The 144,179-nt window shown below is 38.4% G+C and overlaps 1 protein-coding gene and 2 long non-coding RNA genes across 7 annotated transcripts; all 3 read right to left on the bottom strand.

Annotated features, from left to right (window-relative positions):
• Positions 1-22,111: 22,111 nt before the first annotated feature.
• On the bottom strand, positions 22,112-22,937 carry LOC115768665. Its single transcript, XR_004018586.1, has 3 exons — positions 22,886-22,937; positions 22,275-22,334; positions 22,112-22,172 (listed from the first exon to the last, which is right to left on the bottom strand). It is a non-coding gene; the product is annotated as an uncharacterized LOC115768665 (long non-coding RNA).
• Positions 22,938-48,121: 25,184 nt separating this feature from the next.
• LOC115768661 (insulin receptor substrate 1) lies at positions 48,122-138,132 on the bottom strand. Of its 3 annotated transcripts, none has more exons than XM_030713341.1 (9): positions 138,069-138,129; positions 129,847-130,234; positions 109,064-109,244; positions 96,478-96,609; positions 94,867-95,054; positions 79,748-79,997; positions 54,458-54,558; positions 54,241-54,340; positions 48,122-49,899 (listed from the first exon to the last, which is right to left on the bottom strand). In XM_030713341.1, exons 1-9 carry the CDS (start codon positions 138,084-138,086, stop codon positions 48,468-48,470), a joined length of 2,790 nt encoding a protein of 929 aa, XP_030569201.1. In that variant the 5' UTR covers positions 138,087-138,129; the 3' UTR covers positions 48,122-48,467. The 3 variants fall into 3 exon arrangements, with proteins under 3 accessions (XP_030569201.1, XP_030569202.1, XP_030569203.1); XM_030713342.1 differs by lacking the exon at positions 138,069-138,129 and adding an exon at positions 137,824-138,018; XM_030713343.1 differs by lacking the exons at positions 48,122-49,899; positions 54,241-54,340; positions 54,458-54,558; positions 79,748-79,997; positions 94,867-95,054 and having other exon boundaries at positions 96,484-96,609; positions 109,020-109,244; positions 138,069-138,132.
• A 2,553-nt stretch (positions 138,133-140,685) lies between these two features.
• Positions 140,686-141,489, bottom strand: LOC115768663. 3 transcript variants are annotated; one of them, XR_004018585.1, is made up of 5 exons: positions 141,469-141,489; positions 141,244-141,409; positions 141,127-141,170; positions 140,892-141,010; positions 140,686-140,721 (listed from the first exon to the last, which is right to left on the bottom strand). It is a non-coding gene; the product is annotated as an uncharacterized LOC115768663 (long non-coding RNA). The 3 variants fall into 3 exon arrangements; XR_004018584.1 differs by lacking the exon at positions 140,686-140,721 and adding an exon at positions 140,793-140,828 and having other exon boundaries at positions 140,892-141,050; XR_004018583.1 differs by lacking the exon at positions 140,686-140,721 and adding an exon at positions 140,793-140,828.
• Between the last annotated feature and the right edge of the window lie 2,690 nt (positions 141,490-144,179).

Here is a 144,179-nt window from a genome sequence, read left to right as displayed (position 1 = left end):
CAGCATTTTATAAAAATAAAGACGGCTATGTAAAAACATTAAATCGCCCATGAAACCATTTACACACTAATTGAATTTTTAGGAAAACGAAACATATATGTAACTCAAACATACTTCCCAAAAACAAGTGCGATATTCAGTAGATATTGCTGCTTATGCATAGCAGAATAGCACAAGAGAAAAACACAAGTCTACTGAGCGCCACCTTTCGATAGTGGAAAAGACTTGTATTCGCTCATGCACAATTGTATTATGCCGAAGCAAAACGATATTATGACATTTATATATTATACGGTGACATATTTACAAAAATACAACCTATGCATAGCAACCATCAGCAGCATGTACTCTATCACAATCCGCACAATTCAATACTAACAATCATTCCATTAGCACGCCATCTGCAGATCCACTCGACTACAGTCAACAAACTGTTTGTACATAAAAAAAGTGACCAATCAAAAGACATATACAGAAACTGCTGCCCCTTTGCGTCAGTCCAAATATAGCTTACGCTTACGCTTAAAGAAATATTAAATATTTATAGATGCAAATTTGACAAGATTTGAAGTTTTTGGATCTACTTGTGCGCACATCCACACAACACAAACGTATGAATGTTTGTAGATCTCGGGGTTTAGTGGGAAACTTTGCAGGGAGAAAGAGATGGATGCAAGTGCGCGAAGCAATGAGTGAGAGCGAGGCACATGCATCACATATATTTTTTTGGGCTGCATATGATTTAATAATGGCATACATATATTAAGAAAACGCATCATCAGCCGCGACGTTGTGCGCTGAGCGAGATGCGGCTTCATACTGAACGTTCGGCTTTTGAGCCCGGCGTTCGGCTGCCACTCTCAGCAGTCTTACTCTGTCTGGGCACACTAAAATGGTTGCAGGTACCATTGGGGTCGCCTAGTTTCGATTTTTCTTGTTTCGATAAAAAGTGTCATTTGGTATGTTTATACATTGTATGGTTAGTGCTATTATTCAACTACATGTCGAGTTTGATTACTCTAGCTCTAAAAACATTGGATTTCGATAACAATTCTCATCGATTACTTGGAACCGGGAAAGCTATCGATTATCGGTGAACTCGGTATACCTGTACTGCGCGGATACTTGGGGAGCTACGATTCAAATTTCAAGTCTCTAGCTCTTAAAGATTCTGAGATCTTGCGTTCCTACATAAGGACAGACGGACAGCCATATGGATATGGCTAGATCGACTCCGCTATTGATGCGAAGATGCTTCCTTATGCATATTAAATACGTTTGAATTAACCCTTTCAAACCAAATTTTTTTCCTGTAGCTTGGAAATTTTGTCTTAACTGGTAATCAAATTATATTTATTTTAGAAGTAATTATCCAAAATTTCAAGTAGCCACGCCCATCCGCTTGGGTGCTACCGGAAGTTAAGCAACGTTGGGCAAAACAAATTTTATTTCCCATGAAAACCGCAAGCAATTTTCTTTGCAAAATTAAAGAAATTAAGTATGATAGGACAAAAAGTTTTTATTCTTATTACAAAAGAGATGCAGCGTACACTTAAGGCATTTGGACATTAGTGTTCCTGTATTGCACAACCTGCAACCCCCTTTTTTGCCAAATAGTACCCAATGTTCCACTTGCACTTTTTTGTCTGTTGCGAAGAACACACTGGTCGATGTACACCCAATGGATGACATCGGGCTATCCCTATCCAGATTCGATGGACGACCTCTTTTTTTTTTTAATTGAAGAAGAGGCAGTAGACTGTAAAAGTGCATCAACAATTTCCAGTCGAAATTTTTAGTATAGCAAGTGTAAATGTTTCCTGAACAGCAGCCACGCATTTGTAATAGATGTTCCTAAGAAACAATAAAATATTCTTATGTACAATTTTCTTGAGCGGTGATTGGTAACAGTCACGCATTTGTAATTGATGTTTCTAAGCAACAATAAAAATTCTTGCATACCATTTTCTTGAGCGGTGATTGGCCTTGACTATTTCTTATTGTACGAAGTAACAATCCCAGGCCTTGCAACATCAATGTAATCCTTTTTATAGGCTCCAATGCTTACACATTCGAACACGTAGATGGTCTGTACATGAAGATATAAGATGAACTGGCTTATTGTCAAACAACTTCAAACATACTGTTGCGCTATTGAGCTTTTTCAATAGCTTTCACAAATAGAAATAATTAACCAGTTATTTTTTGTGTTCAAAATTGTTTTATATTTCTTAAAGTTACGAGAAGCAGGCAGACCCGAATTGGTCTGTGCTTATTATTTAAGAACAATAGTTTATATATAGGCAAGCGAACCCGAATTAGTACGTGCCAATTTTAGCGAAGAGACAATTATTAGTTATAATTTTGAGTAATGCAAGTGGCCGATGCGTACCAAATGCATGAAGCGAACTGACTTACCTAACTCGATGCGCAGCATAAGTAAAGCTAGGGCAATAAAACGATCGTTACAGCGAAGAGCGGCAGCTCTATGTAAATGAATTCTTAAGAGCGAAATTTAGGCACTTGCTTTGCAGAGCGAGTATTATAAGATAAAATTAAGATGCTGCTCTTATCAGTTGCGAGGTCGCTCCAGTTGTTTTGGCTGCGTAACCAGACATTCTCCCCCCGTTGGAAGGCATGGGCTTTCAACAGATTCCCTGATGGGCAATAGGCATAGCTTGCTTGCAGCTCTTCTCGTTTCTCCAGTTGCGGTGCGCAAAATGGCTACTCGAGCGACTCCATCCTTTCCCACGGTTAACTCTGTGATTCTCGCCAGTGGCCACCTTAGAGGCGGCAGATTTTCATCCTTTACGAGGACTATGTCGTTGACGCATAGGCCTGGTTTCGGAGTAGGCCATTTGGAGCGCTGCTGAAGCAGTGTTAAGTATTCTTCACGCCAGCGAGACCAAAACAGTTGTTGGAGGTACGTTACGCGTTGCCAACCATCCAGACGATTGAATTGAAGGTGCGTCACATCAGGTTCAAAGAACAATGAGCTGGGTCCACCAATCAAGGAATGAGCTGGAGTGAGCTATGTGGCAGACTAGGGTGCGAAACTCTTCGAAGTTGAGAACACAAGATCCAACAACACGATAAAAATGATGTTTCGCTGTCTTCACTGCTGCTTCCCAAAGGCCGCCAAAATGCGGTGAACGAGGAGGTATAAATTTTCAATCAATGGAATCAGCCATGCAAAAATTATGTACTGACTCAATATGATTACGACTTATGAATAGACGCTTGAGATCAAGAAGCTCGTTTTTGGCGCCGACAAAGTTGGTGGCGTTATCCGACCATATCTGAGATGGCCTGCCTCGAGTCGATATAAACCTCTTAAGCGCATTCAAGAAAGAAGCTGTCGACACATCCTTGACCAGTTTCAGGTGAACCGCTTTAGTCGCGAAGCAGACGAAGACAGCCATGTAACATTTGACTGGAGATTTATTTCGTACGTCTGGCTTATACAAAAATGGTCCACAATAGTCAACACCAGAGACTTCAAAGGCTCGACAAGCAGTCAAACGTTCTTTAGGCAGATCACCCATTATATGCTCTATTAATCGAGGCTTGGCACGAAAGCATCTCACACATTTTCCAACCACCTTGGATACGGTCTTCCTTCCACCAATCGGCCAATACTGCAACCGAATATGAGCAAGAAGTGCCCGTGGACCAGCGTGTAAGTCCCGATTGTGAAACCGTGTGATGACTGAGTTTGTGATGGGGTGGTGAGACGGGAGAATTATTGGATAGCGAGAGTCGAAATCCAGCGAAGAGTTTTTCAAGCGCCCATCAACTCTAAGAATTCCAAAATCATCCAAAAAAGGGTTAAGTGATGCGATACAACTGGACGGTTTAACACCTCTTCTCGATTGCAATGATTTGATCTCTTCCCACAGGTGTGCTCTCTGGACGAGCCTTAGTAAGAGTTGGGTCCCATGTTGTACATCAGACATTGTTAGTCCAGGATGCCTGCTTCTGTGTATGAATTTATAAATATGCTTCGATGCTGGCGTCGCAGAAACCGTGAACTTCTAACTCTGCTGCAGGTATTGACACGAGACGAGGAAAGAAAGAAAGAAACTGTGCCTTCTCAAAACTGCAGCAAAGATCATGCCAAGCTGTTGCCAGTGATGATGGCTAGCTCTCGTCCCACTCAAGCTTCTCCTTCCAGATCTGCTGCATAAAGATTTTATCCTTGGCAATTACCGGCCCTATGAGTCCAAGCGGGTCATACAAGCGAGCTATGGTCGATAGTATTGACCTTTTGGATGGTTTAGATCTCTGCTGAATGGACGAAAACGAAAACAACAATCGATCCGACGCTGAGTCCCAAGCGAGTCCAAGAGCTACCATCATCAAACTTTAGGGAAGATTCTCTGTCCTCTACGGGTATCCCTTTCAGTACAGCAGAATTGTTTGAGCACCACTTTCGCAACTTGAAGCCCCCACTTGCCAAGATTCCAGCCGTCTGATTAAGAAGATCCTTTGCTTCTTGAATTGAATCACCCCCTGAAATGAGGTCATCAACGTAGAAGTCACGCCGCAAAATCCGAGATCCAATTGGAAAATTGGTTTCCTCATCCATAGACAGCTGATGCATAGCACGGATAGAGAGGAATGAAGCTGGCTTTGTTCCGTATGTAACTGTATCCAGCTTAAAAATCTTTATATCCTGTTCTGGCGAGTCTCGCCACAGAATGCATTGGAGAAAATCATCCGGTGCTGCTTCCAATATCTCCTGCTAGGGCGATCGGGAAAATACGAAAGCGAAGAAGGATATGAAACAGCGAGCTTTGAATAACAGGTCCCGCCATCAATAGTTCATTTAATGAATAACCTAACGAGGTAGCTGCTGAGCCGTCGAAAACGACTCGCAATTTTGTCGTTGAACTGTCTTCTTTAAAGACACAGTGATGAGGAAGAAAGTATTGACAAAGTCCTATAGAGTCTGGAGCAACAGGCGACATATGACCAAGATCCAAATATTCCTTTAGAAAGTTTGAATATTGAATCTTCAGATCTGGACGATTTTGTAGTTTGCGTTCCAGGGTCAGGAACCGACGAAAGGCTTGTTGGTATGACGTCCCCAGACATTCCAAACTTCGCTTGAAGGGTAAATGAACTGAATATTCGCCACTAGACCGTCTGATATGAGTCTTTACGAAATGTTCTTCAGAGATGTTTTCTTCCTTTGAAGTGGTAGGTGTACTTTCCAAACAGGATTCTATCTCCCAAAATCTTCGAACCAATTCATCAGCACGTTCTTCAGAACTTGACTCAAGTTTGCCCGCAGTATGCTTTGCCATTAACATAGAACCACTCAAGCGCGGTCCGCCTCCAGAAACTACCCAACCAAGCCGTGTTTTTTGAAGACACGGTAGTCCTGGGAGAAGCCTTATCTGGCCGACGCTGAGAAGGTCGTAAAACAGGCTAGCTCCAAGTAGCAACTCCACGCGTTGAGGTTTAAAGAAAGACGGATCTGCAAGTTTTATGTTATCGGGAATGTTCCAATTCGTCGTGTTGATAGTAAAACTCGGTTGACTATCAGTTATGTTAGGCGCTACCAGAGCTGTAAGGCATGTTGAGTATTCAGAGACTTGAGACTGTATTGTGATGGTGACCGTGTTTCCTTCTGTTTCAAGACGAGAATCTCCTAGACCAGAGACAATGGCTGAGGACTTGTGCTTCTTTAGCTGAATCTGTTGAGCAAGGCGCGACGTTATAAGGTGAAGCTGAGAACCAGAATCCAAAAGGGCACGACAAGGTATCAAAGTGCCGGAGCGATTTTTAACAAAGATCAAAACCGTAGCCAAGACGACAACATCACTACTAAAATACTGGGCAACAAGAGATGTGGAGGTAGATGGCGATGACTTAGCGAAAGAGGCATGGACTATCGGCGATGAATTTGCAGGCTCAGTCAGCTGACCAGACGGAAATACGGAATTGTTTAAATGCAGCAGAGAATGATGTTTCGCCCCGCAGGTCCGACAGCATCCAGAGCTGCATGATCGCAATTTCTTTAGGCAATTCAAGCACAATGCAACTCGTTTTGCCTCCCTAAGCCGAAATGCAGGGGTCAAATTTCCAAATCGAGAACAATTATATATACTGTGACCAGGGCTGTCAAAAAAGACGCAGACAGGGGCGTCGTGGTTAGTGGCGATAAATGACGATCTACTGGTGTTAATTGCTCTAGTTTTTCCCACCTGATGGCTAGGGGCATAGCTTGCCATAGCAAAATTTACGGTTTCCATTGTTCGGCATCTCTGCTCCAGAAACGTAGCCATATGCTCCCACGATGGTATTAAGTTGACGAACGACGAATCCTCTAGCCTTTCTTCCCATTTGGCTTGTGATATTGGGTGCAGCTTTTGTAAAATAATCTGCACAATGATGAATCCAGCGATCTGTTCGGAGTTGCCCATGCTCTTTATCGCGCGAACATGTGCGTTGAATTGGTCGGATAACTCCCTTAGCGACACGGCCGATCCACCTGCCACCCTCTTGAGCCCCAATATCTCAAGTATGTGTGCCTTAAAAACCAAACGTCTATTTTTTAACCTTTTCTCCAATAAATTAAGTGCTATAGCATAATTATCGTTTGTTATTTCCAATGATCGAATCGCGTGCAGCGCTGTATCCTTCAGGCACGAACGAAGTTGCTGCAGCTTTTCGATATCTGCTAGATCAGGATGATTTTCTATGACTGTTGTGAACATAGAATAAAAGTCGGCCCATTCTGTGTAACCACCACTGAACGTAGGCAACTTTTTTAAGGGGTGGTGTTGGCGGTGCCTTAGCTCTAACTGTCTGCGAGGACAGCACAGATTGGTCGCGAAATGTTGAGCAGGGCAATATTGAGACACGTTTCACAATTTCACTCCGAACCGAATTTTCCATAGAAACTGCTAACTCGTCGAAGTCCTCACGCAATTGGTTACCGATTACCGATTTAGTGTGAGTAATATCAAATGAGGTCTGAAGCCGCTCGATTTGCTTCAGCTTAACACTAAGACCGCACTCATCAATTGCACTAAGTGGCGAATTAGTTAGAGCATTTCGAAGTGTTTGCAAACTTTCATAAATTGAAATGGCTTTTCGCTTCAGAAAGGTCACCCTGTTTGCAGAGGGCACTGCACTAGAGGCATTATTTTCGGTTGCCATTAGAACCGTGATAGAAAGCGCGTGCGAAACTAGCTGAGTAACTAACAACGGTGATCGCTAGTACATGCAAACCGTTCAAAAAACAATATTTGTACAATAAGAACTTCGGCGAACGCAAGTGTCAAGCTATGTAATGAAGCAACGGCATTAGGTTTTACATAAGTACCGCACGAATGAGCAAAGACTTTAAGCGACCGAGAGAGTAGGCAAAGCGACAGCGATAAGTATGTATGTATATAAAGTGCACAAAACGAAATGCCAGGTGGTGTCTTTTAAGATTATTGCTTTAATGTAAAGCAAATAATCTTACAACAACAAAAATAAGATCACGTCGGGGACACCAAAATGTTGCGCTATTGAGCTTTTTCAATAGCTTTCACAAATAGAAATAATTAACCAGTTATTTTTTGTGTTCAAAATTGTTTTATATTTCTTAAAGTTACGAGAAGCAGGCAGACCCGAATTGGTCTGTGCTTATTATTTAAGAACAATAGTTTATATATAGGCAAGCGAACCCGAATTAGTACGTGCCAATTTTAGCGAAGAGACAATTATTAGTTATAATTTTTAGTAATGCAAGTGGCCGATGCGTACCAAATGCATGAAGCGAACTGACTTACCTAACTCGATGCGCAGCATAAGTAAAGCTAGGGCAATAAAACGATCGTTACAGCGAAGAGCGGCAGCTCTATGTAAATGAATTCTTAAGAGCGAAATTTAGGCACTTGCTTTGCAGAGCGAGTATTATAAGATAAAATTAAGATGCTGCTCTTATCAGTTGCGAGGTCGCTTCAGTTGTTTTGGCTGCGTAACCAGACACATACATTATTATAATTGATTTAACATTTTCAATCGAAGGATCCCCCTACTTCTGCATCTGACAGTACCGATATACGATTTTTATGAACAGTACCTGTAAAAAATATTTCCTACAAAGAAATCAGAAAGCTTACTGTTGTAAGCCAGTTAGCTTGAAGTTTTTATGTTAAGGAAGGCCTTTTGCCAAATATAAAACTACATATGAAGATATCCCAATCCATGTGACAGCAGGTGCCTTCACCAACAAACAGTGTAAAATCATATATTAATCCAGATGTTCCAGCACGCGTAAACATTTTTAGACCTCATTTGTGCGGTTTAGCTGGGCGTTATTGTTTGTAAGTTGATCGACATGTAACCAGTTATAGAAGTAGAAAAATGTATAATAGGAATTTTTTGGGTACATACCCTTGAACCACTAACCATACAAGATATAGACTGGAACACTAGAGTAAACGAATGGGACCACGAACCTTATACGCGACTGGTCCAAAGTCGTTTTGGTTCGCGTTTGACACACGCCCGCATGCTCAGACAGCAAGAGAGTAAGAAATACATATGACTTCTGTGGTAAAAGAGTATCGCTGCATTTTATTCGCTCACACTACAGGAAACAGCTTTGTATTATAATATATGCAATAAAACGGCATCGCTGTTTTTTATCTCGGTCCCACTACAGGATATCGTATTAGGCCTTTTGATTAAATTTACTCAAGCGTGCCAAATTTTCTTTTGCGCCCACATGCACACAAACAGTAAAACGGTACATATCATAATGAAAGAGCACTGAGAAAGAGATGCACACAAGTTCGCAATCCAATTAGTGAGAGCGAGGCGCACTCTGCATATGCATAATCACATATGTATGTATGTAACATACATATGTCCAAAGGGAGAAATAATTAGTAATTATAATCAGAGACCACCAGAATATTGTAAGTTGTGAATATGTACGCAAAAAAATAAAGAAGAGAAGAGCAAAAGTTATCCTAGTCTTGTGTGGTGAATTCGAATCAGTCAGAGTCGGTAAGAGAGAGACAGAGAGTGATTCTTACTTTTCCTCGCTGAGTGTGGCCCGTGCATAGCGTTGTTGGTGTGTGTGCAGCTCTTTAGCAGCTGACTCGACACAAAGAAAGACTTTCAAGAAGTTTTCAAGAAGTTTCATGGACTGTTTTGATTCTTTTGCTTTGGTTCTCCCCAGTGCGTACACTTGTTTGTGCTTGTGTTCGCTGCTGCATATTTCTGCTTTTGCATCGCGATCTCATAAATTTTTGATGTTGCTTTTCGCTCCAAAAAATTTGTTAGTGTACGAATTGTTTCTTGAGCGTCTACTTGCTCTACTTTTGTGCACCGTGTTTCGTTTCGCTCTGCGCTCTCGCAAGTTCTGCTTATCTTTTAACGCTGGTAGAAAATATGTCGTGCTGTAAGAAACCTTGCACGTTCAAGCAAGGTGATGATTCTGCACTGCCGAAATTTGTTAATTGCTCATACAGCCAGCATATGATACATGCTAAATGTGCAGGTTTCACCGGGCGTGATTGCGATAAGATCGCTGCAATTGCCAAGAAGGGCTATGGCGGCTTGCGTTGGTCGTGCCCAGAATGCATCGACAAGCAAATTGATTTTTCAGAATGTATGATTCTGTGAGAAATCAATTCTAAAAACTTAAACAGCTCTCAAGTAATTTTGATTCGAGTTTTGAGTTGCTTAGCAAATACAAATTCGAGTCTCCACAGCTTCAGCCTCTGGTCGCTAAGGTAGACCTGCGTGCAATATAGCCCAGATTGTTAAAAGCAATCTCGGTGCCTTTTGTCCCCACCAACTCAAATTTTACCTTCAGTTCCATCAGCTCCTCACCCTTCCAGTCCTTTTAATACAAGGTACTGTTTCTGCCTCAAAAAAGTAACTTCGTATTCTGACCAAGTCGCTATTCACTATCAGAATGTCATAGGTCACACTTCCAACTTAAAAATCTTTTCATGGCTTGCACTGCCTTCGATTCGGATATAATTGCATTTACTGAAACATGGTTAAATTCAACCATATCTGATTTTGAGATTTTTTCGACCAAATTATACTTTGCATAGAAATTATCGGCCGACTCGAGGTGGAGGGGTATTAATTGCCGTGAAAGCCACTCTCCAGTTTGAACTTTTCTGTTTTAGTACGCCCACTGACGCAGAGATTGTCTCAGTTAACGTGTCTTTTCCTACACGAAATACCTATATTACAAACTCTTATGTTCCTCCTTCTTTTGATATTCAAGTTTATATAAAACATACTTGTATTAAAGAAGTTTCTTCACACAAGCGTGATAATGACCTATTTATGGTGTTGGGCGATTTTAATTTGCCGAAAAAATGCCGAAAATTAAGAAGTACACTCAGCACAGCATGACTTCATAGATTGCATGCTTGATATTTCGTTGTTTCAAAACAATTCAATTTCTAATCATTTAAATAGAACACTTGACCTTGTAATTGTTAACTACTGTTCCTCTATTGAGCTTTATAGCTTTCAATAGCTTTCACCAATTAAAGTAATAATCCTGATTTTATTTCTTGTGTTCCACTTTGTTTCTATATTTCTTAAAAGTTACGAAAAGCAGGCAGACCCGAATTGGTCTGTGCTTATTATTTAAGAACAATAGTTTTTATAGGCAGGCGAACCCGAATTGGTACGTGCCAACTTTAGCGAAGCGACAATTGTTAATACAATTTTGAGTACTGCAAGTGCCGATGTGTACCAAATGCATGAAGCGAACGAACTTAACTAACTCGATGCGCAGCATCGAAGCCTTCGCATAAGCAAAGCTAGGGGAATGGAACGATCGTTACAGCGAAGAGCAGCAGCTTAATGTAAATGTAATCGTAAGAGCGAAATTTAGGCAATTGCTTTGCAGAGCGAGTCTTATAAGATAAAATTAAGATGCTTCTCTTATCAGTTGCGAGGTCGCCCCAGTTGTTTTGGCTGCGTAGCCAGACATTCTCCCCCCGTTGGAAGGCATGGTGTTAAGTATTCTTCACGCCAGCGAGACCCAAACAGTTGTTGTAGGTATGTTACGCGTTGCCAGCCATCCAGACGATTGAATTGAAGGTGCGTCACATCAGGCTCGACGAACGATGAGCTGGGTCAACCAATCAAGAAATGAGCTGGAGTGAGCACATGTAAATCTGCTAGACCTTCTGAAAGAGGAAACAATAGCCTGGAATAAATTATATATGATAGACTAGGGTGCGGAACTCTTCGTAGTTGAGAACACACTGCTGATTCCCAAGGGCCGCCAAAAAGGCGGTGAACGAGGATAAATTTCCAATCAATGGAATCAGCCATTCCAAATTTATGCACTGAATCAATATGATTGCGACTGATGAATATACGCTTGAGATCAAGAAGCTCGTTCTTGGCGCTGATAAAGTTGGTAGCGTTATCCGACTATATCTGAGATGGCCTGCCTCGATTCGATATAAACCTCTTAAGCGCATTCAAGAAAGAAGCTGTCGATAGATCCTTGACCAGTTTCAGGTGAACCGCTTTAGTCGCGAAGCTGACGAAGACAGCCATGTAACATTTGACTGGAGATTTATTTCGTACGTCTGGCTTATACAAAAATGGTCTACAATAGTCAACGCCAGAGACTTCAAAGACTCGACAAGCAGTCAAACGTTCTTTGGGCAGATCAGCCATTATATGCTCTACTAATCGAGGATTGGCACGAAAGCATCTCACACATTTTTCAACCACCTTCGACACGGTACTCCTTCCACCAATCGGCCAATACTGCAACCGAATATGAGCAAGAAGTGCCCGTGTAAGTCCCGATTGTGAAACCGTGTGATGACTAAATCTGTGATGGGATGGTGACACGGGAGAGTTATTGAATGACGAGCGTCGAAATCCAGCGAAGAGTTTTTCAAGCACCCATCAACTCTAAGAATGCCATTAAAAAAAAGGGTTAAGTGATGCGATACAACTAGATGATTTAACAATTCTTCTCGATTGCAATCATTTGATCTCTTCACACAGGTGTGCTCTCTGGACGAGCCTTAGTAAGAGTTGGGTCCCATGTTGTATATCACACACTGTTAGTTCAGGATGCCTGTTCTGTGTATGAATTTATAAATACATCCGAATATACGCTGCATTGTATCAAATGAGTTGACGTATTTACAAGTGGCAGTTATATCAACGAAGGTAGATGACGCAATAAGGACCTTTTTTCTAAGTTCGAGTTCTGTCCTTCCTGACAAGCAAGAAACAGGCCAGTCCAATATGTTTTTAACTAGAAATTTTGGGCCGTTGAACCACGAAGACGATTGATCTAATTTACTGGGCGTAGATCCTCTCGAGAGTATATCTGCCGGGTTGAGTGAAGTAGGCACGTAACGCCATTCCATGCCATTAGTTAGCTCTTGAACTGCTGTGCCGCGATTAGCCACAAACACATTGAGCTTTCAAGGCTCGGTCCTTATCCAGGAAAGGCATACAGAAGAATCCGACCAACAGTAGAATTTTCCATCCAAGAGATTCCTTTTAGATATCTCACGCATGAAATTAGAGCGCCACAGAGCTCTAGCTTTGGAACTGTGATTGTTTTCAGAGGAGCGATTTGGTACACAACAGCTGACAACTGGTTGATGTTTGTCGAGAAAGGACGTAGACACAGGCCCTATATGCTTCGATGCTGGCGTCGCAGAAACCGTGAACTTCTCACTCTGCTGCAGGTATTGACACGAGACGAGGAAATTTAAGAAACTGTACCATCTCAAAACTGCAACAAAGGTCATGCCAAGCTGTTGCTAGTGATGATTGCTAGCTCTAGTCCCACTCAAGCTTCTCCTTCCAGATCTGCTGCAAAAAGATTTTAGCCTTGGCGATTACCGGCCCTTGAGTCCAAGCGGGTCATACAAGCGAGCTATGGTCGATAGTATTGATCTTTTGGATGGTTTGGATCTCTGCTGAATGGACGAAACAGAAAACAGCAACCGATCCGATGCTGAGTCCCATCCTGTTCTGGCGAGTCTCGCCATAGAATGCATTGGAGAAAATCGTCCGGTGCTGAAACGCGTACGCAGCGATACATTTTTCTAACATCACCTGATAGGGCGATCGGGAAAATACGAAAGCGAAGAAGGATATGAAACAGCGAGCTTTGAATAACAGGTCCAGCCAACTATTGTTCATTTAATGAATAACCTGACGAGGTAGCTGCTCGCAACTTTGTCGTTGAACTGTCTTCTTTAAAGACACAGTGATGAGGAAGAAAGTATTGACAAATTCCTATAGACTCTGTAGCAACAGGCGACATATGACCAAGATCCAAGTATATTTTTAAAATGTATGAATATTGAATCTTCAGATCTGGACGTTTTTGTAGCTTGCGTTCCAGGGTCAGGAACCGACGAAAGGCTTGTTGGTATTACGTCCCCAGACATTCGAAACCTCGCTTGAAGGGTAAACGAACTGAATATTTGCCACAAGGTAATCTGATATGATATCTTTACGAAATGTTCTTCACAAATATTTTCTTCCTTTGAAGTGGTAGGTGTTATTTCCAAGCAGGATTCTATCTTCCAAAATTGTTGCACCAATTCATCAGCACGTTATTCAGAACTTGACTCAAGTTTGCCCGCAGTATGCTTTGCTATTAACGTAGAGCCACTGAAGCGCGGTCCGCCTCCAGAAACTACCCAACCAAGCCGTGTTTTTTGAAGACACGGTAGTCCTGGGAGAAGCCTTATCTAGGGTTTAAAGAAAGACGGATCTGCAAGTTTTATGTTATCGGGAATGTTCCAATTCGTCGTGTTGATAGTAAAACTCGGTTGACTATCAGTTATGTGCGGCGCTACCAGAGCTGTGAGGCATGTTGAGTACTCAGAGTCTTGAGACTGTATTGTGACCGTGTTTCATTCTGTTTCAAAACAAGAATCTCCTAGACCAGAGACAAAGGCTGAGGACTTGTGCTTCTTTAGCTGAAGCTGTTGAGCAAGGCGCTACGTTATAAGGTGAAGCTAAGAACCGGAATCCAAAAAGGCACGACAAGGTATCAAAGTGCCGGAGCGTTTTTTTGTAATAGCCTTTCTTCCCACTTGGCTTGTGAAAAATCTTAATAGCGCAACATTTTGGTGACCCCGATTTTTGTTGTTGTAATATTATTTGCTTTACATTAAAGCAATAATCTTAAAAGACACCACCTGACATTTCGTTTTGAGCACTTTACATACATATAAGCGATCGCCGTCGCTTTGCCTACTCTTTCGGTCGCTTAAAGTCTTTGCTTATTCGTGCCGTTGCTTCGTTACAACTATTGTTTTTTGAACGGTTTGCATGTACTAGCGATCACCGTTGTTAGTTACTCAACTAGTTTCGCACACGCTTTCTATCAACGCTGCTAATGGCAACCTAAAATAATGCCTCTAGTGCAATGCCCTCTGCAAACAGGGTGACTTTTCTGAAGCGCAAAGCCATTTCAATTTATGACAGTTTGCAAACACTTCGAAATGCTCTAACTAATTCGCCACTTATGACAGTTTGCAAACACTTCGAAATGCTCTAAATAATTCGCCACTTAGAGCAATTGGTCAGTGCGGTCTTAGTGTTAGGCTGATTGAGCGGCTTCAGACCTCATTTGATATTACTCACACTAGCCTCGAAGAACTAGACTTTGATGAAATCGGTAACCAATTGCGTTAGGACTTCAACAAGTTAGCAGTTTCTATGGAAATTTCGGTTCAGAGTGAAATTGTGAAACGTATCTCAATATTGCCCTGCTCAACATTTCGTGACCAATCTGTGCTGCCCTCGCAGACAGTTAGAGCTAAGGCACCGCCGACACTACCCTCAATAAAGTTGCCTACGTTCAGTGGTGGTTACACAGAATGTTCACAGCCGTCATAGAAAATCATCCTTATTTAGCAGATATCGAAAAGCTGCAGCAACTTCGATCGTGCCTGAAGGATTCAGCGCTGCACGCGATTCGATCATTGGAAATAACAAACGATAATTATGCTATAGCACTTAATTTATTGGAGAAAAGGTTAAAAAAAATAGACGTTTGGTTTTTAAGGCACACATACTTGAGATATTGGGGCTCAAGAGGGTGGCAGGTGGATCGGCCGTGTCGCTAAGGGAGTTATCCGACCAATTCAACGCACATGTTCGCGCGATAAAGAGCATGGGCAACTCCGAACAGATCGCTGGATTCATCATTGTGCAGATTATTTAACAAACCAGACTTATAAAACTTTTTAAAATGTTAAGATTTTATATTTTTTACGTTTAATAATGTGGGAGCGTACCATAGTGGATTTGAAGTTTGTTGAGGGATATGACTTGGGAGTACACATATCTAAGAGGGAGTTTAGGGTGTTATAAGAAAATTAATAGCAGATTTCTTATGAACCGAGTCATATAAAAACGACCAATCGGTTACATGAATACATTGATTAAGCAATGAATAGTTTATTTTGCGAAAGCAACGTCGGGGCTTAGTGTCCGCTGATGAGCACGAAACGAGAGGATTACAATCAAACATTGCAACCTCTTAAGTTGGATGATATGCATCCTCAAAAAGAGATAAAGGAGGTTGTTGTCTGGCTACGCAGCCAAAACAACGACCTTGCAACTGATAAGAGCAGTATTCTAATTTTATCATATAATACTCGCTCTGCAAAGCAATTGCCTAATGTAAGAGTAATGCTGATGCTGACTACCTCTAAACAGGCTCCCTTTTTCTTCTTGGACCTTTACTCTGTACTCTTTTCATAAAAGATCTCCCCTCTGTTATATCACATGCCCGTGTACTTATGTATGCGGACGATGTCAAACTTACACTTACTTACTTACTTACTACATCATTCTCGTCTACAAGACGATTTAAACGCTATGCAACTTTGGTGTTCGGCGAATCAATTGCATCTGAATTGTTCAAAGTGTATGTTTATGACATTTAATTGAAGAACACCTTATCTTGGCAGTTATACAATCAACAATACCCCTTTGCAAACGTATACTGACAGTTAAGGATCTAGGCGTTCTTTCTGATTCTAAACTCTGTTTCAAGCTTCATATAGCTACGATCGTAAATTAGGCAAAAGATGTACTTGGAGTCATTTAACGATGGTCTAAAGAGTTTAACGATCTTTTTATAACGAAGCTTCTGTACATCTCTCTTGTTTGCCCTATTCTTGATTACTGCTCTTCCACCTGGTCTCCGCAGTATAACAATAGTCTGGATCGTATTGAATCAGTTCAGAAGAAGAATTCTGCTTTTTGCCTTACGAGGTTAAAATTGGGAATCTTAACTTCGATTGCCATCCTACTCCAGCAGGCTGCTTCTTCTTAATCTTCTATCTTTAATCAACAGTAGGACCTCGGTGTTATCTTCCTGAATAAGTTGATTGTTGGCGATGTAGATTCTCCTTTTCTGCTTAGGCGTCTTCAATTCTCTGTTCCACCTAGACCTACCAGGAATTATCGGGAATCATTCTTTCTACGTGCACAACAAAATACGCTATGGACAATCCTTTACGCGTTTAATGTAAAAATTACAATAGTTTGAGTCACGTTTTTTCTACCGAACTTTCTCTACCCCTTATAAAATCGTTGCTTTCAGGATACCATCGGAAACTCACGGACCATTCCCAACTATGAGCATGGGCATAGTTTGCCGGACAGGCCATACATTTTCTTCCATCGAGTCAGTGAGTTCCGATTACTATCTCTTTATCCTATCTACTTAACACTCTAAATATCTATAATATATTTATTTACTTTATTAACAAATTCATACTTTCTTTATTCCTATTTATTGTATTTTCCTCAATAACATAGCAAATTAAGATTCTTTTTAATTTTACTTAATAACACATTTTTCTCTACTAACACCCTTCTTCTTAGCTGTAGGCTCTAGTAGCGTCACTGACAAAATTAGCTGTGAAAAGGGGCATAGCTGGGTGGACGTGCAAATACACATCTATCGGTCCGTGGACTTTTAGAAAATTGTGAACTCTAACTAGGCTATTAGCATTAAATTTTGATAATGTATTAAATAATTAGGAACAAGTTAACAAAAATCGAATTGTTTCTTTATTTTTTATTTGGCAGACGCGAAACCCTTTGGAGCCCTTCCTTCACTGTTCTTACTTTAGGATTTTTTTTTTAAATGAAACTAGTCGTAAGTATTTATGTAATGAACCAAAAAAAACTAAATTTAATAACGGCAAACATCTTTTCTCTTTCAGGAGTCTCAAATATGAGTCTGCGTTGGTCATGGCATGGAACTGACTCACACGGACGGTGTGGGCCGCTTCTTGTCTATCCTTATGAATAGCGTCGGTGATAAGTGCGCTGAGGGTATGGCTGACGTGCTCCGCTCAGCCGAAACCTGACCTTTGTGGTAACCTGCTGGCCTCTCTGGCCCGAGAGCTGCTTGAACGGCCTGAAGTCGTTGCCGGAACTGCTGTCCGTTTCTTTAATTTATTAGCTTGTGTTTTATTTATTCATCCCATGTCGCATGTAGGTTTACAGTTTTTAATTTTTGTATACCTGGTCACATTGTTTTAATTAAAGTTTCATGATTGAACCATCAAAAACAATTCATCGTTATATTCTTTTTTATACCCTTGCAGAGGGTATTATAATTTTGTCGTGAAATGTGTAACGCATAGAAGGAGACATCTTCGACCACATAATGTATATATATTCTTGATCAGCATTAACAGCCGAGTCGATAGAGCTATGTCCGTCTGTCTGTTTCTATGCGAACTAGTCTCTCAGTTTTAAAGCTATCTTAATGAAACTTTGCAGAACTCCCTCTTTCTGTTGCACGCAGCACATATGTTAAAACCAGCTGGATCTGACCACTATATCATATAGCTGCCATAGGAACGATCGGTCGAAAATTAAGTTTTTGTATAAAAAAACATTTTGTTTATCAAGATATCTTGAACAAACTCGGCATTTATTAGTTTTACTAAGCTCCTCATATATATGCAAAATCGTTTTAAGATCGGACCACTATATCATATAGCTGCCGTAGGAACGATAGGCCGATAATTAAGTTTTTGCATGAAAAAACTTTTTGTTCTTGACCAAACTCGGCAATTATTAGATTTACTAAGCTCCTCATGTATATGCAAAATCCTATTAAGATCGGACCACTATATATTATAGCTGCCATAGATATCAAGATATCTTGACCAAACTCGACATTAACTATTTTCCCTGTGCTTCTTAGATACGGGCAAAGCACTATAAGCATTATGAAAAGGTTGGGTCTGCAAGGGTATTAGATCTTCGGCGTGCCGAAGATAGCCTTTCTTTCACGTTTATAGTACATATCGGATTGGTTGGCCGACTAGAATCTTTTCCTCGAGTACCTTCATACGGGGCCGGCATAAATAATGGAAAAACTTTTAATGCATTTTCGAGCACGGTACGCCCGTCGTTGACCGCTCACAAAATCGAACTTCTGGCATTCTGTACATTTGTGCAGCAACATCATAAGTGCCGAAAGTGCTGCCTATATGCCTTGCTGCAATTTTAGGTCAACGGCCCAGATGAAAGCAAAGGGCATTACCAAGGGCGCGCGATCCGCTCTTTTCTGAATCTCTCTATGAGCGAATCGGGTGCCCAATCACGATCGGTATATTGTGTTTCCCCTCTCAGCACAGTGGATCGCAAGATGGGCGTTGCCACTCTTCACTTAATTGGGCGCCATTGCGTGCCCGACTCTACCGCCGATACTTTTCCCATATGACAAAAAGATAAGACAGAACTCAATCCATTAAGCAAAATATTAATGTTAAACTCAGTATGTTGATTTAAAATGGACAAATTTCTTTTATATTTTTCTTCCATTTTAAAAGCAGTCCTATCTTCTGAGAGTGTGTAGTAATAATCATGACATATTGATCCCTCTTGATATTTTTCATGGATTTTTAAAATTCTAGAAAAATCATTTTTGGTAAGTTTTCGTTTGTTAGACATATCATCGAATCGTTTTTTAGTTTTCGATTTATATTTCTTGATTGTAGGCCCAGCATTTCTGGATTCAAATAAATATTTGATGTACCGAAATTTCCCTTATATTGTGATACAAGTTGTTATTTTTTCTAAATATTTTAGTTTAAATTAACATTTTGCAGCAATGGATAGCACATTTGGATTATTGACAGCTTCGTTATTTTCTTTCATATATTGTCCATTAAAAAAATGTTGATGGCAATATTTAAAAAACTAGTAAATCCACTATATTATTAACTTTTGGAGAATGAAAATTTATTGCAGTGTTTCTGAACCATTTTACCAATTCTCCAACATTATATATGGAATATGCACAACCCAAGGCATTTCTTAAAAACGATACGGGGTCAGTATTGTCCCTTATGGAAATGTTCAATTAAAGTCATATAAAATATTATTACACATATCCTTATACATCACAATTTCTATGTTGTTTAATTTATTTAAATGATCCCAATTATTGCAAAGTTAACATCAATTATAATTTTTTTTACACATAGGCCATTTAAATTTGTTTCTTATATAACCATACAATGCATAGATATACTAAAGGGCATTTTTATCGCTCTCACTTATTGCTCATTGCTCGCATCTCTTTCTTCCTGCATAGCTTCCCACAAAACCCCGAGATCTACAAACAAACATATGTTTGTGTTGTGTGGATGTGCGCACAAGTGATGCCTGCGGTGGGCTTGAATGAAACAGGAGGATAGCACTTGTCGCTCGTTTGCACTTTGATATGCAAAAAAAATCCAAGTGATCTTTTTATGAATATATTGACACGTGGATCTCGATGTTTTGTGGGAAGCTATGCAGGGAGAGAGATGCACACAAGTGCGCAATGAGCAATAAGTAAGAGCGAGGCACACTCCTCACATGCATAAACACATATGTAAGCATTTGGGCTGCAGGATTTAAAAATGGCATACATATATTTAGAAAAAGTATCAGCCGCAGCGATGTCGTGCGCTGAGCGAAATGCAGCTTCATACTGAATATTCGGCTTTTGAGGCCGGCGTTCGGCTGCCACTCTCAGCAGTCTTACTTTATATATAAAATTGTTTATCTTGACTGACTAACTGACTGATTGGTGATCAACGCACAGCCCAAACCGTAAGAGCTAGGATGTTGAAATTTTCACTTTAGTTACCTTATGTGATGAAGGTGCACGTTAAGACGGGGATTCGGGAAGCTCAACCTGCAAGTATGGAAAAATCGAGAAAAACCTTTGTATGAAACTCTTTTGCTTACCATCCGATCGGCATCGAACTCAATTTCAAAGTTCTTGGTTGAAATTCATTTGAGTGGTCTTTCACACTTTTCCAAACATTTATTCCTCCTTGGTGGAAATGGGGGTCAAAGATTTGGTGGACTACGTTTCGTGCTCAGATTCATTTTCAAGGATCTATATGAAAAATCATTTGATACGTGTTTCACATTTTTCGCAAAATCTAAACTGCTTCGGTAGAGATGCGGCTCAAAAATGTTTTGGGCGAAATTTTCAGTGGTGGCCGATTTGTTTCAAACTTATTTTTAAAGCTTTACGTAAACACTTAATGAATGCGTGTTTCAACGATTTGAGAAATTCTACCCGCAACAGTGGTAAATTGGCGGAAAACGATTGTATGAAAGTTGTTTGTGTACCGTCCGATCAGTTTCGAAATCATTTTCAAAGCTTTTTAAGAACATTTATTTTATTCGTGCCACGGGCAAGGCCGGGATTAATTCGCTAGTAGTACTTACGCCAAGTAATATTAAGAAAATTTCCGAAAGTGCGAACAGAGAAGGAATAGCCCCAAAGATTATTGCGTCTGCCAAATAAATAAAAAATTAAAAGTTTCGATTTTTGTTAACTTGTGCCACAGTGATACCCACTTATGCGTTTATATATATATACACATTATGATCGCCCTTACCGCATCCACCCAGAGAGCTATGTATGCACGCATTTGTTACAACGTTTACTCGCTCCCCTCTTTTTTTATACCCTGAACCCATTAAAAATGGGTAAAAAGGGTATATTGTATTTGTGCAAAATGCAAATGTAGGTAACAGGCAGAAGGAAGCATCTCCGACCCCACAAAGTATATATACTGTTGATCAGCATCAATAGCCGAATCAATCTAGCCATGCCCGTCTGTCTGTCTGTCCGTCCGTCCGTCTCTCCGTCTGCCCGTATGTATGAATTCAAGGATCTCAGAAACTATAAGAGCTAGAGACATTTTGGATATAGGTCCTCCTTGTGCCTGCGCAGATCGAGTTTGTTTCCGATAATCGATAAGTCACTCCCTTGATAAAAATCGATATCGACATCTTGTTTTTCGAGCAAATTGGGTAAAAAATAAGAGCTAGAGTCACCAAACATGATATGTTGCTTCTATAAAATTATATATATGTCAAGTATCTTTTATTTTATACGCCACCTCCCCGCTATCACCGCAGAGCTAAAAATCAAGTGGATAACCCAACTTAAATGGAATTGACTTTTGTAGAAAATTTCATTAAGATCGGTTAAGAAAAAACCAAAGTTATATGTAACTGCGCAATTGGATGTCACAACTAGCGAATACTTCAAGAATTTATGTATACATGTACACACACCCATTCATGCCCGTCTGCTTCGCATTCTTTCGCATTCTGCAGCATGGTAATTTCTTTTTTCTGTGCTAGTATTTTGGTTCGTTTTTGTCTCATAAGTACTTAATTATTGATGCGGCTGCTGAGTAGAGGCATAGCATGTGGTGCGGTCTGTCGCGAGTTCGTGTCCTACCGGGAAGTTTTTTTTTTTTTGCTGGTGTGGCTGTTAAGTAGAGTCGACAGCAAGTAATTCGCTCAGTTGCGAGTTCGAACTCTGCCTAAGGAACTTCTTTTTTTTTAAATTTATTTGTTGGAATAAGAGGGTTCAGGGTATACCCTAGTCGGGAGCTCCCGACTTGAACCTCTTGTTTTCTTTTGTTTACTGGCAATAACTTTAACGTCTTTTCGTCGTCTGTTCCGTATAAATATTGTAAAAAAAATGTGTTGTGTAAACACAATTTGAATTTAAAAATTAATATCAATTATTATAATTATAAGAGGGTGCAAAGCTTATACGCACCTATTGAAGTGAAGTTGGAAGAAATGTCGGTCTGCCTTAAGTTATGAAGAGTAGAGATATTCTGTAAAAAAATTTAAATTTTATAAATTATTAGCCATGGTCCATAACAATATTATTTACATATATACAATTATATTATATTATACAATACAATTATACGCACCTGTTTAAGTGCAGGAAATGTCAACTTACAGGAAATCATGTATAGAAGCTTAGAGATATTCTGTGAAAATAAATAAAATAAGCAATGAGATTATTTGTTAAAATTTTAAGAAAACGCAACCAATTTTACGAATATATTGAAGGAAAAGAATGTCCGGCAAAGTTTAAATTGATGAGGAGAGATGTGCGTCAAATTAGCGGCGGTGACTTAGCGTCGACTTTTGGTACTTGTTATCGGAAAAGTATCGGTTACTCTAAAATACATTTATTTATATTTTTAAGCGCGAAACCAAAAAAATTTAAATGCAGAATTGCAAAAAAATAAATTATTTACTATCTACAATCATTTGTGTTTTTTTTTTTTTTCATTTTAATTTATAATATGGGTAAACCAAGAGGTTGAAAAGTTGGGTTTCCACCATTCCTTAAATATCTTAATTTGGGGATAATGGCCCCGAAAACCACATGTACATGATTAAAGTCTATAGTTTCACTTAGGTGAAGCCAATCTTGAAAAAATTATAAAAATTGATCAGCCCGTTTTTAAGATATTTGTACAACAGTGCAACAACCTCGTTGCTAGCCCCATAAAAATTGACCGTAAAAAATTACCCTTGCACTTGAACGCTAATATCTCATATCTCAGGGATAATCGCCCTCAATGCACGGTATACCAACTTGAAGATACATGTTTAAGGAAGCTTTACGCATTTATTCTAAACAAATAGATCAGCCAGTTTTTTTTACAAATAAAAAATTTAGAATGTTTCAACAAATATATACAATATTTATTAATTAAAAATTACATGATATATAATATTCATTGTCATTTGTACATTACTTGTTTCACAAGTTGGCATTTTTATGTTAGCATACATCATAAGTTGGCAGCCCCTAACATAAATATGATAAGTATGTAATGTTGCCAGCTAGTTTTTTTGCATAACATGGGGTATAAGGAAAATACGAATTTCTTAAAAACTGGCTGGACGATTTTCTTGATGTAAAAAGCAAAATGATTGATAAATCGCGATCTATGTGTTAAACTACCGTGCATTTGGGGTCATTATCGGAAAAATTGAATAATAAAGGTTGAAATATCGCAGCCATATTGATGAATAAAAATGTTAAGTATGTATGTAAATATTGCCAACTAGTTTTTTTTGCATTAACAAGGAGTATAATAAGAAAAATGTGAATTTCTTAAAAACTCGCTGGACGTCATAAGTTGCCAACCCCTAATATAAATATGTTAAGTATGTAATGTTGCCAGCTAGTTTTTTTTTTGCATAACTTGGGTATAAGGAAAATACAAATTTCTTAAAAACTGGCTGGACGATTTTCTTGATGTAATAAGGAAAATGATTGATAATTCGCAATCTTTGTGTTAAACTACCGTGCATTTGGGGCCATTATCGGAGAAATTAAATAATAAACGTTGAAATATTGCCACCTTTTTGTTATATTATTATACTGAGTACTAATACATAAATTCACTGTTGCCTTATTTAGCAGCAGTCTATTTTACCAAAGATACATATTTTATATATTACTGCATTTCTTTTCCATACACAAATGTTGCGGGACGAATTAAGTTATCGATTGTATAGTATTAAGTTTATTCTGAAAGTATGTATTTTTACTCTCCGAATGTACGGGCACACTGTGTTTGGCTTGTTGCCGCCATTACTTAAATGTTAAGCTGATTATTGTCGTGAGTTCGAAGGCCGAAGGAGGAAACACTGCGGTAAGGTTCTGAGGAAAAATATATATCTAAGTTCTAACCTATGTAATCCGTTTAGAATAAAACACTTGCACTAGCACGTTTTGCATTACGCTGTCTCTAGTAACATCGGAGTAACATGGCCGGAGGCCAGGCGTAAACTTTGCAGTGTTCAAATTGTAACTCCACATGATCTTTTATTTGCAGTTCTTATTGTAAGAAACTGCAAGGGCGACTTGCGCTGAAGACAAGACGTGCTGTACCTTTGGTGTTACAGTGTGTGTACATAGACATAGCACAGGCAGGGCCTCCACCCAGTTATAGAGTCACCATTGGTACGCAGCCAGCGTAAAATATAGCAGAAACCATCTCCGAGCTGAGTAGGATGACACAACGGTCACCTAGGAAAAGCCCACGCTTAAACGAGGGCCAGGAGATAGCTACCACGGCGAGTGGGACGCAGACAAAGCGGACAAGTAGAATGGTAAGCACTGTATCACAAATGCAAGTTCCCGCTGTTAGCGCACCACAAAGCCCAAGCACCGTGGATGTGGGCACAAGTGTACAACCTGCCGGCACTGTGGCCACGGGAGTGAGTGCACGAGCCAGCACATTGACAGGAGCGTTAAGCCCAAGCACGCAACTCTCAAGTACGCAAGTCTTGGATTTGATAAAGAGAGTCGCTGTGCTAGAGCAATAGTTGCAGAGGTCAAAAACTGGTCAAGCACATGTGAGTACAGTTACTGATCCTGTTTAGTTGAGTAGTTCTGGCGTAAGTGGTACAGCTAACCTGCGCCATCTTTGATCGGAGCTTTGAGCGGAGAGCCATCGTCGAGTGGAACTACCATTTTGAGCAGATCTCCATCTTTGAGTGAGGCACTGCCTACGTCATTGAGTGGAAATTTGGGAACACAGTTGCAAATGGTAGAACGGGCTACAGTTATGGATAACTGCTCTACAACGTCAAGCCGCTCGACGCCTTATTGCTTTGCAGGCATTGCACAGCCAAAGCTCAGCTACACTCCGGCACAGGAGAACCAACAAGCGATAATTTTGGAGCCAACGCCGGCAACTGGGAACCTCGCATGGACGACTCCCAGAAACGATGTATGCCTAACACGCAAATTAACAGATCTACCCGAGTTTGGAGGCCAACCTGAGGATTGGCCTATATTCTTCTGCGCGTTTATGGAAACAACTTTGGCGTACAACTGTACAAATCTGGAGAATAACCAGCGATTGTTGAAAGCACTCAAAGGCGAAGCACGTGACACTGTGAAGTCGTTGCTCATACATCCCACGAATGTGAACAACGTAATGGAACAATTACATTTTAGATACGGCCGCCCAGAACAGCTAATAGACAGCCAGCTAATTAGTATTGGAGCGGTGCAGCCAATTCAGGAGCACAGCATAGCTAGAATCGTGCCATATGCTACACGCGTGAGTAACCTTGCCGCCTTTCTAAAATTGGCTAACGGGGAACAGCATTTAGCGAATCCTACACTGATGGAGGATTTGGTCGCTAAACTACCACCAAGCAAGAGGGTGGAATGGGCCAGACATGCAGCTACGATTAGGCCTTTCCCGACAGTCGCACATTTTAGCGTGTGGTTAACGGACTAGGCCAATGTGGTATGTACGATTGTGGACGTCGATAGTAAGAAGCAAAGGCGTAGAGTGCTGCATGCCAGCATTGACCAGAATAATGAAGGGCGTCACCGAGGTCGCACCAAACAGTGTCCAATCTGTAATGGACAACACTCAGTCGGGGACTGCAACGAGTTTAACTTAGCCTCTCTGCTAAAAAGGTGGACAGTCGTAAAAAGGCACCGGCTTTGTTTTTCGTGTTTACGAGCTGGCCACATGGCAAGAGACTGCAGTAGGGCCAACGAATGCCAAGTTAATGGAAGCCGGAAGAGACATCATCGACTCTTACATTATCATGATGCCATGAGTCACAATGCACCGCAGCCAGCAGGTGATAGAGTGATGAATACTGGATGGATGCTGCAGCCATCGGATCCTCACACAAGGGCACCGCAGCCAGCGGATGCTCAATCGTCGCAACAAAGGAACTTAAGTTGTGTCGATTCGGATGGAAACCGCCTACTATTCCGCATATTGCCAGTGACATTGCACGTGGCCAATAAGCGGATCGATACGTACGCGCTCCTCGACGGAGGCTCGTCTGTAACGATGATCGACGACGAGCTACGGCGCAATCTAGATATCAAAGGGGAACGCAGGCAACTAAATATACAGTGGTTTGGTGGAAGAGCAACCAGAGAGCTGACCACAGTGGTAAGCAAGGAAGTTAGTGGAGCGGACAAGTGCAAACGGCATGTGTTGCGAAATGTGTACGCCGGGTCCAACCTCAGCTTACCAATGCAAAGCCTGCATCAACGTGACGTCCAAATGTGGGGCAACGGTGCACGTCTTCCAATGAAACCGCATCGCGGGGCGGTACCAAAAGTTCTGATTGGACTTGACCATGCGCATCTTGGACTGCCAATGCAAACAAGAAAATTTGCACCACAGGGACCATATGCCGCAGCCACCGAACTTGGATGGGTGGTTTTTGGGCCGGTAAGAGATCAACCGACGGCAACGTCATCAAAGTCATGCCTCCTAGCAGTATCGCAGGAAGATGCAATCCAAAAGATGGTGATATGGAAAACTTCAGTGTGAAGCTTACGCCACTAGTCGCAACCAGCGACGATGCACGAGCACAGAGGATACTCAAAGACACCATGGTGAAAATTGGAGAACGTTACCAGACGGGTTTATTATGGAACCGTGATAATGTTAGTTGCCACGAAGCTATGATATGGCATACAAAAGGTTAACATTGAGAGAAAGATGAAGCGTAACGATCAGTTAAAACAAGCCTACATGAAAATTATGGACGATTATGTTCATAAAGGATATGCTCGACGATTGAAGCAGTATGAGGTCGCTTTAGCCAACAGCGACAAACTTTGGTATCTTCCGCACTTTGGAGTTTAAAATCCAAATAAACCCGGGAAGATACGACTGGTGTTCGACGCGGTAGCGAAAGTTGCTGATATTTCATTGAATTCGGCATTATCCAAGGGGCCGCAGCGCTATAAGTCGCTGCCGGCTGTTCTCTTCCATTTTCGGGAAGGTGCCGTTGGCGTTTGTGGAGACATCCGAGAGATGTTCCATCAAGTGTTGATTCGACCGCAGGATAGATGCGCCCAGCGATTTCTGTGGCGAAACGGCGATGATCGCCGGGAGCCTGATGTTTATGAGATGAGGGTAATGACGTTTGGAGCAGCATGTTTACCAAGCGCCGCACACTATGTGAAGATCTTGAATGCTCTGCAGTTTCAGGAGTCAGACCCTAGGGCGGTTAAAGATATTCTTGAATGCCACTATGTGCACGACTATGTGGATAGTTTTGATAGTGACGGCGAAGCCATCACCATATCAACAAGAATTAGAGAACTACATGCAAATGCTGGATTTGAATTGTGCCAGTTTACTTCCAGTTCGACAATTGTAGCTGACGCGCTGGGCCAACATGGGGCTGCTAGTAGCATCGGATGGGGCGAAGCTGAAGAAAAGATTCTAGGCATGTGTTGGCAACCAGCCACGGACGATTTCAAATTCAACATGAAATACCACAAAGTACCCCGATGTGTGTTAAATTTGGAGCGAATTCCTACGAAGAAGGAATTCTTTAGCTTGATCATGTCAATATCCGATCCTCTGGGATTTCTTAGCTGCCTCATGATAACTGGAAAGTTACTAATGCGTGAGATCTGGCGACGAAATGTGCAATGGGATGAACCCTTACCAGATGAGATCGCCCGGGCCTTTAGCAAATGGCTTTAGAATATGAACAACGTGGAGCAACGTCGGAGCTCGTGCCATTACTTCGGCCCAACACCTGTGCGGGAAATACAGCTGCACGATTTTGTCGATGCTAGCTAGTCAGCATTCGCAGCCGTGAGGGTCACCTACGACAACAACGACGTGCGAGTATGCTTCGTATGTGCCAAGACGAAGTGTGCCCCAATGAAGACGATGTCAATTCCACGACTGGAATTGCAAGCAGCCGTGTTAGGAACGAGGCTGATGGACACTGTCAAAAAGGAGCACAGTATAGCGATCAGCGACGCTATACTATGGACTGACTCTAAAACAGTGCTGCGTTGGCTAGGCAGCACCCACCGTCGATATAAGCAGCTCGTCGGAAATCGAGTGGGAGAAATTTGGAGATGGGTACCTACTGCTGAAAATGCAGCAGACGATGCAACGAGGCCGCATTGCCACGTAGACCTCAGCCAACGGTCACGATGGTTAGACGGGCAAAAATTTTTGCGGCTGCCGGAAAGCAGCTGTCCGCAGTCCGAACCGAAGAGATGCCGAGTGAATTTGCCTTAATTGCAGCAAATAACTTTTTTATTTCATTTCAGAGATTCTCTAGCTACAGTCGGCTGGTGAGGACGACGGCTTGGGTTTTAAGGTTCACGCGCTGGAGCCGTGGACAGAGGACTGAGCTTGAGAGATTCGGCCTCACCGCGACGGAGTGTGAGAGAACGCTGAGAACTTGCTGATACGGCGAGCGCAATGCGAAGCGCTCCCTGACGAGGTTCGAGCCTCATACAATGAAGAATCAGTCGGTCATCGAAGCGACATAAGAGGGCTGGCGCCGTACTTGGATGACAATGAAGTCTTGCGTGAGTATGGCAGGATATATGCCGCACTGTGTATACCGCATAGTGCGAGAAGGCCAATAATATTGTCACACCGGCACTCACTGACGGAACTGATTGTGTGTTAAGCATCAAAAGGAGGCAACGATAGGCGACTTCGGGACCAGATTTTGGATAACAAAGCTGCGTCGTCTGTTGCGTACAGTAATATCTGGATGTAGTGTGTGCAAGCTACATACAGCGCAGCCACCGCCACTTATAATGGGTTCTTTGCCAGAGGACAGACTGGAGGCCAATGGATAGCCATTTAAGTTTACGGATCTGGATTATTTTGGACCACTCCTTGTGACGATCGGACGTCGAAAGGAAAAGACATGGGTCGCCTTGTTTACGTGTCTGACAACAAGGGCCATACATTTGGAGCTGGCACTTGACCTGTCAACTGAGTCCTGCATATCAGGAACTTTCTTTGCCGTCGCCGACCTGTACTGCGGTTGCGCAGTGACAACGGAAAGAACTTTGTTGGGGCCAAAAGAGAAGCCAAAAGGCTAATAGATGTATTCGAGCCGAAAAAGATTCAGGGTGAGCTATCTTCTAGAGGCATTGAATCGATCTTCAACTGCCCAGCGAACCCAGCTGAAGGGGGAGCCTGGGAAAGGATGGTGCAGTGTGTCAAGAGAGTGCTACGCCACACAGTAAAGGAAGTGACGCGAAGGGGCATAGTAGAAGAGCTCTACCCTGGACCAAATGGAGTGCCTCGACGCACCAGCGTCCGCGTTGCGAACAACAACCGAGTGCGACTGATAACTCGTCCCGTAGCTAAACTAGCCATACCGGATGTGAGTGAAGTAGGGCCTTCACGGGGGAGGGGATGTTGCGGGACGAATTAAGTTATCGATTGTTTAGTATTAAGTATATTCTGAAAGTATGTATTTTTGCCCTCCGAATGTATGGGCACACTGTATTTGGCTTGTTGCCGCTATTACTTAAATGTTAAGCTTATTATTGTCGTGAGTTCGAAGGCCGTAGGAGGAAAGACTGCGGTAAGTTTCTGAGGGAATATATATGTAATCCGTTTAGAATAAAACACTTGCACTAGCACGTTTTGCATTACGCGGTCTCTAGTAACATTGGAGTAACATGGCCGGGAACCAGGCGTAAACCTTGCAGTGTTCAAATTGCAACTCCACCTTCATTTGGCACGCGACAACAAATATTTTAAATTAATTTGTTCCTTCCTGTATAACCTTGTTCAACAATGATTCCGAGCAGTGGTTCGGTTTCCGTTGCAGCTAGTAGCGCGATAGGCCTTTTGTAATTTTTCTAAAAAACTGGCTGATCTATTTGTTTAGAATTAACGCGCAACGCTTCCTTAAACATGGATCTTCAAGATTATATACCGTGCATTGAGGGCCATTATCCCTGAGATATGAGATATTAGGGTTCAAGTGCAAGGGTCATTTTGTATGGGGCTAGCAACGAGGTTGCTGCACTGTTCTACAAATATCTTAAAAACGGGCTGATCAATTTTTATAATTTTTTCAAGATTGGCTTCATCTAAGTGAAACTGTAGACTTTAATCATGTATATTTGGTTTTCGGGGCCATTATTCCCAAATTAAGACATTTAAAGAATGGTGGAAACCAATTTTTTCAACCTCTTGGTTTACCCATATTATATATTAAAATTCAAAACAAATGATTGTAGATAGTAAATAAATTAATTTTTTGCAATTCTGCATTTAAATTTATTTGGTTTCGCGCTTAAAAACATAAATAAATACATTTAAAAGTGCCCGATACTTTTCCGATAACAAGTACCAAAAGTCGACGATAAGTTACCGCCGCTAGTTTGACGCACCATTTGAGCGAAATGTACTGGATTTCTTACAGCAAATGTTATTGAAATCCCCTTTCTTGAGTGAGCTTGCACAGGTCGTGCTAGCGACACCGGCAATTCAGGTGTCGGTCGAAACAGCATTCTCTGCTCTTCATTTTATTTTTAGTGAAAAGCGCAGTATGCTTAGCGCAGAAAATATAAATTCCTGGTTAGTTGTTAAGCTTAATTTTTAATAAAAATACACATACACATGAACTAACTATAAATTATTTAATGGGTGTTTTCTTATAACTTTGAATATATGTATGGACACATACATATATAAAAAAGCTTGCCTACATAACTGTATTATGTCATGCCCTTTTATTTTCTCTCTCGCTCTAGCTTTCATTGATATTGTTAAACGACAACAACAAGAAAAGACACTTTTGGCATCCATTTTTTTCGTTTTGCTTTTCGATAGACACACATTTTCTTAAGAACACATTTTCACATTTTCTTTAAGATCTTACTGTTAGACATTACAGAGGCATTGCTCAAGTAAAAGCACGAACAGAGTACAAAAGCGCACGAAAAAAAGTGTTGGATGAAGAACAAAACCGAATCTCCTTCGTTGTTTTCTGTTGATTTGAGAGCCGACCGTATTGAAAATAAGCGATGACTGTTATTTGCGACCTCTGAGCAAAATCAATTTCTGCACAATTGTGCAGTTGGAGCACTAACCATACAATGCATAGATACACCAAACATCGTTTGTGTGAGCCCCTTGGGTGTCTGAGACCATTTTAGGTTGTCCGCTGAGAGTGGCAGCATTTCATTTAAGTCAATTAATTATTTATTTAATAAATACAAAATAGATTCTTCTCATTACGCCTGACTGGACGAATAAATACAAGATAGAGCATTAGAATGCTCTATAGTCTATTGCTATCAGAGGCAGAAAGGCACGCAATTGAAGAAAAAACCTCTAGCTTGTGAGAAACGCCGTGATGTAGTTGTGCGCACATCCACCCAACACAAACATATGTAGAATGAATCTAACGCGAATATCAGATCAAGTGATCTATTTCTTGAATTGCGCACCCGATTTACCAGTCGTAAGGCAGCAAACCGTCAATAAATTTATTTGTCAAATAAGGCAAGAGAAAGTTTGAATCTAATAGCGATGACCAATCTACATCTAGGAGATTAAAGTCCCCAAGAACAAGTAAGAGCTCCCTATCAGAAAGTAGATAGATTTAATATGTTAAGACGTCTTTGGTAAATAGACGTATTAGACACTGAGAAAATACAGCTCTTACAGCCAACAACTCATTCTCCGAGATGGGAAATTTAATGCGTTCCGACGGAAAAGCAGACTTAACTGCTATGAGTATTCCTCTTCCGATAAGGGAGGAATCTGAGATGACCGCTTTTATCCAGGTGTCAGGTAAAGCGGTAATATGAAAATTAAAGGCAAGAGAATCTAAATACAGGCTAACAAGCGAAGACTTCAGACCTCTATTATTGTGATTATTCAAGAAAAGAATTTAGTTTTTTGACGCAGCAAGTAAAGCGCCACTAGATTTTTATTTTTCTACTCTAAGCCCATTGAAAATGGGTAAAAAGGGTATAATCTATTTGTGCAAATGTACGTAACAGGGAGAAGAAAGCATCTCCGACCCCAAAAAGTACATATATTTTTGATCACCAGTCGAGTCGATTTAGCCATGTCTAGACTAAAATATTGAACATGGGTCCTCCTAGTACCCGCGCAGAGTTTGTTTCCGATATTCAATAATTCCGATATTCAATAATCTACGTTAACAGTGGTTGTCATGTGCTTTCCAGGCAGGCGCACCTCATAAACAAGTCAGAGTGGCGGCGACTATGGTCGTCGGTCCAATCCAAACGGACTGTAATTTTACGCGACGGTGAGTACAACCAAGTGAAGGCGCCTAGTAAAAACTCGGTAGATTGGGAATGTAGATCGTACCACACCTTATTTACTTCTATGGTCGCTCACAATTGTTAGCGGTCTGTTTGGTGAGTTTTTCTAAAGCTAAAATCTAGTAGTTTCGTAAAGGGCAGAGCGTACAGCTGGTCCCAGTCGCGTTGGTCGGCAGAGACGAATTTGGCCAGGAAGTCCAGAAGTGTCCGATTCAAACGTTCAATGGCTTTGTGAGCGTTTTCTCCAAACCGAGAAATCTAAGGCAGACTTTGAATACTTCCGACTCGAAGTTATAGTATAAATGAGGCGCCATAGCGGCAAAGCATCTTCCGTACAAATGCTCTTGCTACGGCTTCTGCCGATGAGGAGGATGATGCACTCTGACCGTTTGGTGAAGTAGCACATGATAACTGCGATATACAATTGCCAAGAGTGGTGGTGGGCAAGAGGCACTGATTGTCGATCCCAATACGTTCGAGGGGAGCGCCAATGGAACTGGGCTGCAACCGTCCGACCTGCTGCGAGAAGGTTCTTTTCAGGCGTTACACTTCGGACAGTGAGCACACCAGATCGCTACGTTCACACTTTGTCCAATCCATAGTATCGCTTCTTCAGTTTGTCCAACGTCTTACAGACACTAAAATGGTGGCCATCAACTGTCCGGAGGATGTTTAGGCAGATCTCCGTGATTTAACAACGAGTCAGCTGCACCCGTATCAACGACGAGTTGCAATAGGCGTTTCTGCAAAAAGATAAAACAATGTAATTTTTGGATGCCTAGGGTACCAAGTCTATATATATATATACATAGCTTTGGTAGAAGGCGAGGTGTTCCCTTCGTGGGCAAGCTCTGCCGGAACGCCATTCACATGGTGGCCATCCACCGAGACAGCGCGCGCCTCCGTACTGGGTGGATAAAAGCTCCTGTCTCTACGGGCGGCGACTCATCAAAAATCAATGCCAGGGTGGCTTCGACTTCTTGTAAAGGGGACTGGAAATCGCAGAACCACGACGTAGTAGCCGGGAGCTCAGCTTGCGGTTTGTGGGCACTCACTCCGGCTGACGGCTCTTCAAACAACGGCGCCTGCACAGCGCGCCTGAGTCGCAGACACTACCGTCGTCACGTTTAGCCCAGTGCCAGTGGACCGCCGTCGGTATTGCGCCTCCAGAAGATTGGCCATATTGAGCGCTCCTGTGAAGGTGATCCCGGACACATTGGCGAGAGTTAAAACATGGTAAGTAGTCGCCGTCTATAAAGCGATGTACCATGATGCTGTTGTAGGGAGCTGATCTAAGTCCATTGCAAAATCATTTATCGATTTCGATTATGGAATATGTGATATCCGGTAAGTTCCTATTTACAGAAATATGTTCTTGAATGGCAGCAGTCAGTGCGACAATACGGAGAACAGATAGATAGACATATACTCGTTTTGGCTTTTAGAGTTTACAAGCTTCGTGCCGACAAGTCTGAGGCGCAGCGGGGTGAATTAGTTCCCTTAGCGAATGAGCTCTCGCTCTGTCCTAAGCCTGAATACTAGACTTCCAATAATATCAAATTATATAACTGACCGCACAGATCTACGAAAACACCATACAATCAACTTCAAACTCTTTGTTATAAATGGGGTTTAAAAAATTGAAGTAGATTTTGGGGTTAGTAGTAGATTTCGCGTTTGAATTTACTTTCAGGGATCTTTATAAAAAAAACATTAAATCCGATTGTTTTCAACTGCCTACAAAAGAACCTAATAAACTTACTTTGGCTGACACCAGTGTTTCCAACTTTTTGATTCTTATCCGATGGACTTGCAACATATAAGTTAACAGAGGTCAACGACACCAGCTCCACATGCTGATATAGCACTGAGCCGAATGTTCTTACGAGCTAACAGGGGTCAGCAAAACGCAACATAACACCAGCCGCAGATGCTGACATAGCTCTGGGCCGGATGTTCTTGCACGACAGCAGCGCACGAGGCGCAAGCTAAGCATTCTAGCGGCCGTTGTGAAAGCACACAATAGCTTAGGTATTTTTGATCGATCTTTTGTAAATTTAGTTTTTAATGCGGCTTTCACTGAGGCACATCGGCCCAGAGACTTCGCGCGTAAATTAACTCACTCACTACAGCGTATCGGCCTAGTGTTTTATAAATAACCAAAATAAAGTCTTGTGACGAAAATCCGCGAAGACCTTATTATTTAAATCTTAATTTATATTTTAAATAGATGTGAAAGTTTAAGATAGTAGGGGCAGATTGAAAGTTTTCACGGCCGGGAACTTGTTGGAAATGTTATATGTAACACTTAAGTTATTCATAACATTCAGCGTGCCTGTCTTTGGATTACGCAGATTCGTGAACATAAGTCAATGTTTAAATGCACAAAGATAAGCACATTAATTAAATTCAAACCCGTTCATAATATAGATCATGTTTAGTAGGAGGAAAACAAAAATATTTCCTACAGCGAAACTGTAAAACTTTAGAGTTCAGTTTCTAGTTTGAAATTTAGTTTGATGGCATGAATAATGTGACTAAACACAGTGATATATATGTATAATAGAACTAACCAAACAACATATAGGGCCTCTTGTTTTCTGTGCGCCTGGTCCAAAGTCGCCTTCGTTTTCGTTCAGGTAATAATAAATAATAAAACGGCATCGCTGCTTTTTTTATTCCCTCGCACTGGAGGAAACTGCCTTAGTTTACTCTCAGTGCTCTTTCGACTTGTGTATTTACCGTTGTACTGTCTGTGTGTGTATTTGTCCGCACAAGCAAAAATGCCCACAAATTCAATTTTTCTTAAAAGTCGATGGCTTTCTTCCCTTTTGAAGGTACGAGTAATATGAAATAATGAAAGGGTTTGCCACGTCGTTGCGAAATTCTTGCATTTTAGCTCGTTATTGTTGGTAAGGGTACGTAAGCGTTGCCATGTGTGCATTTAAAATGTTTTGGACTCGCTATTCACGCATGCTTGCATATTTTGTATATGAATAGAACAATTTATGCGCTTGTGTGGCTGTTGGTTGCCTGCCTGCCTGTTCCCATTGACAAGATTTGAAGTTTTTCTGATTTCTGTATTTTCGGGCGCTAAACACACACACAAAATTATGAACACTATAAATATATAATCGATCCTTTGTATTTGGTATATTTGACGATTTTAATTTTTGAACTAAGTTCCTCTGGTATTAAAATCATTTACCTACTTAAGTTATCTGTAACTTGACCTACACATGCAGGTGCGGGTGCTTGCCAAAAGTTAACCCTTTCGGCCTAACCGGCTGTTGCAGGTAATAAAGTGTCAACATTCATTCATCAGTTCAAACCCGAAATCATAATAAATTAGTGTGCGAGTTACCATCTCAGCCCCTCTCGAGATGGCACCTCCCAAGTCTCAACGAAGCAAGCCAGCATAAACAATCTTCATTGTGCGGGCGGCACTAAATAGACACCTTGTATTTGACTAAAAGTGCCTACACAACATTATAGCACTATGTTGCTACATCATAGACAGAATGCTGATGTTTCGACACATATAGAAATCTGACACCAGCGACGACAAGCTTGGCAGCTTGTACATTTAAGATATATAATACTTCTGTTAATAAAGAATAATTCAGTTTGGTTTGAACCTCAACACAAAGCGGCTGTAATCTTTTATTTCGCATTATTAAATTCTTAACTTGATAACTACTTAAGCTGGAGGAACTTCTTTAGCATCAGAGGTCAAGCTACAAGGCACTATGGAAGTCACCTTTAATTCGGACTACGGATCATGAAGCTCCTTTGTATCATTATCTTATAAGTTAAAGAAAAATGTGTAAAAAGAAAAAGGTGCTACGTTGGAACGAATGTGGTTAAAAGACATATTTTCGGTCAAGAATAAAAAAATGTATATATATAAAAAAACAAGTAAGAGGTTCTAGTCGGGAGCTCCCGACTAGGGGATACCCTGAACCCTCTTATTCCAACACCAAATAAATTAATAAAAAAAAGTTCCCTTGGCAGGGCTCGAATTTGCAACTGACCGCATTACTTACTGTCGACTCTACTCAACAGCCACACCAACAAAAAAAAAAAAAATAATACTTTCTCCGGTAGGGCTCGAACTCGCGACAGACCGCACCACTTGGTATGCCTCTACTCAGCAGCCACACCAACAATTAAGTACTTATGATAAAAAAAAGGAACTAAAATAACATTACAAAAAAAAGATGCAATTACCATACTATTAGAATGCGAAGCAGACGCGCATGAATGTGTGTGTGTACATGTATACAGAAATTCTTAAAGCTGCTGCCCCATTCAATTACGCATATAACTTTGGTTTTTCTTAACCGATCTTTATGAAATTTTCTACAGTATATCTTATTGTACCATAGAATATTTGTGTATTCTGAAAAAATCAATTGCATTTAAATTGTAGTTTAAATTGGTTGGCAGTAAAAGTTGGGCTATTAACCTGATTTATAGCTCTGGGGTGGTAGCGGGGAGGTGGCGATAGGTATGAAATGAAAGATACTTGAAATATCTATAATATTCTAGAAGCAACATATTTTGTTTGGTGGCTCTAGCTCTTAATATTTACCCAATTTGCTAAAAAAAAAACAGGATGTCGATATCGATTTTTATCGATTGCTTGGAAACGGAGTAAGTTATCGATTATCGGAAACAAACTCGATCTGCGCGGGAACTAGGAGCATCTACATCTAATACATCTCAAGTCAAAGTCGCAGCAATATTAAATATAACAAAATGAATAAATAAAGTAAAATACACTAACACGGCAGTACAAACAGTGAAGTTGAAACTGTTGAAGTCGTATTTCATATGTATGTTCATAATAATTAAAAAAAATTTTTCTTGTACAATTAGTGCAAGAACAGCTGCAAACAAATGTAAAAATATAAAATGTGCTACGAATAGTCAAAACCGTTGCAATTGAACTTGTATTTCAGGGCGACTTACAATTTTCAACGCAACAAAATGTTTCAAAACAAAAGATACTTCCTTCGTACAATCGGTTCGAAAACAGCTGCAATTGGATATGTATTTCAGTGCGACTAACATAGCCAAAGGCGGCAATGCAAAACGAACCAGCAAGCAACACGTCTCAACAAGTTTGAATTAGTTGCAGCCGTGGCTATATTTCAGGGCAACTTATAAACCAAAGGCAGCAACACTTTATCAAACCCATCGAACAAGTCGCCTACATGACATAACAAGTTCGAATATACGGCAAGTGGTGCTACATTTCAAAACGACTTGTACACCAAACGCAGAAATGCATAATTTATTAAGCCCCTCCTTACGCGACAAATGAGTTGAGGCTAACATAATTCAAATCGGTATTTCAGTGTGAAATATTGACTAGAAGAACATAACTATCAGAACACCACTTATGAATTTAATTTTTTTACAAAAACAAAATATGCAATTTTTTTTCTTATGAATTTAATTTTTTTACAAAAACAAAGTATGCAATTTTTTTTTTTACCATGCCACACTACACATTTTTATAATGAAATTAATTAAAATTAAATAAGAATACATTACTAACAAAATCCAATCTACAGATAAAACACACGTTCCACCACGGCGACCTTCACCTTTCGCAAGCTTCGTATATATATACACATTAAACACAATATATTGGAAAACAAGTAATAAGTAACCTACACACAAAAACACATTGTAAACCCTAAATACATACGTCTAAAACACAAACACTTAAAATTAGATTAAATCATTAACAAATCAAGTGAGAATTTGAAAAGATAGCAGGATAACAATAGCAGATAAACAAGGTACAGACAGAAGCTAGTAAATGTCGAATATTGGGAGAGTGAAAAGACTCATCCCAAACACCAGAAGTAAACAAAGAATCAGTTCTAGCCTTTCGGACTTTAGACTTGTTAGAGCAGACGACAACACTCCAATGACATCAATATCAAGTTCGCCTCCTCCTTATCAAGGAGAGGCATTAAGAAACCAAATGGACGCGGTTTCAGCTTTAACGATACCTGACGCGATCCGATTCCTACCATCATACGACGGTAACCCTAAGACACTGAGCGAGTTCCTCAATAATGTAGAATAAATTCTTCTTCTAATTAGAGGAACCGATCAGACCCATTACGGCCAGATGCTGTTAAGAGCAATAATAAATAAGATTAAGGGCAAAGCCAACGAGGCTATCATAGAAGCCGAAGCTAGCCTCAACTGTGACGAGATTAAAGAGGCACTTATTGCATATTGCGCAGATAAAAGAGATGAACCCACTCTTATCTATGAATTACATAATTTAGTTCAAGGCGGATCGTCACTACGCGTTTTATACGACAAAGTCTGTGAAATCAAACTTGCATTGTTCAGATTAACCGAAACAAAGGAATCTGCACCCTTATTGATAAAAACCAAGAAAAACTTGTTTGCAGACATATTTCTAAATTCGTTTCTGTCAGGAATTAGGGGCCCATTAGGAGCTACTGTTCGGTCCATGAGACCGACCAATCTTCGAGAAGCCCTAGAATAGGCACATAAACAAAGGGAAATATATTTCTCACAAGAATATAGGAAAAAACAAAATCAAAATCGGGAATATAGACCACGGGACAACAGGCCTGGACGCAACGATAGTAACAACAAAAATCAAAACAATCACGAGAGACGCTACGACAAACGCTCCTATAACGAAAGTTATGAAAGAGACAATTCTAAGCAAAGAAAACATAATAACACTCCGGCGATCATGCCTACAGATAACAGTTCCGACCAACAATACAGACAGTCGAACAGATATCCAGGGAATTCGCAGCCTAGAGTCTCCATGCATAACGTCGAGCAACAACATGCTCAATTGCATAATAAAAGAAAACGTAGGGTCACCACTACCTTACATCTTACTGCACCTAGATTCTGGTAACCCTTCCAAATTTTTAATTGACAATAGTGCAACCTTTTCCTTCATAAGTCTGAAGCTTGTAACGCATGCAAAACAAACGAAACTTCAAACGCCAATAGCGATTAAAACCGTACTGAACGTACACGAATTCCACAACAAAACGTTCCTTTCACTTTTTAAAGAATTTGCTAATGATACGTCTTTTTCATTACTTCTTTTCCAATCCCACCCATATTTCGATGGTTTAATTGGAATCGATATTTTACAACAATTAGAAGCAATCGTAAACATACCACAACGATCTCTTCAAACAAAAACCTTCAACATCGAGATCAAACTCGAAGATTAAATAGTATCAAGCCTACATACTATAGAAGAAGAATCTAAGAAAGTAATACAACTACCCGTTAATATTGAAAACGGAACTTTCTGGTGCGAACCAACTACCATTAACAAAGACTTATTTATATCAGGACTGTAGTCTGAAAATAATAACTTGAAGTTAATACCTTGGAAGCTCATAACCTTTCGAATGAGACTCAGAACTTTTGTCTAGATACACGACTAGAAGTTGAAAAATATAGAAATCAAGACTGTATGGAAGTTATCCCCATATTAGAACACAATAATGAAACTACCTTCAAGGGACAAGATTTCAATTCTAGTATACGCACTGACCCCTTAAACAGCGAAGAGAAACAAAAACTTAAAATACTCTGCTTAAAATTTCCAAACCTATTTTACAAAGGAGACCCTCTTACTTTCACTACCTAGTGAAACATAGAGTCAAGACAACGGACGAAATACCAATCTATACCAAACCATTTCGGTATAAAAGAACGACAGCAAATTCAAGAACAAATACAAAAACTGCTAGATCAGAATATCATTAGACACGGCTACTCTCCATGGAGCGCTCCAACCTTTTTGGTATCAAAAAAGATGGATGCGTCTAATAAAAAGAAATGGAGACTAATAACAGACTATCGGAAATTAAACGAGAAAGCAGTTAAAGACAAATACCCGATGCCAAACATTAACGACATCTTAGGCAAAATAGGCAGGGCAAAGTATTTCACTGCCCTAGACTTAGCTAGCAGATACCATCAAAATGAGATGCATCCAAAAGATATTGGTAAAACAGCCTTTTCTGCGGAAGGTGTTCACTTTTAATTTGCTCGAATACCATTCGGGCTTACCAACGCCCCAGCCACTTTTAAAAGAGTAATGGACAACGTATAAGCCGATTTGAATGGCAAATGTTGTTTAATATATTTGGAAAAGGTTCCGTAAATGTCGTAGCAGACACACTTAGACGTAAACGTTAATAATCAAGCAAACGGAGTAAGCCCAACAAATTCAGTTCTGGTAACAAATAACACAGTTAACGAATATAACCTGCAATTAGTATTCCTAAATAAATGACACCCCCAAATAATAGTTTCAACTCCATTCAAAAACAAAATTAGAAAAACAATATTAGAACCCCATTTCGATAAGCGCGTAATAACCCAAATACTAAGAAAAATCCTAAAACCTAACAGAACTTACGCAGTTTTCGCCCCTAACAATATTTTCAATTTCATAGAAGAATCTCTCAAAGAATATTTCTTACCCACAAACCTGTATAAAATTATTAGATGTACAATAACGTTAGAAGACATGACAGACTTAAACAAATTAGAACAAGAAAGCCAAAAATACCACAAGGATAGCAACCACAGGGGTATGGAAAAAACAGTAGCCCATCTCAGGAGAAAACTTTACTCACCCTTACTAAAAAGTAAAGTGACAGCTATTATAAATGATTGCGATAGAAGATTGACATATCTTAAAAATATGATAGACAGCCGCAAAAACTAATTTTTCAAGCAACCGAACCCCCAGCAAGATCAGTACAAATCATACATATTGATCAATGACAATACCATTCTTACAATTATCAATACATTTTCCAAGTTTGCGACCGGATACACAATTGCTTCCAGGGACAGTCTAATATTGTAAAATCCGCGAGAAGTTGTCTCGCCTCCTTCAGCATTCCGGAGATCATTTGTGATCAAGGCGCCGAATTTTCAGGAAGAATTTTTAAAGATTTTTGCAAACAATACAACATGGAACTACATGTCACATCCCCAGTTCACCAGTAGAGAGATTTCATTCATCCTTAACGGAAATTTATCGCATCATAAATAATAAAAGAAAAGAAGAAAAAGGTGATTGTGACCATAATGATATCTTGTCAGAAACATTTATTACTTATTATAACGCGATTCACTCAACCACTAACTATACACCGTATGAGGTTTTCTATGGAAGACCTCATCTTTTCAATAGAGACAGAACACAAGACACTATTTTTAGAAAAGAAAATAGAAGAAACAAATTAGCACCCAAATTTTCCAAACACCAAGTCCTCTTTGACAACGGTATTACACTTGTTACTAAAAAAAACCAAAAGATACACAAATCAAAAATTAGAAAAAGAATTAAAAAATAACCGTACCAATATTTTTACAGATTCTGCTATATTAGTGCTCAATATTCAGATTAAAAGCACCGCGACAAACCACATCTTTATAATTTACACCCCGTTTGCGTTAACCGCCACAATTATTGTTAATAGGCGTAATATGGGTATTTAAACCAAGGAAAATTTCGTTCGTTCCAAAGGACACACCCTCAATCGACATCTCGGCCATACCATCCTTATAGCCTTCACTCCACAGTAGGGGGGAAGGAGTTACCATCTCAGCCTCTCTCGAGATGGCACCCCCAAGCCTCAACGAAGCAAGCCAACATAAACAATCTTCATTGTGTGGGCGCCACTAAATAATATCCCCTGTATTTGACCAAAAGTGCCTACACAACATTGTAGCACTATGTTGCTACATCAACCCAAAAACTCAACATCAGCAATAGACAGGGTGTTGATGTTGCGACACATATAGAAATCTGAAAGTCAACACAAAGCGGTTGAAATCTTTTATTTCGCATTATTAAATTTTTTACTTGATAACTAACATAAACTGGAGAAAACTCTTCATCATTAGAGGTCACGCTACAAGGCACTAAGGAAGACACCTTTAACCCTGGACAAGGTTCCCCTCTGGTAACTCGCGCGTCAGACGCGTGCCAATAATGATTTTTTTTTTGCGCTGATGATCTGCTTATTTACACACATTTGTGTGTATGTGTGTGTGTTTAGCGCCCGAAATACAGAAATCACAAAAACTTTAAATCTTGTCAATGGGAACAGGCGGGCAGGCAACCAACAGGCACACGAGCGCATAAATTGTTCTATTCATATACAAAATATGCAAGTATGCGTGAATAGCGAGTCCAAAACATTTTAAATGCACACATGGCAACGCTTACGTACCCTTACCAACAATAACGAGCTAAAATGCAAGAATTTCGCAACGACGTGGCAAACCCTTTCAATATTTCATATTACTCGTACCTTCAAAAGGGAAGAAAGCCATCGACTTTTGAGAAAAATTGAATTTGTGGGCATTTTTGCTTGTGCGGACAAATACACACACAGACAGTACAACGGTAAATGCACAAGTTGAAAGAGAACTGAGAGTATGCCAAGGCAGTTTCCTGCAGTGCGAGGGAATAAAAAAAGCAGCGATGCCGTTTTATTAATTATTATTTCCTGAACAAAAACGAAGGCGACTTTGGACCAGGCGCACAGAAAACAAGAGGCCCCATCGCCGTACACTGATTGTCCAATCTTTATGTAGTTTGGTTAGTGATAATAGCAATAGACACTTATCGATAAAATTAGGCACATAAGAGTCACGAAAGAAGGAACGGATTAGTCTAGAAAAGAGATACGTGTTGCGGATGAAAAAAAAAACAAAATGAAATGGTGGAAAAAAATGAATTTGAAATTGGCACTGCTTTGAAAATACTTTACGTTAGCTTAATCTTTATACATATGTATGTTATTTCTAATAAACCATCAATGTAAAAACTATGTTTTTGAACGCCGGACTTCACATTTTTGAATTTCATTTTAATTTCAATTACTTGAAAGATCGGCTCGTATATATTCGTTGGCACCATTGCCGCCGAATAAGAATTTTCAGTGACAACGCTACTTACATGTGTACACAAAAATTTGTGTACGAAAGTATTGTACAGAAAGAATTGCCGTTTGGGAAATTTAACAATTGAGAATTATTTTGAGATTCGGGATACACCAATATTTAGTAATACCATTGCCGTGCGCTTAGAATATTCCATTGACTGGATGCGAATTGTGGGTGCATTATAGAATATGTCTGTGGGTACGCGACATAACCTTTGGTGTTATACAATTTTAGAAACAAGGACAAGTCAGAGCTGAACAATACAGTGTGTAAAATAAAGTAATGAAATATATATAAAAATTACCGCCATTTTAGTAAATTTGAAAGAACTTACGTCGGCTATACTGCTAAATTAAAAAAACAAAGCAAGTATTACCCACAAGTCACAGTGAGCAAATAAGTTATTATGCCGCTGCTATCACGTCTCCAAATTCTGATGAGGCTGCTGATAATGCTCTATCTTTTCAACCTGGCCCATATAGTGAGCGACAAAGTTTTGCCGAAACCAGTATTAGGCCTCTAATATCAGAAGAAGTGTCTGGCAATTTTATTAGTAATGTGAATACTAATTTGGTATCCCGACAAAAACCATGGCACGTCGAGTTGTTCATTATTTAACCATTAACCAACAAAATCTGATCCGACCACAGAAATGCCTTGTTGGAGAAGCAAAAAAGGGCTGTGGAAGCAGCGTTAATATATCCAGAGGATATCTCAAAGGTCATAGACGACCTGAAATTTCGTTTTGGCCGGCCGGAAATACTTGTCCGCTTGCAACTTGAAACAATAAAGGAATTCCCAAAAGTTGTCCTTAACAGCGCGCAAAGGTGCGCTGTGTAGTAGCATTTCTTTCATCTGCAAGTACTCAGCAGCACTTACATAATCCATCGCTTTTGTAAATAAGCTGCCGATTCATTTAAAGTTGGATCCGTCTTGCCCACTCATTGGAAGCAGAACTTTTGTGAATGGTTAAGTACATTTGCCAGAGAAGTAAGCTGGCTGCCTGTCGTTGAGAGTCCAAACAAACAACGAGTGAGTGCGGTCACGTAGAACTCGGACGGAAAACGAATTGAATGAGTGGGAATGCGTTGGAATAAGAGGTTCCGTTTCGAATGCATTCGAATGACCAACTGCTGTTTTAATTGTTGTTGTCTTGTCACGCATAAAGGAAATGACGAAAATGAAAAAGAAGAAAGGAAAAAAAACAAAACAAAAACAACTAAATTAGCATGCAAAATACATACAGTCTCGTCACCGGTTTTTTCTTCGTCCATTTCTTTTGACTGCTTGCGTCTGTTGTATCAAACGAAATGAAGGCACGCACTCGAGTAATTCGAGTTTCTTCGGCTGTGCCAAATTTTTAATTCCGCTTTACGCTTTATTTATTCTCACTCATTTCGCTGAATGCCGTCACGCACTCACATTGGTCCTCATTCGTTTCATTGTGAGCCTCGCACTTACTCAATTCAATTCAATTTGAGTCCATTCAATTCAACGTATGTTGTGAGTGACGCCATGCAGCTCTCTAATACTTATCGATTGGAGTCTGTGAAAATAGTCATCAACATAAGCCAATGACGGTAATACTTTGTTCAAAAACCAAAGAGAAGACGTAGAAAAGACGAAATCTATACTTTCTTGTAATACTTACTCTAATTCGATTAATCAATTGTTGAAAAGAGTTCCCTTTATATTGTATGGTCCAAATGTTTGGCGAAGGTAACTCGCTATTATTGAGAGAAGAAAAGGTTGCAACTTAGATAAGTTTGACCGCACACCAGCAGACCCTAAACTTGCAATGGTACGACAAGTAGTTCCAGATATGTCAAAAAGGGGCTGTTTAAAAATTTTCGATTGCAAGAATACAGTTTGCTACAACTGAAAAGGAAGACAGACAGTACAGAAGATTGGAGATGGTGTTTCCCAACCAGAAGCAATGCAAACCAAACTCGAATGGTAAGTGTATGAGGCTACTGAAGATAGGTGTCCGAATTCATTGGTAACACACATTAAAACCATTGGCTCCATGAACATGTTAAAAAATACTTTCAACGGAACATTTGGACACAAATGATTTGGCAGTATTAGAATCTCTTAGAAACCACAACTCAGAACGAAAACTAATTCTAAATAGGACTACTGTGTAAACTAAACATAGAATTTTCAAATAACTAAAACCGTGTGTTAAGTATTGAGAAAAAGATGCATCAACAACATTGAGTATGCAAAAAGTATAAACTATAAATGAATAAGTATTTGGTTATGCTGGGAAATAGACCGCAGTTAAAAACAACGATTACTCAAAACGAACATTGCAGTCTGTACACAAGCCGGATGAAGTTAACAGTCGTATTTTACGCCGCAGCAACAGTAAATGAAGTCACCCAAAAATCCGTCTTTTATAGCAGGTCCTAAACAAACTAATCCACTTCACGCAAAATATCTGCAATTCAGAAAAGGAGAAATTGGAGTCGCGGCTGACATTAGAGAAATGTTCTCGCAGATTCGATTTGCAGATTCTAACATGAAAATCATAATATTCAACGGTTTCTTTGGCGTGACAATGTTGATTTTCGGAACAGTCTACCCACCATATTGTGCAGAATAAATCAAGAATCGTAATGCAGAATGGTTCATAGGAGAAATGCAATAAGCCGATATCGCTAATTTTAAACAGCATTACGTAGATGACTTATTTATATGTTTTAACGACGATAATATAGTTCGCAAAGAAATTGTGGTGGCTTAGAGCTGCGGAACTTCGTTTTAATTTCAGCACGTTTAAAATACGCCATGAACGATATACCGATCAGAAAAAAGATGCTCAATATGGATGGACAAGTGTTGGTGACAGGTTCTGCAAGGTTAACCTGCACCAACGTAACGGGAATTAAGAGAAATTGTTATGCCCATTTACGACCCATTCGATTTATTAGCGGACTTCGATATATTTGCCAAGCTTCTTACAAAAGAAATTTGGACTACTACGAGCTACGTAAATCTGTATTTTTATGAATCAAAAGATAAAAACAAGTAAGAGGTTCTAGTCGGGACCTCCCGACTAGGGGATACCCTGAACCCTCTTCTTCCAACATCAAATGCATATATATATTCTATTTTAAAAGCTATATGTAACGTTTGGTGACTCTAGCTCTTATTATTTACCAAAATTGCCCAAAAAACAGGATATCGATATCGATTTTTATCGATTGCTTGGAAATGGAGTAAGTTATCGATTATCGGAATCAAACTCGAACTGCGCAGGCACTAGGAGCACCTACATCTAAATTTAATTTCAAGTCTCTAGCTCTTATAGGTTCTGAGATCCTTGCGTTCATACATACGGACGGACGGACCGACGAACAGACGGACATGACTAGATCGACTCGGCTATTGATGCTGATCAAGATTATATATACCTTATGGGGTCGGAGCTGCTTCCTTCTGCCTGTTATATACATTTGGATTTTGCACATACACAATATACCCTTATACCCATCTTTAATGGGTTCAGGGTATAATAATCTAACGGATCCCTTATCGTCGAAAGAATTGATAGTGTGCAAGATGGTAGAGATGCATTTGTTGATAAAGTCTCCACTTTAATTAGGAATCTGATTCTGTCAAAAGCCAGCACTATTTACAAGTTGTCGCCGTCTATGGAGAACTAGGAATTGCTACACTTATTCACACATTCAGTGCTTGAAAGTCGTTATTGCTATCGAGATATCACTGTTTCTCATCTTTGGTTATGCAAAATTTTTATAGTTGCATCATCAAAATTTCGGTGATCGAAGTCAACCGATAGCGCCGGTCGTGGGGTAACTTCCAGTCGCCAGACTAACAGCGTACGTCAGACCTTTATCCTACTATCACAGTTGACCATTTTGGACACATAACTTTCTGCGTTGGTCGTCGTCGCGAAATAAAAAAGTTGGGCAGTAATATTTACCTGCTTAACAATACGAAAATTGTAAAGTTATTGGTTGGGAAATACTTTACAAAAACATATTCTTTATACATAAGATACTTCTAATAAACCATTAACGTGGAAACGTGTGTTTTTGAACGATGAGTTTACAAAAACCAAAACGAAACAGCTGAGGCAACTATGGAATCGATAAAGAAGAATTTGCATAAAATACAACGCAATTAAATTACAACTCTTCTAGAATATTCTACATGGGCAGAACATAAAAGCATCATATTTACTCTGTAAAAATTGTTCTAAGATCAAATCAATTTTAAATTCTGGCAAACTTTTATTTCTTTAGCTCCTGTGATGACGGTTTCCCAATCATTAACAAGGTCCTAGAAACAGTTACAATCAAAAAGAAACCGACACTCGAGCTGTGGCTGCTTTTTCATCAGACGCAGTTATTTGCTGATCTTTTTTGAAAGCCATGAAGAAAAAAGAATAATATCTTCCAAACAACAACAATAGAAAACCATCAACTTCACAAAATAAGCAAAACGATTCCCAGACGATCCGCTTTGTTTAACTTCGCTACGATTTGTTATATAACAAACCTACGTAATCATACCTTCCGAGTAAGTAATTTAATAAACAATTTTTATCTTTGAAACAAAACCTAAGATTGGTCACATTCAACTAAAACATCCGAGTTACAAATCCCGCGCTATATATATTTTTTAACAATAAACAGTTGTACGGTTAACATAACAATTTTTCAATACACTATTTCAGAGTTAGATGTATTAATTCAAATATAAACAATATCTTAGTCGTTCTACACATAAAGAGTGTTGTTTCGCCGCTATTTCAGTGGCTCGAATATCTCTTTGCCTTGGAAATGACTGACAACATGAAAAATATGAATGGACATACAAAAATACAATTTATTCTGAAGAAACATATCTTGAATTTTTGCAAACAGATTATCAATCCTAAGGGTCTCTTAGGTATCACTATCATTTTGTTCATTAAATTTTTACTCGCTTTTTACTTTTTAAAAAAAAGTTGTATATTTATTACGTATAGAAGATTTTAGATATTACAAATTTTTGATGAAGCAGACGATGAATCCGATTGATCAAAATCAATTTTTGCATATGAACTGTTACTCTCAAAGCAAATTGGTGTTGGCGAAGATTCACATGACACTTTTTTAAGGCTATTTGTTGCCATTTGTCCACTACACTGTGGAAGGTCTAAGCTTGCATAATAGAGTTCATATTCACACAATCCTGAAGACAATCCAGTCGCATCCTGATCGAGAATATGCTCTGATAATACACCCTCATTTAAAACATTTGATTCTTTTTCGTTTAATAATTTACATTTAGTGGGCGTATTTAATATTGCCTCATTTCGATCAACTTTTTTCAAACCTTCTAAATGAATTTGTCGACTTATTTGTTGTTTATAAGATGGTCTTTGATTTTTTTTCTTTGAAATAAGCGAACTATCACTTTTTATTTGAAGAATTTGGTAGCCAACTTCCTTAGTATCATATGCATTTGATTTGTTTACATGCTTCGTGTAGTCTTCGTTACTAATAGAATGTATTAATTTTCTACCCACTGTGGCTGTATTACCTATATCTAAACCACAATTTAATATTGCATTTTCCTTTTTGTTTTTTTCCAGCTTGGTATGCTCTTCACTTGTTAGGAAAGATTTGTCAAGATTTTCAGCATTATATATATTTATATTTGTAGTGTGTTGAGACTCTTTCAAATCTCCATTTCTTTCTGACATAACACAGCAACCACTATTATTAGGTTCATCCTGCATTGCTCCCAATCGTAGGCATTGATTTTGTAACCTTAGCTTTTCCATCTGGTCATCAAGACTTAATTGCTTGAAATTAGGGTACACTTTGCCGACTGGTTTCATTTCTAAATATCCAGTGTCGGAGTTTTCTCCACATTTTTTTACTTTATACTTACTAGTCAAGTCACTTTGCTGATTCATTTCAGTACGCTTGATATTGCCATATGAATTCGGATTATCGCTAGCAATCCTTTTTTGAGCTAGAGTTTCATTTTGCATTACAGGTACTTCACAATTTTTAAACATTCTTTGCTGTTGTGAAGTGGTGGATACCTGAGTAACATTGGAAAAATCAATTTCCATTAAATCACTCATGCGGACAGGACTAATGTAATTTCTTAAATTTAAAAGTGGAGCACTCGTAGATTTAATTTCTTTTGGAGTATTAAGTCCGATAATTTCACTGCATGTTTGAACATCTACATTACAAATACTTCCTTTATGATGATGACCATTTGTTAACTTAGAAAAAAGAACCCCTCGCTGAATATCGCAACGTGGTATTTTTGACTTTGATCCAACTGAATACGCTCGTACCCGCGGTGAAGTATTATCCAGCTCATTTATATTTCCAAGAAGTTTACTCAATTTAAAATGTTCGACCCTACTTCCAATCGAATAAGCTCGACTTGGACGTTCGCACCTAGAAAGAAATTAAGTATATATTAAAGTGTATATCAGCACAAAATGTATAGAGGTAAGTGTTCGACTTAATGGAACCTTATGTACACAATGTGTACATACAAAAATAGATAACAAGCATTTTAATTTCATGTGCAAAAATCTATGAATATAAAAAGGAAAAATACTGCAGCCGTGCAACCGAGTAAATTAAAAGTTTAAACGAATTGAGATGAGCTATTTGGGTTTTGTGTCTCTAATAATCTGATTCTACTTATGACTAATATTTCTTACTTTTATATAGGTCACATTCTACGATTTCCCCAGTAAGTATCCGTTATCGATTACATGTAACTGGCAAAATGGCTGTTTTAACAAAAAATTGAGCAGCTTGTCTTGGTTGACCTAAGCGCCATAACATTTTTTTATGAATGTTTTCTAAGATAGTGAAATCAACGCACATTTGTTATGTGACGCATTGACACATGATGATGACAGCCGAGAGTGTTAAGTCCAATGCCCCAATTTGACGGGGAACTTAAAGAGTCTGGGCGCGGCTCTTATGGTGATCCCGCTGCTCAGTGTAAGGAGCCAGTCTTTTTTGATCTACTTTCTCACAGCTAAACAGCAACCCCTGTCAAAGTCAGTCGCTGTATATAGATTATAAAGGACTAGTCCAAGTGCACTCCCGTGAAGATCACTAAGTTAAAGGGGGCGCGTTCCAATGCGGGATATCCTGACCCTTAAAACGAACTCCCTCCATTCCAGGAAGGTCGCTAGCACCCAGCCTCTCATGCCAAAACATGTCTTTCCTCCATTTCCTTTGCACACATTTCGGCAATCTAATCGTCCGAGCAGGCCTAGAACCCATCGCGGCAGCGCAAAAGGGACCTTCAAAAAGTTTGCCTCTTGAAGTTGCGTCCGGATCAATGGTACAATGGCATCTCCCCAAAAAATTTAGTGACGCCTGCGCTCTGCTACGGGAACCTTTTGGATTTTGGCACGATCGAGTGAAAAACTGTAAAGTCATTCGCCAAGGCTGTAAGCAGCAGCAAAGGCAAATGCGCTTCGGTAACCGTCTTGAGGGACTGTCCCCAGAACAAAACTAATAATATAAATCTATAATTATAACATATTAAAACAATTTATTTTATAAATTTATTATTATTTTGTATTTAAACTACAAAACAGATACAGAAAATTGCGCTCATTTGTACAATCACCTATTGAACAATAAATCAGTTTCAATCACCACGTCAAATAGCGCAGACGAGTAAAACAATGTATGTAAAAATGTTTAATAAATTGTTTAATTTAACTTATTTTAACGTGGACGAAATATTTTGGAGAGAAAATATATAAAATATACGAACCAACATGTGTTTGGTGACTCTGCATATTAAAACTTAAGAGATTTGCTCAAAACAGTATTTGCATATCGATTTTGTACGGTTGCTTGGGTATTGCGCATTTGTCTATAATCGGAAATAAAGCGCGGGCACTAGACGGACCTAAGTTCAAAGTATCAAGATCTTATAGGTTTTGAGATTGACACGTTCATACATGCGGACCGACGGACTGACAGAAAGACGGACATAGCCAGATTGACTTGTTTATTGATGCTGATATATATATATATATATAATAACTATTATAATCTTCCTATTAATTTTCAATGAGTTCAAGGTAAAAAAATACAATAAAATAAAAAATAATAATTGCAAGTCAAGACGTTATAGTTTCCCGTTGTTTAGATATAGGATGTTATGAATTGAAGCAGTGGCAGAGGAAAAAGCATAAAGAATTTAAAAGCGTTCTTCGAAATTTCATATTGATCTATAGTGTTTACTTTCAAAAATGACCACAGAATACTTAGGGTATTTGGTCGTGGCATGTAAAATTACACTTAATTAGCGAGTATGAAGGAATATGCAGAAAGAACATTAGATAAAATAAATAGAAACTACGGTTTTGCGAAATGACAAAATATTTAATACAATTTAAGGAAAATTGTCCTTATACTATTGAAAACACATTCTGGCAAGCTAAAATGTACTCCGTTCGCAAAGGTGACATACTCTGGAACTCGGCTTTTGTTAAAATAAGCATGCAACAAGAAAGTTAGTTTATTTTCAAAACACCGAAGATTTAATGCGCTTGTTTAAATTTGCACTGCTGTTTTGCAAAATCTTAAAATATCTCAGAAAACAGTATATTTTGAAATACAATACCCCATTTTTCAGCGATTCATTCTATAGAGTTGTATAACATGGTAGTGCAAACTTGATCAGATTTGAATATATATAAGGGGCATAGTGAAACTAGAGAGCTTGTGATTAAGATGAAGGAAAAAATTCTTCATACAAGAGTTTAATTTTCCGACCATAATTACTATAAAAACAAGTAAAAGGTTCTATTATTTACCAAAATTGCAAAACAAAAAACAGGATATCGATATCGACTTTTGTCGATTGCTTGGAAACGGAGTAAGTTATCGATTATCGAAAACAAACTCGATCTGAGCAGGCACTAGCTCTTATAGGTTCTGAGATCCTTGCGATCATACATACGGACAGATGGATACACGGACGGACGGACAGACGGACGGACAGACAGACGAACATGGCTAGATCGACTCGGCTATTTATGCTGATCAAGAATATATATACTTTATCGGGTCGGAGAAGCTTCATTCTGCCTGTTACATACATTTGGATTTTCAACACATACAATATACCCTTATACACATTTTTAATGGGTTCAGGGTATAACAAGTAAGAGGTTCTAGTCGGGAGTTCCCGACTAGGGGATACCCTGAACCCTTTTATTCCAACACCAAATGCATCTTTCGCTACGCGCTCGTTTGTAGTAATGAAGATAAATTTCAAAAAAAAAGTTCTCTTGGCAGGGTACTAACTAAAAAAAAAAAAAGAAATTAAATTAGCAGCACAGAAAACAATACAATCACAGTTGCAATGCTCTTGATAGAATTCGAAGCAGATGCGCATAAATGTCTGTAAACATGTATACATAAATTCTTGGAATTTTAAGAAACACGCTAGCTACCGCATACAAGTGTTTCTTAACCGATCTCAATGAAATTTTCTCCGCACGCACTAGGAGGACCTACAGCTAATATTTTGAGTCTATAGCTCTTATAGTTATAGGTATATATATAGGTTCCGAAATCCTTGCGTTCATACATACGGACATGGCTATATCGACTCGGCTATTGATGCTGATCAAGAATATATATACTCTATGGGGTTCTGAGTTGCTTCCTTCTGCCTGTTACATACATTTTTTAGATTTTAGATGTAGTTGCTCTTAGTGCCTGCGCAGATTGAGTTTGTTTCCGATAATCGATAACTTACTTCGTTTCCAAGCAATCGAAAAAAATCGATATCGACATCCTGTTTTTTTAACAAACTGGGTAAATAATAAGAGCTAGAGTCACCAAACATGATATGTTGCTTTTAGAATATTATATATATTTCATGTATCTTTAATTTTATACCTATCGCCACCTCCCCGCTACCACCGCAAAGCTATAAATCAATTTAATAACCCAACTTTTATTGCCAACCAATTTAAGCCACAATTTAAATGCAATTGACTTTTTCAGAATACACAAATATTCTATGGTACAATAAGATATACTGTAGAAAATTTCATAAAGATCGGTTAGGAAAAAAACAAAGTTATATGCAACTGCGCAATTGGATTTCTGTGTGCATGTACACACACACATTCATGAGCGTCTGCTTCGCATTCTAACAGCATGGCTATTGCGACTTTTTCTGTAATGTTTTTTTTTGTTCCTTTTTTCTCATAAGTACTTAATTACTGGTGTGGCTGCTGAGTAGAGGCAGAGCAAGTGGTGCGGTCTGTAGCAAGATCAAGCCCTATCGGGGAAAGTATATTTTGCTGGTGTGGCTGTTGAGTAATGCAAGTAATGTATGCAATGCGGTCAGTTGCGAGTTAGAACCCTGTCAAGGGAACTTCTTCTTTTTTTTAAATTTATTTGTGTGTTGGAAAAAGAGGGTTCAGGGTATTCTCTAGCGGGAGCTCTCGACTAGAACCTCTTACTTGGAGCCTTGCACTTTTGTATGACTCAAGCTTAGGTCCCCTGATTATAATGATAGAACTGTAATCACCGATCTTGTTCAAGAATACATTTTTCAAGTGAAAAACCAAAGATACAGACTAAAAAGCCATATTAAATACGGCATCCAAATGTCTGACATCTTAATATGAGTTTAAATTTATACCTCTTATGCTTTCTATATACATTTGAACAACTACAATGTGGGAACACGGTATTACAAATTAGATAAGACCTATTCCCTAATTTTATACTTACTTGTTATCGACATCGGCATCTTGTTCTAGTTTTTCAGGAGAATGCTCGGGAAAATCGATCTTCAAGTCTTCATCGGCAACATTGAGCAAAGAGTTTGATCCTGGCCAATCATTTAATTGATTTACATTTAGGTTTTCATACGTCGATTTAATTGGTAACATAGAAAAATATTTTCAATAATGAAATAAAATAAAAATATATTTGCTTGCGACGTTACCTCGAATCGGGCCAGTACCATTTATTCGTACAACTTTACTGTTGTCTTGAACATCTTCATCAATATTTTCTTCGGGTATCATAGCTTTTGATGTCCTTGAGCTGAAAAATAGGATAATTTATTTACTTATATATATTTGGCTAGCGAATTATTTGCTGGCCTTACACGTGGTAAGTTTTGTGCTTTAAATTAAATATTTAACCATTTTTCAAAATAAGTTTGAAAGTCAATCGAATAAAAAACATAAGTTGAAATTATCGTTTTCTTCTAATGTTTGTCTTGTGGTGCGAACCTTGAAAATTAAATAAATGTTCGCAAAGATCTTCGATCATGAGTACGATTCCGATTCAATGTGATCCATGTGTGTCTGAAATGAATTGGCACAAGGATTTCTAAAACTGAATTTGAGATTTAATGTGGATGCTTAGCTATTATTGTTAACGCTGTGCGTTGATCACATTTCAACAAGTCAGTCAGCCAGGGCATACAGCTTTATATATATAGATAAACCCCTTGAAAAATAATCCATAAGCCCATAGTCATGCAAAACCAATCCTTAAAGTAACGTATATTATTGATCAACACATATTTGTTCGATAATTCTCAAAGGGAATTACTTTGAAAAAAGTAATTTAAGCCGGGGTACAGATCTCAGTCTATCCAGGTCCAACTAAACTAAAGTAAGAAATTTGTAAGGTACTAAGACGCGTAGCTAGAAGAGGCGGAAGATGGGCTAGTTAGCGCCGGTCAGAATTATTCCGCGACACGACAACTGTATGTATCAATTACGACGCTGGGATTGAACCACCTGCGATACGAGGTACGATTGGTAAAGGTGTCAATAGATTTACTCCGTTGATATGAGCTAGGGTTAGCTCGCCTAACCATCTCGATGGTTGCCGCTGGGATAAGGTCCACCCTCGACAAAGATTTAGAAAAGATTAATTTGTTTTTGAGCAAATATTTTAGGTTTTTAGAGCTAGTACCACCACTCACACCAATCTCCTAGCTTTAGTCACATTTTAATGCAGTTCTCTTTTTGTTAGCATACGCATATTCTACCGTACAATAACTGACTTATTACACCCACATTCATGCTCGTCTTTATTGAATTCAGTAAACAGCATTACGTTTGCGTTTGTATTGTGCTCTGTGCTGTGTATCGTTATATGCGATTTCATTAAAAATAAATTGTTTGCATGGTGGACAGCCATGAAGAAGATGCAGAAGTTATAGAAAGTAGTTCGGTTGGTTACGTGTTTAAGACCAGCTGGAACCAGAGACCAGGAACCTATTTTTATTGAATTATATTTATATTTCTCCTAGTCTTAAGGAACTCATAGCGCGTACTGCACTTTGATTTCAGGGTATGCCTTGATCGGGAACTCTCGACAATAGCTTCTTACTTGTCTTACTAATGTTAGATGGCATTTTTTTTTTTAATGTTTTTATTTACTCCTGGTAGATCATAGCTTATGTTCGCTATCAGGCTTAGGTGCCTTCCGAATTATATTTAGTGCTGATTTTAGATTTAAGCCCGGACATTGAGCCAGCTAATAAAATATTTATAAATGATAAGATCACAAAATCAACATTATTTATTTTCTTTTTTTAAGAAAAGTATTATTTATTTGTAGTATGTTTTACGATTCTTTTACTAGAAAAATGTTGTAAATTGACCTTCAGGGCAACGTCGGCAGCGAATGAACAACGTTGTTCAGAGCACCCCAGAGTCGCAAGAGCCACAATATCAAAAGTCGGATGATGCTGCTGCAATCGAAATCGAAGACGACAGCGAGTCATGTGACAACGACTAATTGCATTTTTTAGGGAACACTCCCGGATGCCATATATCAAGCGATAGCTGGGTGGGAAAAATATAGGAATATTAATTGATACAGGAGCGCCAAAGAATTACATTAAGCCCATAAGGGGGCTAACAGAAGTAATTCCTGTCGAAAGCCCTTTCACCGTAAGCTCGATACACGATTTGAGCAAAGTAACCAGAGTCTCTCCATTCATCGTACTAGACACACTCAACTCAACTCAACAAGCACAAGTAGCGTTGAACTTACGTAACAACACTATTAAATACAAAAACAATTCCGAGCAGTTGCAGTATGATGGCATAATAGTGCCTACATCCGATAAAAAGGATTTCAGAAGCATGATTTTGAAAAGAACATATGTAAGTGTTTTCGACCTCTAGTGAGGCGTTGCCATTCAATACCTAAGTCAACGAGCCAATCTACACGAAATTATACCCTTACCCAATGGGAGTTTCAGATTTCGTACAAAACGAAATCAAGCAGTTACTTAAAGATGGCATCATTAGAAAATTAAAGTCCCCATACAACAGCCGACCATGGGTTGTTGACAAAAAAGGCCTTGACAGCAGTGGCAACAAAAATAAACGATTAGTGATCGACTTTATTTGTAGTATGTTTTACGATTCTCTTACTTGAAAAATGTTGTAAATTGATCTTCACCCCGTAATTTAAAAATTTCAATCATTAGGCTTAATTATTGAACAGGATTAGGACGCGGCGATATAATTAGATTTATTAAGCTAGATACAGGTTTGCAACTTACATTGATGAGCATGTAGATGATTTGTAAACACAGAAAAGAAAAAAGAGAGAGAAAAGAGAACTATGTTAAAAAAAATAAATACCTAACATAGTTATGGTCATCCACGATTGTTTACTTGCGAACCCTTTGCATCTTGCCCACCGGTAAATTCAATGTTGTATTACACCCCAAATATTGGCGACAGCCGGTGAACTGACTTTTTATTAGAATGTGGATTTAAAATTATTCGGAATATTAAGTTTGTGATTTAGAAATTACTTGGATTATAAGATTTAGATTTGTCAGTCGATAATTAGGAACATCAGGAAAAAACAACTTTCAGAAAAGTTCACATCTGGTAATAAATGCGATATAAAAATAGCTACCTAAGAAGCTAATAAATAACTGTAGCAACTTAATAATAAATCAAATACATATTTTTTTACCCAATTATTCGCATTGCTTAGCTCATATAAAAATAAGACTAATTATATTTATATACAAGTGCATATATACGTATATATATCAAATAATATATAAAGGAAAGAATCTCAGAACCTATAAGAGTTGGAAACTTGAAATTTTAAACTTAGGTCCTCCTAGTCCCCGCGCAGTACGAGTTGGATCCGATAATCGGTTAATTGCCCCGTTTTCAGGTAATCGATATAAATCAATACCAAAATCCTGTTTTTGAGCAAATTTGGTAAATAATAAGAGCTAGAGCTAGAGTTAGAGTCACCAAACTTTTTGGGAGCTCAGCGTTTAAAATACCGAAGAGAGTAGCTTTTCTCTAAAAGCGACAACTTATAAACACTACGAGGATGATCTGATATCTGGCGCAGATACTATATATTATGATTAGAGCTGAAAATGGCACAGTACTACATTTGTTAATAATTAAAAATTATCAAAATAAAACCAGTTCCTCGCAGTCATTACTAAAAAGCGAAATACCGTGACGGCTAGGATAGCGGCCGATGTAAGGAGATTTCTGGAGTTGACGGACGGGCCGTCGTCATACCTTATATACATCCGTAAAATTTGATACACATGTCGGCATATTAACGAAAAGGGGACAGCTTATTAGTCACATCTGCCACTGACAGCATTGATTACAATAATAATTTAAAATTATGTAAATACTTGAAAAAAAAATAATAATAAAAAAACAAGATTCGAGAAAGTTTTAAAAATATGTGTACCCGAAAAAGCAGATTTGGTAACTGTAACTGACACAAAAAAAAATTATTTGTTACCAAGTGCAGCGTTTGTACTATTCTCCAAATCCTTTGCTTCCGCCTTATGGAGAAAATAACCGCTAGCCTGTCAGCGAGAGCGATGTGAAGCAATATACTGCATTCAGGTATGGTCACTGCAACTCCATAATCCGCAGAGGTACCGATTGCTTTTGTCACGAGAGAGCATCTTGTTACCCTTCCTATGACGTTCAGGGACATCAGTGTTAACTGCTGAACAAACGACAACGAGAAACAAAGGCTGCTACCATTTACCATATGCCAGTTGCAATCTCCAGTTCTAGCTAGTGGCGGATAGCAGCTAGTCACTAATACATACAAGATTGGCCGACAATGTAATAGGCGCAGAGGTGTAGCACTCCACGAACCATCCCTGAACACTAGCTGGTAAATACCCGTACTGGTTTACAGATTACCCTCTAAAACGACGTCTGCAGAAGTTTTATCAATGGGGAAGAGACCTTGCTAAACCTACCGCACTTCCCAATTTAGTTATCCTTAGAGCTTGAACAAAAAAAAGAACAGAACTAACCCAGACTGAGAAGTAATCGGCCTGGACAAAAACATTTCTTTTTTTTTTTCAAAAATGATATATATACATGTGTGTCATGAAAGAGCGCCGAATGCAATATTGTAGAACACCTATAGACCACATCAAGGCCCATCAAAGTAACTAAACAAAAACCTACTCTACAGGAACTAATAAAGTTAAAAACAAATGAAGTGGTACATACAGTATATAAGTTAGCACATAAGAATTGCACTTCATATTTATGTCATAAGAACTCACTCTTGTTTATAAGAACGCAAGAATGTTGCAGTGCACTTTGCTTACATTGCGACATTCAGCTGACGCATGAGTTCAGTGCCCGGCCACTGCCTATGTCGCAAGCGTCTGTGTTGGCGTATGCTGATTCGGCTTGTCGGATATAGCAGCTGAGACTAATGCGTCCAGCCTTTGGGTTCTGATCGAATTTAATGCTTCAATTCTGTTTTAGTTGGTATCTGACTTTCAATAAATACACTTGCTCCGGCTTTGCCGTTATAACATACTTTCTTATTTTGGATATAATCACTGAGCCACAAGGCCGGCGATAAGAGAGCTAAGTTAAGCTACCAACATAATCAACATAAGAAGACAAGTTACAATCTCCTTGCATATTGACTGCGAGATACCCTGGACAGCGACCGTCTGCGCTGGACCACATACAAGCCAACACGCATTGTTAGGCATCCTCTAACAGCGCGGGACAGCAACCTTGTTAATTGGCACCCAACTAACGAGAATCTACACCCTTAGAAAGTATTAAAAATGTATGTCTCGTACTATGTAAGTTCATTACAAATTGTTTTCAAATCATCGAAACCTGAACTGAAATCAAACTGCTGAATACAGCAAAAGTGTACTGTGCATATATCAAGCCATTCTAAATAAAACAAAATCACAAATAGATATTTAAATATGTGCTTCATACTTAAGCGGTCCGTGTTAACTATTGCATTTCGCGGCAACATCAAAATTTCGTCGTATAGCGCCTATGAGCTGGCTAGAAACGTTTAAAAATATTAAAGCAGAGTGCGACAGTGAAACAGAGTGGGACCCAGAGGAAAGCGACTGTCAAGTGAACATAGAAGTTAGTTACAGCCACACACAAAGCAAAATGAATGTAAGCCAAGTACAAGAGCTAGTGCAGAACGCTGTCAGCCAAGCATTGGCGCAGCAGGAACAGAGATTCCAGGCACAGTTTAGTGAGATGAGCGCAAGAGTTAGCAGTTTGTGCTTTCAAGCTCCACAAGTGGAAGTTTATCAGAGAATTTGGTGAACTCAGAAATCAGATGCGATATTCCTCTCGAAATAATTAAATCAGTTCCCAAGTTTAATGGGGGATCTGACGAATATGTAGCATTAAGGGAATCGGCCGTGGACGCGTACGAGGAAGTTGACCCTAGTTACAAACAAAATCGTAATGCCTCATGCGGCGGAGTACGCTAAATTGCTCAACTGTAAAGCTGGAGCAGATGCACTTCACGACTTTATTTCTGAACTGAAAAAGTCCCTTAAGGCCATTGTTCTTCCAGCACAGCCGAAAGACTTGGCGACTGCATTGACATTAGCCAGATAAGCAGAATCGATCATAGAGTGCAGTATGTTTTCGGTATCCTACGCCAAAGCCATGCCAGCGAGAGAACAGGCGAGGACAGATAATAGAAAGCGACCGCATGCAAAACAAGGCAAAAAAATAGAGATGATCGTGGCGGTGAGAGGATCCCTCATTTCGTTAAAAGGCAGCAGGGCAATAACAGCCACTAAGATAAGAACAAAAAAGAAAACCAAGGGCAAGCCCCAGAGCCAACGGAAGTTGACTCATCTTCTAACTGTAGGCAAGCCACCAATTTTCCAAAGCCCCAAACTAGTGGTAAACACGCCCAAAAAACGCACAACATGTCAGATAGGGTAACAGGGCGACGTCGGCAGCGGCGGCAGCGACTGAACAAAGTTGTTCAGAGCACCCCAGATGAGGCCGCTGCAATCGAAATCGAAGACGACAGCGAGTCATGTGACAACGACTAATTGCATTTTTTAGGGAACACTCCCGGATGCCATATATCGAGCGATAGCTGGGTGGGAAAAATATAGGAATATTAATTGATACAGGAGCGCCAAAGAATAACATTAAGCCCATAAGGGGGCTAAAAGAAGTAATTCCTGTCGACCTCGATACACGATTTGAGCAAAGTAACCAGTGTCTCTCCATTCATCGTACTAGACATACTCAACTCATTTGATGCCATAGTAGGATTCGGCTTGTTAATACAAGCACAAGTAGCGTTGAACTTACGTAACAACACTATTAAATACAAAAACAATTTCGAGCAGTTGCAGTATGATGGCATAATAGTGCCTACATCCGATAAAAAGGATTTCAGAAGCATGATTTTGAAAAGAACATAAGTGTTTTCGACCTCTAGCGAGGCGTTGCCATTCAATACCTAAGTCAACGAGCCAATCTACACGAAATTATACCTTAACCCAATGGGAGTTTCAGATTTCGTAAATAACGAAATCAAGCAGTTACTTAAAGATGGCATCATTAGTCCACTGGCAACAAAAATAAACGATTAGTGATCGACTTTAGGAAGCTAATCGACCGAACTACAGCCGATCGATACCCAAAGCCGAATATTCCAATGATTCTATCGAATCGAAAATCAAAATTTATTACGACTCTAGATTTGAAGTCGGGGTATCACCAAATTTATCTAGCGGAACAAGACCGTGAGAATTTGAGTTTTGCCGTCTGCCGTTTGGCTTGAAAAACGCAGGAAGCATTTTTCAAAGAGCCATCGATGACATCCTGAGGGAATATATAGGAAAAATATGTTACGTTTATGTGGATGACGTAATAATCTTTTCGAATTCTTAGGCTTTGTGGTGACCCAAAACGGGGCAAAAAATGACCCTGAAAAGGTAAGAGCGATAAAAGAGTATACTAAGCCGAAAAATTTGTTTAGCTTGCGATCATTTCTGGGGCTAGCTAGTTACTACAGGAAGTTTATTAAGGACTTCGTAGCAATAGCAAGGCCTCTAACCAATATTCTCAAAGGAGAAAATGGCTCGGTGAGAAAACATATTTCCAAAAAGGACACGATTGAATTTGAAGAAACTGAATGAGCGAGAATTGTTAGCTCTAGGCAAACTGCAAAATTACCTCTACGAGACAAGATAAATAATATTTTCACTGATCGTCAGCCCCTTAATTTTGCTGTATCAGAAAGAAACACGAATGCAAAAATCAAACGATGGAAGGCATTCATCGATGAACACAACTCAAAAGTGTTCTACAAGCCAGGCAAAGAAAATTACGTGGCAAATGCCCTGTCTCGTCAAAATGTAAACGCCTTACAAAACGATATACAGTCAGACGCCGCAACGATTCAAAGCGAAATATCATTGACCTACACGAACGAAACGACTGAAATTCCTTTAAACTGTTTCAAAAATCAAATTTCGAAATTCCTATTGAAGCAAGTTATCATACTCTTTGGCCAAAAACTACGCTTCACAGACAAAAATATCCTATTCGAAACAATCAGGCCACTCACACCACACACACAGACGCGGTAAGCGCAATACACTGCGATCTACCAGCAATAGCCAGTATACAACATGATTTGGTGCTAAATTTCCCAGCAACTAAATTCTGGCACTGCAAAAATATCTTACAGATAAAAATGAACAAATCAAAATTGTCACCACCGAACATAACCGCGCGCACACAGGTGCCCAGGAAAATACTAAACAAATCCTTCGTGATTATTATTTTCCACAAATGACAAACTTGGCCAACGAAATAGTAACAAATTGCAAAATATGCACTAAGGCAAAGAACGATAGGCACCCCAAAAAACAAATACTTGGTGAGACACCAATTCCATCATGCGCTGGAGAAATTCTCCAGATTGATATCTTCTCAACTGACCTTGCATTGACAAGTTCTCGAAATTCGCCGTAGTACAGCCACTGGCGTCTCGCACAATAATGGATGTAAAACCGCCCGTCCTTCAACTGTTGAATTTATTTCCACTGACCAAGACAATTTACTGCGATAACGAACCTTCTTTTAATTCAGAAAATATCACGGCGCTGTTAAAAAAACGGGTACGACATCGACTTTGTGAACGTGCCACCACTACACAGTTGCTCAAATGGCCAAGGCGACCGTTTTCACAGCACACTCGCAGACATAGCCAGGGCATTTAGCCAAAAAAAATTGATACTAAGGGCAACAATCGCGTACAACCGATCCATACATTCAGTCACAGACTGAACACCCATACACCCATCGACATAATACACGCAGCGTCTAACGAAGTGAGACAGGCCATTAAAAATAAAATTGCAAAGGCCCAGCACGATAACATTGAAAAATCCAACCTGAATAGACAAATCAGGGTTTTTGAGGTAGGCGAAAAAGTTTTCGTAAAAATAACAGAAGATTAGGAAATAAGTTAACACCGCTTTGCACAGAAGAAACAATTCAAGCAGACCTGGGAACGTCTGTTCTTATTAGAGGGAGGGTGGTCCATAAAGACAATCTCAAATGATTGTTGCTCTCCAGTAATAATACGCAAGCTAAAAGAAATGAATTGATTGACACACCGCATTTATATGAAACACTATTAGCAAGAAATAGAATATAATAAATCAACTATCGAAATTGATACTCACAATTACACTAGCTAAAGCAGGTAGTGTATCAATTATAAATGAAGGAAATCAATTATAAATTAACACCCTGTCGAAATTCCCATAGTTAGCCTAACCGAAGCGTCTAAAATCGAGGTCCTTCAGTCCGAGAACATTGTCCATATATTAATAGCGTATCCTAGGGTCAAGCTCACCTGACATTCTATCGGTCAATGAATGCGTAATGACGATCTACGCCGCCGTCCGTAAATTGGCTGCGCAAAACACCTGCGCACGAGCACTGCACGCCGGTAGCACAGCCCTTTGCCACACGCAGCCAAGCCACCTAAAGCCTATCACTCAAGTCGATGACGGCATTATCATTATCAACGAGAGTGCTGCCAAGGTCAGCACAGATGATGCTACAAATAATACTATAAACGGGACACATCTCGTCACCTTCCTCTCTTCGGCCACAATCAACAGCACAAAATATAATATGTAAACCAGCGCAGGATGTTAACCAGATCACCAGGCGTGGCAGGGTCGCCTTTACTCAACATCATCAGCCACGATCCAGTGCTAAGCATGCCCCAACTGCAGAGGATGAACAACCACAATCTGCACGTCATCAAAAATTTTGGGGACGAATTGAAGGCCGCCGATTCATATAAGATTTGGGTTGCAGCAGGCGTCATCCTGAGTATCGTTGGCATTGGCTTTATCATCATTGGCAGATTGTAAAGAGAAGGCAAACATCGAAGGAAGTACAGAAGGTCGTTAACAGCCATAAAATAACCGAGGACGGTCAGCAGCTTGAGGGAGGAGTAGTTAGCACAAAAGAATTGAACTTCATATTTATGTCATAAGAACTCACTCTTGTTTTTAAGAACGCAAGAATGTTGCAGTGCACTTTGCTTACATTGCGACATTCTGCTGACGCATGAGTTCAGTGCCCGGCCACTGCGGGCCGCTTGCCTATGTCGCAAGCGTCTGTGTTGGCGTATGCTGATTCGGCTTGTCGGATATAGCAGCTGAGACTAATGCGTCCAGCCTTTGGGTTCTGATCCAATTCAATGTTTCAATTTTGTTTTAGTTGGTATCTGACTTTCAATAAATATACTTGCTCCGGCTTTGCCGTTATAACATACTTTCTTATTTTGGATATAATCACTGAGCCACAAGGCCGGCGATAAGTGAGCTAAGTTTTTTACGATTACTTTTAATTTAAGTGTCGAAACAAGAAAGCAAAACAAAGAGCTTAACATAAATATCTACTAAGATGTAAAAACTGCAGCATCATACCTAGCATCTACAGAAAATAGCCACGAACAAGTAAGAGGTTCTAGTCGGGAGCTCCCGAATGTGTGTGTGTACATGTATACAAAAATTCTTGCAATTAGCGCGGGTGCCGCAAACACGTGTTTCTTAACCGATCTTCATGAAATTTTCTACAGTATATCTTATTATAGAATATTTGTGTATTCTCAAAAAGTGAATTGCATTAAAATTGTGGTTTAAATTGGTGGGAAATATAAGTGGGGTTATTAACTTGATTTATAGCTCTGGGGTGGTAGCGGGGAGGTGGCGATATAAATGAATATATACATAGTATTCTGGAGTAAACATATCAGTTTTGATGACTCTAGCTCTTATTATTTACCCAATTTGTTAAAAAAAAAACAGGATTTCGATATCGATTTTTATCGATTACTTGGAAACTGAGTAATTTATCGATTATCGGAAACAAACTCGATCTGCGCATGGACTAGGAGGACCTACATCTAATATTTCTCTAGAAATTTAAAAGATGTTATTTTAATATTTGCATTGACTTAAAAATACATATTTTCTACGATGCCAGTACACAATGTACAGTACAGTACACAGCAGGCAGTAATATATGTGTAAAAATTTTAGGTCATGATCAGCGTTAGAAAACTAACAAAATTAATTTCCTGTCAGCTAAAGCCATAGCAGTGATTAACAATACATACATACATATTTTGATGTACTTATGCATGCATAATTCACGCATACAAATAAAGCTGCTTGCACGCCAATGTCTGAGACAAGAACTTCTCTCGAGCATACACTGTCCAAAAACAAAAGTAAAATCAATCTATGTGTGCTATTTTCTTATCATAGTTATTGCACAAGATGCGCCTTGTGTAAAAATTATTTAATTCTTAAATTTTTCTGTACAATTTATCCATCCATTTCATGGATAGAGCAAAGACACTTTGCGTCGATCGTAAGTTTAAAAATGTTCGCTCTATGTACTTCGAAAATGAAGCGACGCAAACTACCATCGACCAGCTTTGCTAAAGGCAAGCTGGCGACTAACTCGAGTCAGCATCAGCAGGACGCGACTTCGGCATTCGTTCGTCTGGTTTTTGGAGAACGAAGAGCTAGTCGGCAGGCACGCCGTTCGAAGCCTCAAAGGCCAGATAAAAGGCCAGGCAAGAAATTTTGCGTCGCATCGAAATGTATGGGCATTTTAGTGTTTATATTGGCATGGAGATGACTAGGATCGACTCGGCTTTTAAGAATATATATACTTTATGGGGCCGGACATTTTTTCTTCTGTCTGTTACATACATTTTCACAAATACATTGTAGTCTTTTATCTATCCATTTTTAATGGGTTCAGGGTATAAAAAGAGTTGGGACCTTGCAAAAGCCCAAAACTATAAACAAATACGCACCGTTACAAAGAAAATATACTAAATGCACCACACACGGGCAGAGACACATTTGAATGTATGCCAAAGGTCTTTATCGATCGAAATTCGCTACAGCAATTATTAACATTACCACAGAACCTTGTAATAACGAAGTCAGAACAAGGAATACAAACTATCTAACAAAAAAAACAGCGACAGTGTCGAAGTTTAATAATTTCAAACACCAGTATAAAATAAATGTGTCTTATGACGTTCTGTTTTAATTTATGTACATGGCAATCTGGCAACACAACATGGAAAAATAGACGGAAATAAAAAAAAATAAACCCATACTAAAACTCAAGGAGATTATTCACTGAATTCTAATTACCAACAACTATCTTATGTTACATATGACAAACTTATTCGAAGCATTCGAATAGGATGCGCCAACAATTGTCAACATAAACCTGGACAACAATGATTATCAAATTTTAATCTATTTTCATGATTATATATAGCTAAAACTAACTGCACGCTGGTTGAGTTTAGTCTTTGACAAGTTTGGTCCAATCCGAAGACGAGAGATTGCACGTCGTGTAGTTTAGTGTAGTGAAAAAATGTGCAAAGTGTACACTCTCACTTATTGCACATAACCCCAATATCTACATATGAAGGTACGTTATTTCGTATAATTTCAAGAAAAATATCCAGTTTGCTTTTCAAGATTTCGAGTCAAATCATTAATACCAGTTGTAAAGGAGGGCCACGCACAGAATTGTCGTTTGCATAAGCATCATCACTGTCTGCCGTTAAAATAGTTGTAATCTGGACGAGTTTTTCAAAATAGACAACACCTGTTTTCTCTACAACAAGAAGATGAATGAAAGTGTTTTGTGTTCCTGAATCTATGAAAGAGCATGTTTTATATTAATACCATGACGAAATTGGTCATGTAGGAAAAGGTCGTCAGGTTATACGCTACGAAAAACACGAATTCCAAAAAAGGAATTAAAGCATTTAAAGGTTATTTCAATGCATAGTAGGCCTAGTATATGTATATCTGATAGAGGAAGCTGTATTACGTCCAAAGAATTTTATTAATTTATCGAGGAAAATAACATTTGCTATTTATAAGTAGCAAGAGCTAAACCAATGGACAAGTGAAAATAGTGAACAGAGATCTAGGCCCATTAATGACAGACTCAATTAATGTAGAGAACAGACCAGGACTGGCCTATCATAGCTGTTAGTGTTCCCACTCTCCCACCTTTGGTGCCTATGCCTCTAGTGGGTGTTCCACTTCAGAAACATATTTTTATTTCCAGGCCTTCCGTCATTTCTCATCGGATGATTAAAAAGCCTTTATAAAGGCAAAAACTCAAGCCCCAGGCATAATGGTGGAAAAATTTAGTTTTGCCTATGAGAGGGATTTAGGATTTAAAATAAATGTTCGACTCTGTTAATTACTTCTTACTGCGGCTTCCCAGTTAATCTTTTGAACTGGATCTCAGAGTATTTGCGTAACAGAACCCAAGTTTGTTATCAGCAATCCTGTTCCTGTTTCTCGAGGAAGTCGTCTTGGCCTGTTTCTCTTTACTCTTTTCATCAATGACTTTCCCTTGATGCTGGAGTGGCATTCACTTTGGAGTGTTAATGTATGCTGATGATAAAAAGATATACGTTACACATAAAGATATGGCATAATGTAGTTTTTACAAGCCGATTTTGATGCGTTTCAGTCTGGCTGTCAAGTTAACCTGTTAAATTTAAATTGTAGGAAATGTAAGGTAACGACTTTCTATAGAAGCCCTCCTTAAATGGTTTCCTACACCTATGATAGCTTACCGCTCAAGCGCGTCAACGTTATTTGTATTGAAGTTAATGATATAGGTTTCATTCTGAACTTTCGACTCAATAGGGCCATAATTGTTTTGGGATTTATGAAGCGATGGTCAAAGAAGTTTGACGGTCCGTACACAACAAAGACCCTTTATATATTTTTGGTATAACCTATAATAGAGTATGTCTCATGTATCTGGTCACCACAATATTCATCGCGACAGGATTGAACTTGTTCAGAAAAAATTCATTTTGTTTGCGCTTTGTGATTTAATTTGGGTACAGTTACCGTCGTACTCCAGAAGACATAATAATTAATCTTCCTTCTTCATTTAATCGTAGACCCATGCTTGGTCTAATATTTATTCATAAGTTAGTTAGGGGTGAAACCTACACTTCTGTGTTGACTAGCCAATTAGACTAACAGGTAATTATACATCTTTATCGCTTCAATTTTGTTCAACTTACTATGCCTTGCATTAACCGTGAGGATTATAATAAGCATTATGAAGTATTCTGCTCGGAGTCTTCTCTTACTCCTATAAAATCGTCTATTCTAAATTATTTAGCAAGTAGACAATCTTAGTAAAGACAATATAAAAACTAACTTTCGTAACGAAAATTACATTTTTAAAAATTAAGAACGAAAACGAAATGAGTACCATTGCGCTCTCACAGGTGAAAATGTGAAAATGCTAAATATAGAATGTACGCTCAGTTTATGGTCTATGAGGGCCGTGCAACCAATAATGTTTGTGTGTGAATATACATACATACTTTTGCTGCCAAAGAAATTTATTTTGTTAGTTTTCTAACGCTGACTCTTTTAAGTTGATGTCAATATTTGTATTTCTTTTAATTAAAATATTATTTAAATTGTTCCTAGCAAAATAAAATGTGCTTACGTTTCTATCTCTAAATTTAATTTTCTCCACTCTCGTGAATTATCATCATTCAACATTAATGATTCTCATGGTTCATTCCCAATTATATGTGGAGTGAATAAATTTTTGACTCCTCGTATGGTTTTTCCCGAGTTTAAGGAAAAATGGCGAAACTAACCTTTTCCTGTCTGTTACTCCCAAAAGAAAAAAAAAACTTCGACTTCTAACCTAGTCTCTATTCTTTATTAGAATGCCAGAGGCCTTATTTTATCAGCTCAGTTCGTTGTTGATCGAGGGGAAGCGAAGAACTATTTGTGAGTCGCAGCCAAATAACCTTGCAAATTATATAAATTCAATAAAATAAACTGAATCATAATGTGTTGTTGTGAAAAGCCACAAATTGACTTATTTCTTGGCTTAGGTTCCAAACAGTTGCTAGTAACTCAACATTTTGGAGGCCCCGGCGAGATTTAACATTGCAGTGCATATAAGCAAAATAAATCTATTGCAAAATTAAAATTGTGATTATTCAAGTAAAACATAATCATCGTAAATTGTTATAATTAGGCAAGTGCAAACCGCCTGTGTGAGCTGACAATTTACAGCTCCCAAATATTCGCAAATACATAAACGCCGCTAGTTGACTTTCGCGCTCTTCTCCTTGCGCGGTCATTCACCGGCTCAGCTTATATACATACATACGCTTGTACATAGGCAGCTGCACAATTTGTCGAATGTTGTGTGCTCAGTTTAGTGATCTGACTTTGTGCTTGTGAAAAAATGATGCAAGGCGAGAACACAAATGATATGCATGCAAACAGGGTGTCTTTTTTTAAGCGCAAGGCGGCTGCATTGCTCGAGCGAGCCAATTGTATTGAATATGAATTATCTGAGGATAAAATTAACAGCTCTTGTGCCGTCGACTTAGAAATGCGCCTATTGCTAATTGAAAAAATTAAGTCTGCCTTTAATGCCGCGCATAACTCGCTAGAGGAGCTAAATTTCGATGAAATTGCCATGGTTGAAGCTCGCGTTCGCGTAAATATTCAGCGTCGTCATTCTAACGGCCCGCCCCACTCAACCTTTCCTCGTCATGAGGATTTGCCCAACCAAACCGTGATCTTAACCAACAGAACGCGCCTGCCCGAGCTCAAATTACCAACGTTTTCCGGTGGCTATACCGAATATTCGGACTTCATTGCGATGTTTGAGTCAGTTGTCGACAAGGATACCGAGCTGTCTAATATTGAAAGGTTGCAGCATCTTCGCTCATGTTTGTCTGGCCCTGCGTTGGATTCGGTTTAATCTTTTGAGTTTTCCGGTGCCAATTATCGTGTGGCTGTGGATATCCTAATTAGAGGATTTAGTAACAAACGTCTTGTTTTCCAGGCACACATCAATGAGATTCTTGGGCTCAAGAGGGTAGATTCGGTGTCGGCTTCAAAACTGCGCGAGTTTTCGGACAAGGTCAATTCGTATATGCGTGCCTTATAGACTTTGGGCAGTTTAGAGCAAATTTCAGGATGCATAATAGTGCACACGCTGCTTCAAACGTTGGACACCCAGACTCAGACCAAATGGGAGGAGGCCGTAGGCATTGACAAAATCCCGACAGCCGATGAGTTCTTCACATTTCTGGAACGGCGTAAAGAGGCTGGAGAGCGTGCAACATGCCATGTCATCCCATATAACCAATTATCAGGTGGGCAAATCCAATCATAAACTAACTTCTCCCGCTTACCATCCGGCGAGTATTCAGTGCGGTTGCCTCTGAAGAGGAGTGCAGAGCTCTTATGGCCAGGCTTATCGTCGATTTCTCAGTATTGAGCGAAAATTGGATCGGAGTTCACATCTGAAGGAACAGTATTCGGCATTCATCAAAGAGTTTCTGGATCTAAATCACATGTCGCGAGTTAGTCCAGAGTTGATTGGCCGTTGTAAATACTTCCTCCCACATCATTGCGTCTTGAAGGAAGACAGCACCACAACCAAGTTGCGCTTGTGTTTGATGGCTCAGCAAATACTGATTCTGGACACTCTCTTAATGATGTGCTGATGGCGGGACCAATCATTCAACCTAAGTTGTTTCACATTCTGATTCGCTTCCGCACATATCCTGTTGCTCTGACAGCTGATATTTGCAAAATGTATCGCTGTGTCCGAGTGACTTCGCTTGATAGTTACTTCCAGTGCATCCGGTGAAGGGACTCGCCTCAGAAGGACATCAAAATCTTTAAATTGGATACAGTCACATACGGGACCAAATCAGCATCATTTCAGTCCGAAAGTGGTGTTCCAGTCACCAAGAAGTCCTCAATGGAATAGCTTATGAAGATAGGGAACAGTACTTGAAGTTCGATGATGAAAGCGATGTCACCAAGGTCTTGTATGGGATCCAGCGATCGACCAGTTGTTATTTTCATTTTCTGTTCTAGATTCTACAGCAGGCGCTCACCCTGCAGGCGATCAGTTCTTTCTATTGTTGCCCGTTTTTATGATCCGCTTGGACTTTTGGGACCAGTCATAACAAAGCTTGCCAATTGCACGTGATACGACCTGGAGGGAGCTATGCAGCAGTTTTCGCAACATTCGCCATGTATCGTTTTCCAGAGTAGTATTCTTTGAAAGAGCTGATGTTGAAATACATGGATTTTGCGATGCCAGTGGGGATGCATATGGAGCCTGCATCTACGTGGTGGCCAGGAGTCCACTAGCCACAAGTCGCATCCATTGCTCCATGTCTCGAGTTGCGCCATTAAAAACATTGACTGTCTCGAAACTGGAATTGTGTGGAGCGAAGCTGTTGGCTAGTCAGCCAGTTTAATTGCTAGTGCGATTCGTCCGTTGTCCTATCCTGGATAAGAGATGAACCCTTCAAATTTAACGTTTTTGTGGCAAATCGTGTGGCTGTCATACAAGAACTCACTGTCAGTATGGAGTGGCGATTTGTTCCGCCGGACAGAAATCCAGCTGACATTCTTTCTAGAGGCACAGTTCCCGACATCCTAGCCCAATCGGAGCTCTGGTTTCATGGTCTACCGTATCTATTGAATGGCCGGCGTCTAAATTGGCCGGCGTCCTGTCAGAAACTCCAACCATTGAATTGAGAAAGAGAGTACTAATCATTAAGTCTCCACATGCAGATTTAACTCTGGGATGCAAGCACACCCACTCATTTGGCTCCATGCAGCACACATTCGGCTATGTGTACAAATTCATGAAGCGTATAAGGCATCATGGACTCACTGTTGCAGACATTCATCACGGCACTCGCATTCTTCTTCGGGTTGTACAGAGAGCGAACTTATGGGATGACATCAAGGTGATTCATTCTCATGGAAATGTGATAAATCCAGCTCCGTTGCATCTCTTGCACCATTTCTGGATAAAGGTTACCTCCTCCGTGTAGGTGGCTGGCTTAGCAATTGGTCTATGATGCGCAACATCCCATTATACTGTCTCGGCGTTATGCAATCACCTTAGCTGTCATCGTTCAGTTTTATGAAAGGAATCTACACCCTGATCACCGTGCACTTCTAGCCAAAATTCGAATTAAATATTGACCGATTGGTGGATTGAGAACAGTCTCCAAAGAAGTTTGTAAATGTGTGAGGTGCTTCAGAGTGATGGCAAGTCTTCCAAGGGAGCGTCTGGAAGTCGTTCGAGCCTTCACCGTAACTGGAGTCGATTACTGCGGACCCTTCTTCTATAAGCCGTAAGTTCGTACGAGCCCGTAAATCAAGTGCTACGTCAGCGTCTTTATTTGCTTCACCAGCAAGGCAATGCACCTAGAGCTAGTCAAGGACCTATCGACCGCTTCATTTTTGTGTGATTTAAAGCGATTTATCGCCACTCTCGGCAAACCCAGTTGAATTTGGTCCGACAACACAACAAACTTCGCTGGATTGAAGAATGAGCTGGTTGATTTGAAACGTCTCTTGCTTAGCGATCCCCACATGGAAGCAGATCGGCAGTTCAGCCTCGCCGATGACATCGAGTGGATATTCATCCCCTCCGCTCTCCGCACTTTGGTGGACTATGGGAGGCGGCAGTAAAGTTGGCTAAGCACCATTTCTATCGCATTGTCGGCCGCTCTTTACTTACCTTTGAAAAGCTTCGTACTCTTGTTTGCCAAATCACAGCTATTGTTAACTCTCGTCCATTACCCTCGCTTTTAGAGAACCCAGCAGATTTAGATGTCCTGACTCCTACTCATCTACTGCTTGGTGGTCCTTCAACAGCCATCATCGAGCCAGACTTGATCAAATTAAACGACGAATGGCTGGCAGCGTGTGACGCAGCTACAACAGGTGTTCTGTGCTCGATGGCGTGAAGAGTACCTCACCTTACTACAACAGCGAGCTAAATGGCGCACTCAAACACAAGCGTTGTGCATCAACGACATGGTGCTCGTTAAAGACGAAAATCTGCCTCCCATGCGGTGGCCGCTTGGTAGGGTAATTAACTTGATTCCTGGGAAGGATGGAGTAAATCGTGTAGCTGATCAGAAGACCACGACTGGAATCATCCGAAGAGCCGTAACCAACTGTGTCTGTGTTAAAAGTCAGGCTTCCAACGGGGTGAGTATGTTGGATTGTGCAGCAGCCGCATCAAATCACCATATGCAAACACTCATGGAAACATAAGAAGAGGTCGTAATCTTAGTCTAGTGAAACAGCTGTTTATTATAAACAAGGTTGGCAGCCAGGTCTTGTCGCAGCTTCTATAATCTTACACATTCCTAATAAGCTCACTTCGTTGTTGATCGAAGAGAAGCGAAGAACTATTTCTGAGCCACAGCCAAATAACCTTGCAATTTATATACATTCGATAAAATAAATTAAATCAAAACGTGCTGATTTTGATGATTGATGATTAGCCCCCTTTGCTAAGTTTTTTACATCAACTTACTCTTTGTGTGTCCTAATAATAATTCTGGACGGGCTTCCCTTAACCGTCCATCGCTAAAGCTTTTTTATATTCATCTCTTTGGAAAGAATTTTATATTATTCCTCTCCATTAGAAAGGTCCGATTTAAAAAATTACACCGGCAAGGCAAAACTGTCCTTTTCACTTTTTATACCATAAACCCATTAAAAATGGGTATAAGGGTATATTGTATTTGTGCAAAATCCAAATGTATGTAACAGGCAGAAGGAAGCATCCCCGACGCCATAAAGTATATATATTCTTGATCAGCACCAATAGCCGAGTCAATCTAGCCATGTCCGTCTATCTGTCCGTCCGTCCGCCTGTCCGTATGTATGAACGCAAGGATCTCAAAACCTATAAGAGCTAGAGACTTGCAATTTTAGATGTAGGTGCTCCTAGTGCCCGAGCAGATCGAATTTGTTTCCGATAATCGATAACTTACGCCGTTTCCATGCAATCGATAAAAATTGATATCGATATCCTGTTTTTTGGGCAATTTTGGTAAATAATAAGAGCTAGAGTCACCAAACTTGACATATAGCTTCTAAAATAGAATATATATATATATATATATATATATATATATTTGATGTTGAAAGAAGAGGGTGTCCCCTAGACAGGAGCTCCCGACTAGAACCTCTTACTTGTTCTTTCTAAACTCTTCTTCAATCTTCAAATAGTCACCATTGTTAATGAGTCCAAAGGTGTACATGGATTCATAAAATCTAGGTCTAAGGACTTTAAACATCTTGTACTCCGTATCCTTTAATATTGCCCTTGCATCTGGTCTCCACAGTATAATAATAGGAAATCCAAATCCAAATCTACCAGGAACTCTCGCCCCTTATTCCTACCTACGTGCTCGACAACTATTTTCGTATATTATGCAAAGCTTACAATAGCTTGTACCACCATACTTTCCATCCCCCAAATAAGATCTTTGCTTTCAGGATGCCTTCGAGAACTCACATACCATTGCCAGCTATGGTAGGGGTATAGCTTGCCGGACAGGCCATAATGTGTTAAATGTGTATATCCTTATGTATTAAATAATTGGGCTGAAAAGAAGTTGGCAAACTTAAAGATTTCCTCTTAAAGTTTACAATATTATAAAACTGTTTCGGATTGTGGGCAAATTGTTTTGTGCAACGAGAAAGATAAATCTCGTAGCACTGAGAATTCAGAAGAAAGAATTTTGACTTGGCTATGGAATATTTAGCCAAATCAGTACTCGAACCAGACTTATTAAACTTTTTAAAATATTTAGATTTTATATTTTTTTAAATTAAATAGTCTGGGAGAAAACCATAAGGGGAATACACATATCTAAGAGGGGGTTTAGGGTGTTATATAAAAAATGAATAGCAGTATTCATAAAAACCGAGTCATATAAAAAATGCATATGTTGAAAAATGCACCATGTGTTTATGCATGCATAAACAAGTGTATGCACAGGGGAGAACCAAAACAAAAGAATCAATACAGAGAATAACAACAGCACGGAACTGATGCCGCGTTAAATAACTGAAATAATTTGCAGACTTACGCTGCACATCTGACAGCACTTTGCTCAAGTTACAAAAGCTTTTTAAATTAAGCATAAAAAAAATCAAAATTCAGAAATAACAAGAGGTTCTAGTCGGGAGCTCCCGACTAGGGGATATGCTGAACCCTCTTCTTCCAACATCAAATGCATATATAAATTTTATTTTAGCAGCTATATGTTAAGTTTGGGGACTCTAGGTCTTATTATCTAACAAAATTGCCCATAAAACAGGATTTCGATATCGATTTTAATCGATTGCTTAGAAACGGAGCTTGTTATCGATTATCGAAAACAAACTCGATCTGCGCAGGCACTAGGAGCACCTACATCTAAAATTTCAAGTCTCTAGCTCTTATAGGTTCTGAGATCCTTGCGTTCATACATACGGACGGACGGACGGACGTACGGACGGGCAGGGTTAGATCGACTCGGCTATTGATGCTGTTCAAGAATATATATACTTTATGGGGTCGGAGATGCTTCCTTCTGCCTGTTACATACATTTGGATTTTGCACAAATACAATATACCCCTATACCCATTTTTAATGGGTTCAGGGTAAAAAAAACAGTATTAAGGCGCAAAATTATATAAAAATATTGGAACACAAGTAGAACACGACAATATTTTTCAATTGAGAACTGTCTCTGATGTCATTCTCGTATTTACAAGAGCTAGATGTGAATTTTATAACATTGAAACCTCTAGTACCTGCGGAGTAGGAGTTCTGTATGGTATTTACTTTCCATACAACGATATAAATTTTAATATTTGGAAAAATAAAATACAATTTTTCTCTTGTTCGTCGGATAATTGGAAAAATATGGTAAAAATTGTTTGGGAATGGGAATTGGTCTAAAAGCAGAAGATCAGGCATACAATAATGTCGATGATTTATTCTTAATGGATGTTGCCTTCTGATTTCTGTTCAAACTTATGTTACTGTTTTGTCAGACATATACTCAAGAATCGAATCGAATCTATGCACACATGTGTTGTTTGAAAACTAACTTGAAGATAGAAATAGTTTAATTGAATTCCAAGACGGTATTCTGAGATCAATAAAGTTTTTTTTTAACATAAGCATAAGACTGTATCAAAACAAAGAAAATATACATAAATAGTTGTCCGATAGTTCGACATGGTTCCTACAGTGAGAAATAATTAAAGTTGTTTTTCTGTTCTGCTGAGAAATCGATTAGAAATAAAAACTTTAAATTTTATAATGCTATTAAGAAAAAAAAATTATTTAAAATTATAAGAATTGTATTTGGCCAACTGCAGGTTTTGTATTTTTTGTGCGATTTTTATTTTTTTCCAATATATTTCGACTTGCTTCGAGACCATTATCAACAATTTTAGCTCACCACATAAAAAATATATATATATATATATATATATATATATATATATATATATATATATATATATATGTATAAGTTAACACATAACACTTAATATAGGATATTTCATAGGACCTTATGAACTTTGACCTTATGTCCGTTGCGTCCGTGAAAGTATTACAATCTGTTAATGGCCTTCACTTTATCATTAAGTTCCCGAAAATCAAAATGGCTTGCAGAAAGGTTATGCTGTATCCAGTTGCACATGAGAATGCTGTGCTACAATTGACAACATTATAACTGAGTGCGGAGATCAAGTGCTTGCCCTTAAGAATTGCACTTCCACGCCGGGAGGAACCTTTTGTCAACTTTCACCGACCAGCTCTTGTGCCAGAGAGCTGCATGCTGGTGGCTTGGCAAACTGCCAAATGCAGCCGAATCACTTAGACCCGATCACCTGGGTTCACGGAACGAATCCAATCACGTTCAATAATTGGGCTCTGATCAACGAAACTAAGTACTTGAATCGCAACAACTTCCAGAGTAAGTTCCCCGGCATCGCGGCATTTCCCCTTCTGAACGTCACCGGCCACCAAGACGTGTTGAGTCTCCCCTACCTTTATCGCCTGAATGAACGTAACCTGGAGATCATCAAGGAAGTCAAGGACGAAATTGGAAGCGTCGACAGCGTGGTAATAGCCATCTTGTTGGGTGCTGTGTGTTGCACCATAATTTACGTCGGAGTCACCTACCGTCGGTTCACCAAAAACATGGCATCGGCCAAGGAGATTAAGAAGGTGATCGCCGAGATAGGAACGGCCGAGGGCGGCCTTAACTTAAAAGGGGAGCAGTTAACAGAGGCCAGCGACACCAGCTCCAGATGCTGATATAGCACTTAGCCGGATGTTCTTACGAGCTAACAGGGGTCAGCAAAATGCAACATAACACCAGCCGCAGATGCTGACATAGCTCTGGGCCGGATGTTCTTGCACGACGGCAGCGCACGAGGCGCATGCTAAGCATTCTAGCAGCCGTTGTGAAAGCACACAATAGCATAGGTATTTTTTCTTTTGTAAATTTAGTTTTTAATGCGGCTTTCACTGAGGCACATCGGCCCAGAGACTTCGCGCTTAAATTAACTCACTCACTACGGCGTATCGGCCTAGTGTTTTAGAAATCATTACCCAAATAAAGTTAAATATAGATAATCCGCGAGGATTATTATTTAAATCTTAATTTATATACTAGCGGGTATAGCCCGGCCTTGCCCGTGGCACGTATGTTATAAAATCAATGTTCTCATAAATCTTTGAAAATAATTTTGAAACTGAGCGGACGGTAAACAAACAACTTTCATACAAACATTTTCCGTAATTTTTTCCAAATCGCTAAAACACGTATTTCTTAAGTTCTTTTGTAGTGCTCTGAAAATAAATTTAAAGCAAATCGGACAAAGCTTAAAAGTTCACCAAAAAAAACTTAGAATCGCACACTGAAGATACTTTGATTCTACGAAAAATGTGAAACACGTCCCAAATGATTTTTCATATAAGTAGATCCTTGAAAATGAATTTCAGCACAAAACGTCACCCACCAAATGTTTGACCCCATTTCCACCAAGGAGAGATGGATTTTCCAAAAAGTGCGAAACACCCCTCTAATGAACAAAGAACTTTGAAATTGAGTTTGAAGCCATTCGGATAGTAAACAATAAAGTTTCACACAAACGTTTTTTGCGATTTCTCTACACTGGCGGCGGGTTTAATTTTCCTAACGTGCACGTTCATCACATAAAGTAACTACAGTAAATATTTCTGCTTCCTAACTCCTATGGTTTGGTTTGTTTGTAAATTAACAGTTAAAATGTAAAAAATGGAAATACACAATTATACACAAAAGTACAGGAACACAGAGTAAGCTTAGTCAGATGTGGTTTTTTGAACTAATTCTGATTTGGTTGAGTAGGTGCTTGTATACATGTGTGTACGGAAGGACGGACATGGCTAGATACTTTATGGGGTCGGAGTTGCTTCCTTCTGCCTGTTACATACATTTGGATTTTGCACAAATACAAATATAAATACTTTTTATACCCTGAACCCATTAAAAATGGGTATAAGGGTATAAAAAGCTGAAATTGAAGCTTTAATAAAAACAAAAACTAAGATCTCAATAAAACTTAATAAAAAATGTATTTAAAAATAAAAATAAACAATTATGTGCCGTTGCATTTTGTGGCTCGCTGTCCTCTTCTAGTCCGTTACCTTTATCTAGCGAAAAACAAGACACTAAGTTACTTAATAAAACATATTGGAGGTCACTGAAAAATTAGTATGTCACGTGCTAAAATATAAGCCTATCGGAAGGGTATTGTAATACTTTCTTAAAAATGTATATAGACTTTTATATTAACTGTCATTGTCATAAAATGAAAAATCACACTGTTTTAAATAACCCATAAGAATCATTGATTCAAAATAAAACAATGCTATTAAAACAATTAAGTGTTTTTTTTCGGGTGTGTTTTGTTTCATTGCTTAAAGTCTTACAACATTTTAAGGTCATGAACATGTCATCCAAATGTGTAGCGAGCGAGGCCACGGACTATGACTCTAACAATGCGTTTTTTTAATTGTTGGCTATAATCTGGATCTGTGTATACTATTTAAGAATCTCCATACCCAGTCTGTGATCTCATATCCTTTAAAGTTCCGACATATGCTCAAAAACAATATTCCGGCTTTGATTTTTATCAATTTCATTGAACCAGAGGATGTTATCGCTGGTATACAACAAAATCTTACTGCGTATGACTTTATCTAAGGGTGATATATTTAATACTAAACGTAAATGTTCATATTGACGTACTGTTTGCAAGTCGGCTATTTTTCTTTTTACTAATATATACTCTTTTTACTTTGGGAAAGGAGAATAATCAACTGAAAGGACTAAGCCTAATCTTACTGTAACTCCTTAGGTAAATAGCCTTTATACTTTCAATAAAATCATTGTGCCTTTCGGTGGTGATTTCATAATATTAAAATGAATAGATATTAAACTTACTTTATTCGATAAGCGTCAAAGTTGGATTTTTCATTGGCTTCGTCAATGCTTATTGAAGACTCTTCACTTTCAGAGCATTTTATTGAGTAAGTTGGTGGACTGTCGGTGTGTCTTTGGATAAAATATGGCCGTGATCCGGATATGGTGTTACATCGATGCCCATGTTTCAATGCAATATAAGTTTGATTACTACATTCACTTAGTGTCCGATTTCTAGTTGGCAAACTGTCGCAACGCTCACGTCCATAACCTAGTTGATAAGATACGAAAAAAATTACAAGAATAACGAATTGGTAAAATGTCCTGTCGGTGGGACAGGACAATTCGATAAACAACTATTTTCATTTGGTGAGTCAGTCATCGACTTCACATTTACTAGCCCATGCCTAGCGAGACGCGCGACATGGACGGTGTCAGACGCATACACGCACTGCGATAACCAAGCGATAATAAGCCACTTCGCCGACCAGCACAAAGCCCAGTACAATCTGCATGGCCTTGGAGCCAAGACACGCTTATCCCACAAGCGTTGTCACTAATGGTTGAGAACATGCAACTTCCATTGTGTAAAAGGAGGATGTGACACTCTGACATGCTTAGAAAAAGAAGGCGGATACACGAGCGCAGAGCCGTTCACTGATGGAACCATGACAAAGAGACCGCAAGAAGGGAATGCCATATCGACGACTCTACGAACGGGCACATAGGAGACACAACTGCCAGTAGATGCAGAAAGCCTACAAGCGAAGAGGATCGCACTAAAGAAACCCGACGAGTATAGCATAGACGCCTTGCAGAGAAGCGCCGATTCCCTACAAGGTGAAAATGCCAGAGGCTTATGCTGATCGCAACAGGCGTCAAGCCACCAGAGGAACCGTCTGCATATAGACCACTATGCATTCTCGATATAGTGGGCGCATAATCAGCAATAGACTGAATGACGAGCTGGAGCAACGGCAAGAGTTATCCGAATACTACTTTAACTGGCGGCATTCCACAATGTTCAGTCCTAGGACCTACATTGTGGAATGTAATGTATGGCGCAGTTCTCCGTCAGGGCACCCCAGAAAGCACACGCATTATTTGCTTTGCAGACGACATAGCGGCTGAGCAAGGAGTTGCCTGCGGTATAACAAATAACACGATTCGTTAAGTTGTGAATTAGCTCAGGACCAATAGGCTAACACTGTCTGCACACAAGACACAGGCAGTACTAATCAGCAGCAGAAAAGTAGTGAACACGGCTACAATATGCGGCGAGAGCTGTCCCAGGAAAGGCATCGAAAGCCGCGAGCTCTGAAGCCAGGATGTTGGCAAGCCGCGGCAGAAAAGCTGGTGACTGATCAGTAATGTGGTCAAGTCGATCATCCTGTACGCAGCATCAGTCTGGGCACCTTCCTTGAGGGTACTCGCTAACGGTCGAAAATGCAAAGCGGCATATCGAAGATATCGTACTGTCTCCGAAGATGTAGCACTACATCTAACTGGGATGATTCCGCTAGATTTCCTGGCAATGAAGTCACCGAGCAACTGCCTTAAAATTTGGGCCTTCGTTTCCAAGTAATCGATAAGAATCGATATAAAAATCCTGCTTTTTTGAGCAATTTAGGTAAATAATAAGAGCTAGAGTCACCAAATTGATATGTTGCTTCTAGAATATTATGTATATATATGAAATATCCATCATTTTATACCTACGCCATCTACCCGCTACCACCGCAGAGCTATAAATCAAGTTAATAACTCAACTTATATTGCCCACCAATTTAAGCCACACTTTTAATGCAATTGACTTTTTAAGAATACACAAATATTCTATGGTACAATAAGATATATTACTACTCCATAAGATATAAAATTTTATTACGATCGGTTAAGAAACACGTGTATGCGGTAGCTAGCGCAAATTCCAAGAATTTCTGTATACATGCACACACACACATTCATGCGCGTCTGCTTCGAGTTCTATCAGCAGCATTGCAATTGCGATTGTTTTCTGCGCTGCTATTTTAATTATATTTTTCTCCGCAATTTTCACCAGCCGAAAAAAAGAACATAGTTTCCTCGGTAGGGCTCGAACTCGCGACAGACCACTCCACTTGCCACCGCCTCTACTCAACAGTCACAACAATCGCAATCGCAATTGTGTTGATAGAATTCCAAGCAGGCGCGCTTGAATTTGTGTGTGTACATGTATACAGAAATTCATTAAATTTCCGGTAGCTTTAATTGGTGGTGGCAAATGTTGGGTTATAAACTTGATTTATAGCTATGAAGTAGTAGCTTGGAGGTGGCGATAGGTATCAAATGAAAGATACTTAATATATATATACTATTTTATAATAAATATATCATGTTTGGTGACTTTAGCTCTTATTATTTACCCAATTTGCTCAAAACCAGGATTTTGATATCGACTATCAGAAACAAACTTGATCTGCGCATGGACCTACAGCTAAAATTTCAAGTCTCTAGCTCTTATAGGTTCTGATATCCTTGAGTTCATATGGACAGACGGACGGACAGACAGACAGACGGACATGGCTAGATCGACTCGGCTATTGGTGCTGATCAAGAATATATATACTTTATGGGGTCGGAGATGCTTCCAGAGCTAAGAACACATAACGACTTATGTACTACTTCACGACGCAGTCGTTTTATAAAAGCATCTAAAACAATCGTTTTTTTTTTGCAGATATGTGCGATTAGGAATTCTGGGAGATGATCTTGATAAGACTTGACACATTTATATAAGATGCATGATTTAAATTCCGGGGGTAGTTAAAATGTACGCTGTCCATAATGTGTAAAGAAATTGGTATATCGTAGGAGGTATGTTTATTGTATGTAATTGTAATACCCAAATTCAGCATTTATAAGTCTTACTATGGTCTCTAAATTTACCGAAAATTGTATTAATATCAGAAAACTATATAATATAGCTGCAATAGAAACGAATGTTTTTTAAGATATCTTGTTTTACTTTCCCCCTACATTTATGTAAAATCCTATCAACGTCGGACCAATATAAAAAATAGCTGCCAAAATGACGATCGGTTCTTGTATGGATAACAGTTTTTGTTTATCAAGATATGTTACCTAAACTTAGCGCTTTAAAGTTTCAATATGCTCCCAACGTGTATGCAAAATCTTATCAACATCGGACTACTATATAAAAAAGCTGCAATAGAAATGATCGGCCGAAAAGTGGCAAAATATCATTTCAAGCTCAGCATTTTCTAGCTTCACTATTCTTACATATATTCGAGATGACTTGTCTTATGTCTTACGAATTCGGCAATTTGTACTTGCGCTTCTATATCGGTCCATGGAACTACAATAATGCGACTACACCCCCGGTAGCTGAGATAGAAAAAGACACCGACTCGTCACCTGATCATTTCTTACACTAGCCGCAGAACACGAAAATGAACCTCGATTAATATTTTTGGAAAGAGCCTCCTCTTGCTTGAAGCCATCGGACGAAACTTTGGCTGGAAGATGTTGATATCTATGATTCAAAGCTGGTTTGCAATCACTCCATAATGGAATTATTTCATAATCGAGATGACCATATTTTCATATGGTCATTGGGTGGGTCAACTTTGTTCATAACGAGGTGAAATCCTTTTGTCATCACCTATTGGCAGGAGCGAGCCTTAGATGGCGGGGACATCATCAATCATAGATCTCAATAATGCAGCAGAAGGTTGCGTTATTTATGACAGGCTAAAGGGAGCCGAAATATTTGCATTAAATATTAGACATTCATTGTCGTATACTTTCTTTAGCCACTCTAATGCTTTTAAATAATTGTCCTCGGTGACTTAAAATGCTCGAACAGTGCCTAGAGCTTCACCATGAAGACACGAGATTATAATTTCTCTATAGCTAATAAAAGTCTTGAATTCTGAGTATTTTCGACTCAACTTGGAAAGACAGGATGAGGAATGTGCATGGAGCAGCAACGGGCATGCCTGCAGGCGTTTCAGGACTTAGAACCCTAAAAATAGACTTTAAACGAGCTTTTGTCATTATAAAAAGTTCTTCGAGCTCGGCACGATAATCATCATCTGGGTCAAAAGTTTCTACTCTGACACTTTAACGCTCTATCTATATGTGAGGCCAACATTTAACTGTGTACATTCTGGGTTAAATTTACATTAATCATCTGATCATTTAAATGAATTATGCTTTTATTAAACATATAGTATTTCTTCTATGATTCGTGAATTCTTCTTTAGTTGCCATGTTTAATTTAAATTAAAAATCGAACTTATTATTTAAGCTATAGAAAGTTAATTTATGATGTGTATGTGTAAAACATCCTTATTAGCGCATGCAATCCAACTTTTTTTATGGGCCTTTCACTTTAGATGTCACTTTCCTTGATATAGTTCAACGGTGGTAGCAATTGATTGGCCGACGGTCATCGCGATTTATTTCTATTATAAATTTAATGAACTTGCGAAAATTTTGTTACACACGTTTGAGTTTATTTTATTTTTATTTTTTTGTATCCCCTTGCAGAGGATTTATAATTTTGTTGTGAAATGTGTAACGCCTAGCAGACATCTCTGACCCCATGAAGTATATATATTCTTGTTCAGCATCAACAACCGAGTCGATATAGCCATGTCCGTCTGTCTGTTTCTATGCGAATTATTCTCTCAGTTTTAAAGCAATCTTTATGAAACTTTGCAGAAGTCCCTCATTCTGTTTCACGCATCACATATGTCAAAATCAGCTGGATCGGACCACTATATCACATAGCTGCCACAGGGTCGATCGGTCGAAAATTGAGTTATTGTATGGAAAACTTTTTTGTCGTTCAAGATATTTTGATTAAACACGGCATTTAAAGATTTCACTATGCTTCCTTCATTTTTTCAAAAATCTGATTTACATCGGACTACTATATCATATATCTACCAGGGGAACGATCGGTCGAAAACTAGGTTTTTGATAAAAACCTTTTTTGTTTATCAAGATATCTTGACCAAACTCGGCATTAACTATTTTCCCTGTGCTTCTTAGATACGGGCAAATCACTATGAGCATTATGAAAAGCAGTTTGCAAGGGTATTAGATCTTTGAAGTGCCTTTCTTTCTCGTTTTACTTTAAAAGTGTCCAAAAGTATCCGGGGCGCCATGAAAAACGTTATGAATTTATATAAAACAAGGAACCAAATTGTTGGTGGCTTTAAAGAGAACGATTTTAAACGCTTCGCGCTCGTATGGTTTGTATAATATGACAACCGAACAACTAAAAACTCTTAAGGTTGGATTTAGCTCCCTGGTTAAACGAGGCGAATTCGCCACCAAACTGAATGATTTATAATAGACTTTAACTTTTTGTATTTATATTTCATAAAATGAACAATTGAAAAATGGTAAAACATTAACAGTTTCAATGTAAAAAAAAAGAATGGCCAGTAAAAACAATTGCAAATTGTTGTTTATTTATGTAGCGAACCAAGAAAAAGTTAAGTGAATTAAGAATGTTTATAATATAATTTCTGACATGTTTTATCCGAGAGGCAAAAGGCCAGATTTAAGTATACCAAAAACGTATAATATTAAAAATAACAAGTAATAGGTTCTAGTCGGGAGCTCCAGACTAGGGAATACCCTGAACCCTGTTATTCCAACACCATATGCAGCACGCGTTAAGCGCTCCTTTCAAGTAATAAAGATCAATTAAAAAAAAAGGTTCTATTGGCAGAGTTCGAACTCGCGACTGACCGCATTAATTGCTGCCGAGTAAACTTAGCAACTACACCAGCCAAGAAGAAAAAAATAGTTTGCCCGGTAGGGCTCGAATTCGCGACAGACCGCACCACTAGCTATGCCTCTACTTAACAGCCACACCAATAATTGAGAATTATTTAGAAAAAAAAAACAATTAAAATCGCAGCACAGAAAACAATCGCAAAAACGTGGCGAGTCAAACCACATAATTTCTGTGTTTCTAAACCGATGTTAATGAAATTTTCTATAGTATTTCTTATTGTATGATAAAATATTTGTGTATTCTCACAACGTCAATTGCATTAAAAGTGTGGCTTAAATTGGTGGGCAACACAAGTTGGGCTGTTAACTTGATTTATAGCTCTGCGGTATAAAATGAAAGATACTTGATATTAATATATAATATTCTAGAAGCAACATATCAAGTTATGCTTGGAAATGGAGTAATCGATTATTGGAAGCAAACTCGATCCGTGCAGGCAGGAGGACCTACAGGAGGAGGACCTACCTACTGTAGGAGGATCACATCTAAAATTTTTTGTCTCTAGCTTTTATAGGTTCTGATACCCTATAATATAATATTTTAAATAATAATTTAAAAGGGAAAGAGATCTTTTAAAAATAGCAAAGAGCAACAAAGAATCTCTTGATAATTTTGATAAAAATGTGTTGATATGTATGCCCTCTTTATGTTCGTTTTGACCATTAAGACTTACACTACGCTTTCCGCAGAGGATATTAAGATAACCCCAGCGCGAAACAGCGACTGCTTAATAAATGACAACTGTAATATTTTCCTGGAAATGACGGTCGATAATGGGCGAGCTGATTCATATGCTACTGGACAAATTTTTACCCGCAATCAGTGAGGTCTTGGACATCACAGAATAGTGCCGACATTAGAATATAAAACAAGTAAGAGGTTCTAGTCGGGAGCTCCCGACTAGGGGATACCCTGAACCCTCTTCTTCCAACATCAAATGCATATATATATTCTCTTTTAGAAGCTATATGTCAAGTTTGGTGACTCTAGCTCTTATTATTTACTAAAATTGCCCAAAAAACAGGATATCGATATGTATTTTTATCGATTGCTTGGAAACGGAGTAAGTTATCGATTATCGGAAACAAACTTGATCTGCACGGGAACTAGGAGAAACTACATCTAAAATTTCAAGTCTCTAGCTCTTATAGGTTCTGAGATCCTTGCGTTCATACATACGGACGGACGGACAGACAGACAGACAGACGGACATGGCTATATCGACTCGGCTGTTGATACTGATCAAGAATATATATACTTTATGGGGTTGGCGATGTATCCTTCTATGCGTTACACATTTCACGAACAAATTATAATACTCTCTGCAAGTGCATAACAAGTAAGAGGTTATATTCGGGAGCTCCTGACTGGGAAATACCCATAACCCTCTTGAACTCGCGACAGACCGCACCACTTGCTATGCCTTTACTTAAAGCCACATCAATAATTGAGTATTATTGAGAAAAAACGATTTAAAATAGCAGCATAGAAAACAATCGCAATTGCAAAGCTGTTGATAGAATTCGAAGCAGAGGCGTATGTGTTTGTGTCCATGTATACAGAAATTATTTTCATGTGTGCTAGCTGAACACATAACGTTTGGGTTTTCCTTAGCCGATATTAATGAAATTTTCTACAGTATATCCTATTGTACCAAAGAATATTTGTGTATTCTCAAAAAGTCAATTACATTTAAATTGAGGCTTGTATGGATGAGCAATTCAAGTTGGATTATTAACTTGATTTATAACTCTGCGGTGGTAGCGGGGAGGTGTCGATAGGTATAAAATGAAAGATACTTGATATATATATATAATATTCTAGAAGCAACATATCAAGTTTCGTGACTCAAGCTCTTATTATTTACCCAATTTGGTCAGAAAATAATATTGCGATATCGATTTTTATCGATTGCTTGAAAACGGAGTAAGTTATCGACAGACGAGCGGACAGACAGACGGGCATAGCTAAATCGATTCGGCTGTTGATGCTGATCAAGAATATATATTTTTTATGGGGTTGGAGATGCTTCCTTCTTCCTGTTACATACATTTGCACAAATACATAATACCCATTTTACCCATTTTCAATAGGTTCAGGGTATACGAAAAGAAGCAAATAAAAGAAAAATATTTATTGATACTTTTTTTTTTGGTACCCATTCATTTTTATTAATATTCATGTTTTAATTTTTGTATTTTATTATTACAAATAGTTGTATAAATTAGCATAACCCTCATATTGCATACACGATGAGATAAACCTTAACGCGAAATGCTTAAAACAGGGTTATATGTAAAAATATAAAACTTATTTCCGATAAATATTTAATATATATTTTTGAATGTAGTAAAATGTAATGATTAGCAAAAAGGGCAATGTTCGGCACTCCAAAGATTCAATGCTAAAGAAGACATTTTCGTAAATGCTTTGTAGACATGTTTGAATGCTGAAGCTCGTAAATAATGAGTTTGGTCAAAATATTTTGTTTAACATTTTTTGACCGATTCTTTCTGAATGGCTATAAATCAAGAATTCCGATATATGTATAAATCATATTGAAAATTTATATTAGTTTATATAATTAAACAAATTATAACTTGTGGTGGCTTTACAAGATTTACATGCGGTTTAGTGCGTATCGAATTGATATAATTCGACAACTGAACTTAAGCCTACATTACGCTAAGGCGGCGAAGCGAGGCGAATTCGCTCCAAAGCGAGTGATAAAGCTTTATTTCGCTCTCGCTCCGCCCTAAACCTAGTTTACATTAGGCTTCATGTTTCATTTTCATTTTTTAATTCAATGCGCAGATCTGCGCCAACACCGGTCACCATGAAGCGCTTGGGGGCTTCATTCCATGGGTAGCCAAGTCAACTTGTGGATTGGCCTTTTAAAATTTCTGCCACTAGCCGTCCTAATGTCAGCCACTCTAACGACGCCGTCCTCACCTGCGTGTACTGCCGTCACTCTGCCGATCAGCCACTGCTGGGGCGACCACCAGCTTTCCCACGACGACGTTTGGCAGGCGACGGCACCACTTTCTCCGCACTTGGAACCCGAGCACATACTCCTTTGACCATCGCCGCCAAAACTGTTGCTTAAGCAACGTGACAGCTCGCCATCGATTCATGCAGCTGAGACCCTGCTGGTCTGGGGTCCCCTCTGCTGGAAGAGCCCTCAATGGGCCTCCCACCTGTAGCTGGTCTTAGAGCCTCGCCATCGCTTGGGTCCTCGCTTATTGCTCCCAGGGGCCTGGAAATGAGGACTGCTTCAACTGCGACAAGAGTCGTCTGCAGTTCCTCGGCCGTTAGCAGCAGGCTGCCTACCGTAGGAGTAGGTGCTTTGCAGACTTCACACTTGCCTCCCACAGACCCCCGAAGTGCGGAGATCTTGGCGGTATGAACGCAAATTTGCATCCGCTTTTTGATGCGAATCCGCGAATTGCGTCCGCCTCTTCCTCGATTCGAGTTCGCAACGCCAGGAACTGACGACTTGCTCCTAAGAAGTTCGTCGCGTTATCGCAATGCACGGTCTGTGGGACTCCTCGACGGCCGACGAACCTTTGAAAAGTCATTAAAAATGTTTAAGTGGATAAGTCAGATACCAGTTCTAATTGAACCGCTTTGGAGCCGAAGCAAACAAACAGTGCTAGGTACGACTTATACGTAGGCTTTCCACGCATTCAAAAAGTCTTGCTGATTGGGCCATAAAAATCGATGCCACAGATAGAAAATGGGCGGAGCGCTCGAAGTCGATTTGATGGTAAATTTCCCATAATTTGTGTTTGCAGACGAGGTTTGCATTTGAAGCAACGGATACATGATCTCACGGTCTGACGACAGACCTCTTGAGCGTTGATTAGCCAAAATCACTCACGAAGAAGACTCACGAGTGCTCTTGGGCCAGCATGACAATTCGTCAAATGCAGGTATCTAATAAAGCTTTAGGGATTTGCGAGCTTTTTTTTTAAGTAGCGGAAACTTGGCATCATATGAAATAGGAGCATTTACAAGTCGTCCCCCTACTCGCAACAACGAAAAGGAGCACCAAGATCCATTATACTCATGTATAAATGGATTAAGACGCTGCAGGCTATGATCTATGTCGTCTTTAATTTCAGCTCATTGGATGACTACAACTATTTTCTCGAAAGCTTCTTTCCTTTCGAGCGCCGTAGGGATACTCTCAAATTGTACTTCTCCATTTTTACATTTTTGAATGAAGCGGAACACATAAGCAAACACTCTCAGTAGCCTGGCATGTGATAAGAAACTATCGAGAGTTTCCAAGATATCTGGTCGGTCCACCTCTGCTAGTCCAACAGCTGTTTTGCGTACTTCTCATCTGTTGTCAGATGCTGGTTAAACGGCTAGGATTCTCTTGGTTTCTACAAAAATTAAGGCCCATCGAACCACATCGACGCAAGTAATTCATCAACATCGCAGCCTCTTGAAACAATATCTGCTGGGTTTTACTCAGTAGGTGCATGGCGCCATTCAGCTTTCTCTGTCCATTCTTGGATTTCACGCACTCGATTTCACACAAATGTTGCCAAAGACGAAAGATGTGACCGAATCCATTGAAGCGTGACTTCAGAATCAGAGTAAAGAACCGTCCGTTCAATCGGTAATTTTATGAGATTTTTGACTCGATGACTCGAGGTGAGCCGCGCACAACTCAAGTCTTCGTCTTGAGAGGGGCTACTTTAGATTTGGATGTCAACAACGAAATAAGACAACCTTCTGCAGTATGGCTGCGTATATATACGCAAATGCTCTATTGAGGCGTCGGCGGAACCATGTATCTCGATCGGTGAAGTTGGCTCTGTAAGCACGTATCGTGGTATCTTTATTCGCTGCAATTGAATCAGAGTTGATTTCAGTTGCTGCCACAAGTTATTCGAACTCTAAGGGACAGATTCATTCCAGTCTAACTTCTGAAGCCAGAGCTCTTGGAGTAGGATTTTTGCCTTGATTATCAGAGGGCTTAACGGGCCAAGCGGGTCAAATAGCCGCGATGTCACCGAGAGAATGTTCCATTTTGTCGCTCTTTGACCCATGAATGAATCGTCAATTCGAAAGAATTCGAAAACCATTTGGTTAGTTCGAAACCTGCGCTTTTGAGTATTTGCGACACTGCATACTTAATTGTCTCTACGCATGCAGCATCAGTTAGTAAATCATCGACATAAAAGTCGTGCCTGATAACGTCAGCATCTTTAGGACCGTATTGCCAAAAACGGGGCAGGCGCAGTGCCGTAAGTTACTTTGTTTAACCTGAAGGACCTGACCTCAAAGAGTCAGATCTTTCTCCACAATACGAGCTGGAAATCTCGATCTGCTTCATGCACCATGACCTGCCTATACATCTTTTTGATGTCAGCTGTCAATATTTGTGGAGTCGAAATCGAAGCAGAGTCGAGTACAGCTCCTCTTGAATGGTCGGTCCAACCATTTGAGACGATGACCGACAGGACGCGTCGAAAACAACGCGTAACTTCCTGGTGCGGAGTTTGAAGTAGTGTGGAGTTCTTGGAATCTGATCATCTATTTCAGACATGTGACCTAAAGTTAAATATTCCTCCATGAATCCCAAGTACATGCGCTTAAGCTCAGGATCTCGAGACAAGCGTCTTTCAAGCGACAAAAAACGACGCTTAGCAACCTCGAAGGAGTTAGCCAGTTGATTGGGATCTGATTTAAATGACAGTCTTACTTTAAATCGACCTGACGGCAGTATTTCCAAATTATCTTGAAAGTGGCTCTCACTGCTGTTCAACTGTTCGCACCTTTTTGGCTGAAGGCAACTCTCCCAATGACCAAAATTTCTGCAATGTTTTGTCTATCGAGGTTTTAGACTTTGACAGCATGAGTCTTCTGATGACTTAACGGCGTGTAACGCCCTGATACAATTCAGCCAACAAGTGTCTTTTGCACAATCGGACAATTCGGACCTTGTCTAATCTGACCGACAAACAGAAACTCAAAGAACGTCTTAGCTCCGATGAGCAAGTCATTCTTATGAGGCTTATGAAGATATGGATCAGCCTATTGCAGGTTCTCAGTGATTTTTCAACCACTGACTTTGACCATATGGTCAGGCTGGTAACCCGAAATGGTCTTAAAAATCCACAAATCTAACGAGAATCATCTTTCTTACTTCAGTATTGCATTGAGCAAGCCCGAGTAAGCTGATACCGGCATCTTCTCTACGCAGCTGCAAACGTTGTGCTAGCTCGTCTGTTGCAAAATTAATTTGTGATCCAGAATTGAGTAAAGCTCTAGCCAAAACGAGCTCGCCACTTCCCGTTTTAACGCTAACGACTGCGGTAGCTAGGATTACAATATCAGACACATTCGCATACATAGCATTGGAAGTCGATGGTTGATCCAGCCTAACATTTGGCAAGTGTGCCCCTTCGAAAGGCAATTGATGATAAAGGAGCCGCCTTAGCGAACTCAAACCGCTGCTGTACTGATAAGGCGGCATATGCTGAGCAATTCAATATCGAATGGCCTTTGGAACCGCATTATAAACATTTTGGAACACTTGATCGTTCCTTCCACTAGCCTCAGAACACGAAAACGACCCTCGTTTTTTCTTTTTGCAAACAGCCTTTGACTCTGGCTTAGTTCCGACGGACGAAGCTTTGGCTGAGCCTTCAGCAGAAAGGTGTTGATATCTACTATTGCTGTTTCACAATCACTCCATAGTGGAATAATTGCATTTTCGAGTTGATGCTCCCATTTTCGTCTGGTCATTGGGTCAACTTTGTTCATAACGAGGTGAATGAGAATCGCGTTAGAAATCTTTTTTTCATCACCTATTGACAGGAGCGAGCCATAGATGGGGTAGACAGTGTCAATCATTGATCTCAATGATGCCGCAGAAGGCTGCGTTATTTTTGGCAGACTAAAGAAAGCCGAAATATTTTCATTAAATATTAGATATTCATTGTCGTATTCTCTATTTAGGCTTGTCCAATGCTTTTAAATAATTGTCCTCGGTGACTTGAAACGCTCAAACAGTGCCTAGAGCTTTACCTGAGAGACATGAGATCAGATGATTGAATTTCTTTATGCTCGGGATCGCATGATCGTTATAAACAAGAATTTTGAACAGGTTAATAAAATTCTTAAACTCGGAGTATTTTCCACTAAACTTGGGAAGTGCTAGATGCGGAAGACGCGTGCGTGGAGCCGCAATGGGCATGCCTATAGGCATTGCAGGACTTAATGTCTTGATAACGGACCTTAAACGAGCCTTTATCGTTATACAAAGTTATTCGAGCTCGGCACGATACTCATCATCTGGGTCAAGTCGAGTCCGATATTTTACAACATTTCTAATCTACATTCGAACTCTGTAGACTCTAGGTTTAATTAACCCTTTATTATTTGATCATTTAAACGCATTATGCTTTTAACGGACATATTGCGTTTCTTTTTTGAATCATCAAAACTTTCCTTGGTAGCCATATTTGACTTGAATTCGATTTAATAATATTTATTTAAATTAAATAGAATTTGCCAAACGAATTCAAAAACTGATATACCTGATCAAAAAAGCGGGGGGAGCAAGCGTCTCTTGACCGAAACGCGCCAACGAAAAATGCGTACAAAAACCATTGCACAGCCACTACTTAGGATAAAGCGGAACGAAAAATAAACGGGCTGCAGCTGGCTTGCTTTGTACGTGTATATGTATGCGTTTACTGCACTTATATGCAAGCGCTTGGTCTCGGGCAACTATATAATTTACAGTGGTTGCGAGTGATGGCAAGAAGAGGGGACAAGGCTAAGCGAAATGAAATTGTAGTGACAATTAATTTTTGACACTAATTATCATTCGCTCAGAAGCACTAATTCACACAAATACTAAATTATATGTAGGAATCTCCAAAGCGGTTAGTAAGTGCATGAAAATTCTAATTATGCTCAACTACTTTACATATATGCCAAGAATTGAAAGCGTTGGCTTAATTAGCACAACCAAACCAATAGAGTTGGGCTTTCAATTTTTAGTACAGTACCTGCTGCTCCGGACGTTCCACTTTGGAAGCTACTTTCCTTGGCATTCTCCAAGAATGGCAGCAGGACAGATTTATTATAATTTTAATATTTCCGGCCGACACAAATTTATTTTTATTTTTAATTTCAATTCACTCGCGAGCCACAGCTTTGCAGTTAAACCACTTGTGTTTGTTTTTTAACACACAATTATCTTTTAAAAGAGTCCACCCGAATGCGCCATGAAAATGTATATTAGTTTATCTAATTAAACTAATTAAAACTTGGGGTGGCTTTAAAAGATTCACATGTGGTTTAGTGCGTATCGCATTGATATAATTCGACAACTGAACTTAAGCCTACATTACGCTAAGGCGGCGAAGCGAGGCGAACTTGCTCCAAAGCTTTATTGCGCTCTCGCTCCGCCAACAAATATTGAAATCAACTAGGTTCGTCAAAGGTATATTTATATACAAACGAGAGTGCACTAATTGGAACTGCACAACTACCCTAAGCACTGCGCAGTCTTTTGCTTTAACATTAGAAAGTTTCTTAAAAATCAGTTCCCTGTCCCAGAGTCGAACTAGACGGTCTTTTAACCGACCGGACTACTATACACCGCCTTACCTTACGAAAACAAACAGAACAAAAATAGCAGCACAGAAACACAAAACAGCATGCGATACAATCGGAATGGCAAATTTACTTGTGTGCATGCACGTGTGTATGTATACGGAAACTTTAGCGCTTTGCGCTAGCTACCGCTGCCACGTTTTCTTTAATGACTTCTGTGTGTTTCTTAAGAGTACATACATATTGTACAAAATAATAATAAGTACAATACCATTAAAATTGTGGCTTTAACTATTGGGTAGTTCCAATCGATTAACTTAATTGATTTATACCTATGAAATTAAAGATACTTGACCTGTATATATAATTATATAAGCTACATTTCAAATTAGTTACTTGACCTCTTAAGGCCTTAGAAATTTGTTTAAAAGAGAGATTTCGATATCGATTTCGATTTCTATCGATTATCGCACACAAACTCGTACTACGCGAGCACTAGGATGACCTACGTTGAAAACATTAAAGTCTCTAACTCTTATAAGTTACTGATACCTACATTTTACCAACAATATTATATAAGGCTGTTTAAGACCTGCATTTTCGACCGATCGTTTCTATATTTGTTGCTATTTAATATAGGATTAGGCCTATATAGGAGGAGAATAGGGAAACTAATAAATGCCAAGTGTGGTCAAGACATCTTGATTAAAAATTTTTAAAATTAAATTTTACTTACTGTTATACTGTGGAGAAAAACTGTTTCTTGTTTCAGTTTGATTTTGTCGTTTCTGTAAAACATTTATAGGCTTTGATGCTTCATTTGCTGATGACGAACGTTTCCTCATCGGCTCATTACTTAAATCTGAGTGTCCTTTGTATACATTTAACAAATTCATATTCGACTCAGACTTAGCTGACATTGCGCTAAAAGTATATTAAAAATGTTGAGAATTATAATTTTTTTAAAAATTCAGGTTGTACACTTTATTGACTATATAGAATATAAATACTAAAATAAGTAACAACCATACATTTGAATGCGAAACAAAAATGCTGGTAAGGCTTTCGCTCTTCAAGTACAACGCCAACATATTGGCTTTTCGCCTTTTTATAAGTAAATTCAAAAATGTGTTTCTTAGGCTCCCAAAAAAGTAAATCTGTTAGTTTCCGTGCCTTAACACCACCTTTAACAAATTTGTGTTCCTGATGAACTAATAATTCATACAAGTTAATTTTAAAAAGATTAGCAAGAATGGGATTTATTTGTCTACAAATTGTCATCTCTTATTTTATTTTTTTGTTAGTGTCTTTGGGCCAGTGCTTTACAGGAATAATACAATCGCAATTGCAATGCTGTTGATAGAATTCAAAGCAGACATTCATGAATGTGTGTGTGTACATGTATACAGAAATTCTTGGAATTTGCGCTAGCTGCCGCAAACACGTGTTTCTTAACCGATCTTAATGAAATTTTCTACATACCATAGGATATTTGTGTGTTCTCAAAAAAACAATTGCATATAAATTGTGGCTTAAATGGGTTGGCAATAAAAGCTGGGTTATTAACTTGAATTCTAGTACTGTGGTGGTAGCGGGGAAGTGGCGATAGGTATAAAATGAAAGATACTCAAACTATATATTGCTGGGAAACTGAGTAAGTTATCGATTATCGAAAACAAACTTAATCTGCGTAGGCACTAGACCTACATCCAAAATTCTTATAGCTCTTATAGGTTCTGAAATCCTTGCGTTCATACATATGGACGGACGGACCGACAGACGGACGTGGCTAGATCGACTAGGCTGTTGATGCTGATCAAGAATATATATACTCTATGCGGTGATGCTTTCTTCTGCCTGTTAGATACATTTTCACAAATACATTATACATACGTATTTACCCATTATCAAGGGGGTTCAGAATATAAAGAGTTGCAAATTCATTTTTTTTGCATTATTTTAAATATTGTAGTTTAAGTTTGCTAAGTTATATCCCATTTTTGCACAACATTTTTTGTTTATTGTTTTCATTTTTTGTACTAATAATATTCTCGTAGTTATCATTACTATGTGTTATATCACTTAACTGAACAGTTAGTGGTAATATGCATTATTTGTAATGAAATAATTAATAGTGGTTTTATCTATTTACTTTTAATTGGTGTACAAATATTCGGATGAGATTTACGAAAATAAATGTCTATAAAAACCTAAAAATTAATTTTGTGGTCAATGCTGTTGTATAGTGTATAGTGCACGAAAGTTGTGGTCAAGTAAAGAAATATATCGTCTACAATATGTTTAAAATTGAGATAGTTCTTCGGCACCTCGTAGTAATTTGTTTTACCTTAATATCATATCGTGCATATGTTTAGCAATTGCGGAATCTTCTGTTTCCATCCATAGTTCACCGGAACCCAACACACTCTGTCGGCCTAGTTCCATATAAAAAATGTTTTGTGGGGAAGCGTGTCCACATCTGAAACATAGATTAAATAACATGTAATCTTTTCTTCTTCTGATTATAAAAAAATGCGTTATATGATGATTGAATTACATATCTTATACTTAAGAATAATGATAGTAGATACAGAGAGACAACTAACGATTAAGATAAAAATTTCTGAATTTCAATACGAATCTTTAGATTTCTAATAAATTCCCATAAAGCTGACCGTCGAGGTAGAAATAGAAAAAAACAATTTAAGGAATCACAAGATTGTTAAAAACATGGCTACCTAAAGTTTTAAGATGGAAGGTTTACGATAACTGCTCATGATAGCCGAATTAAGGAAAGAGAGAGGCGTTAAGGAAATGATAAGAAATAACTTAAACTCTAGCTATATAAATATGAATATGGTCTTCAAATAGTCGCTGAAGCAAACGCTGCGCCGGTGTAGGAGCATTTAAGCCCTTTTATGAGGTTACGAGGCCAAAACAGCATCTTACTTATAACGTTGATCTGCAAGGAAACTGCTTTCTATCCAATCATTGTTTACATTGATCTGACGATCTTTGCTATTACAATCATTTATTGCACTTGCATTAACTTATGTTAAAGCCTGTTTTAAAACTGTCTTGATAACAAAAAAAGGGGTCATAGTAACTATCGATCGAAACCTGAGTTCTGGTATTTTTTGATATTTACAAAAAAAAATAATTTGATTCATCTCATGAATTTCGAGCTTCACATATGTTCATACTTAAGAACAAGAGTTCTACACAGTGTTTTTACTTTTATAATCTATTAGCAAAAACCTAAATTAAAAGCAAGCCTAGAAAGTTGTCCAGTTTAAGGTGAAATATTATATGCTAAATATATGTTATATATATACAAACGCGAATACAGACTAAGACTATCATCTGCTTGCTAAATATTTTAAGAGATAATTTAATACAAGGAAGATAAGATCCCGCTGTTTATTTGCCTGGTCAGTGAGGTAGAATGCGTCCATAATTAATTTATAAATAAATATTACAGCGAACTGAATTTTACGATAATGGGTCACCGGATCTTGGTATAATACAATTAATAAACAAATAACAAGAATATTTTCTGTACAGATTCAATCCGTTCATGAGCAAGGCCCAAGAATAGGACGGACAAGGGTCTTGCACGGGTCGTACTGGACTTCTTGATCAGAGTCGTAATAGTCGAATTTCTTTGGAAAGTTATTACCTTATACCTTGAATCACAGACTACCTCAATGCATTTATTATCAAATTGAAACATTTGATTCAGTGTGTTTGCGTAGAAGTTTTGCTCAGTGTATGGTATAACTACTTCAATATTTAGTTTAAATGGGCAGTTTGTGGAGGTATTATTTTCTAGGAGGTGGCGGCTTTTCGCCTTTATTGTGCTGATGCATCAAAGTTTTCTTATTGCTTATGTATGCCGACTTGGCCGGCATATTGTATTTAGAAGTCGTATAGAGAACAAGCTCTAAATAATATTGTCTCCGATTTTGGTTGTTGTTTAATTGGCCCAACAACATTAATAGAAATTCACCAAAACTCATCAAGAATCCGCACTCTGTCAAAAATGTAAATGATCTTTGAGTTACAGCGTGGTTATATTTTTAGTCTGGATCTGATTAAGTTTGGAAATTGTGAAAGATTGGCCTTTGTATTATGAAAAGTGTCAATTCACTTATTATACCCTGAACCCATTAAAAATGGGTTTAAGGGTATATTGTATTTGTGCAAAATCCAAATGTATGTAACAGGCAGGAGTAAGCTTCTCCGACCCCATAAAGTATATATATTCTTGATCAGCATCAATAGCCGAGTCGATCTAGCCATGCCCGTCTGTCTGTCCGTCCGTCCGTTGAAATTTTAGATGTAGATGCTCCTAGTTCCCGCGCAGATCGAGTTTGTTTCCGATAATCGATAACTTACTCCGTTTCCAAGAAATCGATAAAACTCAATATCGATATCCTTTTTTTTTTTGGCAATTTTGGTAAATAATAAGGGCTAGAGTCACTAAACTTGACATATAGCTTCTAAAATAGAATATATATATGCATTTGATGTTGGAAGAAGAGCGTTCAGGGTATCCCCTAGTCGGGAGCTTCCGAATAGAACCTCTTAGTTGTTTTATACTGTAAGCTGATGTGTTGGATAGATTCATATAGAGGAATTTAGCAAGAATACGGCAGTGACGTCAGCCGGATCTTAAAATACGAAGATCCAGGTAGAAACCAAAGAATAGCTGCGAATCCGAACATTTGGTATCAAGGCAGAATCAATCAGTCACGAGCAAAAGAAATTAAATTTAAGGATCAGCTAGGGCATTGCTGGCTGGGCGTTGCTCCTAGATACGGTCAGGCAAGATGACCTTAGAATGATGTAGTACAATGACGAAGTCGACAGAAGACACTACACTTGTCATCAATAAAATTGTCATAACGCATGAACATGACTATGCTGCTTAGCTCAATGCTAGTCACAATGCCGAGGGTAATAGGCAGCAGAACTACCCATGAGTATTGAAGCGACGAAATGATCAGGGTCAAGAAAATGTCCCCCATTTTATTAGGAATGCAATCAGCCTATAACCATCGAGAGATCCCAAGCACCATCCGAAGCCTCGCAAGCTTAAAAAATATAGAGCACGTTAGAGCGCATGACAGGCCAGAGAAGCCAGCGAGTGACCAATGTTACTCAGTAGGCCGGGACATTTTCCCAAGTTAAAAACGACATTGACTTAGCATGTGATAACGATATGCTGGTTTTAAAAGTTGCTAAACAAGAGTAACAAAAAATTAGCTGTTACAAAAAAAAAAAAAAAATTATAGAGAGCGTTCCGCGAGCGGCAGCTGACTGGTAGGAAATTAAAAATTGTTGTCAAACGGAGCAGGAATTACGTAAGACCTGTAAGTTGTACAACGGAGTACCTGTCGAAATCTCGTTTACAGTGAACAGAAAATAAACTGTTAAAAAAAAAAATATTTAGACAGCGTTCCGCAAGCGGCAATTGACTGGTAGGAAATTAAAAATTGTTTTCAAACGGAGCGGGAATTATGTAAGACCTGTAAGTTGTAAATCGGAGTACCTGTCGAATTCTCGTTTACTGTGAAATCCACGGTTAGAGCGAAGTCCAAGGAATTTTTAAAGATCAACATTTTTTGCCGAATCCCTCGATTTTATTTTGTTAAATTCGCGACTGAGTATACGTTAATATAATATATATATATATATATATATATATATTATATATATATATATATATATATATATATATATATTGCCGAAGTACCCAAGTGTCTGTGCGATGAAGAAACTAAATTTTTAATAAAAGCTTTGAATACTTCGGATTCATAGTAGCTAGAGTAGGGCAAAGACGGTATATATATATATATTATATCCCTGTTCCGCCAAAGAGAAATGCCGTTTTCGAAAAGTGTGAAACAACCCTCAAAGGATGGTGTAACAAAAAGTTACATACAAATTTTTTTCACGATTTTTCCACACATGTAGTTGGAAATCCTGTCTTAACGTGTATCTTCATCACATAAGGTAACTGCAGTGAAAATTTTAGCTTCCTCGCTCTTACTGTTTGGGCAATGCGTTGATCACCAATTAGTCAGTCAAGCAGTCGGTCAGTCAGGACGAACAGATTTATATTTAAAGATTCTGTAACTATTTATGTAAAATTAAATACATTTTTTTGATTGTTTCTTTCTTATCCAACGACTTGTTTTTTTATCTTGGCTATCATATACGGAACTTTATGCTTCGAAATCTATTTTTTTAGATACCCCTTATCTAAGCGTCAAGAATTTTTAAATCCATCACATCATCATGTTTGTATTTAACTTTGTTGCTTTTGCTTGATTTTCGTTTTACCGTTTTTTATATTTTTGTTGTACTCACTTTTGATTTTCTCGGCTTCATTTCTAATTTTTTTCAAACTTTCTCTTAGTTGTGTTGTATATGTTTTGTGTAACTTTTCCTTTAAACTTCATAAAAGAATTTAATTTAAAAACAGTTTAATGCTACAATGTGTTATTGACTGCGCATTCTAATTTGTCTATGATTGTTTCCCAAAATATTATATTTTTCCGCTCTAGTTTTAAAATCATTGGAATCAAACTGCTATTGATCCATTATACCTGGACATTAATTTAAGGTAATCCGGTCGCTGTTTTAATTGTTTGATAGTAACTTCTGTCATTAAGTCTTTAAATTCATTTGACGTGAAACACTTGCCGCGATCAGGTCTTTTGTATTTATTATCTTAGTACCGTACAGTCTTACGAGCTGTAAATCCGTGTAGTAATGCAAAAATAGATGTATTACTTATTAAACAATGTGTTATTTCGAACGGTTTGTTAGCTTTTGGGATGCTATGTTGGCAACGCTCGTCTCCCTGCGATTTGGGGCAAAACGATATACATTTAAATCGATATGTTTTGACCTTTTTTTTTTGAGGTTCGGCAACCAATCACTAATATTAATGATGTTGACCATTTTATCTTTGCTTATATGCCTTATATCATTATATGCCTTATCATTTCGTCTGTTTGCTTCTATTATTAGAATATTACAGCATCGATTGACTGCGTCTATGTGCTGCAAAACATTAAAACCAAATTGGTCTTATCTACCTCTTAAAACATTATAGTTATGCTGCAAATATAAGTGTCTACTTTAAATTTTTATGATTGTTTTGGAAAGAGAACAATAAGATATTAAAAAAAAATAAAATGTCTTCTGCGTATGGTACAGGAGAATATTATATTTATCAAAACTATATAAGTAAGCTGCTGACCCCATCCGCGGTGTCAACGACCACTCAACGGTAAACAACAGTCAGCTTTGCGGCAATCAGCGCCAGCAGAGCACCTTATCACTACCAGCGCTTCTGGGAACTCTCAGCTAGGGTTTATTCTTAAGGTCACTTTTGTATTTAGTTCTTAAGTGGCATTAATATCGGGCGGTCTTGCTCAATATATATATAAAACCGAGTCCCTTATTGTCTTATTGTTGCGTCCGTCGGCCAACACCTACTTTAAGGAGAAATCGGTCGTTGGCTCCCTTCATCATCTGCTGCGCCTTCAGCCAACACCAGAACCGAGTGAAATCAACATAATTGGCGCGCAACTCAAACATAAACATAAAACCCGCGATTCGAAACCCGTTTAAATAAAAAGCTCAACGAACTGAGGACATCAGAACCCAAGGAGACGTCGATCTCTCCGCTGAAAATATACAATAAGAAACAACCATAAAAAAAATTATGTAAGTGGTTGGATCAGCCGTACCAAAAATAAGAGTGCGGTCTCCAGCGCCTTAGCTGCGCAAGCGGGCGCACTGTGAGCAGACTAGTAATAACCTAAGACAAGACTTTAAGCAACACTTTACCGACTTAACAGGTAAACTGATAGCCTCTGCCCACTGACTTAAGAAATGTCACATTTTCAAATTTCACATATTGGAGTCCCACCGATTGTCGTTAACATGTGAGTGGGAAAAGTGCCGCTTATTTAAATAAACAGCTGATTGAGTTGCTTAAATTTACATAAGCGCCGCAAAGTTTTTCTTTTTAAACTCAAAAATTGCGCTCTCGAATTTAGGTGCTCTTTTCGACATTTCGCCATGTTTAAATTCTAAAAAATGTGGGATTATTCTTATTTTAAATTTCTTATTTAAAGTTACCGCTTGCACTCGTTGATATATCAGCTGTTTATGGTTATGATACTTTCACATTCTTCACAACATCGATAAAAATCTCGATTAACCATCGCAAAAAACACAAAATGTGCGGAGCGAATTTACACATTTTTCAAAAATGTGCCATTTTTAAAAAATGTATGAAATTAAAGGTACAGGCCGCATTTTACACATTTAGCAAAAATGTGACATTTTCAGAAATGTGTAAGAAACACCCAACAACATGTGTAAGAAACACCCACATAAGGTGAAGGATTATGAAGAAGTTCAGATCATAGAGGACATCAAATGTGACAAGCCCTTAGACGCGATCAAATGCCCGCCAGAATTTGTAAGTTTACAAGAAACGTATCATTGCGTCAGGCAGCCACCGCCGCCTACGAAACCTTTAAGCCCTTAAATGACAGCTCTCGCGATTACCACCAATGATCATTATAAGATGCAAGATCAGAGGGCCGCAGACGCGGTACTTGCTTCCTTTAATACAGTGTTGAATTTCAACGCTATTCTCAGCAGATTACATTTCACATAAGTCGACAAGCGGCCAATTTACGTCAGCGAGCAAGAACTCGGTACGTTGACACACGAGAATCTAACCTTTCTTCAATATTACTACGAAGTCGAGAAATAAATATCAAATTAGCAAACAAAATGGTGTTAAACTGTCAGATTTGCGCAAAGGCAATCCGACCGACACCCAAAAAGACAGTAACTAAGCGAGACAACAATTCCGTCGTATAGCGGAGAAATGTTACACGTCGACATATACTTGACGAGTAAGGAATTCTTCTTTACTTGTGAAGGCAAGTTATAGAAATTCGCAGTGGTCCAACCGATAGCGTCCCGCACTATCGTGGATGTAAAAATCGAATATATGCTTCCATTGCCAGTCAATAATAAGACAACGATTCATCACTCAATTCAGAGACCATAAAAACAATTCGATAATTCCATCAGCAATTCACCCCCGCTCCGCAGCATATCAAATGGCCAAGTGGAATGCTTCCATAGCACGTAAGGAGAAATAGCAAGAAGCATTAGAATGAACAGCGGTGGTGGCGACACAGTGGAGCTTGTCCTCCGAGCCACCGCGTTATATAACGGGTCTGTGCACAGTGTCACTAACAAGAGACCAATTGCAATAATCTACAGCACGGCAGACAATGAGAAATAGAGTGCAAAAATCGCAGATGGTCAAACAAAATAGAGTTAACCAGATCAGACGAAACAGGGTGTTCGAACTCGGTGAGAAAGTCTTGGTCAAAACAGACTCGGCATTAAGTTGACTCCTTTATGCGTCGAAGCAAAGGTAGAAGTCGATTCGGGGACATCCGTCCTGATTAAGGGAAGGGTGGTCCGCAAGGACAAAGCCTCTGTGGTTTATCTTATTATGTACTTATGCACCATTTGTTAAGATTTAATAATACAGATACAAATTTTACTCTACTTTTTTAAGTTATTCTTCGCGTTGGTTCCCTTCTTCACTTCGTCCTAATTCACCCGTTTAACCGACTATTCCCACTCTGACTATATTCCGATAGTAGATTGAGAGGTGTTTGTCTGGGAGCAGTATGGGTACATAAACATATGGCCAACGTGTTCCATTACGCTCGCAAGGCGGATAAGACGACATAAATGGTGGGGTTATTTCCGAAATCGCACATTCAACGATTACTGGAGAGAAACATCACCCAAGTAAGATCCCTGTTGTCCGCTAGACACCGATAGACACCGGTCACCTGTTTGAAGTCATATTAGCAAGGAATAGAATTTTGATTACGGAGATCGAGAATTTGATGCTCACTATCACTCTTGCCATACCAGACATAAAAACCCGGTCTTGGACCAGAAAGATTTAAAGTCCGTTTTGGTTGATTAGTCCACAGAAACCGCTGTCATTAGCATTATGGAAGTAGCTACTATGCAGATCTTGCAATCAAACGATGTAATACACATTTTTGTATATATCCTAAGATCAGTTTTTTCTACAAGAGTCACCATCTTTCTTTTAGCGCACAATGGCAGAATGCTGCAGCTACGTGTCTACATCGTGGCCGAGTGCGAATCTGAGGTTATTGTGGTCACAAACTGCATTCCAACATCTAATGCAACCTTCTGTGAGCTAGCGGTCGATGACTCATGCGCCCAAGGTTTACATGCGGGTGGCGTTGCCCACAGCAAGACTCAACCCAGCCACCTGGACCCGATCACGAAGGTCGACGATGGTTTCATAATAGTAAACAACCGAATGTTGTTCCAACCAGAGATGGATGTAGTCGGTACCCATCGTGACCTTCGACCGCGTCGCCTTCATTGGTACCAAGTTCGTAAACAGAGACAACATACAAAATCCAGACGCGGGAACTTCAGAGTCTACCATTCCTACAACATCTAAACACCAAGAACTTGGAGCTTATAGGGGAGGCTGACGCATCAATGAAGTCCGTATCATAATCTGCTAAAATATTTTCAAAAAGACTCAAAAAGACTAGAAAAAATTACTTTAGTTAAAAATTGAAGTATTTAGCCGCACATACTAAGTGCTAAAACTATATATGAGTCAACTGAACGAAAAATTTTCACATTCCGTAGAAATAAAATTATTATTTTAAAAAATCCACTAGTATTTTGGAATAAAACATGTCACATAAAGAAAACCAGTTACTGGTTTTGGGTAAATTATATTAATAACAAATTAATACTAAAAAATTTGTATATAATTTATTTTATATTATTTTTCATTATCGCTTCAACAGTACCGATAATGAAGTTAATGATCTTGGTGGACACCTGGAACAAATACTGGTGATATGATTCATAAAGATGGAATTGCATCTGTACAGAAACCATTCATGTTTTTGCTCCAGACTTCTCATGATTAAGTGTTATAATTATCCATAAGTAATTAACGGCGAATTAGACATCTCCGGCCTGATTAGGCAATTAAATTAATATAATTTAAATTTATATTAAGAAATATATTTACACTTTTATCTATTGTACACCTAACTATACCTTGATTGAATAGTTTCGGCTCGTCAGAGATGATTACAAAAAGCATTACAGTAGGTCGAACAAACAATATTGACGCACTATACAGTATTAATACAATGTACAAAAATAATAATAGTCACCATAAGATGTTTGCTACCGAAAAGTAAAACAATCAAAATAAATAAACAGAACATATAGAAATAATAGAACATAGAAATGACACAAGTTACTTATAAGATAGTTATTACGCGTGCCTATATTCAGAACAAAAGATTATTTTACTTATGGAAATGACAGTAGGCAGTTAGATAGATAGTAAAAAAAAGTAAAGTCCATAGAGATGGAATACAAAATCCAACAAAACATTATTTTATTGTAAAAACAAGTAAGAGGTTCTAGTCGGGAGCTCCCGACTAGGGGATACCCTGAACCCTCTTCTTCCAACATCTTATGCATATATATATTCTATTTTAGAAGTTTGGTGACTCTAGCTCTTATTATTTATCAAAATTACCCAAAAAACAGAATATCGATATCTATTTATATATTTTTATCGATTGCTTGGAAACGGAGTAAGTTATCGATTATCGGAAACAAACTCGATCTGCGCGGGAGCTAGGAGCATCTACATCTAAAGTCTCTAGCTCTTATAGGTTCTGAGATCCTTGCGTTCATATATACGGACGGACGGACGGACAGACATACGGACATGGCTAGGTCGACTCGGCTATTGACGCTGATCAAGAATATATATACTTTATGGGGTCGGAGATGCTTCCTTCTGCCTGTTACATACATTTGGACTTTGCACAAATACAATATACCCTTATACCCATTTTTAATGGGTTCAGGGTATAATAAACATTTTTTCCCTTAAGGCCTATATCCACTTGACACCAAATCTCAAAGCATTCGCTAGGTTAAAAAATAATCCTTTTATTCGTTCTGGTAAACTTCTTAACCCTGCTCCGTTAAAACGAAAGCCAGATGTATGTAAAAAAAAAAGAACAAGAAAGTTTTCATATGAAAACAAAGTTCAGGATTTTAAGAAACTATATAAATTGCTAAGCAAGAATCTATGTATCTTATTGCGTGTAAGTACATCTCTAAATATAAAACTGTATATCCTGATGATGATTAACACAATTCCCGAACCGTAAGACCTAGGAAGCTGAAATTTGTACTGCTGTTATCCTCTGCGATGAAGGTGAATAATTGTAAAATTTCTCCAAGTCTAAAGTTGTATAAATGAGATTTTATATATTTAGCAACAAGGAAAAAATTCAATCTAACTCGTGGCTCTTTATTCAATGAAATTCAAACTCATATTCAAATATTTATGTAAGGTAAAATTTGAGACTCAAATTCAAGATAATGCTAGTAAATTTAAATTTTCCACGAAAAAATGAAAATTTGGAGAGGGTAAGGACGTAAAATACCATTTAGTATTCTATTTATTTATTGTATGTTTTAAATTGATGTCAGCTCGCAATGCAATCAGAATAGACTCAGGATGATCTCAAGATTATTCTAAATTTGTTCGATAATGCCGTATCAACACATTAAATTTATTATAAATTGAATGTTTAATTTAATTAATTATTAATTTATTTTGTCTTATGACAATCTGTACTATTAATGCAGCAACCTCCGTTTGGACATAGCTAATAGGTAATGACCTCATCCCACAAAGGGAAACTTTCTGCAGATATGCTAACGTTTTTCCAGTTATAATTAACTATAAAAAGAAGACAAATCCAGCAAAAAGCTACTAATTGATTGTTCGAAATAAACTCGTACTGTTTGGGCACTAGGAGAACATACTTTTCAAATATCATACCTTAATCCGTCGGTCAGGGATGGATAGACAGACAGACTTGTCTAGATCGACTTGACTATTTATGCTGATTAACAAAATGTATGCTCTACAGAGACGGAAATGCTTTGTTCTGCTCGTTGCATACATGAACAGATAAAGAGAAATAAGAGAAATGCAGATAAGACGGTGGTGAAGATTCATTAGTTATCTAGGAAAGCCATTCCCGAATTGACAACCGTGTGTGGGTGATTTCCCATGGGGGACAGATTATTTAAAGCGAAACTGTCTATGCCGTCGATGCCATCAAGAAGATACAAAATGTCTTCAAGTAGTGGCCCATTCCGCGATCAGCCAAATTTTCCTTTAAATTAGCGGGCATGGTCGTTTAAGGCGACCATTTGGACCATTTTAAGTATATTTTAAAATGGCGTGCCTCAAAAGGGAAGACTTGAAGAGGCTTACCTTGACTGTTTGGGTAATGTGGTCTTTCCGCGTAAGCCTCCTGACAATAAAAATACCAAGGTAAGGGATACTGTCATTACATATTTGTTAATAGTAAAAGCTACCAAAAATATGTAAGGCCAATCCCTTTCCAACTGATAAGGCCAAAGTTTTACCAATAGTTGAGTAAAGTCGGAAGTTTTATTTTAATCCTGGCTAATAATGTGCAACATTTTGAAAATCGCATGAACAAATTTTGTTCTTCACATGACGATAACTTAAACAACACATACAAGTTAAATAAATTGAAACCCGCAGTAAATTTTCATTTGAAATTTTTGCCCTATTTATTTATGTAAACGACTTCAGTCCAATACAAAATTCTGCAAAATCGAAACATTTTAATTTGCTTATTAATTTGTCGACTGTACATAATGGACTGCAGCTCGTAGACATAATCAAGGACAGGCATAATTTAAGGGGGATTAGTTAACCGTCTGTTGAGAGCGAACACGAACAATCATGATGCTGACACATCAAATAGTTTTGTCATCGCCCTGGTAGCAGCGGCCCGCAATAATAGCGTGAATTCCGTTTGAGCTAATGCAGACGGTGACGCCTTGCGGAAATCCGCAATCAGCTTATCGGTTATGTCGGCTGTAAGCTGTTTCATATTATATTTGTTTCTAGCCAAAGCCATTAAATCTTTGTACTCATTATTGGGAAGGAACAAGGAATACGTCACAAAGCCACGCACCACTGGACTATTAAACGAAGAATGCATCATCAATCGCCCGAGAGTCGTCCACACCACACAGATAAATATGGCCAATTCATGTACCGAAGTCTAGCCAGGAAGAAAATAATATGTTCGTATGCGATATTTAGTCTGCATGAAGTGTTTTTGTAGTTTTTTTTTTGGAAAAGCCAGCATGTACATTTACATGTCTTTATCAGCCTCTTGTTGTTATTTTTCCTTTTGAAAAAGCATGTGTCGGTTTTTTAGTTTAAAACTGTTGTGTTGCACATTAGCTAAAGATTATTAAGCAAGATGACTCTTGTCCATTCGTTAAATTTAAATTTATTTAAATATAGTCATATGGCATCAACTAACAATTCAAAAATCAAAATCGCCATGCTAACCACTTTTTAGTGACACAATTACTCAAAAAGTGTAGTTATGTTTCATAGAACTGAAAATATGAAAAGAATCTTATTTGAATATCTTAACAGGTTTGTCAAGCACATTTAAATTATAACTTTAAGTAAATGCAAAAAGGAAGTAAAATAAACTAATTGAACGATTAAAGTCTATTCAACAATGTCCACAGATTATAATATTAAATATTCTAATTATTTTTATAGAAACTGAAACTAACTGCACAATGTTATAATGAAGAGTTTGTACAAGATAGAAGACCTCTGAGTAGTGATTTTAGCGAATTCATAACAGAACTTACATTCGTACGTTCCAGTTATTAATTTAATTCGTTCGGGTACGCACCTTCTAATAGTGTTTAAAAGTATCTCAACTTTTACAATTCGATTATCTCCATTCGCTAATTTTTCCGGTCCAATACATATAAAAGTCAGTGATTTTGAAGTTAGGCAGCAATGATAACTTCCAGTGATTCCAACATGTACGGACATTCCTTTCTTTTGGACAATGACTTGCCAAACATATTCTAAAATAGAAAATTAATATAAAAATTGTATTTAATGTTTATGTAAATGAATCATTATCAATAAGCAGCGCCTTTGGCCTTAGTTCGTCAGTCTTTTGAAAAGCGAAAGACACTTGATGGCATGGTGTTTTAAGAAAATCCACCTGCACTAGAATTTATTCAACGCCGCAAATGTGTGGATGTTAATCACCTTAGTATATATAAACTCTGCAATCTGCATACATTACCTATGATCTACGCAGTGGGATATGGATTCTCGAATAATTTTCGAGGTTGTAGTCCTATTTTGATTATTTTGTCAGGGCATAAATATAGCAATGGGACAAACTCTTTATTACTTTCCCATACTAGCACACTCGAAATTGAAAACTATGACTCGCAGTACTTTAATTTATGATTAATCACCAAAGAAGAAGTTTTTATATTTTAGCGCTTCTTCAAAAAACTTTGTCAGACTAATAACCCGTGGATTAAAGTCACCTCTCATATTAGTTGTGCACTGAACACAAGTATGCCTTGGTTCGACAATCAAGGGTCGTCGTTCACCACTAGTGACAGAACGTAATAATCATTTCTATAATTTGCCAAAATATTTTAATAACATAGGTAGAAAAAAATGTTGAGGTTTACGAAAAGTTTAGAATAAAACAACCTCATAAGCAATAATAATGTTAGAATATAATAAAAAACAAGAGGTTCCAGTCGGGAGCTCCCGACTAGGGGATACCCTGAACCCTCTTCTTCCAACATCAAATGCATATATATATTCTATTTTAAAAGCTATATGTCAAGTTTGGTGACTCTAGCTCTTATTATTTATCAAAATTGCCCAAAAACCAGGATATCGATTTCGATTTTTATCGATTGCTTGGAAACGGAGTAAGTTATCGATTATCGGAAACAAACTCGATCTGCGCGGGAACTAGGAGCATCTACATTTCAAGTCTCTAGCTATTATAGGTTCTGAGATCCTTGCGTTCATACATACGGACGGACGGACGGACGGAAGGACGGACGGACGGACAGACAGACGGACATGGCTAGATCGACTCGGCTATTAGTGCTGATCAAGAATATATATACTTTATATGGTCGGAGATGCTTCCTTCTGCCTGTTACATACATTTGGATTTTGCACAAATACAATATACCCTTATACCCATTTTTAATGGGTTCAGGGTTTAAAAAAAACGAGAAAGAAAAGCTATCTAATACCCTTGCAGACCCAACCTTTTCATAATGCTTATAGTGCTTTGCCCGTATCTAAGAAGCACAGGGAAAATAGTTAATGCCGAGTTTGGGCAAGATATCTTGATAAGCAAAATGTTTTTTCATACAAGAACTTAATTTTCGACCGATCGTTCCTATGACAGCTATATGATATAGTGGTCCGATCTTAAAAGGATTTTACATATATATGAGGAGCTTACTAAAACTTATAATTGCCGAGTTTGGTCAAGATATCTTGATAAACAAAATGTTTTTTCATACAATTACTTAATTTTCGACCGATCGTTCCTATGGCAGCTCTATGATATAGTGGTCCGATCCAGGTTTTAAGATATGTGCTGCGTGCAACAGAACGAGGGACTTCTGCAAAGTTTCATTAAGATGGCTTTAAAACTAAGAGACTAGTTCGCATAAAAACAGACAGACGGACATGGCTATATCGACTCGGCTGTTGATGCTGATCAAGAATATACATACTTTATGGGGTCGGAGATGTCTCCTTCTATGCGTTACACATTTCACGACAAGATTATAATACCCTCTGCAAGGGTATAAAAAAACAAAAAAAGCTAAGTAGAAGGAAGATAATTAATTAATATCTAGGAATATATTAATCGAAAACGGAAAAAAGCTTGTTGTTACCAAATTGGGCTGCACTTCGTTTATCTCACGAATTGGATATGTTACTTTTTATACCCTGGCAACTGTTACATTTCATACCTTGAAAAATGGGAAAAAAGGGTATAATGTTTTTGTGCAAATGTATGTAACAGGCAGAAGGAAGCATCTCCGACCCCACATAAATATATATATCGGCATCAATACTCAAGTAGGTAGGTAGGTCCTACTAGTGCCCACGCAGTACGAGCTTGTTTCAGATAAATTTCCCCCTTTCCAAGTAATCGACACAAATCGATATCGAAATCATGTTTTTTGTTCAAATTTCGAAAACCAATTTGCATATCCTGCAAATATAAGCCACTATTTTCTGCACTTGACTTTTTGAAAATATACAAATATTCTATAGTACAATAATATCTTAGGTTAAAAATTTCATCAAGCTCGGTTAGGAAACACTAAAGTTATTAAAGAAAAAGTATTTTTGCAGTCCTCGTGATTGCGGCAGCTATCGCAAATTGCAAGAATTCCTGTATACATGTACACACACACAATCACGCGCGTCTTTATTGAATTCTATCTACAGCATTAGAAATTGCGATGTATTGTTTTCTCTGCTGCTATATTAATTCGGTTTTTCTAGCTGAGACTGAAGTGTTATCTTGGTTGTGGGGCGACGGCATTATATTTATTTTTTACTAGAAGTTCAGAAATTTTTTGTATTAACTTTGTCTTTAAAAGAATATTAATAAAGTTTTAAATATACTGGACGTTTTGAACTCGTACTTATTTTTGCCACATTTTTCAATTTCCGAACGATTACGTATTTCTGCTATTAATTTAGTGCTATAAATAAGTTTATCATCAATGATAACTTATGTTTTTCGTTAAATGGCCTGCAGGAGGGTCTATATTATTTACTTCTTCTATCCTTTTTATACCCTGAACCCATTAAAAATGGGTATAAGGGCATATTGTATTTGTGCGAAAGCCAAATGTATGTAACAGGGAGAAGGAAGCATCTCCGACCCCATAAAGTATATATATTCTTGATCAGCATCGAGCCTTGCAAATGGAACTTTTTTTTAATAATTTATTTGGTGTTGGAATAAGAGGGTTCAGGGTATCCCCTAGTCGGGAGCTCCCGACTAGAATCTCTTACTTGTTTATATGTCGAATATGGTTTCTATATTTTGAGATGGGACTCTTTATCATTGCTGAAAATAATAATGTAATTTATAAAAATGAAACGATTTTCCATAAGATGATCGGGGAGTTTTTCATCTAAAGCACTCTTCAGTGCAAAAGGGAAAATGCCGTTTTTTCGATGTCTGGCTTTTTTAAATTTATTTGGAGGAGCCACGATTAAGAAAGAGGGCGAAAAGCTGATTGTTACCTAATTGTTTATTAACATCTCTATCTACCATTTAATTGTGTGTGTGTATGTGTCCGAACAAGCAAAAATACCCACTACTTCAATTTTTCTCAAAAGTCGGTGACATTTCTACCCTTTTGAAGGGTCGAGTAATATGAAATATTAAAAGATTTACACTGCCGATGTGAAATTCTTCCTGAAATTCGAGCTCTGTATATAGACACGCACACACAAATGTGTGTGAAAGGGCAGATCATGGGCGCAAAAGAAAATTTCATGATTTATGATTTCGAGTATGAATTTTTGCTCGTGCGGACACATACACAAACATCAGTAAAACGGTACATAGCATAATGCAGAGCACTGAGAGTAAGCCAAGGCGGTTTCCTGTAGTGGGAGCGAGATAAATCAACACAATCAAAATCACGAAAGAAGCGGTATCTTCGGCACGCCGAAGATTTACTACCCTTGCAGGCCGATCTCTTTTATAATGCTTATAATGCCTCGCCAAAATAATTTGAAAAAAAAAAGGTCATAAAAGAGCTTCAATTTCTACAGATCGTTTCTAAGGCAGTGATAAAGTGGTCCGATGTAAACAAAATTTTACATACATGTATTAAGTATGTATAGAACTACTTCATTTTCGACAGAGATTTCCATGGCATTTTCGACCGAGATTCATGGCAGCTATATGATAAAATAGTGCGACGTTGATAGGATTTATCATATATATGGGAAGCATAGTAAAACTAATAAATGCCGAGTTTGGTCATGACATATTGAAAAAAAAAAAAAAAAAAAAACAAGAACTTTATTTTCCACCCATCGTTTCGATGGCAGCTATTTGATATAGTCGTCCGATCCAGATGGTACACATATGTACTGCAACGGAAACAGAGACGTTTACAAAGTTTCATGACGATAGCATTAAAACTATGAGACTAGATCGCATAAAAACAGACAGACGGACATGGCTATATCGATTCGGCTGTTAATACTGATCAAAAATATATATAGTATATGGGGTCGGAGATATCTCTCTCTGTTCTTAGAATACTCTCAAGGGTATGTGAAACTAAGCGATCCGGTCGTTTTGCTACGATTAATAAAAGTATTAGTGACGACAAACATTCGTCGGAAAATAGAACTTGAACTTGTCTGAAATTACCTGAAATCAGGCAAGAAAAATGAATAATGGAGAGACAGCTGATTTTATTAAAAGGTAAAATGTCGCGTTGAATCCCAATCTTCGGGAAGAGAGAGTGAGCAAATCGGTGTTCGACTTTTCTTGTTTGGCTTTGTACTCTTTTACAAGTAAGTTCAGGCTAGAATTCTTGAAAACAGATGCTTGTAAATATCTCAAATAAAATATTCCTTGAATAGGCAAACTTAAAATTCATATTGTTAGGACTCGAATTCACGGTTGTATAAATGCTTAAATATTATCCGAAGCGAAAAAAACGTGCCTAAATATGCGTTCAAGTGAAAACTCTATAATTTTCCCCAAAACCCCGAATCAACATCAAATGAGGTAGCTACAGTGAAAATTTCAGCTTCCTAGCTCTTACGGTTTAGGCTGTGCATTGATCGCAAGTAAGTCAGTAAGTCGAAAATAATTATTATAAATAAATCAAAATGCCAAACAAATTATACATAAAGTGTTAAGAGATCCTAAAAAGCATACGTCGGTAAGTAAATGTTGAATAAAAACTTAAAAGATATATTTAAGATTGATAATAATGTAATGTTACCGGTGGGGCACCAATATGTAAAATTTGAAAATGTGACATTTTTTAAGCCAGTGGACAGAGGCTATAATTCATAACGCAGAGGAGTTTTTTAAAACATGAGTGTTTACAACTTAACGCTGCTGCAGATAAAGCCTGGCTGTGTCGGGAGAACAGAAGACTGTGCGTGTATATATCGTTATCTTATCGATTAATCGTGCGTCTTCCTAGTCTCCCACTCTGTAACTGTGCTCATCTCAACGTTTTTTGTTATAATTACGCTTATAGACTTATTGCACCTGCACGATGTTCAGTTTTACCTGGACACGCAGCTTCTGGCTCTGGTCGTAAAATTGTGTTACTTTCTACTCGTTGAGTACTTCTAACAGTCGACCCTCGCGTCTCCTCCGTCGCCGATTATGCGCTTAGGTAAACCAAACACAGCCGACCAGTTGCAAAGCCTCTTGACTACTTCTTCATAGCCAGTTGATTTAGTTGGGAACAGGCCTACAAATTACTCCTGCTCTTACGCCAACTAACTTTTTTCGATCACAAACCTTGGTCTCTGTATTTGACACGGACGTACCCTCAAACGTAAGATTTATAATGATGTAATGTTTATTTAAGACAAAAACAGAGGACTGCCCATCTCTTTGTGTGCTCGCTAGATTATCGATATATCGTTGTTAGATATTTATTAATTAACAGAATAGTGCAAACTCCCGTTATTTGCATGTTCATACGTTTGTAATTTGGCAATTATATTTTATTATGTATGTCTGGGTGTTAAATCAGCAAGATAATTAATTAACTACGCAAAGATCATTTTATTATGTGCTTTGTTGGAAAAAATGTATATTTAAATACATACATGTACACAACAACACAAAAGTCAATACAGGATTAAAATATACAAAAAAAAAAAAACATTTAAATAAAACAAATAAAACTATAAGCTACACAAAATTGATATTAGCATCAAATGTAAGTTAAAGAAAAATGTGTGAAAAGAAAAAGGTGCTATGGTGAAACGAATGTGGTTAAAAGACATATTTACGTTCAAGAATAAAAAAAAATATATGTATATATAAGTATATATATATAAAAAACAAGTAAGAGGTTCGAGTCGAGAGGGGATACCCTGAACACTATTCTACCAACATCGAATGCATATATAAGTTCTATTTTGGAAGCTATATGTCAAGTTTGGTGACTCTAGCTCTTATTATTTACCAAAATTCCCCAAAAAACAGGATATCGATATCGATGTTTATCGATTGTTTAGAAACGGAGTAAGTTATCGATCGAGTTATCGATCTGCGTAGGCACTAGGAGCACCTACATCTAAACATCAAGTCTCTAGCTCTTATAGGTTCTGAGATCCTTGAGTTCATTCATACGGACAGACGGACGGACAGACAGACGGACATGGCTAGATCGACTCGGCTATTGGTGCTGATCAAGAATATTTATACTTTATGGGGTCGGAGATGCTTCCTTCTGCCTGTTACATACATTTGGATTTTGCACAAATACAATATACCCTTAAACCCATTTTTAATGGGTCAGGGTATAAAAAGGGAAACAAAAAGTAATCAAAGTCGCAGCAATATTAAATATAACAAAATGAATAAATGAAGTAAAATCATCAGATAATGCCTAAAGATAACAGTTCCGACCAACAATACAGACAGTCGAACAGATATCCAGGGAATTAGCAGCCTAGAGGCTCCATGTATAACGTCGAGCAACTACATGCTCAATTGCATAATAAAAGAAAACGTGGGGTACCCACAACCTTACATCTTACTGCACCTAGATTCTGGTAGCCCTTGCAAATTTTTAATTGACACTGGTGCAACCTTTTCCTTCATAAGTCCGAAGCTTGTAACGCATGCAAAACAAACGAAACTTCAAACGCCAATAGCGATTAAAACCGAACTGAACGTACACGAATACCACAACAAAACGATCCTTCCACTTTTTAAAGAATTTGCTAATGATACGCCTTTTTCATTACTTCTTTTCCAATCCCACCCATATTTCGATGGTTTAATTGGAATAGATATTTTACAATAATTAGAAGCAATCGTAAACATACCACAACGATCTCTTCAAACAAAAATCTTCAACATCGAGATCAAACTCGAAGATAAAATAATATCAAGCCTACATATTATAGAAGAAGATTCTAAGAAAGAAATACAACTACCCGTTAATATTGAAAACGGAACCTTCTGGTTAAAACCAACTACCATTAACAAAGACTTATTTATATCAGGAGGACTGTACTCTGCAAATAATAACTTGAAGTTAATAACTTGGAAGTTCATAACCTTTCAAATGCGACTCAGAACTTTTGTCTATTTACACGACTAGAAGTTGAACAAGTAAGAGGTTCCAGTCGGGAGCTCCCGACTAGGGGATACCCTGAACCCTCTTCTTCCAACATCAAATGCATATATATATTCTATTTTAGAAGCTATATGTCAAGTTTGGTGACTCTAGCTCTTATTATTTACCAAAATTGCCCAAAAAACAGGATATCGATATCGATTGCTTGGAAACGGAGTAAGTTATCGATTATCGGAAACAAAATTGATCTGCGCGGGAACTAGGATCATCTACATCTAAAATTTCAAGTCTCTAGCTCTTATAGGTTCTGAGATCCTTGCGTTCATACATACGGACGGACGGACGGACAGACAGACGGACATGGCTAGATCGACTCGGCTATTGGTGCTGATCAAGAATATATATACTTTATGGGGTCGGAGATGCTTCCTTCTGCCTGTTACATACATTTGGATTTTGCACAAATACAATATTTTTAATGGGTTCAGGGTATAAAAATATAGAAATCAAGACTATTTGGAAGTTATCCCCATATTAGAACACAATAATGACACTACCTTCAAGGGACAAGATTTCAATTCTAGTATACACACTGACCACTTAAACAGCGAAGAGAAACAAAAACTTAACAAACTCTGCTTAAAATTTCCAAACCTATTTTACAAAGAAGGAGACCCTCTTACTTTCACTAACCTAGTGAAACATAGAGTCAAGACAACGGACGAAATACCAATCTATACCAAACCATTTCGGTATAAAAGAACGACAGCAAATTCAAGAAAAAATACAAAAACTGATAGATCAGAATATTATTAGACACGGCTACTCTCCATGGAGCGCTCCAACCTTTTTGGTATCAAAAAAGATGGATGCGTCTAATAAAAAGAAATGGAGACTAATAACAGACTATCGGAAATTAAACGAGAAAACAGTTGAAGACAAATACCCGATGCCAAACATTAACGACATCTTAGGCAAAATAGGCAGGGCAAAGTATTTCACTGCCCTAGACTTAGCTAGCAGATACCATCAAAATGAGATGCATCCAAAAGATATTGGTAAAACAGCCTTTTCTGCGGAAGGGGGTCACTTTTAATTTGCTCGAATGGCATTCGGGCTTACCAATGCCCCAGCCACTTTTCAAAGAGTAATGGACAACGTATTAGCCGATTTGAATGGCAAATATTGTTTAATATATTTGGAAAAGGTTCCGTAAATGTCGTAGCAGACACACTTAGCCGCGTCACAGTAGACGTAAACGTTAAAAATCAAGCAAAAGAAGTAAGCCCAACAAATTCAGTTCTGGTAACAAATAACACAGTTAACGAATATAACCTACAATTAGTATTCCTAAATAAACGACACCCCCCAAATAATAGTTTCAACTCCATTCAAAAACAAAATTAGAAAAACAATATTAGAACCCGATTTCGATAAGCGCATAATAACCCAAATAATAAGAAAAATCCTAAAGCCAAACAGAACTTACGCAGTTTTCGCCCCTAACAATATTTTCAATTTCATAGAAGAATCTCTCAAAGAATATATCTTACCCACAAACCTGTACAAAATTATTAGATGTTAGAAAACATGACAGACTTAAACAAATTAGAACAAGAAATCCAAAAATACCACAAGGATAGCAACCACAGGGGTATAGAAGAAACAGTAGCCCATCCCAGGAGAAAACTTTACTCACCCTTACTTAAAAGTAGAGTGACAGCTATTATAAATGACTGCGATGTATGTCAATCTTTAAAATATGATAGACAGCCGCAAAAACTAATTTTTCAAGCAACCGAACCCCCAGCAAGACCATTACAAGTCATACATATTGATTTATATACCATCAATGGCAATACAATTCTTACAATCGATAAATTATACCAAGTGCGATCTTAGAGATATCGGCGACGCAGAAGATATCAGAGAAGTGGAGCAAAGGCATATTTTTATATTTCATACGGTCAACACCACAATAACTTCATCTTGCAGCAGACCTCGAACGATCAATGGTTCAGCAGTTGTTACTTACAGGAACTGAACATCAATGGTTTACTATACGACGATTCAGAATGGCTATATGAAGAATCAAATCAGCTATCGATGCTAGCTTTTAAAGATTTAAAAATTAAAAAATCCATCGAAGACCTGAGCCTACAAAAACTCCACCTGCAAGCTTTAATTAGCCGAAACGACATTATTCAGATGAAAAGCACCGCGACAACCACATCTTTATATTTTACACCCTGTTTGCTATAACCGTCACAATAATAGGCGTAATATGGGTAAGTAAACAAAGGAAAATTTCGTTCGTTCCAATGGACACACCCTCAATCGACATCTTGGCCATACCATCCTCATGGCCCTCACTCCACAGTAGGGGGGGAGGAGTTACCATCTCAGGCCCTCTCGAGATGGCACCCCAAGCCTCAACGAAGCAAGCCAACATAAACAATCTTCATTGTGGCACTAAATAAGACACCCTATATTTGACCAAAAGTGCCTACTCAACATTGTAGCACTATGTTGCTACATCAACCCAAAAACGCAACGTCAGCAATAGACAGGATGTTGACGACGACCAGCTTGGCAGCTTGTAGACATTTAAGATATATACATACTTCTGCTAATAAAGAATAATTCAGTTGGGTTTGAACTTCAACACAAAGCGATTGTAATCTTTATTTCGCATTATTGAATTCTTGACTAAATAATAAACTTAAACTGGAGAGGTCACGCTACAAGGAAGTCACCTTTAACCCTGGACAAGGTTCCCCTCTGGTAACTCGTGCGTTAAAAAATACTGTTGTTATGAGCCATCTTCTTTTAAATGAAATTAATCTCGGAATAGTCAAAAAAAAAAGGGCGCGACAAGTAAAAAATATACTCAATATCTACAGTTTTCGCATGTGCCAATGGGGGAATAATCCGGACTTTTTGGGAACTCGGTTAGGTTAATGCCTTACATGGTGTTGATGCTTTTATACCATTACATGGCTATATACTACGACTGTGAAATTGATATAAAAGTAGTAGGTGATCCGAGAGTTTGCCCTGGCTAGCGGGGTGCAGAATGCGTCCATAAACCTGTAGACAACAATTAGACTATTTTTACAGTTCTCTCTTTTTAAAGCACTGTTAGTGGTCTACGAACATTTTATTAAAAGTGACCATATGGTAAGGCCTTGTAATTTCTTTAGCTTTTCCATATGGACCACCCTCTAAGAAGCGACGTTTGTAAGTAGACGTGACTATAGGATAAAGCTTTGCATCTACATAAGCTTCTCCATATGGACCATAATAAGAAAATACGTTGCTAGGTCTGCCTGTAGCTCTCTTCAGAAGAAAATGTTGGTAATTTGTTTATCAATTTCCTGTGATTTTTCAGGTATTTTTTCTTCTACTGCAAAAGCCCTCATTTTTCAGTTTGGAATAAATCTATCAATCTGGGACTGCTGATCGCTTGATCGTTTGTTTAAATTCTTCCGACACGTGGATCTTTGCCATGTAACCGAGTGAAACAGTTAAACCGTATCACTCTTACTTGTATCGATCTTTAGACACCTGTCAAGCTCTATTAACAAACTGTAGAAACGTTCCACTGGTCCGTTTGAGCTGCTGTGAATATGTTGAATGCAATGAATAATCGTTTCAGAGTTAAATGACGCTTTGTTATATCAACTATCGTTCGCGATGCAATTGCGAATTTAGAAAGCTTGTCGATACAAGTTAAACCTGATTTTAATAAATAGAGAAAATATCTATGTGAATTTCGCTAGTATATGCGGGATCGGCGTAAATATGTTGCAGTAGTGCAAATTTAATATTTTTTACAACTTAATAAGCTTTCTTGGTTTTAAATTTGGAACGTAATAGTCGCCGAAGACCCTATTTTTACTTTTTTTGGTCGGACCTGATGCGCGATTAAGCTCAGCAGTAATTATTTCCACCTGTTCTAACTTATCTGCGATGTTTGATACGAATTTTCTCCAGTGGCTGAATTTAACAACCGGTAAACAAAGAATCAGGGTATACTAAAAGGCACTAATAATTTTCCTTGTAATCTATCTATGCGTTTGGGTTTCTCTCAGAAACTGCAAATGTTAGGGGAAAATGGTCGGTAAAGATGTTTATCTCTTCTATAAATAATTTACCCAGAGTCTATACAACTATTTTTCGTTTGTGGCATTGTGGTCATTTGGTATTGAGGTTCGGAAAATCATGGATGGGCTTTCAACCTTAAGAAAATACCGCTCCTATAGTACGAAGGTATTTTTGAAAGCTGGGTACATTAATATAGCCTTTTCTGATGCCAATATGTTTTTCAATCGTTCCAACGCAGTACTTTGAACCTGGTTGAATTCTATCTGAATTTTCCTTGACATATGTTGACTAACCGTGATATTTTCCCCTTTCTATATATCTGTTAAAAGCCTAGCTATTGACGTTTTAAACAAATAGGCCAAGAAAAGATTTGAAAGTAAATAAAACCCGTTGCTCATCAAACCTCCGACCTGCTCAGGCTCCGCCTTTTCTTTACTCTAGCTAAAAATGTAGTTTTTACCTGCGAGACTTTTATATTTGCATTGCACAGGCACTTTTTCAATATGGCTGATATTTTCGGAAAACATTGATGAAACACATTTTTTCCGGTAACCCTTTAATATAGTAATCTTCTAATTTCTACCGAAAGGCAGACGACAAAATATAAATTTATTACCATTCACATAGAATTGCGTCTTTTACGATCTTCTTCTGCTGGATATATTTAACGCTCAAATTTTAAAGAAACGTGAAAAACTTTGACTTTTCAAAGATTTGCTATAATATTGGAATACTGTGAATGAATGTGTGCTGTTAATCAAGTTCAGTATCACTCCAGCTTGCTTTAGCAAGGCGAAGCCTATAATGACATCATACTTATTCATATAGCATATGTGTTAATTAAAACGCATCATCAGCCGCGACGTTGTGCGCTGAGCGAGATGCGGCTTCATACTGAACGTTCGGCTTTTGAGGCCGGCGTTCGGCTACCACTCTCAGCAGTCTTACTCTGTCTGGGCACACTAAAATGGTATCAGGTACCATTGGGGTCGCCTCGTTTTGATTTTTCTTGTTTCGATAAAAAGTGCCATTTGGTATGTATATACATTGTATGGTTAGTGGTCTTATCCGTATCAGTTACAGACGTCAAACTGCATGTTAAATCCCATTATTACCGAAAATTCGCTTCTTAGCGACCTTAACACTATCAAGCCGGTTTACTCACCGGGCCCTGATGGTGTTCCTGCCTGCGTTCTTAGATACTGCGCTGCAGCATTATGTAAACCTGTTTTAAAGCTATTTGAATTTTCCGTAAAGACTTCATCTTGTCCGAACATTAGGAAGGAATCATACATTATCCCTCTCCATAAGAAGGGGAGTATGTCCGAAGTCGAAAACTATAAAGGTTCTATTATTTAGCTTCCCAACATGGGTTCGTCAACCGTAGATCTACCTTCTTGAGTTTACTTCGTTTGTAATTGATGGGTTTAGGAAAAGAATGCAGACTGACGTCATCTATACTGATTTCAGTTAGGCTTTCGACTCTGTCAACCACTTCTTACTGCTTCATAAATTATGCCTTCTCGGCTTCCCAGTCAATCTTTAGAACTGGATTTCAGAGTATTTGCGTGATAGAATCCAGAAGGTTCTTTTGAGAAATTCCTTTTCTTAACGAATTCTGGTGACTTCCGGTGCTCCTCAAGGTAGTCATCTTGGCCCGCTACTCTTTACTCTTTTCAGTTTTAATGTATGATGATGTAAAATTATGCCTTGCATATAAAGATATGGCATCATGTTATCTCTTACAAGCTAACATTGATGCGTTTCAGGATTGGTGTCTAGCCAACCTTTTAAACTTAAACTGCTCTGAATGTAAAGTAATGACCTTCTATGGAAGCCCTCCTCAATTGACATCTTACATCCTTGATATCTTACCGCTCGAGCGTGTTAACAGTACTTCTAATGAAGTTAATGATCTAGGTGTCATCCTTAATCATAAGCTTAAATTCGTCTCGCATGTTAAGACCGTGGTCCATAAGGCCGTACACGACGTATATGACGATTCGTACACGACAAAAACACTTTATATATCTTTGGTACGACCTATTCTTGAGTATGCCTCATGGATCTGGTCACCACAATATGCTATCCATCAGGACAGAATTGAATTTGTTCAGAAACAATTGTTGTTTTTTGCCCTTCGTGGTTTAAATTGGGATCCTCGTGTGCGGTTACCGTCACACTCCAGCAGACTTCTAATGATTAACCTCCCTTCTTTGATTAATCGTAGAACCAAGCTGGGTGTAATATTTATTCATAAATTAATTATTGGTGAAATCGACTCCTCTTAAATTTCTCTATCCCTACTAAACTAACACGTAATTTTGTACCCCTATCTCTTCAATTTTGCTCAACAAATTATGCTTTGCATGAACCGTTCAGGGTTCCCTGTGATGACTATAACTGCTCGGAGTCTTCTATTCCTCGTATAAAATCTTATATTCTAAACTATATAGCAAGTATATAGTCTTATTTTTATTTGTGATTTTATTTGTACACATACTCGTAGTTTGTATCGTTTTTTTTTATAAATATTTTTTTCATATTTACTTTGCTATTGGTCGATGTGCTATTATGTGTGGTATCTGTCGAGGGAAACTAAAAAGTATATCAACGTGAAAACAGTAACTCAGTCAATTATCGGAGGGGCTGTATTAAATATGTACAGGAACAGACCAAGAAAACTTCCTTTGTGAAACGCCAGCTTAAATTGTTCAATAGTTTTGAAGAATAAATAGTGTATTTATGAGTGTGTGGAAAACGTAATCTTGGTATCGTATCTATGGCCATCCAGCCAAACTCGGTCAAATTGATATTAGGGAATAACAACATATGTTTTTATTCTAATTTGATAAATGAATGTGTTTCCTTGAATGGACCCCTATATAATGCTGGAAGTGGGGGAGGAATGAAAAGAAATTAGCAGGCTGATTCAGTAGAAGACATTTGTGAGGTGGTGTGCCTTTTCTTCATCACTGTGAGCTCATTTAATGTTCGGTTTTATACCATATTTGTCTCGGTTTTCTGGTGGCTGTGAATTCCAGAGATTATTTCGTAATTATTGGCCTGACTCATGTGCCTGATTGGCTGTGGCATAGACCAGCCAATGACAGCCCGATGTTTTAAGTGACTTCCTAGTTCCTTGTACTAATGTACAACCATTGACTGGTTGCCTTTATTTAAATTTTATAGAAATGACACTTTTTGCATTAAATCCTTGGTTCTTAAGATCTTGCTAGCTAGCTACTTAGCTAGTTTAATTGTAGTGAATCTATAAAAACACAGGTTTGTGTCATTCACATGTTTGGACACTGTGGGTAATGCTCTTCATTATACATTTCGGATTTTGATTCTATAATATTGTTAGCGATTATGTGAAAACTGTTTTTGCCAATCAATTGAGCAAGTTTTATTAGCGTATTATTATCCAGTTAAAACACATAAATTATTGGTTTACTAACCCAGTGTAGCCAATGACTAATTTCTGAATAAGTATTAAGAGGTTTTTAAATATATTTTTGTGTATACACTAAGAACATGATTTTTGTAAATAAAACTTTTGGGTTGCGTTACTTATGTAACTTTACACCAGCAAATCGATGTCTCCGATCCTGCCGAGAGACCGGATGCCGTCACTACAAACTAGCTGCATTGGCCGCTGATATTCGTTGACTTTGAATTGTGCTAGTCAACGGCGCTGTGGCCCAAATCTAGAAGTAGGCACGAGGCGCTTGGTTACCACTCTACCGTTGGCGTTCCCGCGGTCTGAGAGCTTTGGATAAGCTATTTTTACATTTAAATTGTTTAGGAGTGTTTAAGACTGAATTAAATAGAGCACATCGTGTCTTTAATGATAAGTATTCGGGTTTGAATCCTCAAATCTACTGTTTTATTGCTACACCAGTCGGTCAGCATACGGTGTCAATAGCCCAACGGGGCTATTGAGCCAAAATTTTAGCCACGACCTTAATATAAAAGAATACAAAAAAAAAGAGTGTTATCAATAAAAAAAAACCCCAACAACAAAGCAGAGCGAGTTTAAAGAAAACACAAAAAATAAATAAAAACCCCAGCAACAACGCTGATCGAGCTAAAGAGAAAAAAAAATTGCAGTAAACAGGAAAATTATGTCTGGTGGAAACAGACAGCCACCCCACTGCTTCCTACAACATTTTTAAGCTCTATGATGGTAGCTCTAGCCATTACCACTACCTTTACCACGGTTCTAAATTTTAAGACCCTAGGGTCGATGTCAAATCAATGGCCAAGATACCTCACAAAACGATGAAAATAAGGGGGGCCAAGGCAGCCAAGCAAATTCAGGCAGTTATAAACAACGCCCTTATGCGCAGAACGCCCAAAGTAAAAAAAGTTTATCGGAGAAGATTCGTCTTCACGGTACAGACAACCGACGAACTACGAGGGATATAGGACATACTCCTATTCCATGCAGGCAGACTAATCGTCACGCTCCAAATAAAACTCCTAAATGAAAATTTCCAAAAAGTGTACTTCACATCTCAGAATCTATCTGAACACAAGTCATATGAAAACCAAACACAGTCAGAGGCTACAGCCGTTGAAGGTGAATTGTTCGACGCTAAAATCTGCAATATTTTAGGGGGCCTCTAAAAACTATATTAAACCAGTTTGATAAGTTAAGCCAGTTGATAAGTGCTTCAGTGTCGATTCCATACATGGAAGCACAGTTATAAGACAAAAATGCTTAATTTATAGTTTAAAAGAGTTTGATGGATCATTAACTCGATCTTTCGAAAAACACAATGCGAAAATATATGGTAATAGTAAATATCGAACAGAATCATAGTTCGAGGAAATATACGAACTGTGGGCATTTTGTAAAATGATCAAACGAAGAGCAAAGACCTTTTTAAAAATCGAGTCCCTGCCTTACAACATCCATTTAATGGTCGCAATACAGAAGAGGAGCCTGTGCATATTCTATATATTCTTACCCAATATATATATTTTACCCCTGTATATTCTGTTTATTCTTACCCACCTAGCGCTGCTATCTTTGTCCGTTAAACAACTTCTCAGTAACACGGGAGTAAGGGCGTCCAAGTCACCTTACAATAATCCTATCTGGTTTATAGATAAAAAGGTGTCCATGAAACGGGCCATAAAAGAAACAATTGGATTTTGGTTTTCGAAAGCTTAATAAGAATAATATCGGTGACAAATATCTTATCCCCTCTATTTTGACAATTTTTTACAACTGTTGACTTCAAATCTGTCGTTCACTAGATATAATGGGCAAAAATATACCGAGAAAAGACGGCTTTTTCTGTTAACCGTGGGAAGAACGAATTTTGGAGGCCCCAAGCATTTCCCAAGAGAAAAAAATCGGTAAAATATGTCTTGACAATGTAGTAATTTTTTCCGAAATCAGAGAAGACCACGTCAGAAACAATAAATGGGTTTTTAGCTTTTCAAAACAATTGTGAGTATTTTCGTTTCATGCTATCTAGGGGCGGAATTCGGACATCACCTGAAAAAGTGATGACAATAACAAATTTTCAGACCCTTTCCACTTTGTTCAAAGTCCGATAATTTCTGGGATTAGCCAGTTACTATCGGTACTTTATAGAAGGTTTTGCCACAATTGTTAGGCCCCTGGTCATAAAAGGCGAGAGCAATAAAATTGACACCAGTCACCCAAGGAAATTAAAACTTGAATTAACTCCAGAACAACCAACTGCCTTCGAAAGGTTAACAAATATATTGAAATCAGAATAAGTAATATTAATGTACCCCGCCTAAAAAAAATGTTTACTTAACTATTTAATATTGCTCTTATTTCATGAACATTTCATTTAATTTTGCGACTAATAAGCGATAAGCATCGTTCCTATAATAAATAATATTCGGTTTTGAGTCCTCAAATCTAGTGTTTGTCAGCATTCGTTCTCACTAGTAACACGATACTTGTTAATTCAAGCTCATATGCAATTAGAAATATAGATCGGGAATGTGGGTTAGAATCATTAAAATTAAAACTTGGCACAACATGGTCCGAGTAAGAATATGCTATAAATATTAAAAAACTAACTATCAAGACTAGATCTGTCAAACTATTGATTGCCCCCCAATCAATTTTTTTATTTTTTTATTTTGTTTTTATTTTTTTTTATAATTCTATTTTAAGTCTCTCAACCCATTCGCTTAATTCAACCGCTTAAATTCAGTTGAGTATCAATGCTAGTAGTATAGATATTGTTTTCATAATTCTCGCTGAATCAAATTTCGATATCGCTTAAATCTAATTATCTAATCGAATACGATCTTCACAGGTAAGAGTTAAATCTATATCCAATGTTAATAAAAAACAACTGGTTTTCTTATTCTTAATTTAAGGATTATATTTTGAAGGAATAATATAGCTCCAGTGCTGTTCTGCCTAAAAAATAAACATTTAGCAACAATCCTACACTTATAAGAACCCAAAATTCTGAATTTATATGACAAGTTGTGTGCTTTTCATTGTAAATAGGGCTTTTTAACAGCTTCCCGTCAACGTCTAAAGTAATACTGTACATATATTTTTAAATTTCAATTTAAAGTCCATTCAATAAAGAATTAAAAGTTTTACGAAGAATGTTGTTTTGAAACCGATTGGATGGTACTTAAATACCACCTGCTTGGGCTGTGTGCAGTAGCAAACAGGACAATTACAGCCTAAGGCCAAATAATGTTTGCGCGCTCCTTGGACTGTGCTGCCCACTCTCTATCTTTGGCCCATTGCCTTGAGGGGTTTTTGGGGTTCCATTTCGTTAGTTTTACATATCGTTCGTAAGTTTATTCTTAGATGGCAATCTAGGCACAACTAATTCGAGTTGGCTACCAAGTAACAATAATACGCTTATATATTCTAATAAATATCCTGCAAGGCAAAAGAAATGCGTTTTAAACAAACATTTAACTTCATTTAACTTTATACAAATAGGAAGAATTTATTAGTCGCAAAGAGGATTGAAACTACACATTATCCATACAGTCGCTTTCCTCCAATTTACCTTTCTCTGATAAAATTTTTGAAATCGATGAAAGCGTCTCAATTTTGCGTTATTCAGCTGCGGGGGAGTGCGATATATGTTAAATTATTGATACTTGTGATGATGATAACTGTGTATAATATTCTAGAAGAAGCATGTATAAATTTTTTGAATTTAACTTTTAAAACCCAAGAGATTTTCGCAAAAAACACGATTTTGATGTTGATTTTCAGGGATTGCTTGGAAACGGGTCAATTTACCGACTATCAGAAACAAACTCATTCTACGCGGGCACAAGAAGGACTAAAATTCCTAGTCTTTAGCTTTTAAAGGTTCTAAGACCGACACATACACAGATACAGACGGACAGACAGACGGACATGGCTAGCTCGACTACGTTATTGATGCTGACCAAGAATACATACACATTATGGGTACGTAAATGCTTCAATCTGCCTGTTATATACATTTATATAAGCCCTTATAAACTATTTTTAATGAGTTTGAGGCACCTTGTCGGTCTGTAAACGCACCCTCTGTATTACAGACCGACAAGAAAAAAAAAAAGATAAAAAAATATATTAATATTAATACAGTCTCATACCCGACCGATGTCTACCTCACAGGGTTCAACTCTACAGACGTTCAACAACAGTTACAAAAGAGGAATTAATATTGTTTTTAAATTCTACCACAATTTTAAACCATAAACACAGCTCACCTATTACTTTTAACAAATCAAAAATGAGTTTCAATGATATTTGAATATATAAAGAATACAACAAAATATTTTTGTCGAGACTGTTTTTACAAACGTTCTGTTCAAAAGTATGAAATTCATCAATTTAAAAATTATATAGGAAAGTCAAATTTTCATCGATTTTATGGTCGATAATTTCGATTTGCACTTAATCATGACTGTACGCACAAAGACGGTCAGCGGGACAGGTATCAGCCATTCGGCGAATCGCGTACGGCGGCTGCCAATGAAATACGGTCGGACTAGGTGACTAGGTCGACCAGCTGATCGCAGTAACAAAAAATCGAGGTTGGTTAGTCGGGAGCCTGCGAAAAACGTTTAAGAATTACTCGCTTGTCGTAGCCTGCTTTCCAATTGGTCACTCGCCGGTGTGCAAACGGCGAATGTAGGTCTAACATACAATCTACCGAGGCTTCTTTGCACAAGTTGATGGACTATATAAAACATCTAGATGAAAAACTACCATTTTCAGTACAATTAACTCAAGTATACATTTATATCTGTTATTTAAAAATAATTTTTCTTCTTCTTCTTTTTTTTTTTTTACTTCACTTGCACTTGCACATATAAATGTTAACAATTGCACTGTGCAATTTGGTACTCTTATCACTTACCAAAGCACGAAAGCTAAATACTTTTTTTTATGAATTAACTTCTTTGCTTCATTCGTGGACTCCATTTTAAATTATTGTAAGATAAAATATTGATTTTTATACCATAAACCCATTAAAAATGGGTAAAAAGGGTGTATTGTATTTGTGCAAAATGTAAATGTATGTAGCAGGCAGAAGGAAGCATCTCTTACCCCATAAAGTATATGTATTCTTGATCAGCATTAATAGCCAAGTCGATCTAGCCATGTCCGTCTGCTTGACTGTCTGTCCGTCCGTGCGTCTGTCTGTATGTATGAGCGCAAAGTCATCAGAAGAGCTAGAGACTAGAAATTTTAGATGTAGGTCCTCCTAGTGCCTACGCAGTTCGAGTTTGCTTCCGATAATCGATAACTTGTCCCGTTTTCAAGTAATCGATAAAAATCTATATCGAAATCTTGTTTTTTGGGTAATTTTGGTAAATAATAAGAGCTAGAGTCACCAAACTTAACATGTAGCTAGTATATATGTATATTTGCATTTGGTGTGGGAAGAAGAGGGTTCAGGGTATCCCCTAGTTGGGGGCTCCCGACTAGAACCTCTTACTTGTTTTTATTTATCTTTGCTACTACTAAAGCAAAAGAGCGCGTAGCGCGAGCTGAATTTGGTGTTGAAATAAGAGGGTTTAGAGTATCCCCTAGTCGGGAGTCCCGTGAATTCTGTGAATTCCCGTGAAACTTGTGAATTTTGTACACAATCCATTTACTTATAGAATTTGTATGAATAGGTCAATTATCATTGCTAGAATTTGAAACTAAGCTTACCATATGATGTATACCCTTGATCGGCTCCAGTTGTGTTTTCGCGTTGTATGGATAATAAGTTTTCTAACCATCTTCGTAAATCACTTTCAGAGTTCAACACCATTCCAAAGCCGCCTTCTCTTGATGACAGAGCTAATACAAACTTATGTTTAGTATCATATCGCTGATTAATGTTAAAACAGCTCTTCAAATAAATAACGCGTTTTGGCTCTGCATTTTGAATAAATTTTTTTTCAGTATCGTAATATTCCAACCGTGCAGCTGAATTAATTGTTTCTTTGTGCAGAACAAAAAACTTTTTTTTCATTGTTTTTAATTTTTTTTGATATTCACTTAGTATAACTCCGTTGTCGGATGAAGCCATTGTTAATTTTCGTGTCTTTAATAACTGTAAAAATTAAATATAAAAGAAGTTATTAGAAAACCATTGAAAATAGAGTAATTTGATATGTTTTATACGCTGAACCTATTGAGATTGGTAACAAGGGTGTAATGGTTTTGTTCGAATGTATGTGACATGCAGAAGTATCACCGTCCCCATAAAGTCTATATTCTTACTCTGAATCAATACTCAATTAAACCGGTTAAGAAACACTAAAATGATTAAGGAAAACGTGTAGCTAAAGTGGTTTATTGTCAAGCGCAAAGTGCAAGAATGGATATACAAACCATCAAATAAAATTCCAATTCCAATTACATTGTATGCTGTTTTCTGTCTAATATGAGTTTCGATTTTAGTTAAGTTATTGTACCCTGAACGTATTAAAAATGGGTCAGAGATGTAAAATGTATTTGTCCAAATATATGTAACAGGCAGAGGGAAGCATCTGCGACCCTATAAAACATATGTATTCTTAATCAGCATCAATAGCCGAGTTGGTCTAACCATGTCCGTCTGTCTGTCCGTCCGTGTTATTAGAGAAAACGCCTAGTTATATATATGTACATGTAAGCGCGTCTTTATTGAATGCTATCTGTGCTGAGTACATGAGTTTTAATTCGTTTTTTTTCTTGCTAAGAGTGAATTGGTGTATGGCGCTTGAGAAGAGACTGTGGCATGTAGTGTGCTCTGCTACTATTTCGAGTTCCATCGACGGAACTTTTTTTTACATTTATTTTAATCACTGCTAAAGCTAGCGAGCAGGTAGCGCGATGTAGGTAAAAGAGGGTGGAGGGTATTCCCTAGTCGGGGGCTCCTGACTAGAACATCTTGTGTTTTATTTGAATAACCCATTTTTTAGGTACCTTATATGAAGCTTTATATATCCACTTTGGTTGCCCAAAGTATCTGTTTATCATTTTGGATAATCCTTCTATCACAGAAACAGAGAAAGCAATAATAATTTGCATGGCCATTTTGTCAATATTAACAGCATAGGGGGCCTTTTGATTATCCCTATTACTGTTACCAAATAAGCCTTAAACATTTTCAAAAAGTTCTGAGTAATAAAAATTGCACACACCAACAGTCAATAAAGTAAATTAGAGAGAAAGATAGTTTTTGGGTTTAATTTCTGAGAGCTATTAAATATTTTGGTATAACGTATATGATGTTACCGCCTGTTTACTCGGTTGCTGTGCTGCAGCACCATCCTAGCATGGGTTCGTGAAGCGCAGATCTACAACCACTAACCTTCTTGAATTTACTTCGCTAGTAATTGATTGTTTTAAGAAACGAATGCATCTGACGTCTTCTACACTGATTTCAGTAACGCTTTCGACACTGTAAACCACTACCAGTCAGTGTTTTAAACTGGACCTCTTAGCCCAACTGAACCCAAAAGGTTCCTTTCAGAAATTATTTTGCTAATCGTATTCTGGTGACATCCGGTGTTCCTCAAGGTAGTCATCTTGCCGGCTACTCTTTACTGTCATCAATGATACTGTCACCTCGATACTGTCTCACTCTCGAGTATTAATGTATGCTGATGATGTGAAATTATGCTTTGCATATTAGAATATGGCATCATGCTATCTTTTACAAGCCGACATTGATGCGTTTCAGTCTTGGTGTTAAACAACCTGTTAAATTTAAAGCGTTCTAAATGTAAGTGAATGACTTTCTATAGAAGCCTTTCTCAGTTGGGTTTTTACATCCTTTATAGCTGACCGATCGAGCGTGTCAGCAGTACTTGTAATGAAGTTATTGATCTAGGTGTCATTCTTGATAATAAACTTAAATTCGACTCTCCTGTCAAGATTTTGGTCAATAAGGTCAACATTATTTTGGGTTTCATTAATCGATGGTCAAAGGAGCTTGACGATCCGTACACAACATTATACACCTTTATCGCTTCAATTTAGTCCAACTACGCCATACCAAAGACAATCTAATGTCTAAGATGAATAACGCCATACAACCAAATGCTACTATGTAGATTGATTTTTTGAAAATTGAGAACGAAAACGAAATCTGTATCATTGCGCTCTCACAGCTGAGTGAGCGAAAAATCTAAAAATAGAATGTACTCTCAGCTTCGGCTCTATGAGGGCCGTGCAAGCAATTATATTTGCATGCGTGTGAATCTACTTACATACATATCAGCAAACTGGAATGTGTTGTTATCCAATGCTCTGGTAAAGTCTCTGGCTGGCCAAAAATGTTTTATATTTTATGGGTGGAAATAACAATATTGAAAGGCTATGATTTCTTTGTGAAAATTTCTGTTAGGAGGTGGCATGCCTGACCTTTTTTTGTTTCGATATATAATCCCATTTCCAAAATATCGATTTAAAATAAGCATTTCTTAAGCATAACTCAAAAATTGTAAGCTCTAGAATCGCCAAATTTGGTCAATAGGTAGATAGCGACACTTTAATTTTTGGTAATATTCCCATCTTTTCTACGAGTATCGTAAAAAATTGCGCAGTTGATTGCAAATAAGTTTGAGGTAGTTCATATGGTAACTGAGTCATATTTTATGATTTAAAGAATTCAAGGCGTGGTGCTGAAAATCAAATAATTTTATTGACTAATAGTGGTATGGGAGAGTATAAGTTAACACAGAAAATAAATAAGCAACTTAATTGGGAACTGGTAGCGCTGACCAGGTTGCCTTTGACCAATGCGATTGCATGAGGCCAAGCTGAGCAAAATGCTGAGCGTTGCGGCATAGAATGTGGAGAGCGAGTAACAGTAATGTAATAATGTATTTGTCTGACTCACCGAGAAAAGTCTGCCGATAAATTGAGATTATTTTACTCATTGCAAAAGGTAAATTGCTTAAAATCCGGGACATTTTTATTATTTTTCGTGGATTATGCAAAAAATAAGAATAGATTATATCGCGTTTTTTTTTCAACGAAATTTATCTTCCTTACTAAAAATCTTTGCTTTCAGGATACCTGCGGAAACTCACTGACCTTTCCCAGCTATGAATAGGGGAATAGCTTGCAGGGCAGGTAATCAATGTCCCCTACCGGGTCAGTGATTTCACATCATTATCGTTCTATACACTATTATTTCACGAGCTTATATATGAAATCGGACGAAAATGCGAGTTCTGTCGACATCCGTTCGGCTTGATGAACGCATGAATCATTTTCCATATAACAATCGATGATGCACTACGAGAACACATCGGCAAGACTTGTTACGGTCCAGTTGCGGAACTTAAACTGGTCCTGACAAAGTAAATGCGACGAAGGAGTTTGTTCAACTTTGTAACCTTTTCGCAATAATATTGTTCTAGGACTTCCTAGTTATTATATGTGGTTCGTAAAAGTCTTTGCCTTTATAGTAAAACTACGATTTTTAAAATCGGAAAACTGCATAATAAGTTAACAATGGTTAAAAATGTCCCTATAATGTTTGATGAAAGGCAGTTTCACGCCTTCAACAACTAGACCTAATCAGGGAAGTCATCTCTATGAAGGGAACAATATTTATATGGACCATCTGTTTATTCGCGGTTTCCGTCAGAAACCCTAACACAAAAATAATACATTGGAATGCGTTCAACGCCGAATATGATACACATTGTTTTTACAAACCAGTAAAACAAGACCATATAACGGATGCATTTTCCAGGCAGGACGTCAACGCGTTGGAAGACGCACTACGGTCCGGTATTATTCACAATGATTTTTTCTCGAGTTCTTCGATCGAGACTAGTGAGAAACCATTGAATTGTTTCATAACCCAAATGTACTGGAAGTTGCACGTTCATGCTAAAAGTTGTTAAGTTCCTATTAAATCTTCGTTATATACGGCGAAAAGATTTTGAAAATTAGGTTTTTATAATTGACACCGACCGACGTAGTAAGCCGTAGTAAGTCCGACGTAGTAAGCCATATATTGCGAGCTGTTCGTCTTGTGCAGCATCCATCATGCTCATGTCGATGTTTTCCCCTAGACAACGTTTTGGTACCGCAAAACAAGGGTTTCAACGGGCAAATGGAAAAGTACACATCTGCACACATTTTGGGAAGTGTACATGTAATTATCAATGCAAAAAAGGGTTCAAAGATACTGTTAAAATTAATATTTTAGCTTAAATTGGTTGTTTTAATTGAGTTATTTATTTGATTAATATCAGAAGAGAAAGCAGATGGATGGGGGTGGCGGTACCTACAAAATGAAATATCCTTGATCTAATTAAGAAGGCACGAAAGTACGAAATGAAATATTCTTCATCTGATTAAGAAGGTACGAAGGTAAGGTCAAATTTAGCCTGAATGGGAGATTCCTTGAACGCGAGCTGCCGTCAAAAACATTATATCCTTACTTAACGCATACATACTCAAGCTGCTGCTGCGCTGCTACTTGCGATTGCCGAAAACTATCCCTTAGGGACTTGCTATAAGAAAAACAAGAGACTGTAGTCGGGAATACCCTGAACTCTCTTCTCTTACAACGAATTCAGCTCGCGATACGGCCCCGTTTGATTTAGCAGTAATAAAAAACAATTCAAACTAACAACACGTTTTCTTTAATAAATTTTGAGTTTTTTAACCGATCATAATCGGTTCCAGTAGATTTAAAAACCAAATAAATAACAAGTAAGAGGTTCTAGTCGGGAGCTTCCGACTAGGGGATACCCTGAACCATTTTCTTCCAACATCAAATGCATATATAAATTCTATTTTAGAATTTATATGTCAAGTTTGGTGACTCTAGCTCTTATTACTTATTAAAATTGCCCAAAAAACAAGATGTCGATATCGATTATTATCGATTGCTTGGAAACGGAGTAAGTTATCGATTATCGGAAACAAACTCGATCTGCGCGGGAACTAGAAGCATCTGCATCTAATTTCAAGTCTCTAGCTCTTATAGGTTCTGAGATCCTTGCGTTCATACATACAGACAGACGGACAGACAGACAAACGGACATGGCTAGATCGACTCGGCTATTGGTGCTGATCAAGAATATATATACTTTATGGGGTCGGAGATGCTTCCTTCTGCCTGTTACATACATTTAGATTTTGCACACATACAATATACCCTTATACCCATTTTTAATGAGATCAGGTTAGATGTAGATGCTCCTAGTTCCCGCGCATATCGAGTTTGTTTCCGATAATCAATAACTTACTCCGTTTCCAAGCAATCGATAAAAATCGATATCGACAACCTGTTTTTTTTTTTTAGCAAATTGGGTAAATAATAAGAGCTAGAGCCACCAAACATGATATGTTGCTTCTAGAATATTCTAGATATTTAAAATATCTTTCATTTCATACCTATCGCCACCTCCCCGCTACCACCGCAAAGCTATAAATCAAGTTAATAACCCAACTTTTATTGCCAACCAATTTAAACCACAATTTAAATGCAATTGACTTTTTCAGAATACACAAATATTCTATGGTACAATAAGATATACTGTAGAAAATTTCATAAAGATCGGTTAAGAAAAACCAAAGTTATATGCAACTGCGCAATTAAATGGGGCAGCAGCTTTACGAATTTCTGTATACATGTACACACACACATTCATGCGCGTCTGCTTCGCATTCTAATAGCATGGTAATTGCATCTCTTTTTTGTAATGTTATTTTAGTTCCTTTTTATCATAAGTACTTAATTGTTGGTGTGGCTGTTGAGTAGAGGCATAGCAAGTGGTGCGATCTGTCGCGAGTTCGAGCCCTGCCAAGGGAACTTTTTTTTTATTCATTTATTTGGTGTTGGAATAAGAGGGTTCAGGGTATCCCCTAGTCGGGAGCTCCCGACTAAAACCTCTTACTTGTTTTAACATATCATAGGGCCTTTAAGAGCTGGCAGCACATATTTTAGTAAGTAGACTTTTTACTATTCAGAGAACCAGAATATTTCACCCTCTTGTTTCCTTAAAATTGTACAATACTAAATCTTAAAGGTAGACGAGGTCATTCGTTTTTACTCACATATGGAAGCCATATTTATGCCCTTAGAATTTTATAAATATCGGCCTATAAACATCAATTCCATAGTGTGGGAATAAATGAAGAGAACCTGAACAAGCTTAAAGTGCGCGTGTTAAAAGTATGATAGCAACATATGGATTTAAAATTTGTTGACATATGTATGTATATGGCAGCTATATAATATAGCGGCACAACCTGGTTCCGTCATATATATTGTACATACAAAAGACGTATCTACGTTAAATTTTATGAAGATAGCTTTAAAACTGACATAGCTGTACCGGCTTTGCTGTAAATACTGAATAAATGCGAGAGATGTCTCCTCTTATGCGTTACATATTTCGTGAAAATCTTAGTAGATTATTGTGTAAGAACACAGATGCAGTGCAGATTATTTACAATCTACGAAATGATGAATGTCTGAACATGATTAAAAACATACTAGTCTAGAGATTTCAGCGAAAAGCAGACTTTCTCAAGTGGGATATCAGACCATTAATACTAGAAGATTTAGTCAGGTCAATTTTGTTTTTAAATATAATGGGAAAGTAAAGAGTTTTAATTTTTGTCATCTTTTTAATTTTTGTTTAAATCCCATTAGTTCGATGTACGAACCAAAATTTACGCACATTTTAGTCTTGGTGGGGTGAATTTGAAACCGGAAAATGAACTTTCGCTCTTACCACTTCAAGGCCGCAGTTTCCACCAAAGACCACCCCTTCTTGCGAAAAGTATCAAAATATTTTTTTGGAAGCCGATCGAACGTAAATTCGCGAATTTTTCACACTTGCGATTTTAATTTCTAAAATCGCATAATCACGTATTCATTAACTCTTTCGTAGAGTTTTGTAAATAACTTTTAACCAAAAATAATTTTACCTCGATCGTGATTACTCTTAGGTAGGTACATATATAATATAATGCAACATATGAAAAACAAAAAACTTTTCTGGAATAGATCTCATAAATCGACATGTATCCTGTGCGCTATTAGAGTAGTAGAAATACTTTTCGAGACTTTTTTTAAAATGAAAAGTGATCCAATATATGACGTAGTTAATATTTGTTTGTAATGAAAATGTGTTGTGTAGAATATAAGTCGGGTTAAAACTCTGAACTAAATTCATCAATCAATCTGGCTACTAAGTTGCGCCAAAGAGCAAAATATTTATACCTATTTTAGTCCGATCTACTTAACTTACTCGGCACCTTAAAAATGTATGAAACAAGTCAATACTGATTTAATTGCTTATACAATGCAAACAATTAAATCTTGCTTCGGTTGATATTGGGGACAACAGTTATGTACATACATACGTAAATATATTTAGATACTGCTGCATTGGCATCTAAACACACACACTCAAATATATATATATGCATATGTATACACTGAGTGCGCGAATTCACACATATGTATGTACATATATTTATGTTGTGTATACACATGAAAATAGGTGAATGTTTATCAAATACTTTGCCGTAAATAAATATACGAATGGTTGCCCATGATTTCATTAAATTGGACAAATAATAATAACAATAATTGACTAGTTAATCTTTAGGGGTGTTGCTATTAATGTTTGTATTCTTTAAGTTGACTGGTATATACACTTGAATAAATACCTGCATAGAGGAACATTTTATATATTACTAAGCATGTCTAAATTTGCCGTAACTTGCAGCACATATTGGCATATTAATTTAAATGTAATGTATGTAAATGGTTTGGATAAATCAACATCGTATATGCAGATGAACATAGTAACAAAATTACTAGATAAACACTTTTTCCACAAAACAATTAATAAGTTTTCCAACTGAAATGAATGCCTACTTATTTCCGCTATATATAAATGCAGTATACATACTCCGAATTCAATTGGCATATATTTAAGTATAAATTTAAAATGTAATATAGCTATAGTGGTGGCCCTTGCAAATTTCGGGTCTATCGGAGAATATCGAATAATCGAATGGTGAAACTATGCAAATATCGCTTGTTATTAAAATTATATACATAGAAAATTGTTTATAACAAATATTAAAGGCATTCCTGGATCTGATGTAGATTTCGGCGATCAGTTCCTCAGAGCTGCTCCTTGCATATGAATGTTGTGCAAAGTTCAAAGTTGATATTACTTTCATGAAGATTCTTTGTCAAATTGCTTGCTTGCTTAAAACTTTAAGCACGGTATCAACTCAACAAAATATTACTATAATGAAAGAGACTAATAACAGAAAAACTGAAGTGAACGGAGTCAAAAGTTTGCAGTGCCGGTGGATAGCAGATTCCGAAAAATTTGAAAAAGGTCTAAGGACAATTGAGTTGTCGTTTGAAAAGGAGTTAGAAAAGCTTGAAATGAAAAATTAAACTTATACCATACAAAAGTATCAAATATCTACAAAAATATTGTTACACTTCTGTTTGTCATTTTGCGCCCGTTTCCCGTCGGTTACTTTTGGGCCGATTTCAAACAGCTGTTCCGGTAAGATGCCATGTGTTTACGAACCCTAGATCAAATCTATATTAGTTTGGAGAATTCCACTGTTAAGTTTTTATCATCACTGCGTTTTGAGTTTGTATCCGCCACTACCAATTAATTTGAAAAAGCGTTTCTACTGTGTATCCATCCACTTTCAAATTGAACAATCTGTTTGATCTGTGTTGAAAAATAATTGAATGAATTTTACATGTGTATATAGCTGGAGTACTAAAATTTGAATTTGTTAACATATGCAATTGAGTTTGAGAATTTGCTATGAACGATGATAAACTGCTTACTAAAACTGGCATGCGTTCAAAAATACACACACACACACACACAAACACACAAATGTGTATGAATGGGCAGATCATGGGCAGATCACCTGCGGCAGCCCGTTGGGACGAACGGATAAACACTTGGCAAGCACCTGCATTTGCATATGTAGGACAGGTGGCTGATCACTTAAATAATTTTATGACCAGCGGATATTTGTGTAAAAATTAAAATCTGTAAAATATTCAAATATAAGAAATACCAAAAGGAGCGATCATATATGTTTAATAGTTTTAATAGTTTGATTCAGCTATAATATTTATCTTTGTCATATATTAATTTGACGATATAATAAGGAGACAACATTCATTCATCAAACCCAAATAATTAAATTTTCTTTTGCGCCAATGATCTGCCCATTCATACGCATTTGTGTGTGTGTGTCTGTGTGTAGAGGTCGAAAATTAGAAATCCCAAAATCTTGTCCAATTTGCATCGGGGACAGGCAGACAGCAAGTCCAAAGAATCGTAAATGCACACATACCAACGGTTAGGTACCGTTACCAACGATAACGAGCTAAATTGCAAGAATTTCGGACGACATGGCAAACCCTTTCATGATTTTATATTACTCGACCTTTCAAAAGGGTAGAAATGCCTCCGACATTTGAGAAAAATAAATTTGTGCGCATTTTTGCTTAATACGATCCCTAAACATGAGAGAGCGCAGAGAGTAAGTGCGAGCGAGATAAAAATAAGCAGCGTTGCCGTTCTATCGCACAAATATTGGGCCAGATGCCACCGATATTTTTGTGCCCAGGTGTTACGGAACTGCTTGTTTCTCAGTGGGCCGCGCCGGCTGGCTCATCGGATTCTCTGGGTGTGGTCCCATCCCTGGCCCGCATTTGGGCCGTTGACCCAAAAAAATTTGCAGCTGTGCAGATGAGCAGCAACGGTGCCCGCCTCGCAAATGTATGCGTGTGCCGAAATTCGGCACCGATGGTGTGGCTGCCCAAAAATGTCGTGGAGTTCGATTTGTTCAGCGGTTAACGGCGGGCGTGCCAGCTCGAAGTGAGCATAAAAGTTGTACATTGCATTTCTGCTAAAAAGACTCGAATTTTTTTCCTTCTGCAAATTAAGCCGGCGCATAATACAAATGACTTAACAGACAAATAAAAGTTTTGTTTTTGTGTTCTTTTTTGCCATTTAATAAATATATCGAAAGCAAACCGCTCGAGTCAAAAAAAAAAAAAAAAATATAATAAAAAATTAAAAGAGACTTAAAACTTAAGTGCGACGAGAGACGAACCAAATAAGCCAAAAATTAACGGCTCCGGCACCAAGGAGACCAGCTCGCGCACCAGTGAGGCCCACGAAATATTCAAAGGCCAGGATTCAGTGCAGCGGCGCAAACCAGCCATATCCGCGACGCCGCCAGCAAGCGTCGGCGCAAACCTGAAGGCGACGAGACGAGCCACCAACGACCGGGCTCCAACAACGAAGAAGCGGCCACAGGCGAGACCCCGCCCACATCCACCGAGTGAGTCCGTTCCATGTTTTTGCCCATCCTCGTTCGAGCCCCTGGCAGAGTCAGAAGAAGACTCCTAATTGCACTCCCTGAAAAGGAGTAGATTTTTTTTTTTTCGTTAAATTTAGTTAATTTGTATTTATAAAATATATTTATACATACGTAGGCACTTACGCCGAGCTTCACTTTAGAGTGCGAACGGTGAGGGAAACTCCAAAGGTGATGCATCTGCGCCTGTAAAATATAAAAATCTAAAATTGACACTTGCGCGAACTATGCTCACATACTTACCTAATTTGAATTTACGCATTTATATCGCCCCTTACCACCCCCAGAGAGCTCTTTAGGTAGGGTAAGGTAGAATTAAGCGATTTAATACATACAATACATAATACGTGACATACCCAGTTTTAAGTAATTGTGTGGGCCATTGTTCCTAAATCGGCGCAACGATTGCCTCTAAAGTGCCTCCTTGCGCGTTTCTTTTGCGGCGACTAGCAATATCCTTGTAGTATTTCGTCGCCTGTTCCATTCAGTGTTGTAAAAAAATAAAAAAATTAATTCTATAAGATAAGAGAAAAATTTAGGAATGAATGCGCTTTGTCAATTAGTATAAATATATGCAACAGTAATACGCACCTGTGAAGTTAATGAATTATCCGCTTGCATGAGATCCTAAACAGCTGCAAGATAAATGCCATAAGCAATGATTATGATTGTTATACATTTTAAGAAAACGCAACCAATTATACGCACCTATTGAAAGAAATCATGTCCGGCTAAAATAATATTGTTGGGGAGAGTGGGCATTATGGCCGACACGGGCTAATATAGGCCATTTAGTGGCCAAAATGAGGGAGACGAGTGGAGGTGATCGTCTCATGGTAGGGCGGGTACGCTGGGTCCGGAACCGGGGCCCGATCTGGAAGAGTAAGGTGGATAAATAGTGTTTTTTTTGTTAATTTATATTGAGTGTCTTACCTTTGTTGTTTACATTTTCATAGTTGTTACAGCTGTGTATTTTGTTCATGAGTTAGTAGTTCCGAATATTTGTTATCGATTATGCGGTTCATTTTGAGTAGTGTTGTGTGAGTCTGTTTTGCTACAGACGTGTAGCTTTGTTGTTATCGATTGTGCGGACTGCGGGCCAGGGATGGGACCACACCCAGAGAATCCGATGAGCCAGCCGGCGCGGCCCACTGAGAAACAAGCAGTTCCGTAACAATATGGCGCCCAATTTGAAGAAGCACTCGGCTTCTTTGAAGTCGGTGTGTAATCAAAGAAAAATAAATACGATAAAAATAAAGGTACAGAGGAAAGGACTCCCTTGGCGTCAGGACCCACACCGCTGAAGTCTTATGTGGCACGAGTAGGTAGCTCATAATCGCGCAGCGTGTAGTGGAATCCGAGAAGCACGACGGAAGTAGAGGTTATCTGAATATCCATCCATAAGCATGAGGGTTTTTTTTTGTAGTGGTTGATGGCCGTTCGCATGTTGGCGAAACATTTGCGACTATCCATCGTTCGCCTGGTGGTAGCCGCAACGACAAAGGCATCTCATGATTAAAAAAATGTGATATTAGGGTAGTTTAGTCAGATGTTATTTATTCAATTAGTAGTTTTTGTCTCATTTTGTGTCAATGTTGGATGTATGCTGGCCGTAGTTATACGAGCTTCGGAGACAGGTGACCCAGGACGTTATAGAGCCGAGCCTGCGCCGCATCTGTCACACAGCATATCCCAAGAATGGCCAGAAGAGCGACGGAGACGGATCTTGCCATGGTGTCCATTGACATGGGGAGTTTTCTTGTCGCGGTTGATGACGGTAAGTCACGTTTGCTAGTTGGTGAACGTTCGCGACCGTCCAGCGTAGCCTGGTGGTAGCCGCCATGACAAAATAACCTGTGACAAAATGTGATATTAGGGTAGGTCTGACTAGAGTTTGTTTAATGTTTTCTATTTGTTTTGTCCCACTCTGTGTTAACGTTTGGTGTGTGCTGGCCGTAGTTAAATGAGCTTCGGAGGCAGGTGACCCAGGACGATATAGAGCCGATCCTACGCCGCACCTGTCACACAGCATACCCTAAGGGTGCCCAGAAGTGCGACAGAAACCAAATAGCCTTCAAGGTAGCGTTCCTTGCATGCCGTTCGTCAGTCAAACTGACGAACTGAGCATGGGACGAATGCTAAAGTGTTGTCCACTGTCCAGATTATGCGTAGATTATTTAGCCTGTGTTAGGATTTGTCTTCTCTCCCCCAAGTATTTGAAATTAATTAGAAAGAAAAAAAATTTAATTTTGTGAGTGTTTTTGTGGTCGATGTGTATTAATTTATTATTCTTTATTAGTAAGATTTGTTAGTGGGTGTTTATTTATTTATTAATTTATTAGGAATATTAGTAAAGTTTTTATAAGGGTTGTAAGCCTTGTAGAAGAGAGGGGTACTGTTCTCAGAAGGGATAAGTATGGCTGAGGAACAGGTGTCTGATTGGGCTTCTGACGCTGATGGGGCGTCGGCTCTGCCACCGCCGCGCCCAGCTGGAGGGCTGGTGCGAACGCCAATGAATTTCCGGGGATTTCCAGAGAGACAGATCCCGGAAGAGGGTCACCTGGTAGACTTGGAGAAAGAATTGGCGCAACAGGATAGACCTCCACGGAACCTGGAGTTCCCAAAAGCCCCGAAAGACTCAGTGCTCAAATCGGCGGCAAACGCGGCGATCGCTCAGGCCCACCAAACATATCTGCATGCTCTGCCATCTGGCATCAGCGAGTCCATCCGCGAGGAGATGCGAGCTGGCTTCATGGAAATGATGAAGGGCATCATTGATGTGCTTAGGCCGCCAGGGAGCCAAACCGCCGAGACTAACACTGCGCCGAAGCCGCCCAGACATGTCGAGCCGGGACCGCGAACAGGCGCCATCCCGAAAGAACGGGAAGTGTTCCAGCGCGAGGCATTTCCACCACCGGTGCCACCGAAGCCACGTAGACAAGGCGCACGAGGGGCGGAGTATTCGTCCAGCAGCCCAGTTTACGTGGCAGATGCTCAGTCGAGGAACTGGCGTAACCCGAATAACCGTCATTTCCGAGTAGAGGACCGGAGAGCGGATGATTTTCAACCGGAGGAGGCGTACGCCAACGTGCGAGAAACTGCGTACATGAAGCTCGAGCGGTGGAACGTCAAGTTTGACGGCGAGGACGCGATGAATTCGGTCGAGGACTTCGTGTTCCGCCTAGAGTTCCTGCAGAGGCAGTATCAGTGCCCGTGGAAGGAGGTCCTGCGCGGTTTCCACCTGCTCCTGACCGGACGCGCCCGCGAGTGGTATTGGATGCACGTGCGGCATTCTAGGGTCGACAGCTGGATGCAACTGCGGCATGCCCTCTTGGACAGGTTCCGGGGCTACCAGACGGAACACGATGTAATGCAGGAGCTTCTACAACGAGAGCAACAGGCCAGCGAAGGGGTGGATGATTATATCCACCACATGCGTCAACTCGCCGCGCGATTCCAGAAGCCGCTGAGAGACCGAGAGCTGGTGAGGATTATAAAGCGTGGTTTAAAAGAAAGTCTGGCGAAATATATCTATGCCATGGACGTACTCACCGTGGATGAGCTGCGCCAAGAGTGCCTAGAAGTGGAGAGGCACATGGGTCGCAGAAGCCGGACTGGGTACCTTCAGCCGTCGCGTTGTCCAC

This window comes from Drosophila novamexicana, unplaced genomic scaffold (assembly GCF_003285875.2).
Source record: "Drosophila novamexicana strain 15010-1031.04,08,12 unplaced genomic scaffold, DnovRS2.1 tig00001911-arrow-arrow-pilon, whole genome shotgun sequence".
In the NCBI taxonomy this organism is placed as follows: Eukaryota; Metazoa; Arthropoda; class Insecta; order Diptera; family Drosophilidae; genus Drosophila; species Drosophila novamexicana.
Note: the sequence above shows the minus strand (reverse complement) of the source record. Positions and strands in the feature narration are given on the sequence as shown.

What these genes read in the sequence shown, in the direction of transcription:
- LOC115768661 (XM_030713341.1), bottom strand. An exon ending in ATGCACGATATGATATTAAG is followed by an intron (nt 95,055 to 96,477) that starts GTAAAACAAATT and finishes ATATACTTTTAG; the next exon opens with CGCAATGTCAGCTAAGTCTG. An exon ending in TTTGACGCTTATCGAATAAA is followed by an intron (nt 54,559 to 79,747) that starts GTAAGTTTAATA and finishes CCTATTTTTCAG; the next exon opens with CTCAAGGACATCAAAAGCTA.